Raw genomic sequence first — 144179 nt, forward strand, 5'->3', positions numbered from 1 at the left:
GTGACCATAACCTAATCAAATTTGTCCATCCACAATGAAATATGGTGACACTTAAGTTAAAAAAGGACTTGCATAACACCTTCATAACATTTCTTTAGAGGAAATAATTACTTTTCACTTTGAGAGTGACTTGGAAAACAACATGACACTGTTCATTTTCTCTGCTCTATTCACACTGTTGATTTTGCTGTCTTCAACAACTTTGAGCTTGAAGGTTAATGAATGTCAATGTCAATGAAGGGTAATGAATGCCAATTATGTTCTTATGAAGGGTAGTGAATGTATCCACTAAAGTGCTGATCCATCCTAACCTACTGAGCAGTGGGTGGAAGTTACTCTTAACCACTGATGCAGGGTCAGATTTGTTTTTATCCCTAATGGCTAAGGTTAGGATTGGGGGCTAGGGTAATCTGATCCTAGATCCTGTTGAATACCCAATACCTCTCCTTCCTTGGCCCCTCCCTCTTGCTGAGCTTGGTGCAGCGGCAGTGAGGCTTGTCGCCCCTGGCAACTCTAGCCCCTCCCACTCTCTGCACTGCCGGTGCCATGGTTACCTCATGACTCTGGCTCTGCAACAGCGCCCCCTGTTGGTTCTTATCAATATTTACATTCCAGTTCCGACTTTCTCTCTCTCTACAAAACCCCAAATGCCTTGTAGTCTGGCCCCAGGTCAGGCATCTTTTTTGTAAATGTATATATAAATATCTACATATAAATGTCCTTGTGCAAAACAAAATGTCTGTCGCTCTCTCGTCCTCTTGTGTAGACTCCTAGATCTCTGTGCTCATGGCAGTCAGTCAGTGAAGGGCCCAGGTAATAGAGTGGGTGTCCACACACTGCTGTTCTTCTTAATGCTTTGTTAGTTGTGAAGGTCTGCTTTCTTACAAACTGGAAAGTGCTGTAGAGGAAAGTGTTTGAAACAACAAATAAAAATGTGACGTCTCTCTCGGTCTCTGTTTTTGTATTTCTTCCCTCCATCAGTACATATTTGTGAAAGTGTATGCAGGTGTGTGTGAATGTGTGTTTGTGTGTGTGTGTCTTTAGCCTCAGTTCTTAGTCTAAAGTTGAAATCCTCCTTAAGCTTTGTAATGCTCTCGAAGGCCTGCATTGTGAAATCCTCACAGTTCTTTCCTGTGAGCAAAGGTCCTGTCCACCTATCCACCAAAATGCAATGTTTTTACACTGCTAATCTAGGAGCTGCTGCAACATTGTCACAGCCATTGTCATTGACACAGTGACCTGGCTACACAGTCACTGTTGGCAGAGGTGGGATTGTGTGTGTGTGTGTGTGTGTGTATGTGTGTGTGTGTGTGAGAGCATGTGCACGGAATGTTCCTCTTTTGTTTGGCACTTTTTGATGGTCAGCAGCATTCCAATGCAATTCCCCTGCCCTCAGCAACACACACATGGCCGCTGCTGGAAAACACAACGGAGCGGTCACGCTACACCCCTCCCCCACCACAACCGCTCAATACCTCTGCACTAGCAGCTTTGATGGACAGGGGTTGAGGGGGGTTTTAGGAGGGGGGCGAGTGACAGGTACTGTGTGTGGGGGGTGGGGGTGGGGGTAACAGGGAGGGGTCTGGTCAGGGCCAAACCCAGGACCACAACACCAGCGGAGCCCGGAGACCCAGCTGTTAGGCCTGACACAGTGGGGGGGCGCAGATCCAGACGGTGCTAGATCATCTGCTTGAGAGGAGCCGTGGGTGGAATGAAGAACACCTGTTGGAGAACCCAGAGGTCTAGGAGGGGAGGTCTAGAACCGGGAGGTGAGTTATAGAATCAATCATATAATGTAAGGAGAGAATGATTCTCCATCTATTTTGAAAATTGGGGACTTGTATTTGTATTTATTAGGGATCCCCATTAGCTGCTGCCAAGGCAGCAGCTACTCTTCCTGGGGTCCAAACACATTAAGGCACTTACATTACATTTAAACAAAAGATAAAACAGTATATCATATAACATTGTTACACCACTACATATCTACAATACAAAATGTTTAATACCACCATACAACAATATCACAATGTATGCGTGTGTCTGTACCTTTGTGTGTGTCTCTTCACAGTCCCCGCTGTTCCATAAGGGTCATTTTTACCTGTTTTTTAAAATCTGATTCTACTGCTTGCATCAGTTACCTGATGTGGAATAACGTTCCATATAGTCATGGCTCTATGTAGTACTGTGCGCCTCCCATTGTCTGTTCTGGACTTGGGGACTGTGAAGAGACCTCTGGTGGCATGTCTTGTGGGGTATGCATGGGTGTCCGAGCTGTGTGATAGTAGTTTAAACAGACAGCTCGGTACATTTAGCCTGTACACTTCTTACAAAAACAAGTAGCAATGAAGTCAATCTCTCTTCTACTTTGAGCCATGAGAGATTGAAATGCACTTTTAAGGGCCAGCTGTGCTGCCTTGTTCTTAGCCAATTGTAATTTTCCTAAGTCCCTTTTTTTGGCACCTGGCCACACTACTGAACAGTAGTCCAGGTGTGACAAAACTAGCCTGTAGGACCTGCCTTGTTGATAGTGCTGTTAAGAAGGCAGAGCAGCGCTTTATTATGGACAGTCGTCTCCCCATCTTAGCTACTGTTGCATCAATATGTTTTGACCATGAAAGATTACAATCCAGGGTTACTCCAAGCAGTTTAGTCACCTCAACTTGCTCAATTTCCACATTATTCATTACGAGATTTAGTTGAGGTTTAGGGTTTAGTGAATGATTTGAACCAAATACAATGCTTTTAGTTTTGGTAATATTCAGGACTAACTTATTCCTTGCCACCCATTCTGAAACTAACTGCAGCTCTTTGTTAAGAATTGCAGTAATTTCAGTCGCTGGAGTAGTTGACGTGTATAGTGTTGAGTCATCCGCATACATAGACAAACTGGCTTTACTCAAAGCCAGTGGTATGTAGTTAGTAAAGATTGAAAAAAGTAATGGGCCTAAACAGCTGCCTTGGGGAATTCCTGATTCTACCTGGATTATGTTGGAGAGGCTTCCATTAAAGAACACCCTCTGTGTTCTGTTAGACAAGTAACTCTTTATCCGCAATATAGCAGGGGGTGTAAAGCCATAACACATACGTTTTTCCAGCAGCAGACTATGATCGATAATGTCAAAAGCCGCACTGAAGTCTAACAAAACAGCCCCCACAATCTTTTTATCATCAATTTCTCTCAGCCAATCATCAGTCATTTGTGTAAGTGCTGTGCTTGTTGAATGTCCTTCCCTATAAGCGTTGTGAGGTGTGTTCAGTGAATGTTTGCAGTAATCGTGGCTGAAAAATATTAGCCTGCAATAAAGGTTTGGGTGAAGAAACATACCAAGCGTACAAAGATATGGAAACCTTTCAAGCATGTACATTTTTTAATTGCCAGATGAAGAAATACTAAAATATTAAAGACAATTAATAACCAAAATAGGTAACCATGAGTTTCACCAAAATGTTTGTTTAATCAATGTTTTATAGTAAAAAAAAAAAAGAAGGCCCTCAATCTCCTCAAATGTAATGTTCTGTCTCCTCTCTCTCTCTCTCTCTTCTTAGAGGGCCTGAGTTGAACTTGATTGCCCCCTGCACCTAACCTTGGATCCTGTTACACAGAGAGCTGCCGAACACATTTACCAACACACTGTAACACACACAAGCTCTCTCTCACACAGACACACACTCTGCAGGATGTTCAAGTACACCCCTCCTTGGCAGGTGCTTTGTAACAGCATGGAGCATGAGACCAAGGTAAGACAACCCTTACCACAAACACAAAAGACAAAATGACCGTTGTGGTTGAAACAAAAAAGAATCCTGTTACCAATTTGTTTTGCCTTGACATCATTCTAGATGTTGCCTCATTAACCAACAATCAACAGTTTTGGATCTTCATTGTTTGAGTTTTTGTACCACCGCCATTACAGCCTAGATTCTTCTCATGGTTTCCATGCTCTTGTGCCAAAACTACGCCGATCATCATTGATTTAAAAGCATCTCAATAGTGCCCACTTTAAAATCTGTCACGTTACATCTGTCACGCATTTGATTCCTAAATGTATGACAATAGCGATGTAAAGTAGATATACCTCTACAATCACAACCATTTATTTTCATTAGTAAGCTAAACTGAGATCCATATTATACGTCTTCATTCAGAGTGATAAAGTTGATTGAAATACTGTAATGATTAGTGTACACGCATATGCTAGTCACTAGAGAGCAGTGAATCTATTCTCAGTGTGAACATCCCCGTTTCTCCAAACTGAATGCTCTGCTCTGATTCTGATTCTAAATGGAAAGCCCTCTACTACGTACTTGGGCCCAAAAAATGTTATCTTATTTTGGCCGCGTCCCAAAACTTTTAAGTAGTTTAATTTCCTCAATAAGCACTGGTCAGGTGAATTAATTATTTAGCGGATGTCTCCCACCTCTCTGGTTGTTCAGATCAATGGCTAAATGAATGTGACTACAAGAAACAATAGATCAGTATCTATTGTACTAGCTGGGTTTGATCACATAAACCATTAAATACATTTTCCTAAAAAACTATAGCAATCAGAAGTGGAATGGAGGTATAGAAAGGTATATTTGAAAAGGTGTATGTTTTTTTGCCATACGAGTCAAACACAAGTTTCTTTCCCTTAAGCTTTCCGACCTACTGCGGACCTGGCCCTGCCTGCTGTCATGTCCAGCCCACCTGTTGTAGTGTTAGTGGCTCTTGGCAAAGATTAATCTCAATTGCTAAATTGTCTTGTAAAATATAAAGGAAGCAGACTGGTGAGAGGGCGCTCCACCTCTACCCAGGTAATGATTGAAAAAGTAATGAACATTTAGAACACAGGCCACTATGACTCAAGCTCTTCACTGGACTGTAGCTAAGGCTGGGACATCCTCTTAGGTGAACTTCAACATGCTTCTGTAACAGTTCACAGGCAAGACTGATAATGATGATGCCTCAGTATTTGTAAACAGTGTTATTTTCTGTTCTTGCTTCCTTGTGAGACCAGTGATAGGTAAAGGGAATGGATACGTGTCCATAACACCACATATCAAGTAATGCCAGTGGTCATGAAGGGAAGGAGAAGCTTCTGTTGAAAGCACTGGGACACTGATTCTCACCAGGAAATGACCTTACTCATTCCCTCTGGTCAGGGTTCTCCAACTCCAGTCCTGGAGAGTTGCTGGGTGAGCAGGCTTTTGTTTCAGTCCAGCACTAACCCACCTGTTTCAAATAATCAACTAATCACGGTCTTCAGTTTGGACCACAGCTCATTTATTCAGGTGTGTTGATGCTGGGATGGAACAAAAGCCTGCACACCCAGCAGCTCTCCAGGAGTTACGGAGACTACAGGAGGTTAGCGTTGCTTCTCCTAATGAGGTTGTCTGAGGTGGGAGGAAGGACTCAGCGACCTTACCAGAATATTCTGTTTTCTCTTGCAACAAAACCACTCTAGGGGCTCTATTTAATCCGTATGCATTAGTCGAGACTGCATTCACGGTAAATGCTGCAGATGTCGGATCAATATGAAATTACCTTTACATTTCTAGCACGCTATCTGTAACGCTTCAGCGATTCAGATTGAATAGAGCCCCAAGTTATTTTGTTTCAGTACACATTGAAATAGTCTAAGTTCTTTATGGCCCGATTGTTTATTATAAGAGTGATCTGGGTCCTCTTGATTGACAGTTTGGCCTTGGAGAGGTAAAAAGGTTTCTCTCCTACCAGTTGTTGGTATAGCGGTCTGTCAGTCTCATGTACTTCTCCCTCTTCTGTGAGAGGGTGTGACTCCACTAGCTTACATGACATTGGCTGAACTTTGCCTATGCTGTAGGGTGCTCAAGAGACCGGGAGAGAGAGAGAGAGAAAGACATCAGACAGAGAAGACAAACTTTTGGTCTTGTTCGCTGTATACCGCTTAAGGTAGGATTCATTACTTAATTATGTACTGTACAGTTTTCAGGTCAAATTCAATGTATTTCAATAGCATTATTGCGACTTACATTATAGATGAAGGTTGTTAATTTGATCACCCTTTTGCATGAGAACTTGCCTTCAATGCAGGAAATGTAAAACTTGTAGTGTATTTGAGGTTTTAAAAGGCATCTGAAGTTTTCAGACTTGATTTTCCCTTATGAAAAATGTATCAACCAATACAAAAATAATTATTCAAATTTCCTGTTGTTGCAGGATTATTTTCCTGCTGTAGCAAACTGGCTCAAATTAAGATCCTATATTTGTATACTTCTATACACTTTTTTTGTGGTGGCACCTTGCATACACCTGTCTCTGTAGCGACACAACCTATACCCATGGGAGCACTCTAGCACATTGTTTCTTTACAAAATTCTATATTTTTTTGATTATTAGAGCTTAAAAGAGAAGTTAGCATGGATGTCCTTCCAAGACATGTAAACTGGTTTGACATCTGTATGGTCAACAGACATAAGCTGCAGTAGCGGTGCGTGGGTAAAATCACTGGGGAAACCAAAACATATTACAACCTGTGTTGTGGTAATTGTGTTGTTTGCGCTATAACCTGTTAATTCATATGCCTTGTGACCGTGATAATAAGGGCTAAAGGCTGAGACAATAAGAAGACACAGTGGCAGAATAAATTCAACCACACCTTTGTTTTATCACAAAACCGGATAGCACCCTCTGTCCAGTGAAGTCCACAAAGCATATTGCATGTACAGTAACAGACAGTTACATGACCTACAACATGGTCAAGCAAGTTAATGTTTCCAACATTTTCGGACCACTAAACAACTATTGATTTAGAACCACAGAGTTACCGCATGTCCCAAAGAAAACAGGAGCTGCATCCATTATTCCAGCACCATTTCAACATGATCAAATCACCTCTGCTTAGTCAAATACAGTGACAACTAAAAGATACCAAAAATGATTTAGTCCAATCAACTTAAGCTAAATATGATGTGGCTGTCCATGGTTCTGATTTTAGCTAGCTGGCTAGCTAGCCACTGTAGGACAACATCACAACGAGATGCAACAATTCAAGTTTTTCTGTCAATGACGTATGCTCTCAATGGGATTTGATAGGAGTGACGCCAAATCCAAGCTGGCTTCCCTTGACACTTTTCTTTGGTGCGACAGGACCATTCACAGTTGAGCTCGCTCAGTTTAGCTCAACGCTGATTAGCTAATTTTTTATACTTTTTTTGTCAAGGGAGGCCAGATGCTTGCTGGCTTCCCTTGCCTTGAGTGCTACGGGAAGCAACAATGTCATACTTGTTTGGACCAGACAGCATCAGATAGATGGCCTACACGTAGAGAGACAGAGGGGCGCTGTTTCGCTCGCTCGGATGCTTTCGCCTGTGAGATACATTCAGCCTCTTGCGAATTGAAGGAAAATTATAAAACACAGAGAGACTAAATAAAAATATTGGTCCATTGTTTTGGGAAGCCTGACTTCCCTTGGCATCCATGAATACTTGGTAAGCTGTAGGGTAGGGTATGACAACATGTATTTGGGCATTTATTTTTGGACAGTCAAGAAGTACATGTATTAGACTTGAATACGTCTAAAGGTAATAACAGGGACAAATGTTATTGTATTATCTTGAGAGTCTATACATCTTGACTTTGGCCTTAGCTAATCCATGCTACAATAGGGTCATTTGTTGACTAATGTAAGTTTGTGCGCACACACACACACACAGCTACAGTGCCTTCAAAAAGTATTCATACGCCTTTACTTATTCCAAATGTTGTTGTGTTACAGCCTGAATTCAAAATGTATTCAATATATTTTCTCACCCACAATACACCATAATGACAAAGTGAAAACCTGTAAACAACTTATTGAAAATGAAATACAGAAATGTCTCATTTACATAAGTATTCACACCCCTGAGTCAATACATGTTAGAATCACCTTAGGCAGCGATTACAGCTGTGAGTCTTTCTGGGTAAGTCTCTACGAGCTTTGAACACCTGGATTGTACAATATTTGTCCATTATTCTATTAAAAATTATTCAAGCTCTGTCAAATTGGTTGTTGCGAGACAACCATTTTCAAGTCTTGCCATAGATTTTCAAGCCGATTTAAGTAAAAACTGTAACTAGACCACTCAGGAACAGCCAATGTCATCTTGGTAGCAACTGCAGTGTATATTTTGCCTTGTGTTTTAGGTTATTGTCCTGCTGAAAGGTGTTGGGTGGAAAGCAAACTGAACCAGGTTTTCCTCTAGGATTTTGCCTGTGCTTAGCTCCATTCTTTTTCTTTTTTTATCTTAAAAAACTCCCCAGTCCTTAATGATGAAAAGCATACCCATAACCAATGTTCCCTCTAAGCTGCACGCATGCGCAGGCACGCAGCTCCCCTCAGACTGCTGTGCAGAATAAATAATCAGCCAGCGCAGAGAAGCACGAGATTGAACTTTCTAGAGTTTTCCCCTTTAGTTAACACTATCAATGTTTCGCTCTACTGTGCTCGAATCAACGCAATATTAGCCAATGTAACATACCGAAACAAAATGAACTATGCAAGAGACTTAGTATGCAACGCTAACTGTGCAAGAGATTTTCTTGTAGGCAGAGTGCATTGGAGTAGGATTCTATTGCATTGACAGGCATGACTCAGGCCCATACTCTACACAGACCGTTGCGCCATAACCAATCAGAGCTGCAGTAGGCCTATATGCAAATAGACATTGCCATATATGGATCTGTGCCATTCACTTTGAAATGGACTGTGTTTATAGCATGGTCACAAGTAGATGCACTTATTTTGGTATCAAAACGAGAGCTGCATGTAGCCACCTGTGCACATTTGATCATATTATTTGCTAGTTAGTGAGTTATTAGCCCAGTTCTAGATAATTTCTAGTCAACAATGGGGGTGGTTGCTTCCTACAAGAGCACAAAATGTGTGCATTTCTAGCCATCTTTGAAAAGCAAGTCAGGTAAAGACCTTTTTTATGTCTTAAAGGGGCAGTGTTGTATTTCGAGACGGTATTGAATAAGCTAAGTAGCCAATAGAAAGAGGGTAGCATAATTTGTCTGTTTCTCTCTAATAATGGTATGGGAATTTTTTAAGTGGTTTCTTGCATCAAACAACAACATTTTCAGTCACCTCCTTGTCTGAACGACAAGTGGATAAACAGGTTAATGTCAAGCCCTGCATGTTTTTTTCAAAAGTCTCATGGAATGTAGACCTACACTGAACACCACACATTTGCTGCTACTGACAGAACAGCTATGTCCAAATGTTAAAATATATGGGATGCATTTTTCTTCATTGTTTTTTATGGTAGGCCACTCTTGTAGGCCTACATTATGATCAAATAGCCACAGCAGCCTACTTGACCACTGTTAAAACTGTAACTTAAAGCGGGTACAGCCTCAGTGTTCACAGTAAACACGCGCCGGAAGTTGCACAGAATTTTCACAATGTTCAACTTTGCGCTTAGCAGACCAGAAATTTGCTCAGTGCCAAAAAGAAATTGAGGGAACATTGCCCATAACATGATGCAGACACCACTATGCTTGAAAATATGGAGAGTGGTACTCAGTAATGTGTTGTATTAGATTTGCCCCAAACATAACATTTTGTGTTCAGGACAAAAAGTGAATTGCTTTGCCAATTCTTTTTGCAGTATTACTTTAGTGCCTTGTTGCAAACAGGATGCATGTTTTGGAATATTTTTATTTTGTAAAGGTTTCCTTCTTTTCACTCTGTCCTTTAGGTTAGTATTGTGGAGTAACTACAATGTTGTTGATACATCCTCAGTTTTCTCTTATCACAGCCATTCAACTATGTAACTGTTTTAAAGTGACCATTGGCCTCATGGTGAAATCCTTGAGAGGTTTCCTTCCTCTCCGGCAACTGAATTAGGAAGGACGCCTGTATGTTTGTAGTGACTTGGTGTATTTATACACCATCCAAAGTGTAATTAATAACTTCACCATGCTCAAAGGGATATTCAAAGTCTGTTTGTTTTTTTACCCATCTACCAATAGGTACCCTTCTTGGCGAGGCATTGGAAAACCTCCCTGCTATTTGTGGTTGAATCTGTGTTTGAAAATTCACTGCTCGACTGAGGGACCTTACAGATAATTGTATGTGTCGGGTACAGAGATGATGTAGTCATTCAACAACAGTCATTCATATTAAACACTATTATTGCATACAGAGTGAGTCCATGCAACTTATTATATGATCTGAACTTATTTAGGCCCCACTTTGATATTATGTGGTATTGTGTGTAGGCCAGTGACAAAAAAATCTCAATTTTATCAATTTCATATTCAGGCTGTAACACGACAAAATGTGGAAAAAGTCAAGAGGTGTGAATACATTCTGAAAGCACTGTATGTCTTACTATACTTTTTGCGGACCAACAATTGATTCCCATTCAAAAACCTATTTTCCCTAACCCCTAACCCTAACTCCTAACCCTAAACCATAACCTTAACCCCTAACCCTCATTCTAACCCTAACCCCTAAACCTAATTCTAACTCTAAACCTAACCCCTAAGCCTAAAATATACTTTTTACAAATGATGACCGGCCAAATGTCCTCACTTCTCTGAATTTTTGTTGGTTTACTATTCTTGTGAGGACTTCTGGTACTCACAAGTATAGTAAAACATGTACACACACACACGCACCAGTGTGAGGTAATACATTAGTGGGGGGCGAGGAGATTTGTGTATCTCGTCCCCCACAGATCGCTCCTCTCCTCTCTCAGCCAATGAGCAAAGCCGATACCAGGAAGTATCGCTAAAAAGAGCTTATCAGGTGTACACAGTCCACCGTTACACACGTGGTCACACGTACGCACACACACACACACACACACACACACACACACTTCAGGCTGCCTTAGAACTCTTGGGACAGTATGTAATGCACTGACGAGCAGTTATGTATCTAGGTTATCTTAGCATTACCATCTTTCACAAAACTTCTCTCTGTACTTTTCAGATGGTCCTCGCCCCCCATAAAGTTATTTTAAACTCAAAATGGCCGTATATTTGCTGAAGAGCATATTCTGGATTGAGCCAAAAGTCTTGGAATCTCAGTGAAGGTTTGGACTTGGTTTACTCCTGAAAGGCCAATTTGTCTAGTATTGTGCACCTGACATGATTAGTTACAGTAAATGCTGATGTGTGCATATCTGTGTCAGCAGGGTTACAATGATGAGAATCAGGGGCGGACTGGGACCAAAAATCGGCCCTGGGATTTCTAATGCATTTTTTCCTTGACTCCCCCTCACCGGCCCATTTTTTCCCTTGAGTCCCCAATTATTAGCCAGATAATTATCATTTTGCGGAAAAAACAACCAAGATAGACAGGCCCACTAGGCTAAAATTGGACCAGCCCATCAGGCATTTTCCCATAATGCCAGATGGCCAGTCTGCCCCTGATGAGAATGGTGAAATGAGGGATATTTCTGTCTATGTCTATTTAAATGACAGAATGTTGAACAGAGTGGAACTTTCCAGGGGTTATAGATTTTACTCATTAGCCCACATGCTTGAATAGCAGTCCGCATGTTATGCTATGCCGTTGTGCCAAAAGTATTATAGAGATTCTTAGGAATTACAGCTAGTTGCCTTGTGTGACAGAGTAGTTTGTCTTTTTATACAGCTGTTAAATGAAGAAGGTATCTGTTTTCATTCTCCGAGAGTATCTAATATCCTGCTCTAGTGCCAGTACTCCCACCTCCAGATGAGTTGTGTGAGAAAGGAGTGAACACATTCCTCTCTCATTCCCTCATCATGCTTCTTCTGATATCCTCTGACTAAGTAGGCCCTTTGAAAAGGAATTGGAGCCTAACACTCTAGTTACACCATATAGATGGTTAAGATTAAACCACTGCTTGAAGAAATTAAAAACTGTTGATAGTCAATAACTATAATCATAATTTGCATTTGTGTTGCACCCGCCATTGAGTGCAAATATGACTTGACTGTGGTTTCCTGAAACTCTCCATAAGTAAAAGGTAATATAAAATCTTGACTAACATAAAAAGTATGCCAATATATATCTGTCCATGTATTATGAATCAGAACGTTTAGGCAAAGAAAGGAGCAGAATGGTTTTATAGATCTTCACATCACAGCAATATATCTGGTAATCTTCCATACAGAAACTCCAAAGTTCGCAAAAATAGATAAGATGTTTGACTGAGACGATTGAACCTCATATGAAATTCCCATGCATTTGAGGGTTGACATGCTGCGAAAAAAAATTGAGGTATTGGATGATGTTACATGTTTATTTTAGCAGACGCTTTTAACCCTAATTGCTCATGTAAGTCGCTCCGGATAAGTGCCTTGCTCAAGGGCACAGACAGATTTTTCACCTAGTCGGCTCGGGGATTAGAACCAGCGACCTTTCGGTTACTGGCACTACGCTCTTAACGACTAAGCTACCTGCCTTCCCATTTTGCAGGTACAGTGAGGGAAAAAAGTATTTGATCCCCTGCTGATTTTGTACTTTTGCCCACTGACAAAGACATGATCAGTCTATAATTTTAATGGTAGGTTTATTTGAACAGTGAGAGACAGAATAACAACAACAAAATGCAGAGAAACGCATGTCAAAAATGTTATAAATTGATTTGCATTTTAATGTGGGAAATAAGTATTTGACCCCTCTGCAAAACATCACTTAGTACTTGGTGGAAAAACCCTTGTTGGCAATACAGAGGTCAGACGTTTCTTGTAGTTGGCCACCAGGTTTGCACACATCTCAGGAGGGATTTTGTCTCACTCTGCTTTGCAGAGTTTCGAGGCTGACGTTTGGCAACTCGAACCTTCAGCTCCCTCCGCAGATTTTCTATGGGATTAAGGTCTGGATTCTGGCTAGGCCACTCCAGGACCTTAATGTGCTTCTTCTTGAGCCACTCCTTTGTTGCCTTGGCCGTGTGTTTTGGGTCATTGTCATGCTGGAATACCCATTCATGACCCATTTTCAATGCCCTGGCTGAGGGAAGGAGGTTCTCACCCAAGATTTGATGGTACATGGCCCCGTCCATTGTCCCTTTGATGCAATGAAGTTGTCCTGTCCCCTTAGCAGAAAAACACCCCCAAAGCATAATGTTTCCACTTCCATGTTTGACAGTGGGGATGGTGTTCTTGGGGTCATAGGCAGCATTCCTCCTCCTCCAAACATGGCGAGTTGAGTTGATGCCAAAGAGCTCGATTTTGGTCTCATCTGACTACAACACTTTCACCCAGTTCTCCTCTGAATCATTCAGATGTTCATTGGCAAACTTCAGACAGCCCTGTATATGTGCTTTCTTGAGCAGGGGGACCTTGCGGGCGCTGCAGGATTTCGGTCCTTCACGGCGTAGTGTGTTACCAATTGTTTTCTTGGTGACTATGGTCCCAGCTGCCTTGAGATCATTGACAAGATCCTCCCGTGTAGTTCTGGGCTGATTCCGCACCGTTCTCATAATCATTGCAACTCCACGAGGTGAGATCTTGCATGGAGCCCCAGGCCGAGGAAGATTAACAGGTCTTTTGTGTTTCTTCCATTTGCGAATAATCGCACCAACTGTTGTCACCTTCTCACCAAGCTGCTTGGCGATGGTCTTGTAGCCCATTCCAGCCTTGTGTAGGTCTACAATATTGTCCCTGACACCATTGGTCTTGGCCATGGTGGAGAGTTTGGAATCTGATTGATTGATTGCTTCTGTGGACAGGTGTCTTTTATACAGATAACAAACTGAGATTAGGAGCACTCCCTTTAAGAGTGTGCTCCTAATCTCAGCTCATTACCTGTATAAAAGACACCTGGGAGCCAGAAATCTTTCTGATTAAGAGGGGGTCAAATACTTATTTCCCTCATTAAAATGCAAATCAATTTATAACATTTTTTTACATGCATTTTTCTGGATGTTTTTGTTGTTATTCTGTCTCTCACTGTTCAAATAAACCTACCATTAAAATTATAGACTAATCATTTCTTTGTCAGTGGGCAAATGTACAAAATCAGCAGGGGATCAAATACTTTTTTCCCCTCACTGTATGCTGTAAAATGCATGGGACATTTCGACATTGACTTCCTGGTTCACGCTGAAAACACCTGAGGTTAATACAAGATTCCTTACCTGACTCTAGTTTCATTGATCAATTTAAATCAACTTAAATCTGACCTGATTGCAGTCTTGTTACCAACTTAATATTTCTTACCTTCTTGACAAACACAAAAATCTGTATCTTTGAGACCATCTCACACATTGGATTGTTCTAAATTTTACCAGTTTGAATATAAGGAGTTTCATGACCTCTCTCCTTATCAGCTAGGTTTACTGTAAAGGTGGTGTCTCACTATCTTGAGGTAGTAGGCATTGCATTGAAGCCATAAATGTTATTGACAATGATAGTGGCATTCCACAGCAAATCTCACGCCATCCTCTCTTGCACAAGTTTTTATTTCCCCTTTAAAACAGATTCCTGTAAACCATAAAACCCTGAAAAGTGTTATGCAAGTAATTTCATTTTGGTGGCGCAATCCATATTCTGTAGATATCTGGGAAGTGGGAATGACAGCCATTGTCGCTGTATGCAAAGATGTAGCTATTCCAAAAGTGTCTTTAAGATGTCGTTATGTTTAATTGTTAGAACTATCAGGACAGGGGTAGCCTTGTTTAATTGGTTGTGTCACAGGCCGGCTCATAGGGACATGAACAGGTATAGGCCAATCAAAAGGTTCTTTATTGTAAACCAAAAACTAACTTTAAAACAAAGAAAAAGGAATGAGGTGTGGAAATGTCATAATGTAGGGTGTAGGTAAGGTGCATGGATGCATGAATCTGTGTGTGTGTGTGTGAACATGACTGAGTGGAAACTAAGTAAACCTACAAAGGAACAAACAAAACAGGATCATACCTGGAGGAGCAGGGAGAGAGAGAGAGAGTGGTTAGTGAAGCAGTTTTAAATACCCGGAGCCCAGGTGGCTCCAATCACACCAACTCCAATCACTAACGACCCTCCTCTGCCTGCAGGAGGAACCGCCCCTGCACTGCAGAGGAGGGGCCGTGACAGTTGATACTGACAGGATACATTTGCCCGTTGACTATTCATCTGTCTTTATTCTTATGTTGCTTAAGTTTTGATCCATTTCCCTCTTTGTTTCTATCGGTTGTAGAGACTCTCAGTTGCTGCATCTGATGATTACCAGGATGTGTTGACCCAGGAGGAGGGAGACCTGATAGTGTGCCACTCTCACCAGCTTACTGCCTCAGAAATCTCACTGTCTACACAGGAAGACGCCACAACCCAAGGAACCATGGACAGCACACCCAGAAAGTGGCTGCTGCAGCCCATGTCACCCAAACTGGAGCAGGTAACAGATCTTCACACTATGCTCAGCCCCACCACCGACGAGCCCTTCAGCCTGGACCGGAGCTGGACCTACAACAGGAATGGCAACTCTTCTGCTTTCAGTTTCGACAGCATCTCCGTAAACCACACCCGGTCCACGGTTGTCGTATCTTCCCAGCAGGAGGAGGTGTCATCCCGGGACGTGGTGGTGCAGGCCAGGCAGGTGGCGGTGTCGGAGGAAAACGGTGGCATCACTAGCGAAGACTGGCAAGCCAGCAGCCCTAGCAGTCCCAGCAGCACGGGCTCCCATTGCGGCTTCTACTCGTTCGTGGACAATCCTGCAAGCCCCGAGGCGGAGCTGAATGAAGCCTGGATGGTGTCCCCGGAAAGACAAGCCACCCTGAAAGAGGAGAGCAGCTTCAAACTGCAGACGTACACCGGTGGGAAGAAGCCAGGGAGTCTTTTCGAGGAGGACGAGGAATCCCGCTACCAGGTGAACACAGACAATGGTGCCCAATTGAAGGCAGAGGAGGAGGAGAAGCAGCTTAGGCAGGAGATCATCCATGGTCATGCCCCCAACAAGACTGCCACCTACAGGGAGCAGTGGAGTGCGCTGGTAACCCAGGATCTCAGCAAGTCACCCAACAAGCTGCTGGAAGGGTTCAGCTTGAGCTACGGTCCAACCAGTAGAAAATCTGAGCCCACACCAGCAGCCGAGGCTGGCACCATTGACAATGAGCAGATCAACTTCAGCGCAGCACGGGAGCAGTTCCTAAAGATGGAACAGTCAAGGCTCAACCCCTTTCTGCAGAGTCCCAGCTCTCCAAAACCACAAGGACGACCGTGGCAGTCAGAAGACAGCTTGCTATCACCAAGGAGTGCGAAAAAAGAAGACCACTCTACGGTATGGTTGAACCAAAGTCCAACCCCAGTGAAACAGCAGGATGAAGGGGAAGTCATCACTGGCAGAAAGGTGACAGTATACCGCACAGAGGAGAACGTAACCAAGAGGCAGAGTAGCCTGCTTTACGACCTTGACTCTGGACTGGAGGATCTATCAGGGGACCCCAGTGTTGGCTACACAAGTGATGGAAGCACATCCAACGACAACTCTCAACCAGAAAGCAAGGCCACCCAACCGGCAAGTGGTTACAGAGAGACGCCCATTGAGAGGGAGATTCGTATCGCTCAGGAGAGAGAGGAGAGCCTTCGGAAATTGCGGGGCATCAAGCACACCGATGTCCAGGAGATGGTGGAGATCAAGACCAAGTCTCTGCTCTCCCAGCCTGCACCACCACTGACACCTGTCAAGGCCAAAGAGAAGAATCGGGTGAGCTTCTTCATCCAGCGCGAGATCGAGAAGGACAGCCAGAGGGAAGAGGACCTGCTGCACCAGGGGAGGGTCCCAGGTCTGTACGACCGGGGAACTCCCCAGGAACTGGAGGATAGGAAGAAGATCTTTGAGCTGCCGGACCAATCTGGAGCAGAGGAGAAGAGGAAAAGGGCTTGGTCTTCGCCCGGGGTCATTGTGAGGAGTAGCAGCTCAAATATGGAAGGCATCCCTTCCCCATATTTCCCTCACCGGCACTCAGAAGAGACAGAGTTGTACATCAGCTGCATGAACTCCACTCCAAGCGTCAATACCACCAGCAAAGGCTGGGGTTCAGAGTCCCAAGACCTCACCAGAGTACTGCCAAGTAGCCTCCCAGAGGAGAGTGGGACATTTAAAGGCCATGAGACCACAAAGGCGGCAAGCTCTAAAGTCACAGTATTGGTGAAGACGACCAGTACCAGCGAAGTAGTAAATGACCCGTTGTGGTTTGTGGGAAGAAAGGAGCCAGTTCCAACCAAAGGCTCCTCGGCTAAAGAAGCCTCCTTTTTGTCCTCTCCCTCCTCCCCTACACCCACCGCTTCTGCAGTTCAGGGGTCTGAGCCGAGTGATAAGCTTATTCGAACCTGGAAGGCGCACCTGAATTCTGGTGGCCTGCGACCTCGAAGAACAAACGCTCCAGATATTATCCAGAAGGAGATTGAGCAGGATCTAAAACGGGAGCAGGAGCTCCGGGAACTCCGGGAATCCTGTGGCCTGTCTGCCTCTATGGAAGGAAACCTGGACTGTGTAGGACGAGACGCTAAAGACACATATCAATCGCAAAGCCCGCAAAGGGTCATCGTGGAACAGGAACAGGAAGACTCTGTCTTCTATGAGAGCCCTTCACGTCTTGTAGAGCAGACAAGCTTGGCCAGACGGCCCTACTCCTTTATCACTCCAGTATCAATGATAGGTAGGATGGTACATTAATCCATACACAAATCTATACAGTTACATAACGTTACAAAACAATGTAACACAGGAATAATTAATGATGGCAATATCTTATACATGTTTTTGGCTTGATTTAAGTAAATCTCTACATGCATCAACTGTCAAATGTCCTCACATTTCTAGCTTTAAGTGGATGTAGCATTACAGTCTTGTTTACTGATGGCTTTCTTAGACTGGTGGAAATTACAAGCTTAATTAGAACTTGAACTTTGGTCATATATGGGCAGAGGAACCAAAGCTGTGTTACCAGCCATGATTAATCATTAACACGGAGCAAAACAGATCGCTGTGAGGTTGTTGTATAATTACTCCAGTTAGGTTTTTGCTGCTTTTCCTTAGAGTTGATGCACTGACATTTAGTGATTAAGATCACATTATGGCAAGATAATCTAAAATGTCTAGCCTACCAGTGTCCATTTTCATAGGGAGTCAGAAGTGTGTACAATGCTAAGAATACAATTATCATTATGTAGTTTCATGTTGCATTCAATTTACACTTCAAATGTACTCTATCATTAATAACACAATTACAAGCATGTATGTGTTAACTCATTATCCCCTCCCCCCTCCAGATAAAACAGACAGCGCAGATCCCTTTTCCCCTTCCATTCGTCCCACTGCCCGACTTCCCTCCTTTTCCATAGTGACCGCCCAGCCATGGGGCTCTCCACGGCCCACCTCCCCCGTGGTTAGCAGGGCTACCCCTATGTTGCCTGCCAGCCCATGGGCAGAGATAGGTGGCTCCCCTGGGACACCCACGCAAAAGGGCCTGACCGAGACACTGCTAGAGGATTTTGAGGAGAGGAGAGTCAAACTGAAGCTGGAAGAGAACGCTGTAAGTGAGAAAAGACTGTAGTTGGACACAGAGGGTGTTGTTGATGTCTACAGACACATTGAAAATTCATTATAGACACACATAAGACAAAAACATTTAGGCACACAGTTTGGAAAGAAATACAGCAATGCAATACGCCTACAAAAAAAAAGAGTACCGATAGTGATGGAGAAACCAAGTACATCTTGTGAGATTTCTCAACTCATAGGTTTTGTATACTACAATAATTGCTAGTTGCTCATTTGGAAAATTTATTTTGTGTTTCCTGCAGTATGCAGGAATTCAGCGCATTGATGATGTGAACAGTGAGGTAAGTGGTTGCTCCTCTCTCTGTTGATGTGCGTTGAATCATTGGTCATTTGTCTCAGAGAAGGACCTTGAGCACACGTCCAATATAACATTGCTGCTATTTCTTCCATTGTAGGTCTTGGAGGCCACCCGCATCACCAGGCACAAAAACAAGCGGGCACTGCGGTGGGAGGCTGGCGACTACACCAAGGAGGACGGCCAATGAGTCCACCAGCCCTCTCCCCTGGAGGGCATGGTGAGAGAGGGTAGAAAGGAAGCGAGATTAACAACACACAGGCATTTTAGGGAAGTTGTTGTCCCATCTCAGCACATATGAATATACTCTCTGACTACACACTACCAAACTGGCTGGACATATTGATTGGTCCACTTTGTGATAAACTCCCCGTTCATCCACATCAGCCACCTGAACATCGCCCCCGACTAGAGTAAGTGACCTTCCACGATTTATAAAAGAAAAAAGACAAGTGAACTGAAAAAAATATTTAATAAAGACAGGACAGGTTTTAGCTGCGGCATAGTTTTTTTTCCAAATGCCATCGGAGATGGATTGTAAACGGAAGGGAATTTAAAAGGAGTTCTGTGCCTGCTTAGAATGCATTGCCTTGTTTTGGGATGAAACGGCTATGGTCAGGTTGCAGGTCCGAATCATTAGCGTATGAGTTATTTTTAAGTCTGGCAGTCACTGGCTGCTAGGTAACTTTGATTAGGCCTATCTGCCTTCAAATGACTGCATAGAAAATAAAGGAGGGAGCTTTTTTTGTCATGTCAGTTGTGCTTTGCAAAGCAAAAACAAGCAAGAAACAATCATCAGATATCCATGATGTATTTAGTACGGAGCACTTGCAGTACTGTCTTCAAGAAATGTTGACTTTAGCCTGATAATTAATATAATAATATAAAAATAAAGAGCTACAGCAGATAGCAGTATGTTTGTGTTCTTAATTTGACCTGAATGTGCTTTGACAGCAGAAATGAGTGTAAGACTTCTTACCTAAACCGGTCAGGTCCTTATTGCCTTTCTTAAAGCTCGACTCAATCCGTATCGCGAAAGATCTGCAGTATAGCGCGATTGAAATTTGAAAGGCAATGTTAACGCAGTTGACTGCATTCACAGAAAATGCTGCATATGTCGGCTCAATCGAAAATGACTGTACCTTTAAATTTTCATCGAGCCATCTTCCGTGATACGGATTGAATCGAGCCCTTATTAATGTGCTATTATGAATGAACAGTTAGAAAGATTCCTTGCTTGCCAGTCGGCTACTGTATGTTCAGTGACAAACAAGTTCGATCACACTCTAAACCTGACCGTTTGTAACATGACAAGATATGCTTTTTATAGAGACTATGGTAAGAGATACTGCTGAAAATAGCCCAGATAATGTAGATCTCATAAGAGATTCAACTCTGCTACATTTGGTGGCAGTGGTGGCCTCCACTACTTATACAAGCGTTGATGTCAAATCGCATTGTAGATGAAGTTGATCAAATTATAGGGAATCTCAAACTATCAAATGGAGTAAAACGTCGGCATCTGCTGGGCAGACAATTGAACTGCTTGTACGGGATTTGAGAGTGCAGCTGTAATGTTGAAACCCCATTTACACCACCTTGCATTAACATGATCGTCCAATTGTAAGTATACAACTCGTCTGAAAAAAGTAGAGATGTTGAGTTGTACTTCATGGGTTTGAAGGACAATGATGTATCCCGATTTCACCCGCAATCATGCATCAGTGTGTCTCTATCTTAAAACTGTTGTAGTATAGGGAACTGCTAGGCCCCACACAAACCACAATGGATGAAAAGATCCAAACCCTCTCCCCTTGAGACCTTCCCCTCCAATTTGTTTTGAGAAAGAGGACAGAGGACACAAGGAATTGAGGAACGAATGGGCGCGTTCAACATTGCAGCCGACTTTTTAAGCGAGTCGAGACTGATGGTTCTACAAATCACCTTGCATCATAAATAACTACTCAACATATTTATTTTTGACCCATCAGTCATAATTTACCCATGATACATCACGGTTTTGATGCTCTCGAACACGGCCAATAATTGACTTTTCCTCATTCCCGGCTGGGATTCAATCCGACCGTGTATGGTCGATCGACAATGCAGCTTTTAAATAATAATAATAATATGCCATTTAGCAGACGCTTTTATTCAAAGTGACTTACAGTCATGCGTGCATAATTTATTATATATTTCTTTTTTGTGTATGGGGTCCCGGGGATCGAACCCACTACCTTGGCGTTACAAGCGCCGTGCTCTACCAGCTGAGCTACAGAGGACCACAAAGGTAAATGCCGACATATGCAGCTTTGACCGTGAATATTATCTCCATGAACGCAGGAACATTGCCTTTAAAAAGCTGCAATGCCTATAACCCACGATCGGATAGAGTCCCGACCTCAAACTTTTTCTGAGGGCAACCCCGCCTCCAGGGCACTTGCAGAACGAATGTTATTGGTTGGATGAAAGCTCATTGTGCAGAGCTAAGAGTGACAGGTCAGTATGTGGAGTTTACAGGTGAGAGTCAAATATAGAAAAGGCTCTCAGGGAGGGAGGTTGGAGGGCACAAGGTCGCCAGTTTGAATACCAGTGCGGCTTTTTTCCCCCAACCTTATCCAACATGCTTAACTAATCACATTTCTAATCTACTGACATTCTGAATGACTGAACAGCTTTATATATGTGAAAAGAAAGAGTGGCGCCCATCCCCATACTGGCGCAGTGGACTAGGCACTGGGAAAGGGACCAGAAGGTCACAGGTCCTAATCTTGCCTCGCTTTCATAGTTGAAATAAAATTAAAGTGTTCTTTACTCAGTTGAAAGCAGTGGCGGGTCAGTGCCGTTTAAGATGATGATTTATATTTTTTTATGAGCATGGTCTTATTTCTATGACAGCATTTTGGATGACTGTCATTCATATTCCATTCACCCAGTACAATGTAACAGCGATAGCTTTAGGCTACTGCATGATACTCTGATTGTCCCTGTACCAATCATGAGGTTGCTACAACCTAGCCTATGAATGAAAGTTTACAACGTAGGTGCACACAGGTCGAGAGAAAAATTTGAGGTGACAGATTGACACATGGACAGACAGTGACACATTCAATACCACCTTGCACACTATTGCCTGCTTCTAGCTGATATAGGGTGTAATCATTAGTCCAACAGCTGCAAAGTAGAGTTTCTATTGGAGAAATTCAGGTATGTTTATTCCAATTTTGTTCTGTTTAAGACAATGTTTTTCAACAGAATCAGCGGAATGAATACACCCCTGATCACGCATAAACACAGTTAACTTTCATAGCAGCCACGTTGTATTGCTTCTCGCATCTATGTGCTCTCCTCCTCTCACCTTGCCCCTTCGCACTTCAATGCACAACACATCAGCTGTTTGTGACCAGGCAAAAAAACTTTTCCAAGCCAAACCATATCATAACCGCTACACAGAGCCTACATCGTTGTCACCATATTAGCTAAAGTAACATCATAGTCAACATAGCTAATATAACTAACGCGTTAGTAAACCCGCTACAATCATGCAGTAACGTTAGCGTACAGCAGTTTAGCACTTACACTGGCAGGCCCTGGTGGCAATAACTTAGTAAATCCAAAAGCTTACATTGACTTGGAAGAGTTCCAGTGTTGTGTTAGATAGTCATAGCCAGCTAGCCAACATAGCATCCCTCTGTTTGAGCAGGGTGTTTGAGTAGCATTTGTTGGCTAAGTAAGTTAAACTGAAAGTGAAATCTCTCTCTCTCTCTTGCTCCCCCTTCATTTTGGAAGAAATTAATTTGTTCAAAACCGTTCCAACTATTGTTTTCCTCTCTCTTTGAATTAACTACTCGCCACATTGTATCAACTGCAGCGCTAGCTAGCTGTAGCTTATGCTTTCAGTACTAGATTCATTCTCGGATACTTGGTGGACAACATTTCATTTCATGCTGTAAGAGCTCTGATATGTTGGAAGATGTGCTCTGGAAGTTGTCATAATTACTGTGTAAGTCTATGGAAGGGGGTTAGAACCATGAGCCTCCTAGCTTTTGTATTGAAGTCAATGTACCCAGAGGAAGACAGAAGCTAGCTGTCCTCCGGCTACACCCTACAGAGTGCTGTTGAGGCTACTGTAGACCTTCATTGCAAAATAGTGTCTTAATTATTTGGTGACGTGATTATATTTAGTATAGTTTTCTCTAAAAAATTTTAACGTTTTTAATGTTTTACAATTTTTATGAAATTCACTGAGGATGGTCCTCCCCTTCCTCCTCTGAGGAGCATCCACTGGTTGAAAGTCAGGGAAATAACACCAATTACAAAGCACACCTATTTATAAAAGGGGTATATTTATTGAAAAAGAGAAAAACGAAAATTAGTGTTTCAATACTGAATTATCTATCCACTGTCATTATCCAACTAACCACCCCACTCACATGACACTGCGGAAACCAGCAGAGGCAGTCTATGGACATCTATAGCATTTACTGGGTGAAGTCCAGAAACTTGCAAGTGATGTGTGAACCACCAACAGGGTATGGACATAGACAAACATACATTTTTAAGTGCATGGGAAAAGAGGTGTCTATAACGACGAAAAATATAGCACAATAAAACTGAAATATAATGGCTTTAAAGAAATTATGTACCATCTCCCAAAATGTCCTGTTCGATTTGGCTGCCAAAGAGCAATAGAGCATATTAACCTCAAATGGGTTTATTTATTTGGGGGCGTGATTTACAGATAGGTACACTCGTTATGTCCTGCACAGTGCTACGGTCACTTGTATTATGACTGAAGTGTTATTGTGACTGAAGGAGTTCTTCAGATGTACACAAGAGGTATCTTCATTTGAATACTTTTATTATAATGGGGCAGAGATGGAAACACAGTGGCACAGAAATACGGGGCCAATCTTTAGAACTATTCCAATGAGCCAAATATACCACTGAACACGGCTTTCAAAATACACACAGACATAGAGATAGATAGAGGACTCATTTTTGTATCTGTGCCACTATAGTCTTTGACAGCATGGGCAGCGCCATTGAGGCCATCTCCATTTTGAAGTAGGCAATTTTCTTCTTCACAATTGTCTGATCCATCCTGGTGAACCTGGTGGACATGACTCCAACGGGGTCACCAGGAGGGATCAGCCAAAAACGTTGGAAATCCCATCCAGTTGATTACAATGGTGGAAGCCCTCAATAGCCTTTGCCCATGCGATCCTTTTGGCCACAAGATCTATAATTCTCTATGGATACAGCTTTAAGAACAGCTAGCCAAGACATGTTATGGACAGCAGAGGGCGTAAGAGCCGCAACAATATCCAAACCAATGCATTCGGAGTCCAAAATCGGCGACAAATGGCACACACGTTAAATGGACATATCTTTACATGGACATGATGGATTGATTTTACTTTAGTCAAAGTTGAGGTAACTATGAGCTATAATTCATAACTCCACTAGTGTGAAATATCTATCCAAATAAGTGACCAATGAAATGCAAACCATTATCAATAATTTTGGCTCAGTCTTATTATGGCTAGTACCAAAACACATGCTGTTCTTTCAGAAGGACAATGTGAGCTCGGTTCTGCTTGCTCTGTCCTGCCATTGGCTTATGATATCATGTGAGCAGCCGGATGCTAACCAAATGATTGTAAGTGATAAAGTAGCCACACCACATTACTGATTATATATATATATATTTTTTTTAATACAGATAACTCAATAATTTAGGAAAAACTAATAAATAGAATTCTTAATGAATAGATAAGGAAGAAAATACAAAATGATATTACATTTTTCCATATGAAATAATTGGAATTCTATGATCTGGCTAAATGTGGCTGGCTGCACACACCCTTTTCAGATTATGATGTCTTCAAATGTACAGTGTGCTCTGGATGAGCCATGGCATTTGTTTGCTTTAATACCAGACGTGATTTACATTAAAATTGAAATTTGATTTTAACTTACAAACTAACAAAAGACGATGTGAGATCTGCATGCTTGTATAACTCTGCATGCCAAAAAAAACTATAACTTCAACTGTAGTAAAAAAAAAAAAAAAGTTAATTTCTCTAAGAATAAGAGTTATTTAACTCAAGTAAAAATAAAGGTTAAAATACTTTCATAGTCCTTCTCCTTGAATAAAATGAAAATATCCTTTGCAATAAAGAGCATTATAACACAGTGAGTGCTTAGACAACAAGCTGCATGTTGTGGGCATGGTAGCAGAAGCAGTGCTGGCATGCATTTGGACCCAATCTGTTTTGATATAGGCTAAAAGCGTCCACATTCACAGATAAAGCTATCTAATGTACATTCTACTGCTATTAACCGGATACACAAACGATTGCTGATATAACTGATTTTCCTTTCCTGTTAAACATCTTTTGTTTTAGCATTTACTTAAGTTCACTTCGGCACGATAATAACCACTCGGAGATAAATGTAATGTATTGCAAAGTATTTCTCATGACTTCCCTATTTGCATATCTAAGTATCCCTCTTCAGTGAAGCTCACCCTCTATGGCACATGTGACATACAGTGGTCCCATTGATATGGTATATTTACAATTAGAAGAAAATCTGGTCTTGGAGAGGGACTCACATAGGGGTTTGGATACAGTTGATATCCTGGGCACTAATGCAAAATATTATTGAATACAAACAAGATCGAGAGTTAGGGTCTTCTTGACCTGACTTGACTTTTGTCATAATCAGAAATGCTAGACCTGCCGGCGGTAGACATAGTGCTTCACTATTTTTTTTTCTATTACTGTAGGGTTAACACTTCATTCAGTGTCCTCTTTAATGAAATAACTATTAAGTAGTAAAACTGTAATTCAATCATGTGAGTTGGTACATAAAACACTACATATTTTATTGCCTTCCATCTCCCAATATTTATTAGTATTTCATTTTAGTACAAATCATTACCTAGTATTTACGTACTTATTTCATTTAAAAAGACAATGTCAAAAGTGTATCCCCATACAGTATGTGCTCTACATGAAGGGTTAAAGTGACTGATATAAATGTTACACAAAAAACGCTGCACATTACATGATTTCTTGAAACTTGGACATTCTTTTGTCAATGTTGGGGTAATTCTTCTGTTCACATGCATATCATTACCTTCAAAGACATTGGCCATCTCCTTAATGTTCATAGACCGTCTATGGAACTAACATGGGATGCAGAAACATGTCGTCGTCCTTCAGTAAGTGCTGAGGTCTCTGCATGTCCTACCTGTGCACCAGGAGACAACTGTCCCACATTCACCTCCTCACACACACCAACTCTGCCTTTTATCAGCCTTGGACAGACATCATATTCTATTGTAACACTCCTTCACTCACTGCGGTTCCCTCGTCTGTGGAAATTGATAACTGTGCAAATGGGTGTAGGGCTAAATATACCTATGAAATGATTAATTGTTGAAGGAAGAACTCAGGAGTTCAGTCCCATTGAGGCAGAGGGTTTCCTACAGCTGTCGACTAGTCTCCTTTGAGCTGTCGTGGATTTGGATCACAACTACCTGGCTAATGGTAAGAAATGTGAGGACCTTCGATTACTATAGACAGTCTTCAAGGTCCACCTCATTCATAATGAACAACCTTTCTTCATGTTGGTAGACCAAAGACTCTTGGACATATTCATGTTCTGCCTTCATTTCCATGGCAGGCTTCATTTCCATGGCATAGACGTACCCAAGACAAAGATGGGTCAGAGTGTTTGCTGGGGTCTTTTTTATATTGATAAGATTGAAAGGATGAGCAAGGCCTGCTAATCCACCAGGCTATACTTGAAGCATGCTGGGGTGGGAAATTGTCAGTTATAGATGGGGGAAATTAATCCATCACAATTTAAGAGAAGGTGAAGGGGGTGAGATACTTTGGTCGGTGAGAGGGCAGGGATTTGTAGCTTCATCTTGTTTCACCCCCCCTCCCCCTCTCTCTCACTCTCCCTCTCGCTCTCTCTCTCTCAGAACTCCACTTTGCAGGCAGGGAAGGTCTCCTCCTGCATGGCCACAGTGCTGTTGCTGCCCAGCACGGTGATACCCAGCTCCCTCTGCCTCTCATGGGTTTCCTGGTACCACTCGTGCATCGTCAGCGAGTCAAAGGTGGGGATCAGGGTCACCTGAGAGTGGAAAGGTAGAAGGGCAAATTCAAATGAGAACATGAGTACATAGAAGTAGACAGACTTAAAAAGGTAGACTCAGCGATATGACGTAGATGCAGAAAGTAAACAGCATAGTAGGTCAATTTCCGCAACAACTAAGAGCGTTGAAATGCGAAGCTCAACTTCTCCGCTGTTTTGGTGCCCTGGCTAACACACTGTAAACAGCGTGAAGCGAACCGATGCACATGCGCAAATACAGTGCATAACTGTGAGAGCGAAATGTTACATTTCACTCATCTCAATATCTCTGGTGCTGCTCGTGGCAATGTCATTTAGCTCAGTCTACGTTTGTTGACGTTCTACAAATGTACATAGAAAAAGATAAATGAGACGAGGGAGGGGGAGAGAGAGAGAGAGCTGACCTGCACATCGGGCCAGGCCGTCTTTCCCTCCAGTAGGGCGTCGAGAATGGGTCTCATGACTGACTCCTTCAGGGGCTCGTCGCCACTGATGATGTAGCAGGAGGAGCGCAGGCGTTGGAAGAACTCCACGTCAATGGTGGCAGAGGCACAACCAGAGGGGAGATAAGCCATGTCCAAATACACTGGTGCAATTCCAGCTGCACTGACCTTACTGCCCAGAGAACCTGCATGACACAAAGCAGAGTTAGGCATAAGAAGACTCAATGTATTGCAATAACTTGCAAGTACAAAAAAAATATTTTAGAAAGCAAGTAATGAAAGAGCTAAATATGCCATCATTTAAAGTGTAAAACCCTGTCTGTTCCTACCTGAAGAAGCTGACTTTGCAGTTCCAGGTCTGGAGCCACTAGTGGTATTGCGGGATGAAGGCCTTGTGTCAAGGCTTGAGGTGGTCTTCAATGTAGCAGTTGTGCTGCCAGCCTTGGTCTTACTGTTCAGAGTTGTACTGGTGGCTGACGTTAACCTCTGTATGAACCCGGCTGGTTTCTTGGTTTTTGTGGCAGCACTCTTTGAGGTCTTGCTTGGATCATCAGCCTCAGGGTCAGCCATGCAGGTACCGGGCTGGGGCGGCAAAGGAGGTAGATCCTTCATTGGGGCTGGGGGAGGGTCCTGAGAGGAATGTTGCGCTCCCCTGTTGGAGGAGTGAGAGCTGGGATGGTCATGTGGATGGTGGGGCGGGAAATTCCCAGAGTCCTCGTCAGAGTCCATGTCTGCAGTGATGGAGGGGCAGTCTTCAGTCCCAGGGGGTATGTCTGAATCTGTGGCTGTGTTGAGGGATTCACTAACAGACGTGGGAGGGGTCTCCTGGCCTTGAGGTGAATGTCGATCACTATTAATTCTGCTTTGTGGCTTAGCTAGCTCCTGGGAGTGGTTGCTGTCTTCTGAGAGTTCTCGCGGGCTACCGGTGGCTAGCCCTAGAGACAGATGCTGCTGTTGGTTCTCTGGGGACTTTGGGTGCTTGAATTCACAGGGTGAGACCAGGCAGAGGTCAACATCATGGGGAACGTCAGGGAGAAGACCCTGTAGTCCAGGAAGGCGTTCCTCTGAGCCGTCCCCTGGTGGACGCATGTTATGAGATGTACTCAAGGGTAAGGACATCCCCATTTTGGGGTCAGAATCTGCAAAATGCCCATTTGAGTAGGACTTGTCCACATGGTCTCCCTTGGGTGACTCATCAATAGATGGGAGCACCTGTTCAAAAGACACGGAAAGAGACTCATCAACTTCTGTCGAGTGTGGGGAACCGATTTCAGCAGGCATGGAGGTAATATTGGGCGAGACAGAGTCAGGCAGCATGAAGGGACTCAGTGTCAAAAGGCTTGATTGTTTGTCCAAGTTTTCAAGGTTCCCCCTCAAGGAGCCTACCTCTGAGTTCCTGCAAGAACCAATGACGTGGCAGTCTTCAAACCCAAGGCTAGGCACCCTTCCCCTGAGACTACTGTCCTCACCAGAGCCCTGAGCATCCTCTTCAGGTGATTTGTGGAAAGGTGTATGCCCAGCGCTATTAGGGGCTGAGTTGGCAGGGGAGACCAACTCTAAAGTCTTCTCATCTGAGCTGGCGCATGCATCTTCTTGCCCATTTCTCAAGGCCCCATCAAGAAGCCTGTATTCAGTTGGTGTGAGAATAAAGTTCACGCTGCGGTCAATTTTAGGAGTTTTGGCGAGAGGCGAAGTGGTTCCCAGGGCTTTCTCTGGATTTGACAGCGTCTCCATGCAGCTGAACTTTTGTGGACTTTCCAAGATGTCCCCCCTTTCTGCATTACCGCTTGATCCATTCTCTGTCGCAGGTTGCTCTATTCCTTCACTGTCAGCTATAGTGTTCACTACAACAGCAGTCTTTTTCTCTGACTTTCCATTTTCTGCTCTGAGCTTCTCGAATTCCGCTGTCATGTCTTCAGGTGTTGACATCTTGGAACGATCAGCATCCCCCTCAGAGGCAGAAGATTTTTGATTCTCCGGCTCCTTTTTACCAGTCTTTGGCTTTGCCGCCTTGTTCAATGCGTCTCTCTTGGGGATTGCATCCTTCTTCAATGTTCCATTCTTACCTAAGAGCTTTGCCTCTGTGTTTCCAAATGAAGGTCCAGTTGTTGCTTTTTTGACATCCTTGTTGAGAGGTTTTGTTGGTTTCTTCTCCTCTGGCTTTACCTCCTTCTTGATCGCTTTCTTTTGATCATGTTTGATGTCTTTCTTTGGTCTTGGACCAAGAGGTTCTTTCTTAACTGCTTCTTTCTTTTTCTCCAAATTCTCTTCCTTTTTGGCAACACCTGCGGAGGCTTTCTCATCTTTCTTTTTTACTTCTTTTTTCTCATCCTTTAAAGGTTCTTTCTTTGTCATAAGCTTTTCAGCCTTTGGAGGTCTTTGTTTAGCATCCCCATCCTTCAATTTGGACTTCTCTTCCCCTTCTTTCCCTTCTTTATTAGCAATGTCATTTTGGGCCTTGGGTTTGGTCTTCATGTCTTGCTTTTTAACGTCCCCACGTCCAACTTTGTCCTTCAGCAAGGCACTGCTAGGTCTTGAATCCTTGGGCAGGGACTTAAGGCTCTCCCGACTCTCTGCACGTTTTGGTTGTATATCTGATTTGGATGCTTCAAGGTCCCTGAGGCTCACGGCTGGATGTTTCAGGAATTCTAGATGCTTTACTTTCTCAAATCCTTCAAGAATCTTGGCCTGCGGAGTACACCCAGGGAAGAGAACTCGAATGATCTTCTCTTGAGGACTGGCAGGATGCCACACCAGTAGAGCGGAGATGGAGACAAGGCAAGACAGGGGTATCTCTGAGCCTTTTGTGTTAGATCCATTGCCGGGCCAGGTCTTCATGAAAGCATCAAGATCTTTACTGCCTTTGACTGGGTTAAGAATGTACAGCTCTAGTCTACCGACTCCCATCTTCTGGAAAAGAATAAGAGGCTCAATGCTGGGTCCATTTGAGCGACTAAGAGGTTCTGGATTGATTGTTAGCCTTTCAAGGTGTTGCAAAGTGAGTGCCACTTGATCGCAGCTCCTCAGTTCTTTGGGATCACCCCGGAATGACTTCAATCTCTCTGGAGCATTAAGGAAAACGACACCAATCTCAGGGGAAATTAGATTTTTCATCCAGTTCTCATTGATCTGAGAGTCAGTAGACGGTTCCTCCTCCAGTTCTACTGCTTTCCTTTGGAGAAGACTGTTCACCCCTGGCAGATTGTCGGCACCAATGTGGGTGAGGAGCAGGGAGTCAACTCTGTCTAAATGTCTAACCAGTTTCCAGAAACAGGAGCGAGAATCTGACCCACCATTGACCAGGATGTTGAAACCGTTAACAGCAAAGAAAGCGGAGTCTCCTCTCCCACCTGGAAATACGTAGCAGCAGGGGCGGGAGAGTTTGAGGAAGCCCACAGTACTGGGGGGCTCCAGCAGCTCAAACGGAGACTGTGGCTCCAGGGACTCTGAGAGGTATTCTGTGAACTCTTGCAGACCTTCCATTTCAGGTAGCACTGATGGTGGGTTTGTTTTGATGTCGATGAAGTCTTGTAGGTTGTGCTTCTCCAACACAGAGTTCTTCCACACCCCAGAGTTGGGACAACTCAGCGTGAGGCTAGCTTTTTGTGTGGGGTCTGCAGAGCTCAACAACTCTCCAATCTGTTCAAAGAGATAGAATGATTTGATGTAAATCACTTCACCAGCTTATGCTTTTGAATTCAGATTGATCTGTAACGCTGAATAAGTATTACAGTAACATATTAATTCACCTCCTCATCAGCAAATATCTGAATGAAGTCACTGAGAGAGAAACATCCTGTTTGTAAGACCAGGTCTCCTGCCTCTTCAACACATTGTCCAGCAAGGACCAACAACTTGTGGCGAGACACATCAGATATAAGCCGGCGCACCTAGTGAAATGGAAGGAAAGGGAGTCATGAAAATTAAGCTCCATTTAGTAGCCTTTACAATTCCAAATAGGGCAATAGTATAGACTGTGTTTGTGTAACAGAAAACACAGAGAAACAAGGCCCCTCATTCAAGGTTTTTTATGTCAACATCCAGCCTATGTTTACAGTCTATAATATGATAAAAAGGCAAAATGGCATTATGTTATGGCCAGATAAACCCTTCTTCATTTTGATCCAAATTACATGCATACCAGCCAAATCGGATATAAAAAGGATCCACACAACTTTTGCCAAAGGCCACAATCAACCCAGACATGCTGATTTCAAGGTATACAATGTAACCAAGTGATCAAAACAAAAGGATAATATAACACTGCATGACCAAAAGTATGTGAACACCTGTTCGTCGAACATCTCGTTCCAAAATCATGGGCATTAATATGGAGTTGGTCCCCCCTTTGCTGCTATAACAGCCTCCACACTTCTGGGAAGGCTTTCTACTAGATGTTGGAACATCGCTGCGGGGACTTGCTTCCATTCAGCCACAAGAGCATTAGTGAGGTCGGGCACTGATGTTGGGGGATTAGGCATGGCTCGCAGCCGGCGTTCCAATTCATCCCAAAGGTGTTTGATGGGGTTGAGGTCAGGGCTCTGTGCAGGCCATTCAAGTTCTTCTACACCGATCTCGACAAACCATTTCTGTATGGACCTCACTTTGTGCACGGGGGCATTGTCATACTGAAACAGGGAAGGGCCTTCCTCAAACCGTTGCCACAAAGTTGGAAGCGCAGAATCGTCTAGAATGTAATTGTATGCTGTAGCGTTAAGATTCCCCTTCACTGGAACTAAGGGGCCTAGTCCGAACCATGAAAAACAGCCCCAGACCATTATTCCTCATCCACCAAACTTTACAGTTGGCACTATGCATTGGGGCAGGTAGCGTTCTCCTGGCATCCGCCAAACCCAGATTCGTCCATCGGACTGCCAGATGGTGAAGCATGATTCATCACTCCAGAGAACGTGTTTCCACTGCTCCAGAGTCCAATGGCGGCGAGCTTTACACCACTCCAGCTGATGCTTGGCATTGCGCATGGTGGTCTTAGGCTTGTACGGCTGCTCGACCATGGAAATCAATTTCATGAAGCTCCTGACGAACAGTTATTGTGCTGACGTTGCTTCCAGAGGCAGTTTGGAACTCAGTAGTGAGTGTTGCAATCGAGGAGTGCTCGGCGGTCCCGTTCTGTGAGTTTGTGTGGCCTACCACGTAGCGGCTGAGCCGTTGTTGCTCCTAGGCATTTCCACTTCACAATAACAGCACTTACAGTTGACCAGGGCAGCTCTAGCAGGGCAGAAATTTCACGAACTGACTTGTTGGAAAGGTGGCATCCTATGACGGTGCCACGTTGAAAGTCACTGAGCTCTTCAGTAAGGCCATTCTACTGCCAATATTTGTCTATGGAGATTGCATGGCTGTGTGCTCGATTTTATACACCTGTCAGCAACAGGGGAGGCTGATTAAGCCGAATCCACTAATTTGAAGGGATGTCCACATACTTTTGTATATATAGTTTATATGTTAACATTTTCATGATAAAAAGGCAATCCATCAATAAATTCCCCTTGGCAATTTCTACTGTTACTGGTGTAAAAATGATCTCAAACGCACACTGATGAAAACTGAAGAAAAAGCAGCACTTCAATGTAGAAAAATCCCTCACCCCCCCCATCCTTTCCCCGAGAAAATATTTCAGGAATTACTGTGTACATATCCAGTACTAAGCCTACTGCAAACTTTGTTCAGGCATGACATTGAAAAAATACCTGAATTTACCAGCAGATACGCTTGCAGAGAACACAGATAACAAAGCAAGAGATAGACTTTATATTTCGCCATTTAATGTGAATACACAAGTGTATTAAGCATCACAGGCATTAGCTGACAAGCACAGGCTAAAGTAGATTATGTTGGTTCAAATAAGGAGGGTTTTGTGAATCATTACAGCAGCAACAGGATTTGATTTCCAGTATGAAATGAGAGCCAGATGGCAGGGGAAAGAAGTGTGTTATGTGATGGCAGTGTGTAGTGCAGATGTCATATGAGAAATTGGATCCTTTCCATCTCAGGACAAAGCAATAGCTACGCAAAGTCGAACAAACCTTAGTAAAATTGCTATTGAATGATAATCAAATATTACTTAAAGGGGATGTTCACCAATTTTGATATTTTGTAGACACATTTTGCTGAGTCATCACTTACCATTGACTACAATGAAAATGTCACAAACAATTTTCTCTCTAACGAAACAAAATATTTATAAAATAACGGTTTGGGGGATCAACTACACACACAGAAGGAGTGAAAATAAGGACATGCGTAAAAATGGGTGAACTTCCCCTTTAATACTATGTAATACTGACTTTCATAAAGATGTGATTTTATCATTCTGAACATAGTTTATTTCCCTGTATTTTAAAATGAATTTAGACTACCCACAACATACCTTGAAACTGAATAAAGACTTCAACACCAAGGTCTGATGTTAACAGTGAGAGATGTAGCCTAATTAGGTCTCACCTCTGAGCAGACCAACTCATGGGATGGGTTCACCATCACCTGGGTGTCCAGAACATCTCCACTGTGCTGCAGTGTCCTCTGACCTAGAAGGAAGGAGGGAGATGGTGGTCAGAAACCTGAGAGTAAGGAGAAGCGAAAAGGCCACCTCCAGGGGAGTAAGGGTTAAAAAAAAGGAACCTAGCCTGTTCCTTTAGACCGGCAAACAACAATGGGTACTGGGCAATTAGTCTGTTTTGTTTACAGACTACACTAAAGAGACAGATGGTCGGAATAAAACTGCCCATGTAGGCTAATGGCAGTAGGCTATATGTGGAGAGTTTGGGAATAACAAACCATGCATCCACTAAAACGGTTCAACAGGTTGTGCAAATCAGAAGTCAAAATCCAATCTGAAACATTTTACAGTAAACCTTTTAGCAGATGTAGAGGCCTTTGGCTTACAGTTAAGTCTTGAGCATAGCCAGAGAAAGAGCTCTGCCAGCATCAGAAACAACCAGTCTGTGGACACTAACCTGGGTGGAATGCCTCTAAAGAGAAGGCAACAACACTGATTACATTTAGGCACAGAGCTTTGCATACCTAAAGATAAACCCCGGGCCAGCAGTGTGACTGTAGCTTTTAGTGCAGATCTGAAGCGAGAATAGGTCAAACACCAAGCGAGGTACTGAAACCAGACGAGGCTGAGGAAAAAACAAACACAAAATGCCCCAAATAACTGTCTCAACAAAACATGACTTACCAGTAGTTAGAATGGTATTGATTCAATGGTCTTGAATAACACAAAACGAATCATTTGGTTACCAAAAAAAGCATACATCTATACAATAACGCTATACAACTCAAAATAAATTAAGGCAAAGCTTTTGCAATATTATGTTTTTGTTTAGGCTATATTTGTTAATAATTCTAGTTATTCCCATGCTCCAAAAGCTGCAATAACATACTGAGGCTATTCAGGCTGAATAAATTACCTGTGTGCCACACTCCTACTGCATCACATGCCAGAATACAGGGGCATTCACTCATGTGCTGCACCCAACATCCCCATTTAGCCTACAATTTCCACAACGAATCACAAGATGAAATGGGAGGGGTGGTAAAACTGTTTCAGGAATGGGGCTACATGCTCTAAAAAGGTAAAATAATCATGGAAGGCCCAGCAGAAAGTAAGGACAATATGTTTGTTATGGGTTCTATAGGTAGCCTAACACGCTATACGGCTGAGGGAGAGGGAGAAAGGACTGCCAGTGAGATCCAGAGGAATAACTCAAAGCAAAAGTAACTGCACAAGCTATTTATGACTAGCCAAGCCTATCTGTGAAGATAAGAGAGGCTGACAAAAGACCAAAGTCTCTGGAGTCTATCCAGTATCAATATTGAAGCTGCAAAAGTGCTGTCACTTACTGCACCATGTCTTGCCATATGAACAACAGCTCAAATGCACATTAACCAAAAGCTCAGTAGATCCAAAACCGAGAGGACAGTTACCCAAATGCCCAGCCCAAGTCAGGTTGTTGGTGTGGAAGGTCCAGCCAGCCAAGAAGGGAGATTGAGAATGTGATTGTTGCTTGCTGTAGAGTCATATGTGGTAGCAAGTATTGAGCCTTTTATTGGATTACCACTCCATTAGGAAAGTACCTAAGGCATTACCACCCCATTAGGTAAGTACCTAAGGCATTACCACCCCATTAGGGAAGTAACTAAGGCATTACCACCCCATTAGAGAAGTAACTAAGGCATTACCACATTTACATTTACATTTTAGTCATTTAGCAGACGCTCTTATCCAGAGCGACTTACAGTTAGTGAATACATATTTTTTTATACTGGCCCCCCGTGGGAATCGAACCCACAACCCTGGCGTTGCAAACGCCATGCTCTATCAACTGAGCTACATCCCTGCCGGCCATTCCCTCCCCTACCCTGGACGACGCTGGGCCAATTGTGCGCCGCCCATGAGTCTCCCGGTCGCGGCCGGCTGCGACAGAGCCTGGATTCGAACCAGGATCTCTAGTGGCACAGTTAGCACTGCGATGCAGTGCCTTAGACCACTGCGCCACTCAGGAGACACCACATTAGGGACGTAACTAAGGCATTACCACCCCATTAGGTAAGTAACTAAGGCCTTACCGCCCCATTAGGGAAGTAACTAAGGCCTTACCGCCCCATTAGGGAAGTAACTAAGGCATTACCACCACATTAGGGACGTAACTAAGGCATTACCACCCCATTAGGGACGTAACTAAGGCATTACCACCCCATTAAGGAAGTAACTAAGGCATTACCACCCCATTAGGTAAGTACCTAAGGCATTACCACCCCATTAGGGGAGTAACTAAGGCATTAACGCCCCATTACAAAAGTACCTAAGACATTAACACCCCATTAAGGAAGTAACTAAGGCATTACCACCCCATTAGGTAAGTACCTAAGGCATTACCACCCCATTAGGTAAGTACCTAAGGCATTACCACCCCATTAGGTAAGTACCTAAGGCATTACCACCCCATTAGGTAAGTAACTAAGGCATTACCACCCCATTAGGGAAGTACCTAAGGCATTACCACCCCATTAGGGAAGTACCTAAGGCATTAACGCCCCATTAGGGAAGTACCTAAGGCATTACCGCCCCATTAGGGAAGTAACTAAGGCATTACCGCCCCATTAGGGGAGTAACTAAGGCATTACCGCCCCATTAGGGAAGTAACTAAGGCATTACCGCCCCATTAGGGAAGTAACTAAGGCATTACCGCCCCATTAGGGAAGTAACTAAGGCATTACCGCCCCATTAGGGAAGTAACTAAGGCATTACCGCCCCATTAGGGAAGTAACTAAGGCATTACCGCCCCATTAGGGAAGTAACTAAGGCATTACCGCCCCATTAGGGAAGTAACTAAGGCCTTACCGCCCCATTAGGGAAGTAACTAAGGCGTTACCACCCCATTAGGGGAGTAACTAAGGCATTACCACCCCATTAGGGAAGTAACTAAGGCATTACCGCCCCATTAGGGGAGTAACTAAGGCATTACCGCCCCATTAGGGAAGTAACTAAGGCATTACCACCCCATTAGGGAAGTAACTAAGGCATTACCGCCCCATTAGGGAAGTAACTAAGGCATTACCACCCCATTAGGGAAGTAACTAAGGCCTTACCGCCCCATTAGGGAAGTAACTAAGGCATTACCGCCCCATTAGGGAAGTAACTAAGGCATTACCACCCCATTAGGGAAGTAACTAAGGCATTACCACCCCATTAGGGAAGTACCTAAGACATTAACACCCCATTAGGGAAGTAACTAAGGCCTTACCGCCCCATTAGGGAAGTAACTAAGGCATTAACACCCCATTAGGTAAGTACCTAAGGTATTTTAGAACATAGAGATCATAGTGCTAAGCCACTAGATTATCCAGTGAACCAATCATTGGCCACTATCTGGTATTGCCCACCCCCTCAGTACTGTACATGGTTGCTTGGTTACATTAAGCAAATAAGTTGGTCACTGGTTATCACCAGTCCCCTGAACATCACGGAGGTGCAGAGAAGGTAGTTGTGGTCAGCATTGAGCGACCAATGTTATTAGCATATCAACCTCCCACCCCTCCTCTCATTACCCCAGTCAATCCTATATGCTGTGCTGAGAGAAGAGGAACCATTTTTTCCAGTCACAAGAGTATGTGTAAAAGAGACATGATCAAAGAGAGGGCCCCATCCTCAACCTTGACCCTTGTGTAGAGATTAAACCCAACACGAGAGGAAGCACTTTCTTCCTTCCTGTCGAGCTAGTCGTGTTAGCATGGTGCCATGGCAACAGCTGCAGGGCCTTTTCCCCCAGACAGAGCCAGAGAACACAATAGCACAAGAAAGCAAAGAATGAAGCTTTGGCACAAATTATCTTAATTCTATTTTCAACAAGGCCCATGACCAGATTGTGTACATAATGGCCATTAGTGTGAATCTAACTCAGAACAGATATTTGTTGAACCCATGAATAACTAGAATAATTTATCAAAAGGGTGGAGACTACCTGGCTACCAATGCTCTCAAGACTACCTCTGCCTTTTCCACATGCTTTGTGTCTGTTTGAGCTCTGTCCTATCAGAGATGTGCCCCCTGCAGGGGGAAACTTGGGGGGCACCCAGGGCAACATCCGTCTCCCCACCACGTGGGATGGAGACATTGTGCAAATTAAAACCACCACAGCATGACTTTTAAGCAAAGGATTACACTACAACAAAATCCACGCTTTCTTCCCCTCATCTCCCTGCCTTCCTGATCTGGGGCAATTCCACGATAACGGAGTGATGCACAAGGAAAGTTAGAAAATTATGCACAAGGATGACTTAATCTTCCACAGATTTTTTTACAAAACACATTTACTAAAAGAACAGTGCAGATGCAAAGTTTGGTAACAGAATGACAGTTTGTGCTGTCATTCTGTTACCAAACTTTGCATCTGTACTGTTCTTCAAGTAAATGCGTTTTTGTTAAATGTTCTGATGAAAATTGTTAAAAGTCATCCTTGTGCATGGAGTTGTATGGTTTGTTTAACACACACACACACACACACACACACACCGCAGTGTATAATTCTGTACTGCTGGAAAAGACAACGCTGAAAGCTGCCTGAAATATTCACAGCAATATGGCTGAAAGGAAACAGAGCTGCATGGTTCCATTTTCTGCCTTTATTCTTAAACTCTGGCTAAGTCACAATATATAGCAATTGTAGAACAGATTTGAGTTCGGGTGTCTGGTAGAGGAATATGCTTAAGATGCTGCCATATTTCAGATGTGATGCATCTTCTCTGGCTGTATCCTACAACCATTCCTCCTGAGGTGAATCGTAAAGTGTGCCATTTGTAGGTGTATCCAAACACTCTTCTACCCCCTCCCCAGCCCCCGAACACCCAACCCTGCAAAAGCACTGCTTTAATATTTCATAGCAATGCAAACTTGCACAAACACACACTCACACCCCATCCCATGTGTCTGCAGTGCACTCTGCCTCGATCGAGGCAGTAAAAAAACTAAACAATCTAAGCAGTAAATCACAGGAGGCGCTACATGACATGTTGCTGGGAGTGGACCAGCTGCTCTAGTAACCAGGGCAACCAGTAAACCGCCCCAGTCCCCCCACAGTCCCCTTATTCAAAATAGATACTATCTGTCAGCATCAGTCTTCATTAGCTAATGGCTATACAGTAATAAAGGTGCTAAAGCTTTGTTATTACTCCGTTTAGCAACTATCCCCTTATATACAAAAATGTATGCACGCATGACTGTAAGTCGCTTTGGATAAAAGCGTCTGCTAAATGGCATATTATTATTATTTATTATTATATATGTATAAATACATTTGTCCTAATTCTAACTAATTTGTATTAGGTATTTTTCATGACTCATTCTTGTAAAGTTATGCTGGTAGTCCTGTGAAATGAGATCAAGCAGACACTGTGTGACACACCACCTGATTCTCTGCTCCCCCCATCCTGCAGCCCAGCACCACCCTGTCCAGCCGCACTCTACTAGTGTAAACACACACATATAGGCTCTGACGCCACGCATTCCTTAGTCAGCCTGTTGGTCAGAAGAGGCTACGCAACACGGCTTCCATAGTGGAGCACTGCAGCAATCCAGAAGTAGTAATTTCACAGATGCCCAGTTGTGATGGCCTGAGCTAGCAAGCTAGCATGAACAAGTGTGAGTGAGGACTGATGGTGGGGTGAGGTAATGCTTGACACCAGAGGAGAAAGTTGCTATGTTCTGGTGACTGTGAGGGAAGATGGGCTACAGGGTGAGGAAGGTGCAGCTGTGGCCAACTATTTACAGCTGCGAGGTCACTCTCTACTCCTCCCACTCAGCCTGGCAATTCACTCTCTGCTTTCCATCAGCCACCTGTCTCATTCCTCTGTCCTCCCCACTAACATCATCACTAACACTCCACACAATCTACACTGCAAACGATACAAATAACGGTCAGAAGGAGCTACTCTGCTGATGCTGTATGGTTGAGGTGTAAAGGAAGAAAACTTAATTGCAACATTTCTCCTGCTTTAGTCTTGTGTGCCAGGCTTTTAGGTTCTACAACTAGACAAAAATAGGTTGCTTGTTGGCCTCTGGATCTCACAGGAACCAATGAAAATTGTAGGACTGTTATCTCACCCTGAGCAACCTGGCATTTCCAGGCATCAGCATACAGAGCGAATATGAGAATACGACATCTGGCTACGCAGGACAACTCCTGCTATAAATTAGGCAGGTCGCTCTCTGGGCTTTGGAAAACATTACTAGTTGAAACCATGAACTGACCTCACTTGCATAAACAGCCTGCTGGCCAATGGTAATGGACAGCACCAGTACCACCCATGGCATTGCGTACACAGTCCCAGGCAGTGAAATGAAAACATTGACTCATGTCTATCATTAGTGTCCGATGGAGAGTCCAAGAGAGGACATATATAGGACAACGTGCCTTTTGTCCTTTTGTCAGCGAACATCCATCTCTCTCCCTTCCAGTCAACATATAGGCATATAATATAATAATAATAAATAAATAAATAAATAATATAAGCCTACTGCCTCCTGATGTTTTTCCAGAAACACTCTCCCCATTGTCATCAACAAACCCCATGGACAGTTTTGTTTGCTTCGATCATAAGGAGTGAAAAGCAGAAAATATGTTGTCAAAATGCAGTGTCAAAGTACAAGTGTGGTCCTTTTAGTGCTGCTGTTAATGGTCACTGAACGAAAGACAGAGCAAACAAGATTGAAGACGGGGAGAATGCCACTTGTGTGTGTGTCTGTGTGTCTGTCAACCTCTCCAGACCGGCTGTTTAAAATAGTAAAATGGGCCCAAGGGGCGGTCTTCGTCAAGGGTTCGGCAATCCACTTGGAATGTTATGCAAAGTTCCATATTCTTCTTGAATGCTCCCATTTTCCAACAGAAGAGTATTTGTTTGGTTGTGTTTTGCTTTTCATTAACAGACGAATACACTCAAGTAGTCTTCAGTCAGCTGAGTTAAGTTTCTCAGTGTTACGAGAACAACAGCCTGTGGCGAAAACGTTGATGAATGGTTCTGCAGTGGCCACAACATAATAAGGCTTTCTGCCGTAACCTCCAACCAAGGCCGGCGACTCCGCTAAATTTCTCAAGTAGATGTTTGACTGAGGAGAAGTAAAGGTAATCAAGTATTTTTCTCAACATCAATTCTATCATTTTCCCAGATTGTATTGTAGAATATCTGGATGATAAATATACTGAATAAAAATATATATGCAACGTGTAAAGTGTTGGTCCCATGTTTCATGAGCTGGAAAAAAAGATACCAGAAATGTTCCATATGCACAAAAAGCTTATTTCACTCAGATGTTGTGCACAAATGTGTTTACATCCCTGTTAGTGAGCATTTCTCCTTTGCCAAGATATCTATCCATCTGACAGGTGTGGCATATCAAGAAGCTCATTAAAACAGGTGCACCTTGTGCTGGGGACAATAAAAGGCCACTCTAAAATGTGCAGTTTTGTCACACAACACAATGCAACAGATGTCTCAGGTTTTGAAGGAGGGAGCGTGCAATTGGCATGCTGACTGCAAGAATGTCCACCAGAGCTATTGCTAGAGAATGAAATGTTAATTTCTCTACCATAAGCCGCTTCCAATGTTTTAGTCTGCGGCCTCACAACCGCAGACCATGTGTGACCACGCCAGCCCAGGACCTCCAGAACCGGCTTCTTCAACTGAGGGATCGTCTGAGACCAGTCACCCGGACAGCTGATGAAACTGTGCACAACCAAAGAATCTCTGCACAAACTGTCAGAAACCGTCTCAGGGAAGCTCGTCGTCCTCACCAGGGTCTTGATCTGACAGCAGTTCGGTGTCATAACGGACTTCAGTGGTCAAAGGCTCACCTTCGATGGCCACTTGTGCTCTTCACGGATGAATACCGATTGCTGTTTGCTGATGTCAACGTGGTGAACAGAGTGCCCCATGGTGGCGATGGGGTTATGGTATGGGAAGGCATAAGCTTTGGACAACGAACACAATTGCATTTTATCGATGGTATTTTGAATGCACAGAGATACCGTAACGAGATCCGTGCCATTCATCTGCCGCCATCACCTCATGTTTCAGCATGATAATGCACGGCCCCATGTCGCAAGAATCTGTACACAATTCCTGGAGGCTGAAAATGTCCCAGTTTGTCCATGGCCTGCATACTCACCGGACATGTCACCCATTGAGCAAGTTTGGGATGCTCCAGATCGATGTGTACGACAGCGTGTTCCAGTTCCCACCAATATCCAGCAACTTTGCACAGCCATTGAAGAGGAGTGGGACAACGTTCCACAGGCCACAATCAACAGCCTGATCAACTCTATGTGAAGGAGATGTATCGCTCCGCATGAGGCAAATAGTGTTCACACCAGATACTGACTGGTTTTCTGATCCACGCCAACAGATGCATATCTGTATTCCCAGTCCTGTTAAATCCATAGATTAGGGCCTAATGAATTTATTTTAATTGACTGACTTCCTTATATGAACTGTAACTCAGTTGCGTTTTTATTTTTGTTCAGTGTAGATAGCACATTCATCTGAAAAGTTCAATGAGTCTTTACAGCAACCAGACATAAAAGATGGAGTTATCATGGGACAGAAAATCTCTGGTGGGAAGGAAGCGAGCTCCATCTCCACTCAAGTGTGAAGACGCTGAGCGAATGTAAACTCGCTGGTGTTTGCCAGGCTGAGCAGCCCCTGACCAGCCGAGCAAGACAGACTTTCTAATCCGCGAGCGGTCAACCCATCTAACTGCTGCCACTGCTGATCTCCTGCCAGATATAGCCTCTCCGCACGCAAACCTCTAGTCCCAGGGCAAACCTCTAGTCCCAGGGCAAACCTCTAGTCCCAGGGCAAACCTCTAGTCCCAGGGCAAACCTCTAGTCCCAGGGCAAACCTCTAGTCCCAGGGCAAACCTCTAGTCCCAGGGCAAACCTCTAGTCCCAGGGCAAACCTCTAGTCCCAGGGCAAACCTCTAGTCCCAGGGCAAACCTCTAGTCCCAGGGCAAACCTCTAGTCCCAGGGCAAACCTCTAGTCCCAGGGCAAACCTCTAGTCCCAGGGCAAACCTCTAGTCCCAGGGCAAACCTCTAGTCCCAGGGCAAACCTCTAGTCCCAGGGCAAACCTCTAGTCCCAGGGCAAACCTCTAGTCCCAGGGCAAACCTCTAGTCCCAGGGCACCGCCGCGTTGTTAACCACTGTGGCCCAGCATGCAAACAGCAGGGAAGAATCCCAGGGACAGACACACACACCTAACAGGGGTCAATAATAACATGAGAATGAGAACTGGAAGCTATAGACTACTGTAAGGCAGTATGTGTGTGTGGGTATGATTCCCACATGTGTTATCTCTAAGTGGATTTGGATGAATGACCATATTATTATATCAATGAATTGCAAAGCATATCATTTTTTGGAATGGATTTTCTCATTTAAAGCAACTTTCTCCTACCATTTAGGATGTTTGACTAATTTATGCGTATGACGTCTTCTCTGAGAATTATGACCGTCATGGGGTGTAACAGCTGTCTAGTTTGAAAAGTGGGTCAAGAACAGCATTCACACAGATATTCAATGGGACTCATTTAATAGACTTTGACTGAAGAAACAGTCAAAAAGTAGCCGGGCAACATACAGTTGAAGTCGGAAGTTTACATATACCATTGCCAAATACATTTAAACTCAGTTTTTCACAATTCCTGACATTTAATCCTAGTAAAAATTCCCTGTCTTAGGTCAGTTAGGATCAACACTTTATTTTAAGAATGTGAAATGTCAGAATAATAGTAGAGAGAATGATTTATTTCAGCTTTTATTTCTTTCATCACATTCCCAGTGGGTCAGAAGTTTACATACGCTCAATTAGTATTTGGTAGCATTGCCTTTAAATTGTTTAACTTGGGTCAAATGTTTCGGGTAGTCTTCCACAAGCTTCCCACAATAAGTTGGGAGAATTTTGGCCCATTCCTCCTGACAGAGCTGGTGTAACTGAGTCAGGTTTGTAGGCCTCCTTGCTCGCACATGCTTTTTCAGTTCTGCCCACAAATGTTCTATAGGATTGAGGTCAGAGCTTTGTGATGGCCACTCCAATACCTTGACTTTGTTGTCCTTAAGCCATTTTGCCACAACTTTGGAAGTATTCTTGGGGTCATTGTCCATTTGGAAGACCTATTTGCGACCAAGCTTTAACTTCCTGACTGAAATGGCACCCCAATGGTGGAACAAGCTCCCTCACGACGCCAGGACAGCGGAGTCACTCACCACCTTCCGGAGACATTTGAAACCCCACCTCTTTAAGGAATACCTGGGATAGGATAAAGTAATCCTTCTACCCCCCCCTTTACTCCAACAAAAACAAAAAAAACATTGTAAAGTGGTTATCCCACTGGCTATAAGGTGAATGCACCTATTTGTAAGTCGCTCTGGATAAGAGCGTCTGCTAAATGACGTAAATGTAAATGTAATGTTGCTTCAATATATCCACCTAATTTTCCTTCCTCATGATGCCATCTATTTTGTGAAGTGCACCAGTCCCTCCTGCAGCAAAGCACCCCCACAGCATGATGCTGCCACCCCCGTGCTTCACGGTTGGGATGGTTCTTCGGCTTGCAAGCATCCCCCTTTTTCCTCCAAACATAACGATGGTCATTATGGCCAAACAGTTCTATTATTTCATCAGACCAGAGGACATTTCTCAAAAAAGTAAGATCTTTGTCCCCATGTGCAGTTGCAAACCGTGGTCTGGCTTTTTTATGGCGGTTTTGGAGCAGTGGCTTCTTCCTTGCTGAGCGGCCTTTCAGGTTATGTCGATATAGGACTTGTTTTACTGTGGATATAGATACTTTTGTACCTGTTTCCTCCAGCATCTTCACAAGGTCCTTTGCTGTTGTTCTGTGATTGATTTGCACTTTTCGCACCAAAGTACGTTCATCTCTAGGAGACGCATCTCCTTCCTGAGCGGTATGACAGCTGCGTGATCCCATGGTGTTTATACTTGCGTACTATTGTTTGTACAGATTCATGTGGTACCTTCAGGCGTTTGGAAATTGCTCCCAAGGATGAACCAGACTTGTGGAGGTCTACAATTTATTTTCTGAGGTCTTGGCTGATTTCTTTTGATTTTCCCATGATGTCAAGCAAAGAGGCACTGAGTGTGAAGGTAGGCCTTGAAATACACCCACAGGTACACCTCCAATTGACTCAAATGTTGTCAATTAGCCTAGCAGAAGCTTCTAACGCCATGGCATCATTTTCTGGAATTTTTCAAGCCGTTTAAAGGCACAGTCAATTTAGTGTATGTAAACTTCTGACCAGTGGCGGCTCCTGAAAAAATTCTCAGGAGGGGCAATTTTTCTGATGATTTAGGTGACCTACACACATTTAAAAAAAGATATGTCCAGCAACAACATGAAGACAGGGGCAGCATATAAGTCAATACCAGAAGCATTTATTGACTGATCTCAAAAGTGTTGGCTTACCAGGGTTGGTGGAGCCCTCAGTTTCATCTTTGCCTCGCAAAGCTAACTCAAACACTCCGCAAAACTTCACACACTGGATTAGCCGGCTGAGGATGTGGCGGTTCTTGCTAATGTCGTAGTAAATATATTTGTTATAGTGAATATGGAATATGATATGTTGAGTAAAATGTTGTGCTAAGATCTATTTAGGTCAGGAGCTGGTTATAAGTTATGTTCCTATCCAATAACAATGGACAAAAGGGTCCTATCTTGTCAGCCTTGTCAGCAGGTGGCCAAGGACAACACCCACGCCATAGGCCTCTCAGTTCTTCCAACTCACGAGTTCTTGCTCTGAGGACACACACACACACAAAACACACACACACACACACATCATCACTGTTAAACACACACACACACACACATCATCACTGTTAAACACACACACACACACACACACACACACACAAAAATCCCCTCTCTTAGGCTGAACATTTGAAGACAGAGAACCCGACTCAGAGCCAATGCAACAGTGACAGTAGCCTGGAGGGGACCTCGCCCAACTCATCAGGACCAATCAGAAGATCAGAACTACTAGATTGAACCTACTTCATTTATTGCATAAAATGTCTGCACACAATGTTTCGGGCTCTCTTCAGAATAATAATAATAATAATAATAATAATATGCCATTTAGCAGACGCTTTTATCCAAAGCGACTTACAGTCATGCGTGCATACATTTTTGTGTATGGGTGGTCCCGGGGATCGAACCCACTACCTTGGCGTTACAAGCACCATGCTCTACCAGCTGAGCTACAGAAAGTGGATACTCATGGATGCGCATTGCAATTGTAAAATGTCAACACAATTGGAGACACCACGTCATTTTTGGAGACATGTTATTGACAGTAAACTATTGTAGATGCGACTGCTAACTAAATAAAACATTTTAGCTGGCTAGCTAATCATCTTAGCTAAATGTGGGGCAAACAATTCAGTTATTTACCGTTAATTTGAGGGATTGGGGTGAAAGAAATCGAGTTACATAGTGATACTTTACGATATACTGTATTGACAATATCGCAATATTTTAGCGCTAGTTGGCTGTACCTGCACCAAAACACCATTATTGTTCCTTCATAGCTTGTTCTCAATCTTTTCACATTGGGAGCCAATTTGTTTTCAGCACTTTTATTTCCATGACTGATCAAAACTCGTTCTCATGGCTTTCTGATCCCTCTGCAACAGACATATGGTGCGCAATAAAATCACAGTATCGAATCGCAATACGTATAGAATCATGAGACTCGCAATGCTGATGCATATATCTTATCGTGAGGTTCCTGGCAATTCCCAGCCCAAGTTCATTTGCCACAACAAATCTCTTCGCTAGCAAACGCAATGCGTCTCCAGCAATGTTTACTTTTTTGACGTTCTATGGCATCTCCACTTTCCAAGCATATATGACCACATGTAATATTTTGGTAAGTGATGCAAATAGTGAACTATGTAGGGCCAGGATGTAAAATATATGTAGCTGCAGCAATTTCTCTTATCTGATATGGTAAGTAATGGGGCTTGATTTATAGCTCCCTAAGAGTTTGACGAACGGGTCCGTGAACGCGATTGCAGATATCTTTACCTCTGAATAAACTGCCTTATATTATACAATTATCCACCTTGTCCAAAAGTCTCTACTTTTTCTCCGTTCTCCAGTAAACTTGTTTTATCAACAATAGTAAGGTTCAATGACACAGAAAGCAGTTCAATGTCGGGGTACAGTCGCTCTCTTACCAGGATCGCGGTCCGCTCTGACCAGGGTGAAGGTGGCCGGCTCCACCTCTCTGCCAGCAGCGTTTTCATTATTTAGTCCGTTCAGTAGCGGGTATGTACACGATCAACAAGATCAGTCCAAAACCGAAGATCAGTCCAAAGCAGAATGTTTGCAGAATGTTTGTAAACTAAGTCTACAAATTAAAAACATAAAATAACGCCACACTGCAGGTCGCAACATAGACGCTGATAGCCGCCATTGTCTTAGTTACGTTCAACGTTACGTCACGTATGACGAAAGCGCGTAAGTGCATGCACACAGACACCCATAGAGAATGTATTGAAAGCTTTGAAATGTGAAAAAATAAATTTTACATGACAGGCTATGAGAGACTTCTGGGCGATTTTCAACCTGACTGAAATCGCCCAAAAAACGGGCGGGGCCATTTGAAGCACGACTTTAGCCTGATTTGACATTTAGTGGCTGGCAGATCAGACGTGAACACTGATAACTGCTGTTGCCGTGATATAATTTTTTATAAATTTATAAAAAAAATTATATATATATATATTTTTTTTTATAATTGATTAGAAAAAAAATCCCTTCCTTTTCCCGTTTGGCAGTGCGTCGCCCATATCGCCCTATTGAACAAGCCGTCCCTGCTTCTGACCCACTGGAATTGTGATACAGTGAATTATAAGTGAAATAATCTGTCTGTAAACAATTGTTGGAAAAATTGCACAAAGTAGATGTCCTAACCGACTGGCCAGAACTATAGTTTGTTAACAAGAAATGTATGGAGTGGTTGAAAAATGAGTTTTAATGACTCCAACCTAAGTGTATGTAAACTTCCGACTTCAACTGTAATTAAAATAATAAGTTGGACAGGAAAATAATAGCATGGGGTGGTGGTTTAGGGGTGATGAGGATTTCAGCTGTTCACTCAGCTGCCTAACACACACCCAATTCCATCTTGGAAATGTACACCATACAGAAGAGTTGCTGGTACCAGTCTGTTCAGCCAAGGCAGACTGATTTGAGACTATGGATCCAAGCAATGGTGCAAGAGCACTTGACAATAAAATGAACATTCTGTATGAAGCATCTAATCTTCAATGGCCTTGAATTGCTATTAACATAATCCCTTCAACCACTTTCACATGCCTTGTTAACATACAGTGCATTCAGAAAGTATTCACACCCCTTGACTTTTTCCACATTTTGTTATGTTACAAAGTGGGATTAAATGGATTTAATTGTCATTTTTTGTCAACGATCTACACAATATACTCTGTAATGTCAAAGTGGAAGGAAAATTCTAACATTTGTAAAAAAAAATATGAAAAATAAAACACTAATATATCTTGATTAGATAAGTAGTCAATACATGTCACACCTGGATTTTGCAACATTTGCCCATTATTATTTTCAAAACTCTTCAAGCCCTGTCAAATTGGTTGTTGATCATTGCTAGACAACAATTTTCAGGTCTTGCCATAGATTTTCAAGTAGATTTAAGTAAAAACTGTAAATCGGCCACTCAGGAACATTCACTGTCTTCTTGGTAAGCAGTGTATATTTCGCCTTGTGTTTTAGATTATTGTCCTGCTGAAATGTGAATTCATTTCTCAGTGTCTGGTGGAAAGCAGATTTTGCCTGTGCTTAGCTCCATTCCGTTTCTTTTTTTATTCTGAAAAACTCCCCAGTCCTTAACAATTACAAGCATACCCATAACATGATGCAACCACCACTACGCTTGAAAATATGGAGAGTGGTACTCAGTAATGTGTTGTATTGGATTTGCCCCAAACATAACACTTTCTATTCAGGACAAAAAGTTTATTGCTTTGCCACATTTTTGCAATATTACTTTAGTGCCTTGGTGCAAACAGGATGCATGTTTTGGAATATTTATATTCTGTAGAGGCTTCTTTGTTCGTCAGTTGTCTCCTATCACAGCCATTAAACTCTAAGTCTTTTAAAGTCACCATTGGCCCCATGTTGAAATCCCTGAGCGGTTTCTTTCCTCTCCGGCAACAGTTAGGAAGGACGCCTGTATCTTTGTAGTGACTGGGTGTATTGATACACCATCCAAAGTGTAATGAATAACTTCACCATGCTAAAAGGGATATTCAATGTCTGCTTTTTTATACCCATCTATCCATCTACCCTTCATTGCGAACCATTGGAAAACCTCCCTGGTCTTCGTGGTTGAATCTGTGTTTGAAATTCACTGCTCGACTTAGGGACATTACAGATAATTGTATTTGTGGGGTACAGAGATGAGGTAGTCATTCAAAAATCATGTTAAACACTATTATTGCACACAGTGAGTACATGCAACTTATTATCTGACTTGTTAAGCAAAGTTTTAATCCTAAACTTATTTAGGCTTGCCATAACAAAGGGGTTGAATACTTATTGACTCAAGACATTTATTGTGTTACTTTTGACTATTTTTTACTTTCGTTTATTTGGTAAATATTTTGTTAACTCTTTCTTGAACAACATTATTGGTTAAGGGCTTGTAAGTAAGCATTTCACGGCAAGGTCTACACCTGTTGTATTCGGCGCATGTGCCAAATAAAGTTTGATTTGATTTGTGACCGATCGGCTCAAATCGGTCTTATGTAGAAAAATTAAAACGTTTTTTTTTTTTTTTACATTGAATTAAAGTAGAGACTAAGAGATACAACATGGTATATCATACACTACAGTTGAGGAACAATGGGAAAGTAATTTTGCTTTGAAAGTTGATAAACTTGTAAACTCACTTTTGAGAAAATGGCCTTTGAATCTTTTGGTACTACTACTGGAGAGCCCTTCTTTGTCTACACCCATTCAGCATCGTTCACACCCTCTTAAGCTTTAGCCCCACACATCTCTTTAAGGGTTGATCCAAGCGTTCTGTACTAACAGAAGTCAAGCACCCAAGCTAACTTGCTAGCTACTTCCAGACACAAATGACAGAACATTACTCGCCCTAGCAGAGCTGGTTAGGCTGTTATGTTATCCACAGCGTTGGTGACTGCAACTGTGCTGTCAGATTGTCCGTTTGTAAATTCAAAACGTGTCACTCTCGGAGCGTTCAGAGCGCACACCGGACGCTCTGGCCGATGAGTAGGGTTCATTTTTATTTTTTTTATTTCACCTTTATTTAACCAGGTAAACCAGTTGAGAACAGGTTCTCATTTACAACTGCGACCTGGCCAAGATAAAGCAAAGCAGTGCAATAAAAACAACACAGAGTTACATATGGGGTAAAAAAACATAAAGTCAAAAATACAACAGAAAATATATATACAGTGTGTGCAAATGTAGCAAGTTATGGAGGTAAGGCAATAAATAGGCTATAGTGCAGAATAATTACAATAGTATTAACACTGGAATGCTAGATGTGCAAGAGATTATGTGCAAATAGAGATACTGGGGTGCAAAAGAGCAAAATAAATAACAATATAGGGATGAGGTAGTTGGGTGGGCTAATTTCAGATGGGCTGTGTACAGGTGCAGTGATCGGTAAGGTGCTCTGACAACTGATGCTTAAAGTTATTGAGGGAGATAAGAGTCTCCAGCTTCAGAGATTTTTGCAATTCGTTCCAGTCATTGGCAGCAGAGAACTGGAAGGAATGGCGGCCAAAGGAGGTGTTGGCTTTGGGAATGACCAGTGAGATATACCTGCTGGAGCGCAGACTACGGGTGGGTGCTGCTATGGTGACCAATGAGCTAAGATAAGGCGGGGATTTGCCTAGCAGTGATTTATAGATGGCCTGGAGCCAGTGGGTTTGATGACGAACATGTAGTGAGGACCAGCCAACAAGAGCGTACAGGTCACAGTGGTGGGTAGTGTATGGGGCTTTAGAGACAAAACGGATGGCACTGTGATAGACTACATCCAATTTGCTGAGTAGAGTGTTGGAGGCTATTTTGTAAATGACATCGCCGAAGTCAAGGATCGGTAGGATAGTCAGTTTTACGAGGGCATGTTTGGCAGCATGAGTGAAGGAGGCTTTGTTGCGAAATAGGAAGCCGATTCTAGATTTAACTTTGGATTGGAGATTCTTTATGTGAGTCTGGAAGTTGAGTTTACAGTCTAACCAGACACCTAGGTATTTGTAGTTGTCCACATACTCTAGGTCAGACCCGTCGAGAGTGGTGATTCTAGTCGGGTGGGCGGGTGCCAGCAGCGTTCGATTGAAAAGCATGCATTTAGTTTTACTAGTGTTTAAGAGCAGTTGGAGGCTACTGAAGGATTGTTGTATGGCATTGAAGCTCGTTTGGAGGTTTGTTAACACAGTGTCCAATGAAGGGCCAGATGTATACAAAATGGTGTCGTCTGCGTAGAGGTGGATCTGAGAGTCACCAGCAGCAAGAGCTGCTAACGTTCTGACCTCACAACGGCAGTCAAGCACCCAAGCTAATTGGCTAACATTGGCTAGCTACTTCCAGACACATAATTAGAGAACACCCCACTCTGACCATTTTACTCGCCCTAACAGAGCTGGTTAGGCTGTTTTCATGTTATCCAGAGCGTTGGTGACTAACTGTGCTGCTGGCAACAATTTAATTACGCTTTTTTGCCGATGTTGACTGACACCGGCCATATTCAACGGGTGTTGAGCGTTCGTAAATTCATCAGTTATTCTGCGCTCTGGCACACTCAGACGAGAGTGCTCTGTAATTGAAGTAGATGGCCAGACTGAATTTACAAACGCACCCGAAATGGTTACTTGCATAGAGGAGTCTTTTGTTAAGACATGTAGCTAGCTAGCTAGGTAAACAATGAAACATAATCACAACTCATGATGTTACTACCCTGCATGAATCTGCAGGTAGCTAACCAACCAGGTTCAATGTTAGCTAGTTAACATTAGGCTATAGCTAGCTAAGCAAATGGCTCTGAGATACGAACAATAAGGTCATACACGTAACATTAGCTAGCGAGCCAGCCAGCTAACGTTAGCTAGCTAAACAATTAACCATATTCACAACTCATGACGTTACTACCCTGCATGAATCTGCAGGTAGCTAACCAACCAGGTTCAATGTTAGCTAGCTAACATTAGGCTATAGATAGCCAAGCAAATGGCTCTTTCTGTCAAAAACATGTAATATCTGAAAATTTACCTAGCTAGACTATCTTACCCGTATACATAATTCCTGTCGGATGCCATGGTTGCCCTTAGTTTGAAGATGTAATCAGGAGACAGGTGTTTTCTCCATCTCCTTAGCTATCATACTCGAATTCCACTAATTTCAAAACTCTGTCGTCCAGAAAGTGGAGCGCAACACTTATGCAGTTTTAATACACAATAAAAAAAAATTAAGCCGCGTTAGACAGGATTACCTAGACATACTGACCAGCTCAAATAGACAGAAGCGTTCTATATGGCAGACCAATCCAAACTCATCTCTTGACATGTCCAGCCCACTCATTATCTCAGACAAATCATGGGTAGCGGGAAGGTTGCTGTCTTTTTCTTTGGCTAAACCAACTAGGCTCTTAATTTAACAATTTCACTCGTATTTACAGAGGCATCACGAGTTTGTTATTAAGGCACATGAAAGTTCACATGTTCGAGAAGGCATTTCTGCCAAAAAACGCATTTTGATTCAAATAAAAAAGTTTACTTTCAAAGAGCTCTCCTGTGAAGTAGTGACCCGCGACATACGCCTATTTTCCTGAAACGGGTCACATTTCAGCTTTTCATTTTTAATCAATTTGTAAACATTTCTAAAAACATAATTCCACTTTGACATTATGGGGTATTGTGTGTAGGTCGGTGACAAAACATCTCAATTGAATCCATTTTAAATTCAGGCTGTAACAACAAAATGTGGAATAAGTCAAGTGGTGTGAATACTTTCTGAAGGCACTGTACATGGGTCAAAGCAATGTGGTCTTCACCTACAGAGTCTACAGGCACTTTTAATATATCATACATAAAGTGGTCAAATATGACCAATGAATTAACACATTTTATTTCAGAGGTCAGTGGGGGGAAAGTCCCAAAATTCTCCTTACCTTTTATTTCCTCTGAGAAGAAGGCAGAGTGTCGCGACACAAAGAGCTTGAGCTGCTCGTCCAGGTTACAGGCTGTCAGGTCCACGTCCCATGAGCGGATGCCTGTTGAAACACACACACCAGGGTGATTAGGTGCACACTCATACCTCAGGTCAACAGCATTTTCAATTTTTTTTTTGGTTTGTTTTATAATAACATATAGAGACACTCCCTGCCATTGGACGACTAAGCCTAGATTAATTACATGGTTAAGGCTGTGTTAATTTTGGTCAGGCTAAGGGGTTGTTTTAAGAGAAGGATTCAAAGTGAAACTAACTGGAGAAGCATAGACTTAAGGGATGGGCTGAAAAACTCACTCACTCCCAGCTAACATGGACTAGACAATGCTACTTGTGTACTCGTAATGAAATAACAAATGTATTTTCAGTTAATAAGTAACTCACGTACAGTAAATAATTGATAGGTTCCATTATGGATCTGTCACTGTTGGAGGTACTTTCTGTAATGTCAACATGCTATGCAGCTGATATGTGAACAGAAGCCTCATATTCCTCACATCAGTGACATAGCCAAGAGTTACAATAAAATGCCATAATGTACAAATAGCCATAATGTACAAAAATACAAAATATCCGTGAACTAGGAGTATGACAATTTGATAATTAGATAGAATAGAATTGATACATTGAATCTCCAATTAGCTTCAATTAGCCTAAGCTATAGGGTATATAGGTTAGGCTAAAACATGGACCTCTACAGCTTGACAAATGTAAGTGTGTCTGTCATCATGGTAAATGTGGTACACTGGTGCAGTGTAAAACTCAAATGTGAGGGCATAGCATTCATACGGTCCATTTGACGAGCCCTACATGACAAGCAAGCAAATTAATTGAGACATCATTTAATAGCCTAAGTATCTTAATGAAGACATACTGTAGGCCTATTTGAACACAAAAGGCGAAATACAAAAACCTCACTCCCTGCCTATACTGTTTGTATGATGAATCTTCACTCAACATTTTTTTTCAGAAAGAAGATCTGCTTTTTGCTCCACATAGATCAAGAGGGACGATGACAAACCAAGAGGAAGCAGCCTCCCGCTTCTGTCTGTCTGGGACAAATTTAGCCCTGACCTCATCATCATATGTTTTTTTTTTTTTACTGAAACAAGAGAAAAAAAAGGTTGAAATAGCAGTAGAAGACAAAAAGTGCTTTGTGCGAGGCAGGCGACTAGTCTCCCAGTCTTCTGAGAGTATCTCCTGTCACAACCAATCATATTCATCGCTCAGATCGTGACACAGGCCTATAGGCTATGGTGGATAACTCACTTCCTGTTGTGAACATTTTATGGAACAAAGTTGAGAGAACACTGTCCTGGGGTCATCTCATTCTGGAACTACTACATTTAGTTGGGATGAGTTCTATAAAATAATTAACATACTCTGTGGCACTCTAGTTAGGCTACTGCTTACCGGTGTTAAAACATTTGCACAATATACAGAAAGGAGCTGTCAGGTACTTCTTTATTATTTGAAATATTTGAATTCATCTGTGTGTTCCGATCTCCAGGGTCGGCAGCCATTCCATTCTGAGTTTCTAGACTGAACTGCCACTACAGACATTGTGACGATATGATTTCTCATTCATGTTAAATTCAGTTGAAATATTGCTGATGCGATGCTACGGTAGCCTACTGTTATCTTTGAGGAATTTGTTATGCTCATCCAAATCCCCCAGAGAGCACAAGGATATACTGTAAGTGTCAATGATTTAGCCAAGCTGAGAGCACTGTTTTAGTATGCATCCCATCTAAAAAGAAAACTTTTGTAACTCTGAATGACTTGGGCAGCACAAAATATGTTATTGCCCTTTGGCAGGAAAGGGCGATCCAATCATTGAATACCCAGCCCATATATGTAACAATTACTATGACAGAGTATCTAGACTGAGGCAAATGTCTCATACTGGCACCCGGGCTAGGGAAAAACAAGGGTCTGGGGCCTGGGCATTACGTTACTTCCGTATAACCTCAACACGCAAATGTCTTTGTCTGGCAGTGGTTTGGAACTTCCATTGAAAAGATCTAGTCACTTGTACTGATTCGCATGAACACATTCTGAGTGAAATGACTCGATTCAAAAGGAGTAATTAAAAAGTGTATTATTCTGTCTCTCAGCACATTGTCAAAAACACAGAACCAATTATTAAAAACAGGGATTGTATTTGCCCGGAGGCTCAAAATAGGCCTAATCTTTGAGTTAGACAGTACAGCACATGAAGAGCACTGTTACAATCATCCTGTGAAATGCAACCTTCCAAGACCTAATACATCTTGCATCCCAGATGAAACATGCAAACTACAAAGGCCATCATTTTTCCTTAATTTCACTGCTATTTCAAATGTTAAAATATAACTGCCGATAGGCAGTGGAAATTAACAGCATCCTTTACGCAATATTGGCTTTACCACGTGGGTCAGTCCAACCTGCTTTAAACCTGTGTCACGCACAACACAGACGATCAAGAGGGAGCGCACAGGACACTGGTGCTAGCAGATGGGAAATGGGATGAGGGGTTCCGAGAGGGTTCTAGAGTGCACAGAGGAAGCTGCTAAGGCTCAGCCCTCCAGTAACAAGAGGACACTGTGCCACCTTATATACCGTATTTTCCGCACTATAAGGCGCACCGGAGTATAAGCCGCAGCAGCTAAATTGAATGATATTGAATGATGTGTACATATATAAGCCGCACTGGACTATAAGCCACAGGTGTTTTAATGTTTAATTACCATATGTAAGGGTTTGTGCACAGAGGGGATTGTCGGGAAAGAGACAAACTGTCTCGCTCTCGTAATGTCTGTCTGTCTTGCTCTCGTTCTGTCTCTCGTTCTGTCTCTCGTACCACTCTCGGTTCCACTTTTACTTTTGCGCGCTACCTGTCTCACTCTTTTCCGGCCTCCAGCTTTTCCTGCTGGAGCCCGCCGCTTAAAGGTGGGGGGCGCGGACCGGTCATAGAGCCCATAGAGTTAAAGTTGGTGGACTGTAACCTGTAAAATCCATAGATTTAGGAGGTCTTCTAGTGGCCGTTAGCTGTAAAAATCCATAGATTAGCCGCACCGTTATATAAGCCGCAGGGTCGAAAAATTTGAAAAAAGGCGCGGCTTATAGTCCGAAAATTACGGTAAATATATATATATACAGGTGTGTGCCTTTCCAAATCATGTCCAATCAATTGAATTTACCACAGATGGACTTCAATCAAGTTGTAGAAACATCTCATGGATGATCAATGGAAACAGGATGCACCTGAGCTCAATTTCGAGTCTCATAGCAAAGGGTTTGAATACTTATGTAAATAAGGTATTTCTGTTAAAAAAATGTAATACATTTGCTAAAATTTCTAAAAACCTGTTTTCGCTTTGTCAGTATGGGGTATTGTGTGTAGATTAATGAGGAAAATTTGTTATTTAATCAATTTTAGAATAAGGCCGTAATGTAACAAAATTTGGAAAAAGTCAAGGGGTCTGAATACTTTCCGAATGCACTGTAAATGTCTGTCTGGGGGCTGGACTTGGGCTGGCTTGACCCACCGGTGGGTTAGAGCAAAGAAACCCCAGCAGGTCAAAATTTCTTATTTTTTCCAGGCTGTCCCCCTCTTCTAGTTGCACTTTGGCAGCAATCACAAGTGTGCTGACCATGTACCCCACAAGACATGCCACCAGAGGTCTCTTCACAGTCCCCAAGTCCAGAACAGACTATGGGAGGCGCACAGTACTACATAGAGCCATGACTACATGGAACTCTATTCCACATCAGGTAACTGATGCAAGCAGTAGAATATTTAAAAAACAGATAAAAATACACCTTATGGAACAGTGGGGACTGTGACGCAACACAAACATAGGCGCAGACACATGCATGGTAACATACGCACTAAACACACACGTACACATGGATTTTGTGTTGTAGATATGTGGTAGTGGAGTACGGGCCTGAGGGAACACACTTAGTGTGTTGTGAAATCTGTTATGAATATATTGTAATATTGTATAACTGCCTTAATTTTGCCAGACCCCAGGAAGAGCAGCTGCTAATGGAGATCCATAATAAATACAAATGTAGGAGGGGAGGGATAGCGTATTAAGGGTAGAGAAAATCCATATTGTGATAAATTGCCTGAATTTATGTGATAATGATAAATAGAATGATAAGTTTAGAACATTAATGTGCACCACCGTTTTTTATTTATTATCCTTTAAACTATTACTACTAGTTTAGTGGTTGTAGCAATCAATTGTCCCGTTAACAATCATCCATATCAGCAAATGTATTTCATTTGAAACTTCACATTTCTCTAGTATAGGCTACTTATCGTAATGTGGGATATCAGCTAAAGGCCTGCGATAAATGATTGGTGTGGTTGGTGTCGCTAATTTTCAGTTTATCATTCCAGCTCTAATTCAGGGGCTGCACTCATTTCTAAAAACATGTGACATTAACAGTAATCTTCCAACACTTTTAATAATGTCACCCTCAGAGAACATTCTTTTTTTGTTCCCCAAACCAAATCATTAACAAAGCGCCTGCCTTTATCACTGACCAGGAACGAAGGAAATGTTGAGCAGCAGGAAATGTTGAGCAGTGTGTGTGACATCAGTCACATGGCCCCTCAGAACAGATACTGATACAGGCAGCCACAATCAAAGTGGGGAGAGTGGACTAAGACGGAAGAAAATCACTTTGTAGATAACAGGGGGCTAGTGGGAAGGGGGGGGTCAGACAGAAATGCAGTTACAGTGCCTTCAGAAAGTATTCACACCCCTTGACTTTTTACACATTTTGTTATGTTACAAAGTGGGATTAAAATGGATTGAATTGTCATTTTTCGTCAACGATCTACACAAAATACTCTAAATGTCAAAGTGTTTTTTTTGTTGTTGAACATTTGTATTATTATTGGAAAATAACACACTAATATATCTTGCTTAGATAAGTATTCAATACATGTTAGAATCACCTTTGGCAGCGATTACAGATGTCAGTCTTTCTGGGTAAATCTTAAATCTTATCTTATTATTTTCTGAATTCTTAATGCTCTGTCAGGTCTGTCGATCAATGCTAGACAGCCATGTTCAAGTCTTGCCATAGATTTTCAAGCCGAGTTAGGTCAAAATTGTAACTAGGCCACTCAGGAACATTCAATGTCGTATTGGTAAGCAACTGCAATGTAGATTTGGCCTTGTATTTTAGGTTATTGTCCTGCTGAAAGGTGAATTTGTCTCCCAGTGTCTGTTGGAAAGCAGATTGAACCAAGTTTTCCTCTAGGATTTTGCCTGTGCTTAGCTTTATTTTGTTTCGTTTTATCCTGAAAAAAACTCCCTAGCCCTTGCCGATGACAAGCATACCAGTAACATGATGCAGCCACCACCATGCTTGAAAATATGAAGAGAGGTACTCAGTGATGTGTTGGGTTGGATTTACCCAAAAACATAACACTTTGTATTCAGGACAAAAAGTTAATTTCCTTGACACATTTTTTGCAGTATTACTTTAGTGCCTTTTTGCAAACAAGATGCATGTTTTGGAATATTTGTATTCTGTACAGGTTTCCTTCTTTTCACTTTGTCATTTATGTTAGTATTGTGCAGTAACTACAATGTTGTTGATCCATCCTCAGTTTTCTCCTATCACAGCAATTAAACTCTAACTGTTTTAAAATCACCATTGGCCTCAAGGTGAAATCCCTTAACGGTTTCTTTCCTCTCCGGCAAATTAGTTAGGAAGGGCGCCTGTATGTTTGTAGTGACTGGGTGTATTGATACACCCTCCAAAGTGTAATAAATAACTGCACCATGCTGAAAGGGATATTCAATGTCTGTTTTTTGGGGGTTTTACCGATCTACAAATATGTGCCCTTCTTTGCGAACCATTGGAAAACCTCTCTGGTTTTTGTGGTTGAATCTGTGCTTGACTGAGGGACCTTACAGATAATTTTATGTGTAGGGTACAGAGATGTGGTAGTCATTAAAAAATCATGTTAAACACTATTATTGCACATAGAGTGAGTCCATGCAACTTATGTGACTTGTTAAGCACGTTTTTACTCCTGAACTTATTTAGGCTTGCCATAACAAAAGGGTTGAATACTTATTGACTCAAGACATTTCAGCTTTTCCTTTTTAATTGATTTGTAAAAATTTCTAAAAACATAATTCCACTTTCACATTATGGGGTATTGTGTGTAGATCTGTGACACAAAATCTAAATGTAATCCATTTTAAATGCAGGCTGTAACAACAAAATGTGGAAAAGGTTAAGGGGTGTGAATACTTTCTGAAGGCACTGTATAGACCGACTGGTAAAACTCACTTCAGCCGTTACCATGAACAAACATTTAAATGAATTAACTTTACACACCCAGTCTCCTTATGGGGGTACAAGCTCTCAACAAGACACAGCCTAAGTTTAGTGTTTGGACAATCACACACACAGCTGCATTGTCCCCAATAACCCTACCCCAGCCCAAGCAGAACCAGATATAAATGGCTGACAACATTGAATGTGACTGACAACTTACCCAACCCCTGCATTTAAGGACCACGCTCTCCTAGCAAGCAACCCAGGGTATTCTGGGTAGTACTTGCTCACCTCGCCTCTGAACTGCAGTGTTGATGGAGTCTGTCTGGACGGTGATAAAGTAACTCTGAATAGCCCAACACTAAAGGAGTGGCAGAGGAAACTACGTGTACGTCCTGACGAAGGAGACACTTCCATTCTCTGGCACTCTAGTGAATACAAGCTGAAGTAAATGGGCTGCATTATTTATTCTCTGCGGCGTGGGCTGGAATCTCAGGCCTGCTGGCTTCTACAGGCCCAGAGCTGCGAGTCCGAGAGACTTCACCATTCCGTCACTCTGAACGCTGCCAAGGCACACTGACACAGGCATGACAATTATAGCATTTGAAAACAAAACTATTCATTGACATTTGCAGTCAATTCCTGTAATGGTACACAAGTCGCCAACTTGCATGAATTGATGGGAATCAAGTAATGTTCGTGAGCATGGGGAAACTATTCGAACGAGAACATGCTAAATGTAGCAGCAGAGTCTTAAAACCTACGCAAAGGGCATGGAAATCAAATCACCATTAGATTTTTTCCTTATTTTCCAAGTAGCCCGATGCAATGGAAATCTCATATGCTTCCGTTAACTCTAACGCTACACAGGGGTGACACACAAATCAGGATGTTGACATTATTTGGGAATATAATTTCCTGTTATTCATAAGCTACAAGCAAGTGGCAAACCAGCTTTGTGAGTGATACAAGCTAGCATTGAAGTGGTTAAAGCTTACTGCAAACTGTCTCTACTAGTCAGAGCTAATAAAGCAACCCCGACAGATGCTCAGGGTTGTATGTTCGGAACTAAACTAAAACAAAACAGAAAGAAGACACCCTTCCAACAAAAATAAAAAATATTGGAAGCTCGAGGAAAGAAAAACTCCCTTTCTGTGCTGCACAGTGCATTCACCTGATGATGACACTATGATGATTTTATGTTAGACCAGAGGACCCTGAGGTCTTGAGTGGTCTCGAAAGGCCAAACCTTTACAATGATACCCTGTGTTGACCCTGAACCAATCAGTGCACAGTGGAGTCCCTCCCCAGTGACAACCCTTCAGAAGTCCAGCACAGTGGCATCTTGGAACCAGACAGACGTCATTAAACACAGTCCATCTTATGGATGCAAGATTAACCTTTCTCAAAGACAAGTCGTCTAAAAGGGATGAGGAAGATACAACGTACAAGCAAGATACACACTGCACAATGGTAAAACCTAGGCTAATGTAATCTAAAATGTATCTTCCCCTGCTCAATGAGTTAACAAACATATCACACCTTTCTCTGTAGCAATGTCCTTGGAAACTGAAGCAAAAGCTGTTAGTCTCCTTAGATAGGGCTCAACATCTGTATCCTCCTCTCTTCGGTGGGCTTGTTGCCATGGGATGAAAGACTGATCTGCAGTGTGGCTGGTAATGATAGTCTGTACAAGACGATAAACTCAGCATAACTAGCTAGCTGTGTAGGCAAATACCCATATACTTACATATTGTCAAAATGATTCATTCAGCTATCCATTACATTACATTTACATTTTAGTCATTTAGCAGACGCTCTTATCCAGAGCGACTTACTATCCCACACTATTAATAGTCAATTTTGTTTTGTGAACTTACACTAACACACCATGCAGGGGCCCACTGCTAACCATCTGCCAGTAGATCCAAAATCTTTGTTGTTGTCCCTTACTGGCTTTTACCTCCCTCATCTTTCCATTTTCTGTCTGCTGAAAAACAGGGTTCCATGTGGCATCATATTTGATTATGAACTTGGTCACAGAGGCGTCACGCCCATAGGGGGCAAGTGCCCCCTCAGATTTGTCCTGCTTAAAAAATAATAATAGTAATAATTTCTCTGTATTCCTACAAGCCACCTAGCAATTTTATGAAGTTGGCTTTACCTAGCCATGATAGGTTCCCAATCTCCCAACCTCAACCTAGCTACCAAGAAGCAATTTCAGGCTATATATCAAGTTAAAGTAGCTAGCTTGTCTAACTATCTTAGCTGGCATACCTGCTGGCAAAGTTGGTAGACTTTAGAAAAGCAAGCAATAATTAAAAATACTGAATAAGGGTGTGTTCATAAATTAACTATGGGGTGCCAGTGTGTGCTCAGTATTCTCTGGGCATTCGTAAAGTCAGAGCGTTTTGCTCTCAGAGCACACACTGGACGCTCTGGCCGAGGAGTAGGGTTGATCTGAGCATTCTGACCTCACAACAGTAGTCAAGGACCCAAGCTAACTGGCTAAAGTTGGCTAGCTTGCTAGTTACTTCCAGAAACAAATGAGAGAACACTTCACTCTGACCATTTTACGCGCCCTAGCAGAGCAGAGCAGAGCTGGTTAGGCTGTTTTGTCATCTAGAGCATTGGTGACTGTAACTGTGCGGCTGGCAACAATTTAATGACATTTTTTTGCCAACATTTACTGACACTGGTCATATTCAACAGGTGTTGCAGGTTCGTAAATTAATCAGTTATTCGTTCCTGTACCCAAGAAAGCAAAGGTAACTGAACTAAATGACTATCACGCCATAGCACTCACCTCTGACATCATGAAGTACTTTGAGAGACTAGTCAAGGATTATATCACCTCTACCTTACCTGTCACCCTAGACCCACTTCAGTTTGCTTACCGCCCCAATAGATCCACAGATGATGCAATCGCAATCACACTGCACACTGCTCTATCCCATCTGGACAAGAGGAATACCTATGTAAGAATGCTGTTCATTGACTATAGCTCAGCATTTAACACCATAGTACCCTCCAAGCTCATTATTAAGCTCGAGGCCCTGGATCTGAACCCCGCCCTGTGCAACTGGGTCCTGGACTTCCTGACGGGCCGCCCCCAGGTGGTGAAGGTAGGAAACAACATCTCCACTTCGCTGATCACAAGGGTGTGTGCTCAGTCCCCTTCTGTACTTCCTGTTCACCCATGACTGCGTGGCCAAGCACACCTCCAACTCAATCATCAAGTTTGCAGATGACACAACAGTAGTAGGCTTGATTACCAACAATGACGAAACAGCCTACAGGGAGGAGGTGAGGGCTCTGGGAGTGTGGTGCCAGGAAAATAACTTCTCACTCAATGTCAACAAAGGAGATGATCGTGGACTTCAGGAAACAGCAGAGGGTGCACCCCCCTATCCACATCGACGGGACCGCTGTGGAGAAGCTGGAAAGCTTCAAGTTCCTTGGCGTACACATCAATGACAAACTGAAATGGTCCACCCACGCAGACAGTGTGGTGAAGAAGGCGCAACAGAGCCTCTTCAACCTCAGGAGGCTGGAGAAATTTGGCTTGGCACCTAAAACCCTCAAACTTTTACAGATGCACAATTGAGAGCATCCTGTCGGGCTGTATCAACGCCTGGTACAGCAACTGCATCGCCCGCAATCGCAGGGCTCTCCAGAGGGTGGTGCGGTCTGCCGAACATATTACCAGGGGCAAACTACCCGCCCTCCAGGACACATACAGCACCCGATGTCACAGGAAGGCCAAAAAGATCATCAAGGACATCAACCACCCGAGCCATTGCCTGTTCATCCCGCTATCATCCAGAAGGCGAGGTCAGTACAGGTGCATCAAAGCTGGGACCGAGAGAATGAAAAACAGCTTCTATCTCAAGGCCATCAGACTGTTAAATATCCATCACTAGCACATTAGAGGCTGCTGCTGCCTATTGAAATCACTTGCCACTTTAAGAAATGGAACACTAGTCACTTTAATGTTTACTTATCTTGCACTACTCATCTCATATGTATATATTGTATTCTATAATATTCTACTGTATCTTAGTCCATGCCGCTCTGTCATTGCTCGTCCATATATATATATATTATTAATTCCATTCCTTACATTTGTGTGTATTGGGTATATGTTGTGAAATTGTTAGATTTTACTTGTTAGATATTACTGCACTGTCGGAGCTAGAAGCACAAGCATTTCGCTACACCCGCAATAACATCTGCTAAACACGTGTATGTGACAAATAACATTTGATTTGATTTGATATTCTGTGCTCTGGTACTCAGATGAGAATGCTCTGAAATCGGAGTAGATAGAGTGAATTTACGAACGTACCCTAAGACTCACATTCCTTTCAATATTTTACCAGAGATACAGAGAAGCATAATTTGTTTATTTAAAAAAAGAACCAGCTGTCAAGAGGATACAGACAGTTCAAGAGGAATACTTAGATTTGCAGGAAAATATATATTTTTGACATAGAATTAAGCATTATGATTACGGCTGTAGATCGCAAGAAAAGGCTATTTAAGGTGTTTGAAAAATGCAAAATTCTCTAACTTTCTGACAGGGGGACTAGCCACCCCTTGGACCACCCCCTCAGCCATCCTCACGTACTTTGTGCCCCCTCAGCCATCCTCACGTACTTTGTGCCCCCTCAACCTTTGGGGATGCATGACGCCCCTGCTTGGTCGTGGAAATAGTGCAAACATTCACGAGACTAGTGTGATATTTCAATGCCAATTACCAATTAGCGAGTTCATTTGCAATTAGCTAGAACCATTTGTTGACGGCATATACTTAAAGGTTGAGTAGTACAGTACAGTATGAGCCTAGACAACGTCACCTGTGCTAACCGAGCTATAGCTCAAGCCAAGTCAGGACAGAAGGAAGCGCGGGCAGGCGCTAATTCATTATTCGATAGACATTCAATTGGGCGACGTTACCTCGCTCTATCTCCGCAACCACGTAGTCCACAAGTCCAGTCCGACTATGTTCACCGACAATGACAAGCAGAGAATACCTGTCGTTGCTGAAGCCAGGATGCAAAGTTCGGTTCACATTTTCCATTGCTTCCACCTCTTCAGTTTGTTGTGTCGCCATGTTGAAAAGTTTGGCAAATAATGTGATACAGAGAGACGCCCCTACTTTATGTATAGGGCGGAAACTCTGCAGATTGACACTTTACAGACCAATCGGATCCCTGTGGTCAGGGATAAAGGTACAGTAACTGCAGTAAAGAAACTCTTATTTAAGTATATTCTCTAGACATAAATTGAAACCAAAGTCTCAAATAGTTTGTCAAAAATCTCATATCAATTAAGGCCTATTATGATTATTATGGTAGCCTAATCATTATAGGATAATACGCTGTTACGATAGTATTATAATTTATATTTTTATGAATTATTATTGACAACCTGGACCAAGGTTTTATACGTTGCTTTGAGATCATCTGTTGCAATATTCATATTAAGTTTTAGCATTATTATTGTTGTTATTTGGGTGGTTTCCTTTTCACCAATGAAAATCTGTTGCCTCTCTAAATGTCTGTTGCGCCCTCTGGAGTAAGTTACTTCTCATGTCTCCAACAACTTCAATGCAGAGATGTGACATATCATTGTTGCATTTCTCCCTGAAAAAAAATAATCTGTTAAAGCAGGAAAAGTCTTCAGAAGTCTTCAAAAAAAGTTGTTTATTCCATTCTTTTACATTTACATATCTAAAACAGCAAGATTTGAGAATACACTAATTGTCCTCATAAAACATTGAGTCATCCCGATGGTAGCTGTCGTCCTCGATTCCCTAAAAGCATTTGAGGATGGAGAAGTTGCAAGATGTTCCCCGTGGACACTCGCACAACTTCCCAATTCTTGCACCTTTGCGAACTGCACATTGCTGACCCGCATCAGCATCACACTGTCAACATAGAGAACATACAGCCTACATGTATTATTGCTGTAGGCCTACTGTTGCCTACTTGAAAATAACACAGACAGAATAATGGTCACGCAAAATATAAAAATGTCCATGTTCAGGCATATGTCTTACGAAGTTTCTACAAAACAATTATATTACAAAACAATTATATTTCAATTAAGTAAATCCTAAACCTATTCCTCTTACCATGGGAACCCAACCCAACTTCTTCTCATAGGCCGGCATCTGCTTACTCTGTAGTTTTTCAAGAACCTCTTGTAAAGCTTCAAACTGTAGAGTAGAAGAAGCATGTTTAGTTTGACATGTTCATATCTATTCTCTGTCTGCAATGGTAGACTATTAACATATCGCCAATCTAAGTTTCACGATTATGAGCTATGTGTATTAGCGTCCATTTGAGCAATCAATGTGCGCATGCTGTGTGAATTGATATACCACAAAACCATCCGTCCAAGTTATTGAGCAATGTACCTTTTAGAACCCTATTGGTAGGACTATATAAAACCCTTAAAAATATATATAATTTTTTTGCGAATAAATATACTTTTTTATCTCACCAATTCTTGTTCTTCTTGTGTCTTGATGGAGTCTTCAGGGGAGCGTGTTTCCAGAAAGTCGTGGGAGCTGGCCAGCACCACCAACACCGAGCTGGTGGCGCTGAGGAGGAGGAGCAGGCTGCCGACCATGGTACTGAAACGCGCTGAACCTGATTGGAAGTTGATAGCAAAGCAAGCGAATCAGTAGGTCTAGGCTAGTATTCTGGCTGGCAGACAACGAGGACCAAGGTTTTATACGTTGCTTTGACATCATCTGCTGCAATATTCATAACACTGAAATGATGGAATTATTTGACATGTAACATTTCCAGGCAAATGTGTTCAAATAGCCTGTACACGTGCTTATACTTTTGACATTTTTAAAGGGGAACATAAAACTTACTAAACTCAAACGGACATTTTGTCTGGCAAAATGGCATTTCCAAAAAAGTATTCCCTCCAGGGAATGAAGAGATTTTTTAGAGTTGAAGCCCCAAAATAAAGGATTAAGGAGGCTTCAATGTGCTTTATTAAGAACATGTGCTATTGGAATTTTCACAGCCTATTTTGAGTTGTTGGCTACATTAGCAGCTATTGTGCATCCTAGACCAAATCCATAGAAATCTCACAGCTTTACTGCTAAGGACCCTTTACAATAAATTGGCTGCATCTTAACTTCAGTATTCAAATTCCCAATAGAGATTCTAAATCACTGCTATTTTGAGGGTCCTACGTGTCATCTGGTCTTTTGACCATCTACGTCAAACCAGGTCTGCTTCCCATCTCCTCTTGTGAGCATAACCTCATCCTTGACCCAAGGTTTGTTCCAATTGACCCAGTGTCATATCCAGAACACTGCGTCATCCACAGATATAATAGACGATACAAAATATCAATTTCGTGGTGACTGGTGAGGGTTTGTGTGATTTCAGATTCAAAAAATTTTTTTTACCACATTTTCTGCATTTAGGCTGCACATATATACTTGACACAACTGAAAAATTGCATACCTTTGCACATTACCTTAATGTGTTATAAAGTGTTTACTACTCCCTACTCACTAGACATTTCCAAGAAACATGGTTTAATTATTTGGTCTAATATTGACACTATAGTTCTTATGTGCTGAAGAAAACCATGTGGTGAAGCTCGGGGTTAAAGGTGAGGAGATGAGTAAACCTGCAGGGGTGGTTTGAGACACCCAATAACCTACAGTCAGATATTACATTTGCAATCATTTTCAACCATTACTATTACATTTTATCTACATAAAACATGCATAAGAAATGCAAAAGAAATGCCAAGGCATGCGATTTGGTTGAATTAATTTTCTCTTGAAAAAGAAAACGATCATCCAAACATATTGTCAATTTACAGTAGTAAAATAATCTCCCAAAATGAACTCAAACTAACATTTAACAAAATAAGGATTAACAAATCATTCTAATTGTTTCCACTTGACCATAAACTAGCTGTCCCATTATTTTATTCCCCCAAAAAAAAAAAAAAACATTGGGAAAGCTTTTTCGAAGAGTAAAAATAACAGAAAAGTGCCAAAAACGTCAAAGTAAAGATAGCACTTCCAATAGGCTTTTTGGAAGGCTGAGTTAACGGCTTGATGAGCTAGGATCACCGTACCCCTAACTGCTCATCTACATTCTTCTTCTGGTCACAACACATACTTTCAGTAAGAAAAAACCCCTGAAAACTGGAATGCATCACACACAGAGCCCCAAATGGACTACCTCTGTGTAGTACAAGAACATTCAGTCTTTGGAACTCTTGTCCTGTTTCTACAGGACAGCTGTTTCGTCTTCTTCCCCATTCTAGGGTCTTAAACCAACCTGAAAAGGGAAAAGGCAGGCAGACAGAGTTATGAGCACTTAATAGTACATAGCCTACCTGTAGAATCCTCAGGGGTGTATCGTAGGTCCTAATATATACAGTGAGGGAAAAAAGTATTTGATCCCCTGCTGATTTTCTACATTTGCCCACTGACAAAGACATGATCAGTCTATAATTTTAATGGTAGGTTTATTTGAACAGTGAGAGACAGAATAACAACAACAAAATCCAGAAAAACGCATGTCAAAAATGTTATAAATTGATTTGCATTTTAATGAGGGAAATAAGTATTTGACCCCTCTGCAAAACATCACTTAGTACTTGGTGGAAAAACCCTTGTTGGCAATCACAGAGGTCAGACGTTTCTTGTAGTTGGCCACCAGGTTTGCACACATCTCAGGAGGGATTTTGTTCCACTCCTCTTTGCAGATCTTCTCCAAGTCATTAAGGTTTCGAGGCTGACGTTTGGCAACTCAAACCTTCAGCTCCCTCCACAGATTTTCTATGGGATTAAGGTCTGGAGACTGGCTAGGCCACTCCAGGACCTTAATGTGCTTCTTCTTGAGTCACTCCTTTGTTGCCTTGGCCGTGTGTTTTGGGTCATTGTCATGCTGGAATACCCATCCACGACCCATTTTCAATGCCCTGGCTGAGGGAAGGAGGTTCTCACCCAAGATTTGACCGTACATGGCCCCATCCATCGTCCCTTTGATGCGGTGAAGTTGTCCTGTCCCCTTAGCAGAAAAACACCCCCAAAGCATAATGTTTCCACCTCCATGTTTGATGGTGGGGATGGTGTTCTTGGGGTCATAGGCAGCATTCCTCCTCCTCCAAACACGGCGAGTTGAGTTGATGCCAAAGAGCTCGATTTTGGTCTCATCTGATCACAACACTTTCACCCAGTTCTCCTCTGAATCATTCAGATGTTCATTGGCAAACTTCAGATGGGCCTGTATATATTCTTTCTTGAGCAGGGGGACCTTGCGGGTGCTGCAGGATTTCAGTCCTTCACAGCGTAGTGTGTTACCAATTGTTTTCTTGGTGACTATGGTCCCAGCTGCCTTGAGATCATTGACAAGATCCTCCCGTGTAGTTCTGGGCTGATTCCTCACCGTTCTCATGATCATTGCAACTCCACGAGGTGAGATCTTGCATGGAGCCCCAGGCTGAGGGAGATTGACAGTTATTTTGTGTTTCTTCCATTTGCGAATAATCGCACCAACGGTTGTCACCTTCTCACCAAGCTGCTTGGCGATGGTCTTGTAGCCCATTCCAGCCTTGTGTAGGTCTACAATCTTGTCCCTGACATCCTTGGAGAGCTCTTTGGTCTTGGCCATGGTGGAGAGTTTGGAATCTGATTGATTGATTGCTTCTGTGGACAGGTGTCTTTTATACAGGTAACAAACTGAGATTAGGAGCACTCCCTTTAAGAGTCTGCTCTTAATCTCAGCTCGTTACCTGTATAAAAGACACCTGGGAGCCAGAAATGTTTCTGATTGAGAGGGGGTCAAATACTTATTTCCCATCAATTGATAACATTTTTGATATGCGTTTTCTGGATTTTTTGTTGTTATTCTGTCTCTCACTGTTCAAATTAACCTACCATTAAAATTATAGACTGATTATTTCTTTGTCAGTGGGCAAACGTACAAAATCAGCAGGGGATCAATTACTTTTTTCCCTCACTGTATCATCATAAGATATTTATTCAGTCTGCAATCTTCAGTGACTGCAAAACGTATGCCTTCACTTCTGTAAGGTCCAAATAGACCTACAGTTCTAATCAATTGCTATAGATCGATATACAGCGTCAGTGCTATCCCACCTCCTAATTAAAATATGACAATTATCCTTTGATAAAGCAGTTGAGTTACAGTGAGTTGAATTTGAAACCAAATAAAGGGTAGATCACTTTACCTTATTCCTCGGCCCGTTTCTCTTCATGAGCCCTCTTGCGACTTGTCGTTGTCTGCTGCATTGCCTAAGAACCAAAAAGTAAAGTTCCATATATCATTATGAAATCAGTTTCCTTTAGTTGTAATTAAATCATGATCTGAGAGAAGGGAGATCCTGAAATGTTAAATGGGGAGTATTGACATTGACAGTTGCCACGTTCAAAACAACTGGGAACTCTGAAAAATATGAGGTCAAATCACAACGTCAGTGATCTTCAGGTCGGAAAGTCGGAGCTCTAGAAAGAGGCCCGAGTTCCCATGTTGGAATTCCGAGTTGGATGACCATTAAAATCGATTTTTCCCAGTTGGAGCTCGTTTTTTTTCTCCAGAGTTCCCAGTTGTTTTGAATGCACTGAAGTCGGAAGTCTGAGATTTCCGAGTTGTTTTGAACGCGGCAATAGAACCTATGGACATGGCAGGGTTTCCGTCAATAGGAACAAATGGTCTAGAAATGGAAGAGGCTCTTGCTAACCATGTAGCAGCCAGTGTGGTAGCCACACAGGTACCAGGAGAGCAGCATGCTGGATAAGTCTGTCACGGCCGAGTCTAGCCCATCGCCAGCGCCCACCAGCCCTGCTCGGGGGGGCCATACACACGGTGGAGGTGGAGGAGGAGGCAGGAGTGACAGGAAGTCCTGGAGGAGAAGATAACATTATTACACCTGCATTAAATACTCAAATACAAACTGTCAAGATCTCTTATTTATAAACACATCCACAACATAATATCACAGACATTAAATAACATTACTCTTGCTGGATGTACAGGCTTGAGGTAGCCAGTCTCACACAGGTTGAAGATAGACATGTAGGTAAGAAACACACATAGCAAACAGCCTCACCAAACAGCCTTTGGGCGGTGGCACTGGAGGAAAAAAAGGAAAGGGGTGATTATTTGGTTCCTGTCTCCGACTACTTGGCTTCTTTTTATCCCCCTGCTCATTGCCAAGGTTATAGCTGCTTTTGCTATAGTCTTTTCCCTGAAACAACACAAGAGAGAAAGTGTGAAAAACATACAACAAATATCAAAATGTGTGGTTGGGGACATGCTATAGTGGACAAGTCTGACATATTTGAATGCAAACGTCCTTATCTGTAAATATCAGACATCAGTAAACCATAACCATTTGTCAACAATGTATTCCAGACGTCCTGAAAGTGGGAATAGCACCCAGACTCACTGGAGGAAACTCAGGTGGCTGAGGTGAGGAAGGCTCCTCTCGTCCCTCTTGTTGAGGTGTCCTCCACTCTCTATCCTTCTTCTTCCAATCTGCGCTGTTGTTACTAGTGGACCTGAACCCTTCGACAGCCTAGGGGTGAGAAACTTGCCTTATTGGGCTGACCCACGCAGTGCTTCATCCATATACTGGATTGTGACATGTTTGTTGATGTAATTTAAAGCTGCAATATGGAAGTTTTCGGGCAACCCGACCAAATGTACATAGAAATGTGCATCATAGATCTGTCATTCTCATTGAAAGCAAGTCTAAGAAGCGGTATATATGTTCTATGTCCACCTATTTCCACCTATGTCCGTCTTTTACTTTCGGTTTTGTACACCAGCTTCAAACATCTTAAAATACTATATTTTTGGTTATATATATATATATATATATATATTTCACGACGGTTTAGATGGTACAATGACTCGCTACACTATACTTGCTTGTTTTGTTTAGGCTAACTATTAGAATTTTAGCAACCAGGAAATGGCAGAGCGATTTCTGCGTAGTGCATCTTTAAAGTCTGATACATCTTACTGTCAAACTTTACTTGAACCGTCTGGTGTCTGTCATAAAGGCCACATAAATGAGGGTTGAAATGAAGTTTGACCCCTTGCTGCACCTTGGCAGCAGCTCTTCCACTGTGTCCTCCCAGGTCATCTGGAGATAGCAGGGTGCTCAGCTCCAGCTCCTCCTCATTCCCGTAGCCTTCAAACTTCACCCGGCAGCGTTCGCCTCTCATCCACACCAGCACCGCTGGGTAGACCAGGCCATCCTCGGAGTACACGGCACGGCACCGGGAACCCAGCATCCACACCTGGTACACAATACCATACATACACACCATTACGGGGAATATACATTTAATAGACCAGGTAGTAATAAAAGCAAGCTTGAGAAGCAGAACCGAAAGAAATCAAGTTTCCAACAGTGCTATCATTAATATTTTACTAAGGGTGTATTTAGTAGTTGCACACTGTAGCAAAACGTTTTACTGATTACTTTTGAGTTTGACTTTGGTGTTGGCTTCAGCTGTAAGCTAGCAAGGAAAGTTAGCCTAAAAAGCTGTATCTTCTTGCATTGTATGAAATAACACATATGGAATCATGTAGTAACCAAAAAAGTGTTAAAAATCAAAATATATTTTATATTTGAGATTCTTCAAAATAGCCACCCTTTGCCTTGATGACATCTTTGCACGCTCTTGGCATTCTCTCAACCAGCTTCATGAGGTAGTCACCTGGAATGCATTTCAATTAACAGGTGTGCCTTCTTAAAAGTTAATTTGTGGAATTTATTTCCTTCTTAATGAATTTGAGCGAATCAGTTGTGTTGTGACAAGGTAGGGCGCAGTGGTCTAAGGCACTGCATCGCAGTGCTAACTGTGCCACTAGAGATCCTGGTTCGAATCCAGGCTCTGTCGCAGCCGGCCGCGACCGGGAGACTCATGGGCGGCGCACAATTGGCCCAGCGTCGTCCAGGGTAGGGGAGGGAATGGCCGGCAGGGATGTAGCTCAGTTGATAGAGCATGGCGTTGGCAACGCCAGGGTTGTGGGTTCGATTCCCAGGGGGGGCCAGTATAATTTTAAAAAATATATATAATAATAATTGTATTCACTAACTGTAAGTCGCTCTGGATAAGAGCGTCTGCTAAATGACTAAAATGTAAATGTAGGGGGGTATACAGAAGATAGCCCTATTTGGTAAAAGACCAAGTCCATATTATGGCAAGAACAGCTCAAATAAGCAAAGAGAAACAACAGTCCATCATTACTTTAAGACATGAAGGTCAGTCAATACTGAACATTTCAAGAACTTTGAAAGTTTCTTCAAGTGCAGTCACAAAAACCATCAAGAACTATGATGAAACTGGCTCTCATGAGGACCGCCACAGGAATGGAAGACCCAGAGTTACCTCTGCTGCAGAGGATAAGTTCATTAGAGTTACCAGCCTCAGAAATTGCAGCCCCAATAAATGCTTCACAGAGTTCAAGTAACAGACACATCAGCATCAACTGTTCAGAGGAGACTGTGTGAATCAGGCCTTCATGGTCGAATTGCTGCAAAGAAACCAATACACGAGCAATGGACATTAGACCGGTGGAAATGTGTCCTTTGGTCTGGAGTCCAAATTGAAGATTTTTGGTTCCAACCGCCGTGGCTTTGTGAGACGCGTGTGTGTGAACGGATGATCTCCGCATGTGTATTTCCCACCGTAAAGCATGGAGGAGGAGGTGTTATGGTGTGGGGGTGCTTTGCTGGTGACACTGTCTGTGATTTATTTAGAATTCAAGGCACACTTAACCAGCATGGCTACCACAGCATTCTGCAGCGATACGCCATCCCATCTGGTTTGGGCTTAGCAGGACTTTCATTTGTTTTTCAACAGGACAATGACCCAACACACCTCCAGGCTGTGTAAGCACTATTTTACCAAGAAGGAGAGTGATGGAGTGCTGCATCAGATGACCTGGCCTCCACAATCCCACGACGTCAACCCAATTGAGATGGTTTGGGATGAGTCGGACCGCAGAGTAAAGGAAAAGCAGCCGACAAGTGCTCAGCATATGTGGGAACTCCTTCAAGACTGTTGGAAAAGCATTCCAGGTGAAGCTGGTTGAGAGAATGCCAAGAATGTGCAAAGCTGTCATCAAGGCAATGGGTGGCTACTTGAAGAATCTCAAATATAATATTTGTTTAACACTTTTTTGGTTACTACATGATTCTATATGTGTTATTTCATCGTTTATGTCTTCACTATTATTCTACAATGTAGAAAATAGTAAAAAATAAAGAAAAAGCCTGGAATGAGTAGGTGTGTCCAAACTTTTGACTGTTACTGTATATACTAGGCAGTGTCAGAGGAAGGCCCAAAAAAATTGTCAAAGACTCCAGTCACCCAAGTCATACACTGTTCTCTCTGCTACCGCACGGCCAGCGGTACCGGAGCGCCAAGTCTAGGTCCAAAAGGCTCCTTAACAGCTTCTACCCCCAAGCCATAAGTCTGCTGAACAATTAATCAAATTGCCACCCCGACAATTTGCATTGATCCCCCCTTTGTTTTTACACTGCTGCTACTCGCTGTTTACTATCTATGCATAGTCACTTTACCCCTACCTACATGTACAAATTACCTCGACTAACCTGTACCCCCGCACATTGACTCGGTACCCCCTGTATATGGCCTCGTTATTGTTATTTTATCGTGTTACTTTTTTATTTTTTTACTTTAGTTTATTTCAAAAATATTTTCTTAAACCTGCATTGTTGGTTAAGGGCTTGTAAGTAAGCATTTCACGGTAAGGTCTACAACTGTTGTATTCGGCGCATGTGACAAATAACATTTGATTTGATTTTGATTTGATGATTTAACTTGTGTGCAGCATAACTGGTGATGCAGCCCAGACTCCCAGTGAGTTCAGTGGTTCCTCATGGCAGGCTCCAGCTAGCAATGAGAAAGTGGAGCAGGCACGGTGCTCTCGCGCTATAAGGGAACAGACTTGATCCTCTCTCAATCAGTAGACGACGTGACACACATTTGACAGAAGTACCGAAAGTAACAAAAATACTACTACCAAACTGTTTTTCATGTTCTAGTATCGAAAAAGTTCAGACGTTTCGGTATACCGTGCAACACTATTGCCTGTGGCTCACCCGTTTTTCCTTCCAGGGCTGGTCAGCAGCTTCAGGTAGCAGGGCACTCAGCTTCATCTCTTCCTCGTTTCCGTAGTTGTCAAACTTCACCTTGCAGCACTCCCCATCCAACCAGACCAGGCTGGCAGGATAAACCAGCCCATCCTGTGACCACACAGCCTTGCAGTGGGAACCTACCTCCCACTGCTCAAAGAATCACAGATAGAAAGCGCATTGAGAAAAAGCTTCAACCTTTATACGCCACAAAAATATCAGTCTTCCATCAATAGCCTAACTGATTACCTTTAAGTTTGCCTTTGGGTCAAACGGTCCCTTACTTGGCACACAAGATTCAGAGAGTTTCTGTGAATTGTCTGCAAGCTTCTCATCGCTCTCATTTTCATCGCTCTAAAAGATAAAGATGAAACAAAGGAGATTATTCAGGATTCAGTGTTGGAAAATTGTTCTTCTGATGAAGACATTCATGTTATTGGTTTTTGGTTTGAGGACATCTCGCCCATCATCAATTCACAAGGAGTCAATTTCATGAAATGGAAGGGACCATCCTCTGACCACATCCCACAAATCGTATTCTTCCATATAGCCTATCAGTTTTGATTCCATCAGTTTCGGTGGGTTGTCTCCAACCCTCTCATCACTCTCTTTTTCATCATTACAGCTCTAAAGGATAAAACAAAGACAAAGGAAATAATTCAGGATTTGTTATTGGATCATTGTTCTTCTGATGAAAACATGGAGGAGACATTCACGCTAGGCCTATTTGTTTTCGGTTTTAACACATGCCCACCAATCGCCCCATCGTCAATTCACAAGGGGTGAATCTCTTGATTTAGAAGGGGCCATCTGACCACATAGCATTAAGAGAATCAGAGACCAAAGATCATGAGGAAAAGCATCAAGCCTACACACACCAAAAATGTCAGTGTTCCATCTATTGACTACCTTTGAGTTTGCCCTTAGGTCAACTGGTTCCAGACTTGGCACACACGATTCGGACTCAGACAGTTTCTGTAGATTGTCGCAAAGCTTCTCACCACTCTCTTTTTCAATGTTTGAGCTCTGAAGGATGAATGAAACAAATTAGATTCATTAGGTTGACATGTATTGTTTTTGGTTTCAAGCCATGCCAACCACCATCGATTCACAAGGGGAAAATCTCATGAGGTGCTTCCTTTCCCTTTGTCCCATCTCCTTGAGCTGAATATAGCTTGTTAGTTAAGTAAAACTACACCAGAGCCATGTATTTAGAAGAAGAAAAAATGCATGGCTCTGCAGTCTGCACTACACCAACTATATCTTAACCACAGAAAGGGGAAGGAGCTTGTATATTTGTCAACTTTACCCGAAATGTTTGAAGGGCTTCGTCATAGGCCTTTACCAGTGCCGAGTTGTCAGTAGCCACAGACCCTTTATTCTACATCAAACCAGAAACAAAATACATGTTAATTTCATAAGTGGCTAGCTGTCAACTTTATCAGTGGCTAACGTTAGCTAGTCTCGTCATATTGGTGGAGGGAGATAGCTTGCTAGCTATGCTATAAAACCCTTACCTCGACTCCTTCACATCGCAAAACAATACTTGCTGGACATTCAGCCATAACTATCTAGTTGAATGAAACACACGTGTTGACTTATTGTAGTTTTCGTGACATAGTAGGTTGTTTCAAATGTAGTAGCAAACGTTTTGATTATATTAAATTCCCGCGAGTGTGTCAAAAAAGCTGCAGCGCACCATGTGTATGCTACAGTGCATTCTGGCAATTGTAGTTCTGAAATGGGTTTTGTATTAATGGTTGCAATGGCGCTACCCTGTGGAACCCGTAACATACCGACCACATTATTATGAACGTATCGTACATTATTCTCCACGGGGATGAAAAATAGGCTACCATATGGTAGAATATTTTGCACTTCCTTCATTGACATGGTCATGAGAATGAACACGTCCTAAAACCTTTACATTGCAGCAATATAGCGTATAACCCAAATGCTATAAGAGATTGCTTTTGGTTATGGCTTTGTTAGCTATTAACTGGAGTAGGCCTACCCAAAGTCATGCGTGTAACACATCGGGCCACTAGGCTAAAAAGCCTATAGGCTACAGTCAAAATGAGACGTTCCCTACCCTCCTCCATCCATTCTCCAATCTCCTCTAGCCGCCTCCACCCATTCCATTCAAAGCATACTGGGTTTCCATTAGACCAAGGTATTTCATTCTGTCCTAGTATGTCCGCTCACAATTACCATTTTAAACGGGGGAAAGTGTCAAGGCTAACTATATCGTGTCTGTGCGCAGTCCTACTGAATTTACTGGGCAGCCGGGGTTCACCAAGTAGACAGGAGACAGGAGACATGGCAACACTAGGCTAGTCAACAGCACTTGGCCCTTATATACTATTACGGTAGGTTCGAAAAACCGCAGTGAGCTCCCCATGGCGTCTTTCCATGCATCCCAATAAGGTGAAGAATGTGAGACGTGTGAATTGCCAGCTGCAGGCCTACCACGATAAATTGAGACAACAACAAAAAAAAACGCTTAATCCGGGGCCCAGAAATACTGCTAATGATCAAGTAGCCTTAGCGATAACCTCTAGGCCTATTTGTCAAAAACATAATCAGCCGAAAAACGAATCAAGGGATTGACCAAATGTTACAAAGTTGTCAATGCATGACATGGTGATCATGAGAAGAATACAATCTATTTTAGGCTATCTATTATAATGATTAGAGGTAGTATCGATAGCCTACTGTTAGACTGTAGCCTTTTGGGACTAGTGGGCTATAATTTGATTTAATCAAAACCGCGCAATTCACAGTTCAAGATTAGCCTTTCCAATCGCTTTGGAATTTACGATATAGGCCTATCAAACCTGAACTGCAGTATCAAGTTGCGGTTGCTAATTGTCCCCATTGTCTATTTGATTGAAGTTAATTTAGTGTGAAACGCTTGATTCCCAAAATCGAGACCAGATAAAGGAACAAATCGGTCTTCACACTTGAAATCAACTCCAGCGCGAGTATGCTGCATTATCAATATCAGTCTTCGAGAGTGTAGTTATTCAGTTGACAACTAAGTGGCGCTCCACGCTAAGAATAATAAAGTGTTATAATTGCCTCAATGTACAGTAGGCTTTCTGATTGATCACTGTTATTGCACTCTTATTGTGAGTTTGAGAAAATATTACTATTAAAATAGGTAGTCCTTGAAGTTGGTGGTTTAGTCTTTATTTATTGAAAAGTGATACATTTATACAAATTAGTAAACTGTCTAATATCCATATTTATCCATATGGATTTCATCTGCAGAGTATCTGCATAATCTGCAGAAATGTGGCTTTTGTAGTAAAATGTGAGATCTTGGTCTGGGTCTCATGAAACAATTCAGCAAGGGGCATAAGCGGGAACAATAAGAGTTGTAAAGTGTGACAAGGTTCGTTCCACAAAATGAGTGCCTTTTAAGTCCCTTTGATATTTTAGGTATAAATTGTGCACAAGTATTGCATTTCAAAAGCCTATTTTATTAAATGATGTGCCCTTTAATATAGACCACATGGAATATTCAATAAATATGATTTTTTATATGAATAAAGACTTGCTAAAGTGCCACAATTCAGCATTTTGATATGTCCCTCTGTGCATCCTCTGTGACTTCTAGGAAGATTTTAACCCACTTAACCCCAACATTTCTCCAAGTTTTCTCAATCAATTTAAAGTCCTAGTAATTTTTTGGCTTTGACAAAGTCATTTCTGAAGATTATTATTTATTTAATGTGATTAGTGATTCATTTTCAAGGTAAAAATATATAAAAACCTGTTAGGTGAACTGAACTCTTGTTTTAATATGGTCAAACTATTCCTTTTTAACATTTTTTTTTCTAAAGAAACAAACATTTAATAGGTAAATGTAAAAAGCAAGTGAGCTGGTTCTACTCTTTTTGGCAATTTTCTGGTGTTTTGTGGTTAAACCTAGCGGGTCGAGCATAACAAGTCAACCCTGTTACCCATAGATAAACAGGCTAGAAATGTTTTAACAATAAACAATGAATAAATTCAAATTGAAGCTTGATGCCCCTCTGTATTGCACACAGCAAAGTTCCATTCCCCCTGTCACAAGGGGATTTATGGCTGATTTAAGATGAAGTTGTCAACCCTGTTACTTTATTTGTCACTTAATAGGCACTTACTATAGTAATGTTTTTATTTAACCTCATGAGATGGGAAAACGTGTATTTTATAAAGTTCAACATGTGCTCTTTTTGACAGAATATAAAATTTTTGTGAAATAAAACGTTTTTTGCACCAAGTTACATTACTCAAAAGGCACCTAATTAGTGGAACGCATTTCGATGCGATGCGGCACAGAGCAGCACTTGCAGTTTCGGTGCGATGATGCACTGAGTCCACTGAGGGGCGACTCATCGTTAACATTCTGAATGTCAGACACCATTATTATTTCTTACGATCATCTTACTTTACAGAATAGGCACTAGAAATATATAATTGCAGTCTATTCAAGATTATAGGATACATAGATATTTAAGTCTTGGCATATGCTATAGGCCAATGCACATATAGCAACAATATAATACTCAATCATCGATAGGCCTGTAGTCTACAGTAAACTATCATGCATTGTAGATGGATGGAATACATTATAATTGAGACGAATGGAGTAGCCCTAGGTTACCTTTATTCTGTCTTTGAGGTGAGATTTCGTAATAGATTGATTGGATAACAAGATCCACTAATAGCTTGTAAACACTGATCCTGTGACTGCAGATAAAATTAGCCACGGTGGAACTAGGATAGCTTGGGACAGGTGATGAAAGTTCCAGATAGCATGAGTTCACTGCAGAAATTCGGCCACATTCTAGAAGATAGAAGATAGATGACTTGTCTTTCAAAAGAAAGGGCAGTGGAGTAGATATCCCAAGAAAATGCCATTTACATTGGTTTAACTGGATGTAATAATAATACGCCATTTAGCAGACGCTTTTATCCAAAGCGACTTACAGTCATGTGTGCATACATTTTTACGTATGGGTGGTCCCGGGGATCGAACCCACTACCCTGGCGTTACAAGCGCCATGCTCTACCAATTGAGCTACAGAGGACCATCTTGATATAAGCATTTCTCTGCACCTGCAATAACATCTGCAAAATATGTGTACGCGACCAATACCATTTTATTTCATGTATTGTGTAATCAAGATGCGTCCACATATTGTTGCATTTGTTTTTAACACGAGGGAGGTCAGGTGCTATGGTAACAAACATGGGTGTTAACAATGTATCCCTCTCTGCAAGCTCCTCTGACTGACATGCAATCAACCAACGGGCTTTGCAACAATTGTATTTTTGCCATAAAAAAAGTTTTGTAATAACAAATGTAATGGAACAATATATGTAATGGAACAATGTATATTAAATCAAACACACTTTCATAGACATGATCACACTGATGTTGCATATAGGCCTACTATATTTTGATAGGCTCAGACGACCACAGTATGAAGAAATACGCAGCAATAGAAAAGCTAAGGAAATTCCATGGCACTCGTAAACAAACTGATACTAAGCGAGGGAGGGTTGGGGATTCTCTGTAAGAGCCCACGTGGCTCCTGAAATGCGTTGGCGTAAACAGCCAATTATTGAAAAGAGTGTGGATTCTAGTACACCAATGGACCAATCAGGGAAGTAGTGACTAAGAAACGCCACGCCTAGCATGAGCGTGGATATAACCGTTGAGTTTTGCGCTGTTATATCAGAAACCACTGAGCCACAGACAGAACTATTAGAAGGACTTTGCAATTCAACAGCGAGCGAGTTTACACTGAAACACCGCAAGGGAACCTATACCATATTGGATTACTGATTTGCCAAGGACGCGCTGCAAACCTCGATTCGGGAATATACTAATTGGAGATTATCTTTGTGGATTATACAATTACGAACTTCAATATGACTCTGGAAGAACTCGGTTGCAATATCACTGAGAAAAAGTAAGTTATTGCACATTTGTCGTTCAGAATAGCCTACGCCTTGCTGTATGTATAGTGTGTGCATTGAGAATCGGCTAGATGGTTTGGCAGTGGAACGTGAAATATAGCCTCAGTACTGAATTCTGCTCAGTAGTAGCCTATTCGCAATTGTGGTGCATAACTAACATAATTTATTTTTCTTGAAGGATGGAGACCGTGAGTCAAGCACTAGAAGAGCTGCTGGTGGCAGCGCAGCAACAAGACTGCCTGACTTTGGGAGTCTACGAGTCTGCAAAGCTGATGAATGTGTAAGTATTATTGTAAATTCTATCATTATTGCCCATTTCGTAATATGGGTCAATGCAACATAGCTGCAACCATGATGCGCTATTTATCTATATTTGCTATTCCTTTTCTTTCTGCAGTGATCCTGATAGTGTAGTCTTGTGTGTTCTGGCGACTGATGAGGAGGACGAGGATGACATTGCACTGCAGATTCACTTCACGCTCATCCAAGCCTTCTGCTGCGACAACGACATCAACATACTGCGCGTCTCGGGCATCAGGCGCCTCGCTCAGGTTCTTGGCGAGCCAAGCACCGCTGACAGCAACGGCAACGAGCCCAAAGATCTGCACTGCATCCTTGTCACTGTAAGTACAGCCTCCTGTCTTCTTATTTTGATTACACGCAATAGGCCTCGTGCATAATTGTTAATCTTGTGCGTAATTGTTAATATTGAATACATCGAAATAATCGAAATGCCCTAATGTCATCATAAGTTTCTCATTCAAGACATTCCTAACGATATCTCCCACTTTTTGTCTACAGAACACCCAGTGCCAATCTCTGAAATGCCAAGCGTTGCAGGACGTGGGCAGCTACTGCGATGAGAGCCGCTGCAAGAACCAGTGGGTACCTTATCTGGCCCTGCAGGAGCGCTGAACTAACGACCCTCGCTGAGAAACATGAAAGTAAACAAGTCGTGAAACTAAACAAGTCGTCATTCTTCAAGAATGAGAAAGGCATTCAAGAAGGGGGCATCATCGACAGGCCTGTGTCTGCCTGCCCCGTGCCGCTACCCAGTGACGGAGCTGAGAATGTGCATGTTCCAAGGGACAATGCGCATGCTTCCATGACGCATCGGACCCCAGTTCTCTTCCTCCGCGGAAAGGAAAGGTGACGGCCGGAGTGGGGAGTAGAAACGAACTGTAGAGAAGTCTCACTGGTGTTTGCCCAGCCATGTTGGAGCAACTGGGGGCGGCAGCATAGCGTGGGAACTGATTTGCAGTTTCGTTTATGCAGAGGAGGGACAAAGCAACATAATCACAGAGAATCCAGACTTGAAACTGGGTTTAACCCTATGCTTTCCGACGTGGAAGTCGGGGTATTTATGATGAAATGCAATGTGAGTGACTGCAATGCTCTACAGTTGGATGTTATGAGCATTGAAGAAGTGTCTTCAGAGCAACAATGCCTATGGATTGTTATTATGTGAAAGATATTCTGGCTACACTCATAGCCAGGTGACTGTCAGTTAAGTGGGTCAAAACATTGCCACAATGTAACAATGAAGTCATGTATTTTACATTGACACAACGAACTAATGTATTGTTATTATTTAAGTTGAACAGAGTAATATATGACAGTGAACTATCTGCATTGCTGAATATAATGTTAAACTTATTTGAATAAATTATTGAACTGAACCTTTGAGTTCTCTGAGTGCTTTATCCTATGAGAAGGGGGGGGTGCTTTGAATACTGCATCAGTGTTCTCCAACATTATTTCTGGTAACCTAAGCCTACTGTACAGTGTTGTACATTGGACTTCACTCCAGCTGGGAATCAATCTGACAGTAATTAGTAGGCCTATACATTGTACCTGCTTGATTAGGGAACCAATTATTTTATATTCACCTGTGTCCTGTCTGAAATTCAGACGTGGAAACAGCAACACTTCATAAAACAGTTGAAATACTGTACTTAGACGTTATACCATTTCATCTAGGCCATGAATAAATCATATGTAACCTATATACTGTTTCAACAAGGCTGGAGTTTTAACTGACACCCAGCCTAAAGTATATGAACTATGTTATGACTAATGTTATAATAAACTAATTATATGAACTAATGTCTTGCTATTGCTCACCAAAATGTAAACTTCACAACACCATTATTACCTGCAATCTTACACTTTCATGCACATTGTTGAGATATACAGTTTATTTTAGGCCAGACAGTAGCTTTCTGATGCTGTGATGCATCCACAGTAGCCTACAGTTTGATATCCAGAAAGCATTCATCACCCAAATGCCATGCACAGGTGGTTGAAAGCATCTGATGTCTAAGTCCCTAATCGGCCTATGTAAAGAAAGAAAGGATCCGTTCACCTGAAACATAGTTGAATAGTTTATTGTGCAATTCATATAAAAAAGGTCAAATTCCAGTTAGGGGGTTTTTGTTGTGTAAAAAGACAAATAGGGACTAACCAAATGGGTTGAGACAAGGCAGTACTGTAGTTTCAACCGGATTTCCCTTCACAATAGGCCCTCAATGAGGAACTAACTGACGAAAGCCAGGATTGCGGCATAGCTCATGGCATATCCTCCTTCCTTACATTGTTGGCTGAACTTAACCTCTTTCAAAACCACTTGTGCAAACCAACAGTGTGTATCTGTGTGTGGGTTTACAAGTAGCCGAGGGTGCAGTCACTTCTCCTGGCTTACTGGTAACTACGTCACATCCTGGATGTGACATCCTTAATTTGGCGGCCAGTACTGTTGTGACACCCTGCCCCGTAGGGGACTGTGACTCCCTATAGGGCCAGTGACGTGGGACACTTGTTTGACTTGGCAGTTGTCTAAAACCTTTCGTGTGCCTCAGAGTACAGCGAGAAATCATCACAGACGGCAGTTCACTTAATGTCTTTGAGAGCACACTTCTTTGACAAACCCAGGATCTGCCATAAATTGGGCCTGGCTAGGACACCGGTAACAAACAGCTGGTTGATGTAGATAAGGCTTAGGGTTTGGGCCATCACAGGTTGGGACATCGGAGAGACAAGGATGCCACTGGGTTAAGCGCTCACTGGATTGACTTGTATTGAGCTGTAGCCTAGTAATAATGTTGTAGTAGACAATTAGCTCAAAATCCTCTCGCCAAACAATTGGACAGAGAGCTGCAATATAGACTAAGAAAATCTGCAGAATGCAGAGGTGATTCAGGGCCATAAGCAAATGCCTCTGGGGAACAAGCTAAACTGTACATCTACAGTCCATAACCACATAGTGAAGGCTATGTGCCCTTAGTATAAAAATGCATATGCAGTGGTGAAAAGTACATAAGTTCAATACTTTAAAGTACTACTTAAGTCATTTTTGGGGGTATCTGTACTTTACTTTACTATTCATATTTTTGACTACTTTACTTTTATTTCACTACATTCCTAAAGAATATAATGTACTTTTTACTCCATACATTTTCCCTGACACCCAAAAGTACTCATTACATTTTGAATGCTTAGCAGGACAGGAAAATGGCCCAATTCACGTACTTATCAAGAGAACATCCCTGGGCATCCCTACTGCCTCTGATCTGACGGACTTATTAAACACAAATGCTTCATTTGTAAATGATGGCTGCATGTTGTAGTGTGCCCCTGGCTACCCATAAATAAAATAAAAATAAAAATGGTGCTGTCTGGTTTGCTTAATATAAGCAATTTGAAATTATTTATACTTTTACTTTTGATACTTAAGTATATTTTTGCAATTACATTTACTTTTGATACTTAAGTATACTTAAAACCAAATACTTTTACTCAAGTAGTATTTTACTGGGTGACTTTCACTTTTACTTGAGCCATTTTCTATTAAGGTATCTTTACTTTTACTCAAGTATGACAATTGGGTACTTTTTCTACCACTGTGCATATGTCCAAACAGTGAGCATAGTCTAATGTACAACCACTGTCAATACTCTTACAGGTTTCAATCAAGAGGAGTGAGGCAGAGATATCCTCTCCAGAGGTAAATAGAAGGGGGCAGACAGGGAGAGAAAGTGAACCGTGAAAGTAGCCCTAGTAGTAGGTGTGCTGGATCATTGGTCACACACACACACTATAATTAGATCACTATGGCAACCACAGGTCAGTGTCCAAGACTAAATAGGCCGTAAGCTGGTATGATAAGGCTTTAGAATAGACTGTGTCATTCATCCCTGCAGCACGTTGCACATGTTGGGAGGAGTTACATGTAAGCAATGATACCATGACAAGGAGCCCTAGGTAGCACTGGGCTGGCTTTTGCCATAAACATTTACTCTCTATCAGCAGAGCATGTGGTTTAGAGTTTCAAATGGAATCCAGTGTGTGGCTCCAAGGTATGCATCATACCTGTGTTCTGGCTCCTGGCTGTCCTGCAAACAGACAGACATCCAAACTCTCTCTCTCCCTCTCCCTCCCTCTGTCTGTCTGTCTGTCTGTCTGTCTGTCTGTCTGTCTGCTTGTGTAATGGAGAGGGGGGCAAACTGCTGTACCTCTAAATTACACATGCTCTGTCTTGAGGATCACGTGTGTGTGCGTGTGTGAGAGAGAGAGAGAGACAGAGAGCGAGAGAGAGAGGAATAAATAAATATTCTACATTTGAAATTGAATCACCCTTCTAGCTATTAAGATGTATTGGAATAAGAGAGGCAAGCACATGAGGCACTGTATAGCCTATATGCCTAATTCTGTAGATAGGTAAAATAGGGATCTTGCACTAGAAAGCAACCAGATTATATCTGATACATCTTAAAATAGAGTTCCATGCATTCCTTAAATAGAAGGCATATTTTTAGTTGCTGAGACACGGGACGATTTTAGAAGTCTTCATTCTCATAGCATCATGCCCAGTTCTGAGCCTATTTCTGCTCTACTTGAATGGAGTGGGATGGCCATGTACACGTACAACGTGGATCCGTAAAACGTGCGTCACATTGCCATAAAAACTGCAAGGGGTATCCAGAGAATCGTTGCTGGCTCTATCGGTGTTTCTAGCCGTTTTCTTTTTAAAATAATGATCACAAACTGAACCAATCGCATTTGGCTACTGACGTGTATTCCACTACGTACGGGTATCCTCCAAATTCGTCATTGTCTATGTAAGGGTGGATTTGAGACAGTGGATGCTGCATAGCAATCACACACAGATGATGAGTCATAGCACAATTGAGGATTTCTGCCTCTGCTGCTTATGCATGCATGGTGCTGAGAAATGTGTGTGGGCTTTAGAAATAAATGTGTGTGGGCTTTAGAAAAAACGAATGAATCAATAAATCACGACAAATCCCTGAAGGAAAACGTTATTACAATACTGTATACACTTGCAATTATTTGCTCTAATTTAACATATTTGTTATTGTTGTTTTAATTACACATCATCACCACATCATCACTTTGAGAGAACGAGAATCACCGACGGTTTCCTCCTAGGTTGTCACGTCGTGCGCCTCGTGCCTGGGATTGTCATGTCTAGATGGGATACAGCTTTTGTCAAATTGAGTCAAACGTGTAGTTATTTGTGCTTTTTAGCTAACCCTGACTCTTTTCCTAACCTTAACCTAATTCTCATAACCTGCTACGTTCATTAACATAACCTGCTGCGTAAATTCTCATAAACCAGCAAAGAAAAGTCAATCTTGACAAAAACTGTATCCCTTCTAGACAAAACCACCTGGAAGCAGCACCGCTGGAATGTAAAGAATGCGGATGGAGTGGCGCGGAAAGTGCGCGCGGGTTTCTTTTTCAAACGTTGCATTTGCATAGCCCAATATGGCGCTCTTTCCCAGCGCGAAGCCAGGGAGGTAGGCAAAAGACACACATACACATACACACACGCACACGCACACACACACACACACACACACACACACACACACACACACACACACACACACACACACACACACACACACACACACACACACACACACATACATTTACCTATGCACACACATTGGAGCTAAGTAAAAGGGAATTTAACATAAGAGCTTGATTTATAAAATGCAATAGAACAATTCAGTAAAGCAGCAGACTATATGATTGGGGATAATCATGTGTGTGCAAATGCCAAATCATGAAGCATCCCAGTTAGGCCTACAAAAGCCATAATCTAATAGAGTAACCTGCAGAAATAATACTGCCTAATAGAATAATAGAAATCCAATCAAAGTTCATTGGTCCTGTTCACAGATTTGCAGATATTATCGCAAGTGCAGAAAAATGCTTGTGTTTCTAGATCCAACAGTGCAGTAATACCTAGCAATACAAAACAATACACACATAATCCAGATTTTTTAAAAACAACTAATAATTAAGAAATTAAGAAATATCAGAACAAGCAATGTCAGAGAATTGAATATAAATATACACTAACGTTCAAAAGTTTGGGGTCACTTAGAAATGTCCTTGTTTTCGAAAGAAATTGTAGCTGGAAACAGGTGATTTTTAATGGAATATCTACATAGGTGTACAGAGGCCCATTATCAGCAACCATCAGTCCTGTGTTCCAATGGCACGTTGTGTTTTTATTTATTTCTTTTTATTTCACCTTTATTTAACCAGGTAAGCCAGTTGAGAACAAGTTCTCATTTACAACTGCGACCTGGCCAAGATAAAGCAAAGCAGTGCGATAAAAACAACAACACAGAGTTACATATGGGGTAAAAAAACATAAAGTCAAAAAATACAACAGAAAATATATATACAGTGTGTGCAAATGTAGCAAGTTATGGAGGTAAGGCAATAAATAGGCTATAGTGCAAAATAATTACAATTAGTATTAACACTGGAATACTAGATGTGCAAGAGATTATGTGTAAATAGAGATACTGGGGTGCAAAAGAGCAAAATAAATAACAATATAGGGATGAGGTAGTTGGGTGTGCTACTTTCAGATGGGCTGTGTACAGGTGCAGTGATCGGTAAGGTGCTCTGACAACTGATGCTTAAAGTTAGTGAGGGAGATAAGAGTCTCCAGCTTCAGAGATTTTTGCAATTCTTTCCAGTCATTGGCAGCAGAGAACTGGAAGGAATGGCGGCCAAAGGAGGTGTTGGCTTTGGGAATGACCAGCGAGATATACCTGCTGGAGCGTAGACTACGGGTGGGTGCTGCTATGGTGACCAATGAGCTAAGATAAGGCGGGGATTTGCCTAGCAGTGATTTATAGATGGCCTGGAGCCAGTGGGTTTGACGACGAACATGTAGTGAGGACCAGCCAACAAGAGCGTACAGGTCACAGTGGTGGGTAGTGTATGGGGCTTTGGAGACAAAACGGATGGCACTGTGATAGACTACATCCAGTTTGCTGAGTAGAGTGTTGGAGGCTATTTTGTAAATGACATCGCCGAAGTCAAGGATCGGTAGGATATTCAGTTTTACGAGGGCATGTTTGGCAGCATGAGTGAAGGAGGCTTTGTTTGCGAAATAGGAAGCCGATTCTAGATTTAACTTTGGATTGGAGATTCTTTATGTGAGTCTGGAAGGAGAGTTTACAGTCTAACCAGACACCTAGGTATTTGTAGTTGTCCACATACTCTAGGTCAGACCCGTCGAGAGTGGTGATTCTAGTCGGGTGGGCGGGTGCCAGCAGCGTTCGATTGAAAAGCATGCATTTAGTTTTACTAGTGTTTAAGAGCAGTTGGAGGCTACTGAAGGAGTGTTGTATGGCATTGAAGCTCGTTTGGAGGTTTGTTAACACAGTGTCCAATGAAGGGCCAGATGTATACAAAATGGTGTCGTCTGCGTAGAGGTGGATCTGAGAGTCACCAGCAGCAAGAGCGACATCATTGATATACACGGAGAAAAGAGTCGGCCCAAGAATTGAACCCTGTGGCACCCCCATAGAGACTGCCATAGGTCCAGACAACAGGCCCTCCGATTTGACACATTGAACTCTATCTGAGAAGTAGTTGGTGAACCAGGCGAGGCAGTCATTTGAGAAACCAAGGCTATTTAGTCTGCCAATAAGAATGCGGTGGTTGACAGAGTCGAAAGCCTTGGCCAGGTCGATGAAGACGGCTGCACAGTACTGTCTATTATCGATCGCGGTTATAATATCGTTTAGGACCTTGAGCGTGGCTGAAGTGCACCCATGACCAGCTCGGAAACCGGATTGCATAGCGGAGAAGGTACGGTGGGATTCGAAATGGTCGGTGATCTGTTTGTTAACTTGGCTTTCAAATACTTTCGGAAGGCAGGGCAGGATGGATATAGGTCTGTAACAGTTTGGATCTAGAGTGTCACCCCCTTTGAAGAGGGGGATGACCGCGGCAGCTTTCCAATCTTTGGGGATCTCAGACGTTACGAAAGAGAGGTTGAACAGGCTAGTAATAGGGGTTGCGACAATTTCGGCGGCTAGTTTTAGAAAGAAAGGGTCCAGATTGTCTAGCCCAGCTGATTTGTAGGGGTCCAGATTTTGCAGCTTTTTCAGAACATCAGCTGTCTGAATTTGTGTGAAGGAGAAGCGGGGGGGGCATGGGCAAGTTGCAGTGGAGGGTGCAGAGTTGGTGGCCGGGGAAGTGGTAGCCAGGTGGAAAGCATGGCCAGCCGTAGCAAAATGCTTGTTGAAATTCTCGATTATTGTAGATTTATCGGTGGTGATAGTGTTTCCTAGCCTCAGTGCAGTGGGCAGCTGGGAGGAAGTGCTCTTATTCTCCATGGACTTTACAGTGTCCCAAAACTTTTTGGAGTTAGTGCTACAGGATGCAAATTTCTGTTTGAAAAAGTTAGCCTTTGCTTTCCTGACTGCTTGTGTATATTGGTTCCTAACTTCCCTGAAAAGTTGCATATCGCGGGGGCTATTTGATGCTAATGCAGTACGCCACAGGATGTTTTTGTGCTGGTCAAGGGCAGTCAAGTCTGAGGAGAACCAGGGGCTATATCTGTTCTTAGTTCTGTATTTTTTGAATGGGGCATGTTTATTTAAGATTGAGAGGAAATTACTTTTAAAGAACAACCAGGCATCCTCTAATGACGGAATGAGATCTATATCCATCCAGGATACCTGGGCCAGGTCAATTAGGAAGGCCTGCTCGCTAAAGTGTTTTAGGGAGCGTTTGACAGTGATGAGGGGTGGTCGTTTGACTGCGGACCCGTTACGGACGCAGGCAATAAGGCAGTGATCGCTGAGATCCTGGTTGAAGACAGCGGAGGTGTATTTAGAGGGTAAGTTAGTCAGGATGATATCTATAAGGGTACCCATGTTTACGGATTTAGGGTTGTACCTGGTAGGTTCGTTGATAATTTGTGTGAGATTGAGGGCATCTAGTTTGGATTGTAGGATGGCCGGGGTGTTAAGCATATCCCAATTTAGGTCACCAAGCAGTACGAACTCTGAGGATAAATGGGGGGCAATCAATTCACATATGGTGTCCAGGGCACAGCTGGGGGCTGAGGGGGTCTGTAGCAAGCGGCAACAGTGAGAGACTTATTTCTGGAAAGGTGGATTTTTAGAAGTAGAAGCTCAAACTGTTTGGGCACAGACCTGGATAGTATGATAGAGCTCTGCAGGCTATCTCTACAGTAGATTGCAACTCCACCCCCTTTGGCAGTTCTATCTAGATGGAAAATGTTATAGTTGGGGATGGAAATTTCAGAATTTTTGGTGGCCTTCCTAAGCCAGGATTCAGACACTGCTAGAACATCAGGGTTGGCGGAGTGTGCTAACGCAGTGAATAACTCAAACTTAGGAAGTAGACTTCTGATATTTACGTGCAAGAAACCAAGACTTTTGCGATTACCTTTAGCCTCTACATCACCAGAGGAACAGAGGAGGACTAGAATAAGGATACGGCTAAAGGCTTTAAGAACTGGTCTTCTAGTGCGTTGAGTACATAGAATAAAGGGGGCAGATTTCCGGGCGTTGTAGAAAAGATTCAGGGCATTATGTACAGACAAGGATATGGAAGGATATGAGTAAAGTGGAGGTAAACCTAAGCGTTGGGTAATATCGTATCTGAAGATTATGCCTTTGTTAAATGTTTTGGAGGAACAAAGAATGTTGTTTTATGATCTTAGTTCAAATGTAGCGTTGGGAGGGTGATGCCCCAGGGGAGACTGGTGATTGGCCAGAAGAGGGGAGTCACTCCTCTTTTTGCATTGTTTATAAATAGGGGGTAAACGATGAGACGGCAGAACGGCCATAGCAATCTGGGGAGCCGTTCTCCGGACATCGCGAGTCTGTATCCATGCTGTAAACTCGTGATTTTAATAAAAGCCTCTAACACGATGCAGCATAGCGGACTTGTTGTTGACAGCAATGATGACCACCATTCATCATATACGACAGTAACAATGAAAGAGATAGCATCACTGGAGGCACCAATTGAGTCGGTCTCCGCGTGTATGGGGGGTGGGACAAAGGAGCTATCTAAGGCAGGTTTAGCTGGGCTGGGGGATCTACAGTGAAATAGTACAATTAGAAATAACCGAAACAACAATAAGCTAACCATATTGACAAGGGAGAGAGGCATAAAGCAATCACAGGTGTAATTTGAGAGAGCTAAGACAACAGCTGGTAATGACGACACAGTTTGGGCTGAGGCTAAACATAAACAGGATGCAGTACCATAAAAAGGAACAGTCCAGCAGACATCAGCTGTATAGCTGAGTTATCATAAGGTCCGGTGAACAGCAATAGGATAGTTCGGAGGTAGTTCGGGGGCTGCTAAAGCACTAGCGAGCAAGAGGCCACGGCTAGCGTGTGCTAGCGGGCCGGGGCTAGCAGATGGAATCTTTGTGGTCGACGTCGTAACGGGAAGCCTGTTGTAACCACATCAGACGATTTCGTCGGCAGACCAGTCATGTAGGATTGGCGGGGCTCCGTGTCAACACTAGGTGGTCCCGTCCGGTTGACAGAGAGGTAGATAGCCGGGAGATGGGAGATGGGAGATGGGCCTAGCTCAGGATGATTAGCCAGACCACAACGTCCATTTTGTTGCAGCTAGCTGGTAGCGATGAATCCGGAGTTAAAGGTCCAGTGATTCAGTGATTCCGGCAGAAAAACGGATATGTTCTGGGTCGATAACGCGCTGTGCAGACAGTGCAGACTGGCCGAATAATAGTCCAGACTAGAGCTGGCTGGTAGGTGGGGCAGGCCACGGACAATGGTGAAAAACCGCTAACGGTAGCTGAGAGCAAGTAGCTAGTTAGCTGGCTACTCCTGTCCGTTAGTGCTAGAGGTAGATAGCCGGGATATGAGCCTGGCTCTAGGCTAGCTCGAGGCTAACTGGTGCTTGCATTGGGAGCAGTGGTGATTAGCCAAACAGCAACATCCATTCGGTGTCGGCTAGCTAGTTGCGATCCGGTGATTAATGTCCAGTGATTAAATTATTCTGGCAGAAAAATCCAATGTTCTGGGTGAAATACCGCTAACTGTGGCTAATAGCATGTAGCTAGTTAGCTGGCTAGCTAGTTTCAACTGGAGATTCTAGATAAAAGGTAAGTCAATAATAGAATCCGTTCCACATTGAGTGAGGCGGGTTGCAGGAAAGTATATTTTGTAGAAGGATGAAAAGTCTGATAGGGAAATATGTACGAAAAATACAAAAAAAACAGGGTATTTACAGGCTATTTACAGACACACGACAAAAACAGGACTGCACTACTACGCCATCTTGGAAGATCTATATTTTGCTATGTTTGCTAATCCAAGTTTATCATTTTAAAAGGCTAATTGATAATTAGAAAACCCTTTTGCAAGTATGTTAGCACAGCTGAAAACTGTTGTGCTGATTAAAGAAGCAATAAAACTGGCCTTCTTGAGACTGGAGCATCAGCAATTGTGGGTTCAAATTGCCAGAAACAAATAACTTTCTTCTGAAACTCGTCAGTCTATTCTTGTTCTGAGAAATGAATGCTATTCCATGCGAGAAATTGCCAAGAAACTGAAGATCTCGTACAACGCTGTGTACTACTCCCTTCACAGAACAGTGCAAACTGGCTCTAACCAGAATAGAAAGAGGAGTGGGAGGCCCAAGGTGCACAACTGAGCAAGAGGACAAATACATTAGAGTGTCTAGTTTGAGAAACAGATGCCTCACAGGTCCTCAACTGGCAGCTTCATTAAATAGTACCCGCAAAACACCAGTCTCAACGTCAACAGTGAAGAGGCGACTTCGGGATGCTGACCTTCTAGGCAGAGTTGCAAAGCAAAATACATATCTCAGACTGGCCAATAAATATAAAAGATTAAGATGGGCAAAAGAACACAGACACTGGACAGAGGAAGATTGGAAAAAAGTGTTATGGACAGACAAATCGAAGTTTGAGGTGTTCGGATCACAAAGAAGAACATTTGTGAGACGCAGACCAAATGAAAAGATGCTGGAGGAGGGCTTGATGCCATCTGTCAAGCATGGTGGAGGCAATGTAATGGTCTGGGGGTGCTTTGGTGGTGGTAAAGTGGGAGATTTGTACAGGGTAACAGGGATCTTGAAGAAGGAAGGCTATCACTCCATTTTGCAACGCCATGCCATACCCTGTGGACAGCGCTTGATTGGAGCCAATTTCCTCCTACAACAGGACAATGACCAAAAGCACAGCTCCAAACTATGCAAGACCTATTTAGGGAAGAAGCAGTCAGCTGGTATTCTGTCTATAATGGAGTGGCCAGCACAGTCACCGGATCTCAACCCTATTGAGCTGTTGTGGGAGCAGCTTGACCGTATGATACGTAAGAAGTGCCCATCAAGCCAAGGTGCTTCAGGAAGCATGGGGTGAAATCTCTTCAGATTACCTCAACAAATTGACAACTAGAATGCCAAAGGTCTGCAAGGCTGTAATTGCTGCAAATGGAGGATTCTTTGACGAAAGCAAAGTTTGAAGGACACAATTATTATTTCTATTAAAAATCATTATTTCTAACCTTGTCAATGATTACATTTCCTATGCATTTTGCTATATTTCCTATTCAAACTCATTTCATGTATGTTTTTTTGAACGGTAGTGTGTATATATATACACATAATGCTGTGTAAAGACAGTATGGACGGTATATGAATAGAAAAGCAGTGTACAGCAGTAGTTATATGGGATGAGCCGTGACTAGAATCAGTGGCGATTTTAGCATGTCAATATTGGTGGGGCAAACAAACATTTATTGGGGGGGATGCATGCCAACAAAGCCACTACACAACACAACACAATACTAAACAATACATTAATTGCACTATAACGGTGACAAACAGTGCCCACAAACTGTTAGGGCTTACATAAAGCTGTCCCAACAGCAGAGTCCCAACAGCAGTCGCAACACCTTACCGCTGCTACACCTGGCTATCAGCGGAGCCTTGTCTGGCAGCGAAACAGTTAATTTAGCCTCATTTACTGCCTTAAAAAAAAACATAGCTGATATGGCTGACTTGCTTAAACAAATGTGGTTTCTACTGACAATTGAGATGTACAAACTATGGCATAAGGCGACGACAAGCGGATAAGAGGCAATCCGTAATTTTGATTAAGGCATCAATGTGTGAGCTAGGATGGACGTAGTCAACATAACTATTTTGAAATGGACAGCAACATAATTCAGAACATGGGCCATTCTTACAGTGTTCTCCCTGTACACCAAGTCAGAACCGTAGGATAAATAAAGGGGTTATATAAGCAGACAATGAAAGCTCTTACAATTTTCGATGACTACATTTCTCTAAAACAGGTTATAGGCTACATGTGCACCACCAAGTCAGAACAGTAGGCGAAATTAAGAGGGGAAAATATACCAAATTATTAGGGTGAGGCACATGGGCTACTACACAACATACACTTAGTATTACTTTCTTAGCTACAGTAAACAAGAAATAAGACAAAAAAACAGAAAACTTAAGCGTGCATAACTATTCACCCCCCCTCCCCAAAGTCAATAGTTTATAGAGCCACCTTTTGCAGCAATTACAGCTGCAAGTCTCTTGGGATATGTCTCTATAAGCTTGGCACATCTAGCCACTGGAATTTTTGCCCATTCTTCAAGGCAAAACTGCTCCAGCTTCTTCAAGTTGGATGGGTTCCGCTGGTGTACAGCAATCTTTAAGTCATACCACAGATTCTCAATTGGATTGAGGTCTGGGCTTTAACTAGGCCATTCCAAGACATTTAAATGTTTCCCCTTAAACCACTCAAGTGTTGCTTTAGCAGTATGCTTAGGGTCATTGTCCTGCTGGAAGGTGAACCTCCGTCCCAGTCTCAAATCTCTGGACGACTGAAACAGGTTTCCCTCAAGATTTTTCCTGTATTTAGTGCCATCCATCATCCTTCAATTCTGACCAGTTTCCCAGTCCCTGCCGATGAAAATCATCCCCACACCACCATGCTTCACTGTGGGGATGGTGTTCTCGGGGGGATGAGAAGTGTTGGGTTTGCACCAGACATAGTGTTTTCCTTGATGGCCAAAAAGCTCAATTTTAGTCTCATCTGACCAGAATACCTTCTTCCATATGTTTGGGGAGTCTCCCACATGCCTTTTGCTGAACACCAAACGTGTTTGCATAATTTTTTTTTAAGCAATGGCTTTTTTCTGGCCACTCTTCCGTAAAGCCCAGCTCTGTGGAGTGTACAGCTTAAAGTGGTCCTATGGACAGATACTCCAATCTCCGCTGTGGAGCTTTGCAGCTCCTTCAGGGTTATCTTTGGTCTCCTCGTTGCCTCTCTGATTGATTCCCTCCTTGCCTGGTCCGTGAGTTTTGGTGGGCGGCCCTCTCTTGGCAGGTTTGTTGTGGTGCCATATTCTTTCAATTTTTTTTATAATAAATTGAATGGTGCTCTGTGGGATGTTCAAAGTTTCTGATATTTGTTTATAACCCAACCCTGATCTGTACTTCTCCACAGCTTAGTCCCTGACCTGTTTTGGAGAGCTCCTTGGTCTTCATGGTGCCGCTTGCTTGGTGGTGCCCGTTGCTTAGTGGTGTTGCAGACTCTGGGGCCTTTCAGAACAGGTGTATATATACTGAGATCATGTGACAGATCATGTGACACTTAGATTTCACACAGGTGGACTTTATTTAACTAATTATGTGACTTCTGAAGGTAATTGGTTGCACCAGATCTTATTTAGGGGCTTCATAGCAAAGGGGGTGAATACATATGCATGCACCACTTTTCCGTTATTTAGGTTTTTGAATTTTTTTAAACAAGTTATTTTTTTCATTTCACTTCACCAATTTGGACTATTTTGTGTATGTCCATTACATGAAATCGAAATAAAAATCTATTTAAATTACAGGTTGTAATGCAACAAAATAGGAAAAACGCTAAGGGGGATGAATACTTTTACAAGGCACTGTACATACAGTTGAAGTTGGAAGTTTACATACACCTTAGCCAAATACATTTAAACTCAGTTTTTCACAATTCCTGACATTTAATCCTGGTAAAAATTCCCTGTTTTAGGTCAGTTAGGATCACCACTTTATTTTAAGAATGTGAAATGTCAGAATAATAGTAGAGATAATTATTTATTTAAGCTTTTATTTCTTTAATCACATTCCCAGTGGGTCAGAAGTTTACATACACTCAATTAGTATTTGGTAGCATTGCCTTTAAAACGTTTCGGGTAGCCTTCCACAAGCCTTCCACAATAAGTTGGGTGAATTTTGGCCCATTCCTCCTGACATAGCTGGTGTAGCTGAGTCATGTTTGTAGGCCTCCTTGCTCGCACATTTTTTTCAGTTCTGCCCATACGTTTTCTATAGGATTGAGGTCAGGGCTTTGTGATGGCCACTCCAATACCTTGACGTTGTTGTCCTTAAGCCATTTTGCTACAACTTTGGAAGTATGCTTGGGGGCATTGTCCATTTGGAAGACCCATTTGCGACCAAGCTTTTACTTCCTGACTGATGTCTTGAGATGTTGCTTCAATATATCCACATAATTTTCCTTCCTCATGATGCCATCTATTTTGTGAAGTGCACCAGTCCCTCCTGCAGCAAAGCACCCCCACAGCATGATGCTGTCACCCCGTGCTTCACGGTTGGGATGGTGTTTTTTGGCTTGCAAGCATCCCCCTTTTTCCTCCAAACATAACGATGGTCATTATGGCCAAACAGTTCTATTTTTGTTTCATCAGACCATAGGACATTTCTCCAAAAAGTACGATCTTTGTCCCCATGTGCAGTTGCAAACCGTAGTCTGGCTTTTTTATGGCGGTTTTGGAGCAGTGGCTTCTTCCTTGCTGAGCGGCCTTTCAGGTTATGTCGATATAGGACTAGTTTTTACTGTGGACATAGATACTTTCGTACCTGTTTCCTCCAGCATCTTCACAAGGTACTTTGCTGTTGTTCTGGGATTGATTTGCACTTTTCGCACCAACGTACGTTCATCTCTAGGAGACAGAACGCGTCTCCTTCCTGAGCGATATGATGGCTGCGTGGTCCCATGGTGTTTATACTTGCGTACCATTGTTTGTACAGATGAACGTGGTACGTTCAGGCGTTTGGAAATTGCTCCCAAGGATGAACCAGACTTGTGGAGGTCTGCAATTGTTTTTCTGAGGTCTTGGCTGATTAATTTTTATTTTTCCATGATGTCAAGCAAAGAGGCACTGAGCTTGAAGGTAGGCCTTGAAATACATCCACAGGTACACCTCCAATTGACTCAAATGATGTAAATTAGCCTATCAGGAGCTAAAGCCATGACATCATTTTCTGGAATTTTCCAAGCTGTTTAAAGGCACAGTCAACTTAGTGTATGTAAACTTCTGACCCACTGGAATTGTGATACAGTGAATCATAAATGAAATAATCTGTCTGTAAACAATTGTTGGAAAAATTACTTGTGTCATGCACAAAGTAGATGTCCTAACCGACTTGCCAAAACTATAGTTTGTTAACAAGACATTTGTGGAGTGGTTGAAAAACGAGTTTTAATGACTCCAACCTAAGCGTATGTCAACTTCCGACTTCAACTGGACACTGAACAAAAATATAAGCGCAACATGTAAAATGTTGGTCCCATGTTTCATTAGCTGAAAAAAAATATCCCTGAAATTTTCCATATGCACAAAAAGCTTATTTCCCACAACTTTTGTCCACAAATTTGTTTAGATCCCTGTTAGTGAACATTTATCCTTTGCCAAGATAATCCATCCACCTGACAGGTGTGGAATATCAAGAAGCTGATTAAACAGCATGATCATTACACAGGTGCACCTAGTGCTGTGGACAATAAAAGGCCACTTTAGAATGTGCAGTTTTGTCACACAACATAATGCCACAGATGTCTTTGAGGGAGTGTGCAATTGACAAGCTACCCAGGCCACCCATTGCTGCACCTCTGCCCAGGCATGTGAAATCCATAGATTAGGGCCTAATTTATTTATTTAAATTGATTGATTTCCATATATGAACTGTAACTCAGTAAAATCTTTGAGATTGTTGCGTGTTGCGTTTATATTTTTGTTCAGTATAAATCCACAAGCGTTCTATAATTACACTATTAGTTTGTGTTTCTTACATCTGCAAACAGCTAGTTTGTCTTTTCTTAGCAAGTTTGAGCTAAATCGTGTTATCCGCTAATGCTAATCACTAGTTAGCTGGCTAGATAGCTAGCTAATAAATGTACTGAGTCAGAGAAAACGTAGCTAGCTAATACAGCCTGAAACCAGTGATGGTGTAGGCCTAAATCAATATGTTGTTTGTGCAACAGTATCTTCTAAATCAAAGAGGAATAGGCGAAGCATTAATATGTTGGCTACATGAAGAAACATTTAATGTAGCCAAAGATTATAGGGTCCCCTAGGAAACACTGACCATCACTTTGGTTCCTACACTTTCACAGTAACTCCTCCCTGGCATTTTCATTTATTGTAACGTCAAACAACACTGTATTCAAAGTGCCCATTGTTATTTATATTCTAACTATAGAATTAGAATAAATATTTTTAAAATTAAAATCAAAGTCAAATCGCAGTGGCAACATTTGGTTAAAATTAAGGCCTAGTTTTTTTGCTCATATTGTGCAGCCCTACGTGGCAGTGTGGAAATGATCTCAAATGAGTGCAGGAAATGCAGAAATTGATGGAAATGCATGAAATTATTTTTGATTGATGTTGAATTGAACAGTATAAAACAATCAGAATGCAGAAAGACCCATTGAAATCACTTAGGATGTATGTGTTGCTACCGTAGGGTCACGCACTACTCATAAAGCAAATTTAGAACTGGTATTATTCAAAAACATAAAATACTGTCAAATACCGTCATACTGTATAAAATTGAAAAATACAGTGATATGATATTTTGACCATATCGCCCAGCCCTAGTCTAGGGTGTCAGGTAAGGTGGCGGTGATATGGTCCTTAACTAACCTTTCTAACCTCTCAAAGAATATGCCTAATGGAATAACACTGCTTGTTTCTCATTACCAGCTCAATGAAAGACATCTATTTATGCTTTTAATAATATAATGAGTTTAAAATAATTATAGCATGCTGATCTATTACTGTAGTTGGCATTGAGTGTACTTAATATAGCAGTCCTTCCATGAAACACGTTATGTTCTGAGTGCAGTAAAGTAGAGTCAGACTATTCTAAAGAGTGTAGGATGAGAGACTGGCCCGAGACTTGCAAAGGAAAACAGCTGAAAAGAGAAGTTTGGTTTTCTCTCCACACAGACAGACAGATGGAGTTGGAGACATACTCTATCATAGCCTACCACCCAGTTTAGCCTACTTTTTTAATGCTCACACACATAAAGGCTTGATCTGTGTGTGCAGATGTGATGGCTGCCACCCACCCTGCCACTGTGTCTGCCTGCTAGTCTGTCGGGGGAGGTCGGAAGGTACAGAATGTCTGCTGTCATTGACACTCATAACCCCAGAGTCTCATAACCCCACCACCACCCATAGCTAAGCGCTAACCTAGTCTAGCGCCAGACTAGAGTTTGAGGTCACAGCAAAGCTGCATATAAACAAAAATGAAAAGACACCAGGCGCGTTTTATGATCTCATGCCGTCCTGCAATCTAGACCAAATCAAACTAGGCGTGCTACACAAAGAATCCCATTCGTTTTATTATCACCCCTTTCAACACTTTAATCAGACTAGGATCAATGCTTTGTTTCAACATCATAAACTGTAGCGGAGTAGTGCTAAACCGGGCCTCAATTACACACAGAGAAAGGAGGTTTACAGCAGATGTGAGTGAACAGAGTGTTCTCTCTGCCACTGTTGCATGGCAGTCATGTGGGTACTCAGCATTGAGAGAATGGGGTCAACACTGAAGTGTCAGGAAATTAAGAAACAATGAGATGTTATTTGGGTCCAATATTCCCCCCAGGCGTGTAACAAGGCACGGCGTGGTGCTGATGTCGTGGTGCATCGTTGAACTTGGTCTGACAGACTGACTGCGTCTGGAACTGTCCTTGCCCACAGGTTTAAGTTAACTCAAGACACAAAGGATGCAAGGGAGTGGATAGTGTTTTGCTGTGTAGGGCAGGTCCCATAGAAACTACGCCAACAGCACACCAAACAGTCTAGAACCATGTTGTTTGACTTTCCCTTGTTAAACCATTGCTAGTTAAGTCCCCTATAGCCCCTCAGTGAAAAAAGAGCTTAGCATAATGACATTGAACCATGACAAAGCAACAATTCAAGTGGGTGAGCAAAACCACAGAACGAATACACACATTATTGTCAACTGGGCAGGGTGCTTGAGGTCAAATGACCTCAAGCTGTTAAATACGGTAAGATGATATATTTTAATCAACTACATGGTGGCGGAGTTTGATAATCCTATGGTAACTCGTGAGGGCAGCAACCTTTCTATCTAGTGTCAACTTAGCACAGTCGTGGAATTGGCTTTGGACATGTGACCTCCTTCCAAATGACCGGTTGACCTGACCTTTCAACCTTTCTCTCACATCTAGGCTTCTGGGCACTCATAAAAGACCCACACTCCCTCACTGTCTGAAGCATGAGTTCCAATGAAGCATGGGCCGGATCCCTTTCTGACTTGGAAGAAAAAGTGCCAAAATTGAAATGACTCCCTTTAGTGTCATTATTGTTTTGATGGTGATGGTCAGGGCTTTTTTAGAAGTGCGTATAGCGTCAGTGGTGAGTGTGAGTGTATGAACCCTGCGATGATAGGACCTATTGTGCAACAAGCTCTTCTCCCACAGAGAGACAATGCCTCGCTGTGTGTTACGACAGTCCCTCTGCAGAAACTGTGGAAAATGTTTTAGGAGCTGCCCTGAGGCCTCTGGCCGACACACCGAAAAGCACAATAGCTGTGTTCATGAGGGTGTCTCTGCACGCAGGCTCCACTGCAGGACAGGGCGGCTGCCATCTGGAACAGCGTACGCTGAACCCAGCTGACGTCAAGCCAGCCGAGCTATAAAAAAAAAAAAAACAGGAACAGGAGCCCTTTTCTTTCCAGCGTAGCCTCGCTCTGCCCCATTGAAAGTTGCTGACAGAATTAAATCAGCAAGACTCCAGCTAAAAATAGCGGGCTGAGAGGACTGGCCTATTTTTAGAAGGCTCAGGCTATGTTTAAATGCAAAGGGAAAGGTCCCCATTTTAGACTGGGCCATCCTGAAGAAGACCAGAGTGATTTTTACATTTCCTTTTTTTTAAAGAAATTAAATCCAACCCTTAAGGTTCATTTTTTGTCCTCCACCTCAAATGGCTCATTCTCCCTCTGAGGAAGCTGCTTGTGTTTGGCTGCAGTGAAATGTGGCGACTCTTCTGCCAAGTGAGGACTCGGTGTCTGTGAGGTGGCTGGGCCAGTTTAGAGCTCTAAATTACAGACCCACGCCAGGGGCCCCCAACCCATCTCCCCAACCCCTCCGCCCTACTCCTTAACCATACCACTCTTCACCCACCCAACCTCCCTTTCATCTAAACCAACTCATCCTCCCCCGATCCTAAAGACATGGAGGCATGGCACTGGCTACAGCTGTAGTGCACGATACATGCAATTATCCTTTACTGCATGCAGCCAGGAGACACCACCACAGACGTTGCCCCGACGTGCACTTGATGACACAGTTTCTGTGCCCTCCGAGGCCATTTATCCACATATATTCTGACCCAACTGCCTTGTTCCATTGCACTCGTGTTCGACTTGTGTTGCCAGGGGCAACAGCACAGAGTTCAGTCCAGGTGCTTTGGTCAGACAACAAAGAAGTTGATTATTGGTCAAATTCCATTGAGTAACAGGTCCAATACTGTAATAGAATGAACTGTGCTCTTTGCTGCCCTTCACATTCCTCCTGGTTTATTCTCGGACATCTTATTAGATGCACATGAGAGAGGAGAGGTCACTAATTCAATGTTGTTGTACAGCTACATTGTCATACCAGAATGTATAATTTTGAATTGCATTAGACATCCAATTGATCTTGCATTCAATAGAGAACAATCTGTACAATCTGACTGTGTTCTCCTAATACCATCATATTACCCAAATTCTCGATCGATTGCACAACAAAAGAGACATTTATTACGATTTCTCCATCTAATGATGAGATTGACTTGACTGTTCAACTTTGCGGGGTGAACTTTGCGTATTCTATGGCTTTGCAGTCATTGTGTTAGTCCTTTCTGTGACTTGTCAAGCCGACAACCCTTTGTGATGAATGTTCATTTCCGTATAGATGATATAATATTTTAACCAAAAGATTGAAGTTTCAGTTCTGAAATGGAGAAGTCATGTTGCAGCCTATGCTGGGAATTTGCATCTCATGACCTGGTCATAGTGAATAACTTGAGTTGAGTGAAATCCCGAGTCAAGGGGAGTTTTTCAGTCTCTAGGGCCTGGGGCAGTCTTCACCACATGACTCAGCTAGATGCCCTGGGAGTCCATATAGGGAAACCCCGATATAGACAGCACTTTTGCATATTCACTTAAATACAACGCTGAATTCAACAGCTGTGTGCAAGGGGAGATATCTGTGGGACTTTAATGTTCTATAAAGCGTGAAGAGCATTTGCCTATACAGTATAATCTCATGCCCTCACTTATAGGGATACTATCACATTCACTATTAAGCCATGATCTTTTGTAATTATATTGAGCGAAAGTGAAGGTAGTCAAATCAGTGTTCTGCCCAGGATCAGTTTGGGTTATGTAGCTCACAATGGTTAAAGGAATCAGTTGTTACGGGCTGAAAGCACTATAATCTGCTATCTGCCTATACTGAACAGGGCCTCCATTCAATCCGTAGTGCAGAATATCTGCGTTGTAGCGCGATTCACATTTAAAGGTAATTTCCGATTGAGCCGATATCTGCAGCGTTTACCGTAAATGCAGTCTCCGCAACCACGGGAGCATTGCCTTTAATTGTCAATCGCGCTATAAAGCGGATCTTCAGCGCTATGGATTGAATAGAGCCCTAGATGTCTGTTACAGCAGGGAATGTATCATTATCACTAGCAAACAAATGAAATAAGGATAAACAAATCAGACCTTGTTTGCATACAGAATCTGAATAAATCCCAATTCAACCATCATAATAAGACTCAGAAAAGCCTAAGCATGGATTGTAGTTGTGTATTTATACTATATCCTACTGTATCAGTGTGTGTGTGCGTGTCAGTTTAAATCTAAATGGCTGTTAACAATTACATTTAGCACAGTCATATCTTGGGTGGTCTCGTTAACTGTGTTGTACAGTGACTGGCTCACTGCCCTGACATTTTTTGTGTGTTTTTTCTTTGCTCCCAATCAATTATAAAAATAAGCTGTTGCAAGAGGGGAAAACATAGCCTATTGCAACAGCCAATAGGAAGTGAGTTGAGTACCTACATGGCCATGTATCGCTCACCTGTACAAATACTGCAGCCCTTTTATGACCGCACCATCCCATAAACATATGCTACTTTACCTTTTAGGGTGCCAGTTACATAAGGAAGCATGTTATAAAATACCTAATAGAAAGCATACACCCTTGTTATAGGTTTGTTTCCCTAGCAACAGGAAGCTTATCCCAGAAAGGTTTTCCTCCCTTCTTTTCCTGAACTGATTGCCTACTGTTTTGCACACTTTGCATTGTGGGTAAATTGTTTGGTTGTCATTGGTTCTCACAGTTGAAACCATTTCCTCATTATTCCTGTGTATTTTAATCATAAAGCCAGTTTTGAGAACAGCATGCAAAAAAACATCACGTCAACGATGACAATAGATAAATGCTGTTTTGGTTGTACTTTCGTCCTATAACTTCAAATGAGCTGTTAACTTTCTGGCGGGGTTCAAAGGTCACTGAAATCCAGTTGACCTTTGGACCTTTGGCTTTGGCGACTGAAGTCAGGCCATTGTTTGCATTGTCGCCCTTTTCTTTGTCTAAAATGGCTGCCTAATTGAAAGGTGCCAGTGAAACCAGGGGGAGCCCATAAAGTCATGAGGAGTGCTGCATGGTCTGGTTGCCCATCAGCCGAGGATTCAGCGAGAATCAAGGCCTTGTTTGGGTCCTACAAATCGGAGTGGGGTTGAAAGAGAACTCAAGTGAGGTCATTCCCACCCCCCCCTCTCTGTCTCGCTCATGTGGTCACAATCGGGAGATAGTGGGATGTTGGGATGGGGTGGGGCTGTGGTGGGGTGGTATTGGGATAGAGTTGGGAGGGTGGGGTTGGGTGGGGTGATACAGAGGCAGCCAGACTTGGAGAGGGAGTAGTGTGTGTATATAGAGGGATGTCGCTGGAGAGAAAAGGCTTAAGGACATGCGTAATGTGAAAGAGGCCAAGTTGGCCAAGTGGTTTCAGGTATAGATTTCGCAATGGCATCAATGTCTTCAATTCTTTATGTTCTTGTGTGAACTAGCTTCTATATATTTCAAAGTATAATACATATTGAGAGAGAGAGAGGGGGGGGGTAGAGAAAAAGGGAGAGAGAGAGAGAGAGAAAGAGAAAGAGAAAGAGAAAGAGAAAGAGAAAGAGAAAGAGAAAGAGAAAGAGAAAGAGAAAGAGAAAGAGCGAGAGAGAGAGAGAGAGAGAGAGAGAGAGAGAGAGAGAGAGAGAGAGAGCGAGAGAGAGAGAGAGAGGGAGGGAGAGAGAGAGAGAGAGAGAGAGAGAGAGAGAGAGAGAGAGAGAGAAGAGGGAGAGAGAGAGAGAGAGAGAGAGAGAGAGAGAGAGAGAGAGAGAGAGAGAGAGAGAGAGAAGAGAGAGAGAGAGAGAGAGAGAGAGAGAGAGAGAGAGAGAGAGAGAGAGAGAGAGAGAGAGAGAGAGAGAGAGACACAGAGAGAGAGAGAGAGAGAGAGAGAGAAAGGGAGGGAGAGAGAGAGAGAGAGAGAGAGAGAGAGAGAGAGAGAGAGAGAGAGAGAGAGAGAGAGAGAGAGAGAGAGAGAGAGAGAGAGAGAGAGAGAGAGAGAGAGAGAGAGAGAGAGAGAGAAGGAGGAACGGTGTGTAGTCTCTTCTGCAGCACTGTCACTGTCGTGAGGAAGAGAAAATATGCTTCTAATATGCTTCTCCTCCCAATGAGACCCAAAGCACTTCACACATGCATTCTGTACACGGTCCAAGATAGATACGCTGTTCCTTACTCACCAAAGAGACAAGGCACAAACTGTCTGAGCTGTAATGTGATCAAATCCTGAGAACTGGAAAGTGACCAAAATAACATCATGTGACCCGTGCTACTTCACTATATCAAAAATACATTACTCTTCTCATTTGAGTTTGTGTACTCATGTAGATTAGTTAATCATTTTGATCGCTGATAAAAGCACTGGCACATTCCTTCTGATATCTATGATATGCCCTTACTTGGAAGACTGTCAATGATTTTGGAAGATGGTTTTACTCAATGTGCCCGCATTCCTTTGTCATGTGACCTGACATGATAGTGTGTGAGTCAGATTAAATACTATTTACAGCTTTACTCCCAGTTCTAAAGTCATGAATACTTTGTTCTTGGCAGTATCTTTGTGAAGGAGCTGATGGCTCTGGTTGGTTTCCTCTGTGTAAATGATTGATTAAAAGTCAGATAGTGTTAACAGGACAACCTGATATGCTAAATGACTAAAATGTAAATGTAGATATAAGGTACAGTGCATGGCCTTCATGCACTGTACCTTATACAGGGCAGAAATTTGACAAACTGACTTGTTGGAAAGGTGGAATCCTATAATGGTGCCACGTTGAAAGTCACTGAGCTCTTCAGTAAGGCCATTCTACTGCAGATGTTTGTCTGTGGAGATTGCATGGCAGTGTGCTCAATTTTATACACCTGTCAGCAACGGGTGTGGCTGAAATAGCCGAATCCAGTAATTTGAAGGGGTGTCCACATACTTTTGTATACATAGTGCATTCAGTTTCTACACGCACACACACACACACACACACACACACACACACACACACACACACACACACACACACACACACACACACACACACACGAACAGCCAAAACTCGAAGCACAGTAGTTGAGTGAAAATATGCCTATTATCTGGTAGGCCTAATGGTAGCACCTTATTCATTAGTCTTTGTCCTCTTACAAAGACATCTCACTTCTAGTGAAGCATCTACAGAGGAACTCAAGGTGTCTCCTGAACTATTTCACCTATTAATGCTGCAAAATCGGACCACTTATACAGTGGAGGACCCATAAATGCCCCATGGATAGTGTCATTAGTGCGACTGTGAGGGCCGCCATTGACTGTTGATGCCAGATGTTACTCTGTACACCTTGAGGAATATAACCTTCAGCCGTTGGTAAGGTTACCTGGGCTGTGTGGAGTGACATGTCAAACCCTCAACAATAGTTTTGCCCTCCATCCCGATATGATGATACAGTGCCTCACTAATCATTGGTTACAGGTTTCCAAACAAACCTCCCACTTTTTGTCGCAGTCAGAGGCCCCCTATTTTGATTCTTAAATCACCAGACTGTCAACGGCCTCTCCACTGGAAATTCCTACCACTCTATCCCTTTCCTCTCCCTAACCCTCTTCTCTCTGTCTTCCCAAACAAAGAGAGAGACAAAGGCGGACGTGGTCTCTGTGTTGGGTTTGTCGACAGTGGCCGAGTGCCGGCCTATCCAGCTGGGCTGACACCTGCTTTGTCCCAGGGCGACGTGTGCCGCGGCCGCCCACCTGCCTGCGCGCTTTATTCGCCACCTAGATGGGTGTAAAGAGGTCAGGTTGGTCCTATTCACCGGCACACTCTCAACTTTCCATGGGCCTCATGGTGTACCAACGACAATGAAACTAAACTACCCCACACCCCGAGCTCCACAGTGTTCAGTCACAATACTAAAGACAAGAGTAGCTCAATGGAAAGAGGATTTGACTTGTTTTTATCGCTTGAGATGGGGTGTTTCTGTTAGGTAGTTGGTTGGCAACTCACTGAATCAATGGATATGACTTTCCATGAAAGCAATGTTCCATGTAAAGGGAAAACAAAATGTACAATTGAAGATATATCAATGTGAAGAGTGTGCCAGAAGTGAGTGGATGAGAAAAGCTAGTTAGTCTTAATGTTCCTAATTTGGTCATGGTTCCTGGTTTGGTCATTCTTAGTGTTCCTGGTTTGGTCATGGTTCCTGGTTTGGTCATTTTTAATGTTCCTGGTTTGGTCATGGTTCCTGGTTTGGTCATTTTTAATGTTCCTGGTTTGGTCATGGTTCCTGGTTTGGTCATTTTTAATGTTCCTGGTTTGGTCATGGTTCCTGGTTTGGTCATTTACAAATCGCATGTCAAACTGAGACACCTTGCAGTGGCTTCTCACAAGGCTTGTGAATATATCAGGGGGGATGAAGCAACAATCTGCATCATACTACCCAAACTGTCCCTACCCACACTGTGTGCGTGTCCAGACTACGCTAATACATTTAGTTGTTGGTGTGTTCAGGGTATACGATGACTTTGTGAGTATCCTAAATCCCTTGAATGGTATCAGTGTGTAGCAGGAGAGAAAAGCATGGCAGCACCCGCTCTTTCCATCCGTCGCCACAAGGTCAGGGGTCAAATCTCTTCATAAAATACAAATTTGGCACTTTGGAGAGAACAATGCCAATTCAAACAATGCCAACTCCTCCCTGGCAACCCCCCTCCCGTTCTGCACTGCAGCGTGTGCCACCATTTACATCACAAAGCTCCAGCAACCCCAACGTATCCCCCTCCTCCTGTCCTCCTGCCTGGCCGCAAGGCTGGCCTAGTCCCTCAAAATAGACACCCACCCCTGGTTCTCTGACCCTGTCTCACCCCCCTCCTCCCCCTTCTCCCCAGTCAACGCCCTCTCCATGCTGTTCCCATTTTCTAGCCAACAAAGGCAAAGGGGGTGGGGGGATACTCCAATTGGAACTGAACTCATGCTGCTATGATGAACGTTGGTTGAGTGAAACCTCCCCAGGCTTGTACAGTAAATGTATCAATTGCCACTGCATATACTTGTTGGTTTGGTTTGCTTAGAGCATGCAAGCACTAAAGTACTCTGTAGAAGGAATTTAGTCAATCTCTCAGGGAACAGGACAAGCAGGAGTTGAAGCAGAAATTCAAGGAATCTCTGGACTCACAGCAGTATCTGAGTGCACGTTTTACACACAAACACCCCTCTCTGACTCATATCTACCACAGGCGGGGACACGGGTCCAGTCTGAAAGTGTCTGGAAAGCCAGCGCTCCACCCCGTAATAATAACGATCATTGAGCAGGCCACATGAACCAAACAATTGCACACAGAGTCCCAGACTAGACTCCCACCCAACCACCAGGCCAGTCAGTCAGACTAGACTCCCACCCAACCACCAGGCCAGTCAGTCAGACTCCCACCCAGCCACCAGGCCAGTCAGTCAGACTAGACACCCACCCACCTACCAGGCCAGTCAGTCAGTCAGACTCCCACCCAGCCACCAGGCCAGTAAGTCAGACTAGACTCCCACCCACCTACCAGGCCAGTAAGTCAGACTAGACTCCCACCCAGCCACCAGGCCAGTCAGTCAGACTAGACTCCCACCCACCCACCAGGCCAGTCAGTCAGACTAGACTCCCACCCAGCCACCAGGCCAGTCAGTCAGACTAGACTCCCACCCAGCCACCAGGCCAGTCAGTCAGACTAGACTCCCACCCACCCACCAGGCCAGTCAGTCAGACTAGACTCCCACCCAGCCACCAGGCCAGTCAGTCAGACTCCCACCCACCCACCAGGCCAGTCAGTCAGACTAGACTCCCACCCACCTACCAGGCCAGTCAGTCATTCAGTCATTGAGATGTCTGATCCCTCTGACTCTCCCCACTGTCTCCCCCCACTCCCCCTGCTCATTCCTGGGATGAGACTACACACATACACACACACACACACACGCACGCACGCACGCACGCACATGCACACGCACACGCACACACACACACACACACACACACACACACACACACACACACACACACACACACACACACACACACACACACACACACACACACACACACACACACACACACACACACACATGCTACATAGAGTAAAGTTGGGGGAAAAATGCCAGGAAAGCAGGAAAGCTCAAATGTGAGCCAACTCCCTCAAGGGTCAACATAACAAACCAAACGCCCCACACTCAGCCGCCCCACAGCCCCACAGATGCACAACTTTGCTCATAAAGCCAAAGCTCTTACTCACTGGTTATTGCACATCACAAACCCGCCCTGACTCCCCCTCAGCTTCCTTTGGGTTGGTATAAATAGCTTTTGTCCAAATGTCATAAGGCTATTGGGAAATAGAGTCTCCTACATAATCTCTACACAAACGTCAAATCCCAAGAAGAAATACAAAGTTCCAGACGGTGGTTTTGCCACTGGTCTTAGTTATGCAGCCGAAATGTCTAGCACTTCTGTGCGAGCATTTCATGTCAGGGTCGAAGACAAAATGCATTGTAGCACAATGTCTGGCTTCCAGGTAATAGAAAATAGGGGATTGGCGAGCTTAGCTGCTCCTGCAGTAGTAAACCTAGCAATCCAACATAATAATTATATGTGTGGGAGAAGAATGTTCGAGACAGTGTGGAAACAGTATCTATTTTGCCTGAAGTACTGTATCTGTTTTGCAGAACACTGACAAACATGAAAATCTGTCAACTCCTGTCTTTGAGCATTGCAGTGCAGTAGTATTACTTGTCATTCCCCTCTTGCATTGAATTGACCAATGGATGCTATTGGTCAGCTACCTATAATTTAAACCATATCTGGCCCTCCACTAGTGCTCACATCACTTGCTTCTCAGATCATCTAAAACATTTAGAGAGTATTGATAAAGCTTTGGCTCAACCAGGGGGAATCACCTGGCTTAACTAATCACACTGTGACATAGGTTTAGGAGGGATGAGAGGGGTTTATGTGAGGTTCCCCAGATCCCCCACCTTGCTGAACGGATGGTCAGCCAGTCACCTGTTGTCGTTTACCACTACTGTCACCCTAGCGCCGGTCCCACCTGCTCCCATTCTACAGCAGGATAGTCCCACCAAGGCAAAAGGGCCTGCTTTGTGTCCAGGCCTTCACTGTGGTCTGGCTCTCAGGCGGTCGGTCACAGGGGTTAATAAGCACGGCATGATGGCCCAGTAACTCCCACACACAGATGCTGCCATCTCTGTGTGTGTGTGTGCGCCTGTGTGCGTGCGTGTGTGTAGGGGTCTCTGCTGCACAGTCTAGGCTGCCTGCCTGCCTGCCTGCTGACTCGCCCAGAGACCCCCATACGTCCAGACACAGCTGTAGAGGTGGGAGTTGGAGGGGGTGGGGACAGGGGGGACAATTTCAAATCAAAAAATGTCCCTGTCCAGAGTCCCCCACACCCCCACCCTCCAACCCAGACCACTCCAGTTGCTAGGCAATGTTCGCTAGCAGGCGACCTACTTCAAAAACAACCTGCTTGTCTGTCCTGGTTTCCTCTTGAAGTACAGTTTATTTGCCTCTCCTTCCCTTCAATTGCACTGTCATTTCAATTTGCCTCAGAGCCACTGACGTGCTCGAGTAAACATTGTGAGAGAAACTAGGAGTTATTGGAGGTTACATTTTTTTAAACAAATTGTCGTCATGCGCAGGAGAATTCCTGCTAAGCGCAGCGTGAGTGGTCTTCTGAGAGATTTCAGGAGAGAACAGATACAGAGGAAGCCTGTTCATGGTTTAATTCACATTCCCAGGGAAATACAAATATTGATTGACTATGAGAACTTTATCTTTCTTCAGAATTATCCAAATTCCACACAATTTCAACATACTTTCAATTACGATGACAATTTATCATCAGAGGTAGTATGCATTTTAAAACATACAGTTGATGCAATTTGATGCTACCATGACAAATCTATGATATGCATACAGCATAGTATATTCACTTGCCATATCATTTCCAAATTTGTTGGTGCGTTATACAGTGCCTTGCAAAAGTATTCATCCCCCTTGGCATTTTTCCTATTTTGTTGCATTACAACCTGTTATTTAAATTGATTTTTTATTTGGATTTCATGTAATGGACATACACAAAATAGTCCAAATTGGTGAAGTGGAATGAAAAAAATAACTTGTTTAAAAAAAAATGTATAACAGAAAAGTGGTACGTGCATATGTAGACCCTAAATAAGATCTGGTGCAACCAATTACCTTCAGAAGTCACATAATTAGTTAAATAAAGTCCACCTGTGTGTCACATGATCTGTCACATGATCTCAGTATATATACACCTGTTCTGAAAGGCCCCAGAGTCTGCAACACCACTAAGCAAGGGGCACCCACCAAGCTAGTGGCACCATGAAGACCAAGGAGTTCTCCAAACAGGTCAGGGACAAAGTTGTGGAGAAGTACAGATCAGGGTTGGGTTATAAAAAAATATCAGAAACTTTGAACATCCCACGGAGCACCATTAAATCCATTATTAAAAAATTGAAAAAATATGGCACCACAACAAACCTGCCAAGAAAGGGCCGCCCACCAAAACCCACGGACCAGGCAAGGAGGGCATTAATCAGAGAGGCAACAAAGAGAACAAAGATAACCCTGAAGGAGCTGCTAATCTCCACAGCGGAGATTGGAGTATCTGTCCATAGGACCACTTTAAGCCGTACACCCCACAGAGCTGGGATTTACGGAAGAGTGGCCAGAAAAAAAAACATTGCTTAAAGAAAAAATAAGCGAACACGTTTGGTTTGCCAAAAGGCAGGTGGGAGACTCCCCAAACATATGGAAGAAGGTACTCTGGTCAGATGAGACTAAAATTGAGCTTTTTGGCCATCAAGGAAAACGCTATGTCTGGCGCAAACCCAACACCTCTCATCACCCCGAGAACACCATCCCCACAGTGAAGCATGGGGATGTTTTTCATCGGCAGGGACTGGGAAACTGGTCAGAATTGAAGGAATGATGGATGGCACTAAATACAGGGAAATCCTTGAGGGAAACCTGTTTCAGTCTTCCAGAGATTTGAGACTGGGACGGAGGTTCACCTTCCAGCAGGACAATGACCCTAAGCATACTGCTAAAGCAACACTCAAGTGGTTTAAGGGGAAACATTTAAATGTCTTGGAATGGCCTAGTCTTGAAGGAGCTGGAGCAGTTTTGCCTTGAAGAATGGGCAAAAATCCCAGTGGCTAGATGTGCCAAGCTTATAGAGACATGCCCCAAGAGACTTGCAGCTGTAATTGCTTGTCAAAGCGACGTGTATGCGGTAGGCGAAGTCAAGAGCAGGACACCGAGCTACTGGCAGAAACTTTACTGGATTCAGTGCAACAAAACAAAGTACACTGGCAACCTCGAACAGCGAGGGAAATAACAAGACCCGCACACATGGGCAACTGCCGCAAAGACCAAAACAATAACGCAAAATACACAATGAGAAACAGAGGGTTATAAAGGGAACACAATAAAACATAATGGGAAACAGGTGAAACAACAAAGACCAAACAAGACAAACACCGAAACAGCAGCAACATTCACAAGGCTGCAGGGCCAGACGGATTACCAGGACGTGTACTCCGAGCATGTGCTGACCAACTGGCAAGTGTCTTCACTGACATTTTCAACATGTCCCTGACTGAGTCTGTAATACCAACATGTTTCAAGCAGACCACCATAGTCCCCGTGCCCAAGGACTCTGAGATAACCTGCCTAAATGACTACCGACCCGTAGCACTGACGTCTGTAGCCATGAAGTGCTTTGAAAGGCTGGTCATGGCTCACATAAACAGCATTATCCCAGAAACCCTAGACCCACTCCAATTTGCATACCGCCCCAACAGATCCACAGATGATGCAATCTCTATTGCACTCCACACTGCCCTTTCCCACCTGGACAAGAGGAACACCTACATGAGAATGCTATTCATTGACTACAGCTCAGCATTCAACACCATAGTGCCCTCTAAGCTCATCACTAAGCTAAGGATCCTGGGACTAAACACCTCCCTCTGCAACTGGATCCTGGACTTCCTGACGGGCCGCCCCCAGGTGGTAAGGGTAGGTAACAACACATCTGCCACACTGATCCTCAACACAGGGGCCCCTCAGGGGTGCGTGCTCAGTCCCCTCCTGTACTCTCTGTTCACCCATGACTGCATGGCCAGGCACGACTCCAACACCATCATTAAGTTTGCCGACGACACAACAGTGGTAGGCCTGATCACCGACAACGATGAGACAGCCTATAGGGGAGGAGGTCAGTGACCTGGCCGTGTGGTGCCAGGACAACAACCTCTCCCCTCAACGTGACCAAGACAAAGGAGATGATTGTGGACTACAGGAAAAAAAGAGGACTGAGCACGCCCCCATTCTCATCGACGGGGCTGTAGTGGAACAGGTTGAGTGCTTCAAGTTCCTTGGTGTCCACATCACCAACGAACTATCATGGTCCAAACACACCAAGACAGTCGTGAAGAGGGCACGACAAAGCCTATTCCCCCTCAGGAGACTGAAAAGATTTGGCATGGGTCCTCAGATCCTCAAAAAATTCTACAGCTGCACCATCGAGAGCATCCTGACTGGTTGCATCACCGCCTGGTATGGCAACTGCTTGGCCTCCGACCGCAAGGCACTACAGAGGGTAGTGCGTACGGCCCAGTACATCACTGGGGCCAAGCTTCCTGCCATCCAGGACCTCTATACCAGGCGGTGTCAGAGGAAGGCCCTCAAAATTGTCAAAGACTCCAGCCACCCTAGTCATAGACTGTTCTCCCTGCTACCGCATGGCAAGCGGTACCGGAGTGCCAAGTCTAGGTCCAAAAGACTTCTCAACAGCTTCTACCCCCAAGCCATAAGACTCCTGAACAGCTAATCATGGCTACCCGGACTATTTGCACTGCCCCCACACCCCATCCTTTTTACGCTGCTGCTACTCTGTTAATTATTTATGCATAGTCACTTTAACTCTACCCACATGTACATATTACTTCAACTATCTCAACTAGCCGGTGCCCCTGCACATTGACTCTGCACTGGATACCCCCCTGTATATATAGCCTCCCTACTGTTATTTTATTTTACTTCTGTTCTTTTTTTCTCAACACTTCTTTTGTTGTTGTTTTATTTTTACTTTTTTTGTTAAAAATAAATGCACTGTTGGTTAAGGGCTGTAAGTAAGCATTTCACTGTAATGTCTGCACCTGTTGTATTCGGCGCATGAAACCAATAAAACTTGATTTGATTTGATTTGAACATCGATCGGCAGCAGCTAGTACTCCGGGGACGAACGCCGAAGCCTGCCCGAGCAAGGAGGAGGAGCAGCCTCGGCTGAATCCGTGACAGTACCCCCCTTGACGCGCGGCTCCAGCCGTACGCTGACTCCGGCCTCGGGGACGGCCAGGAGGACGCGGAGCAGGGCGAGTCGGATGACTCCGGTGGAGATCCCTCAACATGGAGGGATCTAGGATGTCCCTCCTAGGGTCCCAGCACCGTTCCTCCGGACCGTACCCCTCCCACTCCACGAGATACTGCAGGCCCCCCATCCGACGCCTCGAATCCAAGATGGAACGGACTGAGTACGCCGGAGCCCCCTCGATGTCCAGCGGGGGCGGAGGAGCCTCTCGTACCTCACTCTCCTGGAGTGGACCAGCTACTACCGGCCTGAGGAGAGACACATGGAACGAGGGGTTAATGCAGTAATTAATGGGCAGTTGTAACCTATAACATACCTTGTTCAATCTCCTCAGGACTTTAAATGGCCCCACAAACCGCCGACCCAGCTTCCGGCAGGGCAGGCGAAGGGGCAGGTTTCGGGTCGAGAGCCAGACCCGATCTCCCGGTGCATACACCGGATACTCACTGCGGTGGCGATCAGCGCTCGCCTTTTGCCGCCTGATCGCTCGCTGTAGATGGACATGCGCAGCATTCCAGGTTTCCTCCGAGTGCCGAAACCACTTGTTCACCGCAGGGGCTTCGATCTGGCTCTGATGCCAAGGTGCCAGGACCGGCTGATAACCTAGCACACACTGAAAAGGCGTAAGGTTAGTTGAGGAGTGGCAAAGTGAGTTTTGGGCTATTTCTGCCCAGGGGACATATTCCGACCACTCCCCCTGCCGGTCCTGGCAATAGGACCTCAGAAACCTATTCACATCCTGGTTCACTCTCTCCACCTGCCCGTTACTCTCGGGGTGAAACCCTGAGGTAAGGCTAATCGAGACCCCCAGACATTCCATAAACGCCCTCCAGACTCTAGAGGTGAACTGGGGACCCCGATCAGACACCATATCCTCAGGTACCCCGTAGTGCCGGAAGACGTGTGTAAACAGGGCGTCAGCAGTTTGTAGGGCTGTAGGGAGACCTGGCATAGGAATGAGACGGCAGGCCTTTGAAAACCGATCCACAACGACCAAGACCGTTGTATTCCCCTGGGAGGGGGGAAGGTCCGTGACGAAATCCACCGAGAGCTGAGACCACGGTCGTTGTGGAATGGGTAGGGGTTGTAATTTCCCTCTGGGTAGGTGTCTAGGCGCCTTACACTGAGCGCACACCGAGCAGGAGGAAATATATAGTCGGGACAGGGCGTCTGCCTTAGCGTTCTGTGACCCTGGTCTATAGGTGAGCGTAAACACAAATCGGGTGAAAAACATAGCCCACCTAGCCTGGCGAGGGTTCAGCCTCCTCGCCGCCTGGATGTACTCCAGGTTACGATGGTCAGTCAAAATGAGAAAAGGGTGTTTAGCCCCCTCAAGCCAATGCCTCCACACCTTCAGGGCTTGCACCACAGCTAACAGCTCCCTGTCCCCCACATCATAATGGCGCTCCGCCGGACTGAGCTTCTTAGAAAAGAAAGCACAGGGGCGGAGTTTAGGTGGCGTACCCGAGCGCTGAGACAGTACAGCACCGATCCCAGCCTCGGACGCATCCACCTCAACTTGGAACGCCAAAGAGGGATCCGAATGCGCCAGCACCGGAGCCGAGGTAAACAGGTCCTTCAGATGCCCAAAAGCCCTGTCCGCCTCAGCCGATCATTGCAGACGCACCGGACCCCCCTTTAGCAGATAGGTAATGGGAGCTGCTACCTGCCCAAAGCCCCGGATAAACCTCCGGTAGTAATTGGCAAAACCCAAGAACCGCTGCACCTCCTTCACCGTGGAGGGAGTCGGCCAATTGCGCACGGCTGAAACACGAATGTCATCAATATACACCACTACACCCTGTCCATGTAAGTCCCGGAAAATCTCATCCACAAACGATTGGAAGACTGAAGGAGCATTCATTAACCCGTATGGCATGACGAGGTACTCATAGTGACCCGAGGTGGTACTGAATGCTGTCTTCCACTCATCTCCCTCCCTAATGCGCACCAGGTTATCCTGAGATCCAATTTTGTGAAGAATCGCGCCCCGTGTAATGACTCCGTCATACTAGCAATCAGAGGGAGAGGATAGCTATATTTGATGGTGATCTGATTGAGACCACGGTAGTCAATACACGGGCGTAAACCCCCATCTTTCCTCTTCACAAAAAATAAACTTGAGGACGCAGGGGAAATGGACGACCGTATGTATCCCTGTCTCAGCGATTCGGCGACTTATATTTCCATAGCCGCCGTCTCCTCCTGAGACAGAGGATACACATGGCTACTTGGAAGCGCAGCGCCTACCTGGAGGTTTCTCGCACAATCCCCCTGTCGATGGGGTGGTAATTGAGTCGCCTTCTTTTTACAGAAGGCGAGAGCCAAATCGGCATATTCAGGTGGAATGTGCATGGTGGGAACTTGGTTCGGACTTTCTACCATTGTGGCCCCTTCGGAAACACCCACACACCTCCCGACACACTGATTAGACCATCCCTTGAGAGCCCTCTGTTGCCATGAAATGTTGGGGTCATGAGACGTCAACCAGGGAAGCCCCAACACCACGGGAAACGCAGGAGAGTCAATCAAATACAACCGAATTATCTCCTCATGGCCCTCCTGCGTTTTCATCCTGAGCGGCGCCGTGACCTCCCTAATCAACCCAGACCCCAAAGGGCGACTATATAGGGCATTGATAGGGAAGGGCACATCCACTGGAACTATAGGAATCCCTAACTTATGGATGAAATGACGATCGATAAAATCTCAGCTGCGCCTGAATCGACTAGCGCCTTATGCTGGGAATGAGGAGAAACCTCGGGAAACACAACTTTAATACACATATGCGCAACAGGGAGCTCTGAGTGAGTTGGGCGCCTACTCACCTGGAATGACTTATCAGTGCGCGGCCTACTGCCTCGATTCCGAGGAGACCCTCCCCAGCACCGACCAGCAGTGTGTCCTCTGCGGCCACAGTTGGTGCAGGGGACGGCCTCTCTCCTGGTCTCTCTCCTAGTACCAGCACCTCCGAGCTCCATCGGGGTCGGCTCGGAAGTGCTGGGGGATGGAATGGACGGCCCTGAATCCGGACATCCGCGGGTAGCCAACAGGGTGTCCAGGCGAATCGACATGTCCACCAGTTGATCGAAGTTTAGGTTGGTGTCCCTGCAGGCCAATTCCCGACGCACGTCCTCCCTCAGGCTACAGCTGTAGTGGTCGATGAGGGCCCTTTCATTCCATCCCACGTTGGCAGCCAGTGTCCGGAAGTCCAGCGCGAACTCCTGCGCGCTCCTCCTCCCCTGTCGATGGTGGAATAGACGTTCACCCGCCGCCTTACCCTCTGGTGGATGATCGAATACTGCCCTGAAGCGGCGGGTGAACTCCGCATAGTTGACTGTAGCGGCGTCTAATCCCCCCCACTCGGCGTTGGCCCACTCCAGCGCATTGCCGGACAGACAGGAGATGAGGGCGGACACGCTCTCGTATCCCGAGGGCGCCGGGTGGATGGTTGCCAGGTAGAGTTCCACCTGGAGCAGGAAACCCTGACACCCGGCAGCTGTGCCATCATAAGCCCTCGGGAGCGAGAGCCGAATCCCATTGGACCCCGGAGATGAAGCGATGGGCATAGCTGATGGTGGTGGTTTCGTCGGAGGAGGTGTAGACCAACTTCTTCTTTCCCATCGCTCCACGGTTTTCACCACCTGTTCCATGGCGGTGCCGAGAGCCTGGATCATAGCCGCTTGTTGTTCTACGCGCTCTTCTATTGATCCAGCTGGCACCGCCGCTCCTGCTAACTCCATGTCTAAAGGGTGCGTTATTCTGTCAAAGCGACGTGTATGCGGTAGGCGAAGTCAAGAGCAGGACACCGAGCTACTGGCAGAAACTTTACTGGATTCAGTGCAACAAAACAAAGTACACTGGCAACCTCGAACAGCGAGGGAAAAAACAAGACCCGCACACATGGGCAACTACCGCAAAGACCAAAACAATAACGCACAATACACAATGAGAAACAGAGGGTTATAAAGGGAACACAATAAAACATAATGGGAAACAGGTGAAACAATAAAGACCAAACTAGACAAACACCGAAACAGCGATCGGCAGTAGCTGGTACTCCGGGGACGACGAACGCCGAAGCCTGCCCGAGCAAGGAGGAGGAGCAGCCTTGGCTGAATCCTTGACATTGCTGCAAAAGGTGGCTCTACAAACTATTGACTTTGGAGGGGGGGGGGGGGGGTATTCAGTTCAAGTATTCCGTTTTATGGTCTAATTTCTTGTTTGTTTCACCCAAAAAAATTATTTTGCATCTTCAAAGTGGTAGGCATGTTGTATAAATCAAATGATACAAACCCCCAAAAAATCCATTTTAATTTCAGGTTGTAAGGCAACAAAATAGGAAAAATGCCAAGGGGGGTGAAAACTTTTGCAAGCCACTGTAGTTGGTGCACCCCATTGGTAAACATTGCCCTTCCCAGACTGCGAGAGAGAAACCTTTGTCGTGCTGACAAGATAGAAACCTAGTCAGTTACATTATATGTTACACTAATACATCTTGCCTCAGTAAAGCTGAATAGGAGTGTGTGAGCAGGATAGGCACACCTATGAGAGTGGGAGAGATGGTGAACTCCCTCCCTGTGTCTCAAACAATGACAAGACCTACAGTATACACTCTGCTGGAAGGCTTAACCAAGACACAGGCGTACAGCTGTTAAGCAGGACTTCAACATTATAATGTCAGGAATGTGTCAGTTAGACTTGGATGCCTTGTCATGCCATGCCCATGTCTTCTATTGAATGCAACATTGGTGAGGAATTGCAAAACTATTGGTAATATCACATGCTTGCCTGTATAACACACATTCTAATCTCAGTGGTAATGACAAATGTATGTGGAACTGCAGACAACACCCAGAAACGTTTCTTGGCCTTTGCACCAGCTGCATGTGATATCGCTAGCTAGGGCACTTAGATGAAAGCAAAGTCCATGTATAGCCTGTATGTGTTTGATGACTTACTGGTTCCAAAGCTAATGACATGATCTGTTCCGTTAAAAATACTTAGTGTTCGGTTGATGACTGAGCACAGAAAGTAGAAACAATTTATAGTTCTCTGTAGGGGATAATAACGTTCAAATGGACATATGGAATTTCCTTGACGTGGTTGAATAGGAATAAATGTTTCTTAGAACGGAGAGTGTGTTATTCTGTATAAGAGCATCTGCTAAACGACGTAAATGTAAATGTAAATGTTGTTCCCGAATAAAAAGCATAGTGGCTGACTGTAAGGTCATGTCGCAGCATGTTTGTCTGCAGCCAGGTCCCCCAATGCAAATCATCTATGCCTGGGTAAAACCCTTTCAGATGTAACAAAAAGCATTCAGGTAGGCAATAATGTCGCTAATCTATCTATTTGCATATTTCTTCATGACTTTGCATAGCAAATATTAGCCATGCTGGTCCCCTCCCCTTAGTCTTAACCCCTCCCCCCTCTCTCTCTCCGTCTCTGTCTGTCTCCCTCTCCCTGTCCCAGGTTCAAATTTGTGCTTAGTCGTTACTCTTCCCTTCTTTCCCTGTCTCGTTTCTCTAGCTCCCTCCCACTTCCAGGCCCGTTCCATGGTGGCACTCCCCAGTCTCAGTCTGCTCAGAGAGGGAGAGAGAGGTTGGAAAAGGAGGGAGGGAGGCTGGATTAGTTCTAAGTCGCTAGTTCTATGACACAGTTATAACCAGACACAGGTATAACAAGATATGACACAGGTATAAACAGACATAGGTATAACCAGACACAGGTATAACCAGACACAGGTATAACCAGATATGACACAGGTATAACCAGACATAGGTATAACCAGACACAGGTATAACCAGACACAGGTATAACCAGATATGACACAGGTATAACCAGACATAGGTATAACCAGTCACAGGTATAACCAGACACAGGTATAACCAGACATAGGTATAACCAGACACAGGTATAACCAGACACAGGTATTACCAGACACAGGTATAACTGGTTACAGGTATAACCAGACACAGGTATAACCAAATATGACACAGGTATAACCAGACACAGGTATAACCGGTTAAAATAAGATTAAAATGAAATCTGGAAGTTTCTCTAGTTTCATAAAGCGGGCAAGTATTTTATGGCATAAAACTGCAAGATATTGATTCAATCCTACAGGCGATGGCTGAATCATGTGTAGTGAAAAGAACAAACCCACATTTTCTTTCTCAATTAGTAGTAGATATTATGCAATGCAATGCCTCGTGGACTCATTATTCATTGCAGATATTACATTTACATTTTAGTCATTTAGCAGACGCTCTTATCCAGAGCGACTTACAGTTAGTGAGTGCATACATTATTTTTTTATTTTTCATACTGGCCCCCCGTGGGAATCGAACCCACAACCCTGGCGTTGCAAACGCCATGCTCTACCAACTGAGCTACATCCCTGCCGGCCATTCCCTCCCCTACCCTGGACGACGCTGTGCGCAGCAGATATGCAATGTTGTTATCGACGTGGGCAAAAATAACGCCCCAATGATGCACTCAAACTGTGTAAAAATAGAACTCACGTCCGCAATGGCACTAAGTGATGCAAAACGGAGGTGCAATGACCTAAAGTCTCATGTTTTCATCCTCATTTTGTTATATGTCTGAGTCATTAATACAAATGGCTGTGTGTGTGTGTGTGTGTGTGTCTGTGTGTGTGTGTGTGTGTGTGTGTGTGTGTGTGTGTGTGTGTGTGTGTGTGTGTTCCTGCCTGCATGTGTGCGTCTGTTAAGTGAATCCAAGCCCACAGTCTTTAATCTCAACCCAAACTTTTAAGATGCATCACGACTATAAACACAAACATATTCCCACCCCTTCTTTATCAACTTTTTATGGACTTCTTCTCTCCTATTGCTCCAGCTGTGCACCTCCCCTGGAGTCCTACTCATAGCCACTATCCCCAGCCATCCTAAACAGTTCAGCTGTGATGATGATACACAAAGGTCTGGATGTTGCTTGAAAGGTTGGGCTTTACCAAAGGTCTGGGATGAGAGGGTCCCTGAACACGACTCACAACCCGAAGAGGTTGACTGACTCAGACAGAAGACACACATCATACCCATTTCCAGACAGCAATATAGTCATTTACGGGCCGGAGAGTAAAATAAAAAATACTTTCAAGAGGAAGCTTTCTGGTGATTCAACCACAAGAAGTGAAAACGGTGGACTCACTTAAAACAACGGTTTTGTTTAGTTATTATAACAAATAAATCACCCGTAATTATGGCTGCATGTGGGATGGCATGCTCCAAGTTCCAGAAAATTATATGGCACTTACTCAGCCACAGCCTGTAAGACTTCCAGTAATTTCAACTAACAAATATAATTCATAAAAAAAGTATTTAGAACACACAAGGCATGTGTGAAGAGTGTGTGACTAAACTCAGGTCTCATGAAGGAACTTCTATCTACAACCGTGTGACTACAACGTCCCCTTCTACAAAGCACATGCATGTCTTTCTGATTAGATGATGAAATGCTGAATTGAGTTGAGTAATCAATGACCCAGTCATACTAATCGTGTCTGTCTGTCTCCAGGGTGCGTCTTCTGTCCCCAGTCAAAGATTGAACCGTCTCAATCTTCATTGAACTGCTCTACAGCATAGGAGGGGACTAAAGGCTTCCCGAGGCTAAGAAACCAGTCACACACACACACACACACACACACACACACACACACACACACACACACACACACACACACATACACACACACACACACACACACACACACACCGTGGCCTGGCTTTAAATATTCTGCCAGAGCTGCTGCTCACAAACATACTGTGTATGCGCGGGCCCACACCGACTAAGATGCAGACACAGATATACACTACTGGTCAAAAGTTTTTAACACCTACTCATTCAAGGGTTTTTCTTTATTTTTACTATTTTCTATATTGTAGAATAATAGTGAAGACATCAAAACTATGAAATAACACATATGGAATTATGTAGTAAACAAAAAAGTGTTAAACAAATCAAAATATATTTTATATTTGAGATTCTTCAAATAGACACCCTTTGCTTTGATGACAGCTTTGCACACTCTTGGCATTCTCTCAACCAGCTTCATGAGGTAGTCACCTGGAATGCATTTCAATTAACAGGTGTGCCTTCTTAAAAGTTAATTTGTGGATTTTTTTTTCCTTTTTAATGCATTTGAGCCAATCAGTTGTGTTGTGACAAGGTAGGGGGGGTATACAGAAGATAGCCCTATCTGGTAAAAGACCAAGTCCATATTATGGCAAGAACAGCTCAAATAAGCAAAGAGAAATGACAGTCCATCATTACTTTAAGACATGAAGGTCAGTCAGTACGGAACATTTCAAGAACTTTGAAAGTTTCTTCAAGTGCAGTCACAAAAACCATCAAGCGCTATGATGGAACTGGCTCTCATGAGGACTGCCACAGGAATGGAAGACCCAGAGTTTCCTCTGCTGCAGAGGATACGTTCATTAGAGTTACCAGCCTCAGAAATTGCAGCCCCAATAAATGATTCACAGAGTTCAAGTAACAGACACATCTCAACATCAACTGTTCAGAGGAGACTGTGTGAATCAGGCCTTCATGGTCGAATTGCTGCAAAGAAACCACTCCTAAAGGACACCAATAATAAGAAGAGACTTGCTTGGGCCAAGAAACACCAGCAATGGACATTAGACCAGTGGAAATGTGTACTTTGGTCTGGAGTCCAAATTGGAGATTTTTGGTTCCAATCGCCATGTCTTTGTGAGACGCGGTGTGGGTGAACAGATGATCTCCGCGTGTGTATTTCCCACCGTAAAGCATGGAGGAGGAGGTGTTATGGCGTGGGGGTGCTTTGCTGGTGGCACTGTCTGTGATTTATTTAGAATTCAAGGCACACTTAACCAGCATGGCTACCACAGCATTCTGCAGCGATACGCCATCCCATCTGGTTTGGGCTTAGTGGGACAATCTTTTGTTTTTCAACAGGACAATGACCTAACACACATCCAGGCTGTGTAAGGGCTATTTTACCAAGAAGGAGAGTGATGGAGTGCTGCATCAGATGACCTGGCCTCCACAATCCCCCGACCTCAACCAAATTGAGATGGTTTGGGATGAGTCAGACCGCAGAGTGATGGAAAAGCAGCCAACAAGTGCTCAGCATATGTGGGAACTCCTTCAAGACTGTTGGAAAAGCATTCCAGGTGAAGCTGGTTGAGAGAATGCCAAGAGTGTGCAAAGCTGTTATCAAGGCAAAGGGTGGCTACTTTGAAGAATCTCAAATATCAAATATATTTTGATTTGTTTAACACTTTTTTGTTTACTACATAATTCCATATGTGTTATTTCATAGTGTTGATGTCTTCACTATTATTCTACAATGTAGAAAATAGTAAAAATAAAGAAAAACCTTTGAATGACTAGGTGTTCTAAAACTTTTGATCGGTAGTGTACTCATAATCTTTACTCTGCACAACAGCACACACTGCTGCCAACTTCTTACTGGAATTGGATGACTGTCATCTTGTGTCAGCAAACTCATTTTCTTTTTATGTTAATTTGCCTCTGCTGGGGAAAGCTATGGGGAAGGATCACATAGAACACATGCAAATGCTGCTCTTTATAGCCTGGGTGCTCTCTGGTCTTTATATCCTGGATCCTCTCTGGTCTTTATAGCCTGGGTCCTCTCTGGTCTTTATATCCTGGATCCTCTCTGGTCTTTATAGCCTGGATCCTCTCTGCTCTTTATAGCCTGGATCCTCTCTGGTCTTTATATCCTGGATCCTCTCTGGTCTTTATAGCCTGGATCCTCTCTGCTCTGTATAGCCTGGATCCTCTCTGCTCTTTATAGCCTGGATCCTCTCTGGTCTTTATATCCTGGATCATCTCTGGTCTTTATATCCTGGATCCTCTCTGCTCTTTATAGCCTGGATCCTCTCTGCTCTTTATAGCCTGGATCCTCTCTGGTCTTTATAGCCTGGATCCTCTCTGCTCTTTATAGCCTGGATCCTCTCTGGTCTTTATAGCCTGGATCCTCTCTGCTCTTTATAGCCTGGATCCTCTCTGCTCTTTATAGCCTGGATCCTCTCTGGTCTTTATAGCCTGGATCCTCTCTGCTCTTTATAGCCTGGATCCTCTCTGGTCTTTATAGCCTGGATCCTCTCTGCTCTTTATATCCTGGATCCTCTCTGCTCTAGTATCACATTAGATTAGAGTCACAGGTCAAGAGGATCACATTATTAAGACATTGCTATGTTTGTTGATGGTTTATGGATAGATAAAACGACAGATAGACAGAGAAGCACAGAGACTGACCAACATACAGGCAGGCTAAGACAGACAGACAGACAGACAGACAGACAGACAGACAGACAGGCAGGCATGTACGCATGCACACACACATCTAAAAAAGTAAATGGATAGTGAACACTTGCTCCCTTTTTCCAAGGTCCAGAGCAATCCATCCTTATGTACAGTAAGCCAACCAACTGTGCAAATGTTGCACTTGATATTATAAGTAGGTTCTTTCATGCTTGACATTTCCTAAGGCCCACATTCTACCATTACAATACAACAGAGCAAACCATGAATGGAAGTCTTGTTTACCCAAGAAGCAATCAGCGTTCTCCACATGCGCTCTGGACAACAATATACGTGTGTGTGTGTGCGTGCGTGTGCATGTGCATGTGTGTGTGCCTGTGTGCCCTTATGTGCCTGCACATGCTTATACGTCATGTATGAACAATCAAAAGCAGTCTGAAAACAAAATAGGGTGGCACGAGGCAACAAATATATTAGCTAGACAACTACACTTGTTGCATGATGATTAAAAGAAACCTATAGCATAATGTTAGGGACAGTATTTGAACTATCGAAGACAAGCTATCTTCTGCTAGGTCTTTGCTTCTCAATAGGAATCTCTTGTTTGAATAGTCAAATAGCCCCTCTGATGAATAACCAGTTAGGGTGGTAGCAGGAAGCATGAGGAGCGTAGGTGGCTAATACCTTTCTTTACACAACAAATAGTCATAGAAACAGCCTTTTTCTTTTGGGTAACTAACTTTTTATTTAGTTTTGTCATTTTTCTTTTTCAGAGTGGGTTACAGGTACAAAAAACATATAATGCATATAAAGATAACCACGACCCATTCCCCCCCTCAGTCCCCATTCTCCCTCCCCACCCAGAAACATTTTATTTTCTTCAATGGTTTCTAAACCACTTCTGTGAACTGTAGTAGCACAATGACAACGCAGAGGTAACCAGGAGATGCAATTGGAAGCTGTTAGCCAAAGGCTGGCGTGAGATGCAGTTCAAACACACTAGGAGGTGTGCTTTGTTTTCTCTCATTTGGTTAGGCCACTCTACACACGCAATAGAATGATTAGACACGCCAAAATCAACCACTGTTCAACACTCCATTCTAAAACTACTGTTCCTACTCATACCACTGTTATATTTATATAAATACAACAGTAATAACAACAATTACTACCACTACAACTACTACAGTACTACTACTGCTACAACAACAACAACAACAACAACAACAACAACCATCCAAGCTTCCATAATATTATTTGTTTGTCAGGACAATAACTGCTACCCCTACTACTTTACCACTACTTCAATGCATGGGCCCCACAGATAACTACTTTTAAAAATATGACGTGAGGTTGTGTGTGTGTGTCTAATGGGTGTAATGGAGAGCCACTGGAGGTTGGGTCCTTAGTGACAGATGTGGGGTGACCAGGGCCGGACAGGGCCAGACCCAGGTCAGTCAGGGTGAGGTGCCAAACCAGGCCAGTACACCATGCTTTGTATTTGATTGATTTCATTTGAATTATTAGGATCCCAATTAGCCAACGCCAATGGCAACAGCTAGTATTACTGGGGTCCGACACATGACGAAAGAGACATTACAGCCAAAATACTTCACTGACACCCTGTAACACACCAGATGCACGCACATCTCACTCACTCACTCTCACCCTGGATAACTAGCATTTTGACAGACCGAGAGACAGAAGGAAAGAGAGAGAGATAGAGAGGTAGGAGAAAGAAAGAGTGGGTGTCGGGAGCTGAGTAAGTGAGAGAGGGTGATAGAGAGAAAAAGAGAGTGAGTAGGAAAGAAAGAGAATGAGAAAACGATAGACAGAGAGCGAGAGAGAGAGAGAGAGAGAGAGAGAGAGAGAGAGAGAGAGAGAGAGAGAGAGAGAGAGAGAGAGAGAGAGAGACAGAGAGAGGGAGAGAGAGAGACAGAGAGAGAGAGAGAGAGAGAGAGAGAGAGAGAGAGAGAGAGAGAGAGAGAGAGAGAGAGAGAGAGAGAGAGAGAGAGAGAGAGAGAGAGAGAGAGAGAGAGAGAGAGAGAGAGAGAGAGAGAGAGAGAGAGAGAGAGAGAGAGAGAGAGAAAGAAAGAGAGAGAGAGAGAGAGAGAGAGAGCGAGAGCGAAAGAAATAGAGAGAGAGCGAGAGCGAGAGCGAGAGAGAGAGAGACAGAGAGAGAGAGAGAGAGAGAGAGAGAGAGAGAGAGAGAGAGAGAGAGAGAGAGAGAGAGAGAGAGAGAGAGAGAGAGAGAGAGAGAGAGAGCGAGAGAGAGAGAGAGACAGAGAGAGGGAGAGAGAGAGAGAGAGAGAGAGAGAGAGAGAGAGAGAGAGAGAGAGAGACAGAGAGAGAGAGAGAGAGAGAGACAGAGAGAGGGAGAGAGAGACAGAGAGAGAGAGAGAGAGAGAGAGAGAGAGAGAGAGAGAGAGAGAGAGAGAGAGAAAGAGAGAGAGAAAGAAAGAAAGAGAGAGAGAGAGAGAGCGAGAGCGAAAGAAATAGAGAGAGAGCGAGAGCGAGAGAGAGAGAGAGACAGAGAGAGAGAGAGAGAGAGAGAGAGAGAGAGAGAGAGAGAGAGAGAGAGAGACAGAGAGAGAGAGAGAGAGAGAGAGAGAGAGAGAGAGAGAGAGAGAGAGAGAGAGATAGAAAGAAAGAAAGAAAGAAAGAAAGAAAGAAAGAAAGAAAGAAAGAAAGAAAGAAAGAAAGAAAGAAAGAAAGAAAGAAAGAAAGAAAGAAAGAAAGAAAGAAAGAAACGGTCTCAGCCTGTCATGCAACATATGCTCATAATTGCGTCAAGGAAACCTCTGATGCAAATGCAAGCAAACATTTCCCATATGCACACATTATAATCTTTATACAATGTTGTCTCCCTTGCAGGATAAATGTCAGAGCAGGCTGTGTCAACAGTATGAATATCCTGCAGTAGCGCGTGTGTTTGTGTGTGCACGTGTGTCTGCACGTGCATTTGTGCGTGTGCACATGTTTGTGTGTGTGTGTGAGTGTGGGCATGTGTGTGTGTGAGTGTGTATGTGTGTGTGAATGTGTATGTGTGTGTGTGAGTGTGTATGTGTGTGTGTGAGTGTGTAAGGAGGATACACACTCGGATGTGTATCCTGACTCCTCACAATGAATCATGTAGCCTGGAGCCATGGGAGTAGACACAAGATCAACCAGCACAGCAGCACATGTTTGGGTGGGACACACACACACACACACACACACATACACACACACACACACACACACACACACACACACACACACACACACACAGACACACACACACACACACACCACCACTTCCTCAGAACACAACATACTGTACCTCACCAACCCAATGTTGTGCAACAAACCCCTGATCAACAACAGCAGAAGGAATGTGGGCTTCAAAGAGCAGAAACCAAGGTGGGGCCACGCCTGTATTGCATCAAGTACAGTATCAAGCTCCAAGCAATATTAAGGGGAGACTGAAGAGATACTGAAAGGGTGCAATAAATGGTCATTAAGTCTACTGAGTGAAATCGGTCGGCTGACTAATCGTGTTGCAGCGGACATGTTGTTCAGAGTCATGATGCACCTGCAGCATCTGTAGGCAGTATAGGAAGTCATGATGCACCTGCAGCATCTGTAGGCAGTATAGGAAGTCATGATGCACCTGCAGCATCTGTAGGCAGTATAGGAAGTCATGATGCACCTGCAGCATCTGTAGGCAGTATAGGAAGTCATGATGCACCTGCAGCATCTGTAGGCAGGAAAAGTTATTGTACATAGCCCCTAGCCGGCATATCCATAACTCCATAACTCCCATAAGGGAAAGTATGTCCATCACCAGGCAATGCATATGCAGTCTTCACACACACACACACACACACACACACACACACACACACACACACACACACACACACACACACACACACACACACACACACACACACACACACACACAATGCCTTAAATGTTAAATGCCATTAAGCTGGTCAGGAACAGACAGACAGACAGATAGACAGTGGGCAGTGACCAGGATGTTTTCTTTACGTTCTCTTTCCTCCGACCCCAAAACCCTCTCCTCCCTGCATCCCTATATGACTGCCTTCTCCCTCTCTCTAATCCTCGCTCCCTCCTCTCTCTAACCCTCCCTCCTCTCTCTAACCATCCGTCCCTCCCTCTAACACTCCCTCCCTCCTCTTTCTAACCCCCCCCTCTAGCCCTCCCTCTCCCCTCTAAGCCTCCCTCCACACTCCCTCTCCCCTCTGCCCAGGAAGTGAGCCGTGAGACGAGTTCTTTGCGGGTCACGAAGCAGCACTTGTGACCCCTGGGCGACCCTGTGGGGAACACTTGAGCAGGCAGCTTAAAATGGCTGACAGACATGTTAAGGTACTTCAGTGCAGGCAGAGCCATGCTTCAGCCAAGAGTGTGGAGTGGCTCAGTACTTGACACTGTTTAGAAAAGATGCATTGGAAGCAATAGAGGGACAGTAATTTACCAGGAGAGGTTCATAGGAAGTTGAACTAACTCAATGATACTTAATGAGTCGAAGACACACATTGCTCATCAATAAGTCTGAAAGTCATTTGTGTTGAATAAATATAGGCTTTGCAATGTTGTCTGCAGAGTAACATTTACATTTACATTTCCGTCATTTAGCAGACGCTCTTATCCATAGGATGCAAGATTTGATACTGGGGAACATTGTGTGTCCACTTTCCAACTGAACATGTAATCTGTTATAGACACACCCAAGCAACTCCCCCAACCCCCCCCCCGCTACAATGGGAATATTTCCCAGAGCTGTCAACAGTCCAACCTTGTGCAACTCCAATAAATCACTTCGCTAGCTAACTTCAGAAGAAGCCAAGCAGAAACAGCACGTGGGAAAATACTTGAATGCTGCAATTGCTGCCGAGAGGAGCTAATAGTGAGACAAACACTTTAGCCACACTAGTTTATCAGTGTTAAGCTAGGCTAGGCTAAGTGTCAGGAGTCAGTTAATGCTTTTAGCGGTGATCTAATTTCACCAGAACACTGAGGCTAATAATAGCTGGGGAGGGCTTTCCTAAGGGCTGCGAAAGACTGAGGAATCTCCCACCTGCTCCTCCCACCACTGTTAGATTACTGTACTTAAATAGATGCTTTCAGGCCAGACAGTACCTTCTGGGAGCTTCGCTAATGCTAATTGACCGTCATTAGCGCTACCTTCAGCAAACAATATGAGGAAAACAGGAAAACTACAGGCTGCTACCAGATGGCTATTGATGCAAGTAGCTAGCCTAGCGTCACAGGGATGTTGTGACTATGCTAGGATCTGAAATGCTGAGGCCAGGTATAGCCAGTCTAGTTGAATGCTGCAGCTAGCATAGCACACATGTTAAGTCGTTGAACGCTGGCACGTTTGACGCACAACAGTTATGCATGCTGTTGTTCTGCTTGCCTGTTCTGCTTGCCTGTTCTGCTTGCCTTTCACTAGACAAATATAGCATTGGACACAGGTTTATGCATATAACAAGTGTTATGTCACTGAATCTTACTGGCCTCTCCCCATATGAACTCAAAACAGCCACTTTACTCAGTAGACCAATGTCATTAGCATACTTCACATACAGTCCTCTGAACAGAAAACCTGGCATCTGACAAAGGTAGAGATATAATAAGATCACTCAGCTTTCTGCAGTCAGAGGTACTTTAAGGTGAGCTAAGCAATCTTATTCTCAACAGTGGGTGAGACATCACTATAAAGGAAGAAAGCCTCTTAAAGGGATAGTACACCCACATTAACCAATGACATATTGGTTTCCTTACCCTGTAAACAGTCTTTGGACAAGGCATGACAGCAACCCATGTGTTGGTTTAGTTTCCCTGGCATTTCCACATGCTAACGTTTTTTTTCCATTTGTGGCACAAATCCCATTCAAGTCATGGGGCTGATATTAGCATTTTTGGCATATCATGTCCAAGTCATCCGAAAATATCTAAAATTGATTGTGAAGCTCAACAAAGTCACTTACAGATGATTTGGTATTTGGTATATTATTAGGATCCCCATTAGCTGTTACGAAAGCAGCAGCTACTCTTCCTGGGGTCCACACAAAACATGAAACATTACATAATACAGAACATTAATAGACACAAACCGCTCAAGGACAGAACTACATACATTTTAAAAAGGCACACATAGCCTACATATCAATACATACACACAAAATATCTAGGTGAAATAGGGGAACATGATGCGCAATAAATGATAATATTGGTCCCATGACTTGAATAGGATTTGTGCCACAAATGCTAAAACATTAGCATATGGAAACAGTGCCAGGGAAACTTAACCAAATCATAGATTGCTGTCATACATTGTCCATAGACTTCTTACAGGGTAAGAAAACCAATATGTCATTTTGTAATATGGGTAAACTATCCCTTTAAGGCTGCACTCAAATGACTAGGCAGCTTCATTAGGGAGACTGTGTATGTGATTGCCAGCAGTGGGTTAGATAGGGTGAGGTTATGTGAGGTAAAATAGGATCACCCATGCACAGTCGGACTCAAGTCTTTCATGAGACTGGACATATTGACTGTAGGTAGGTATTGTATACAAAACCCCTCACCTTTGACACAGGGTCTTGTGTGTTTGAACATCTGAACTGATGTGTTTTTGCAAATCAAAAGAACATAAACATTGGTTGGGACATTCTTGGGTGAGGTCTTGCCGTCTTGGCCTCAAATATACTCTTGTCATTTGCATACTTTATGGCGCTCAGAGCTGGAAAATGTAATATTAAGAGATTAGAGAAAACTGTGTCCAAAGTCCCAATATTAGAATCAGGTAGAAAGGGTGCTCTTTGGAAGCAAGACTCCTTTCACCAACACTTCAACAAATCAAAAAAATACTAATATTACAACTAAAGCATTTTAAACAAAATACACCAGAGGTTAATGATATATTTTAAAGTATAATTTAGATATTCTTGAGAAATGTGATGGACTGCATGTTTGAATCTAATCATAATGTGCTGTTACCACACTTGGACTAAGATATGTTGCATGGAAGTTAGCTTTAAAAAATGGGGTTGTTTGTGTAATAAGACACACTCTCTCTCTCTCACACACACACACACACACACACACACTGCTTGTGCAACTATGCAAGCCCTATTTCCTGAGCATTCTAGCTGAAAGTTCCCACAGAAAAAAATCCCATAAACCAGGGAGACAGTCCCCTACCGTTCTACATTCCCAGTAACCCAGCGTATCTATCAAAGACTTGTGCAGACTGCAGAGAGACAGGATTATCCCAAAAGGAACTGGGAACAAAACTGGGAAGCTCTCTGATGAGAACTAACTAAAATATATTCACACACCCTTGCACATATTAATCATCTACAAAACCCACTGGGCACACACTGGTTGAATTACAATTAAATTACGTTGAACCAACTTGGAATACACGTTGAATTGATGTCTGTGCCCAGTGGGACTGCTCTAAGGACAATTTGTTATTAACACAATGTACAACCAGATGTTTGAGTTGAGATTTTTAGATTCTATTTTTTATTACATGCACCAAAAGTGTACCATGAGGGGATATTCAAACTTCAATAGAGTTCTATAGAAATACATTTGAAAGTAGGTGTCTTACCCAAGAACTCAATTGAGTGTTCCACATAACCCTTATAATTTTCCTTAAAGGGACAATTAGCAGTTGCTAAATCCATTTTGGGACTTATAAATTAATAATATGTACCCATTGATTCTTGAAGAATATAACTTATAAATGCCTTAGTGATTATAAATTAGCTTAGTTTAACTGGCGTACCCCATCAGAACCCAAAATATAAGCTTGTTTTACTCCAATGTTTGTAAACAATGTAAATGTAAACAAACACTGTAGAGCCTCATAACATCGTTAAAACTGTCATGTTTATGTCATGGATGGTCAGTCCTTGCATCCATAGCTCTGCCTATGAATTTGAGTGTGATTATATTTATCCTGCCCCATCCCTCAGCTTTTTACAGAAACAGTGGCGGGGATTTGGCTTTGTTATTGTTTCAACTGCTGATTGGCCCTTTAAAGGGTTGCACGCACAGGGGAGGGGGGAGGGATACTGAGGGGCAGTGTGCTACAGTGGTGAGTGAAGGAGTAAACAGAAAAAAAGAAACCCCATCCTCTCTGCCATATCATTCTCTCATCTCAGTGGGAATGCTCTTGTCTGCTGACCAGCACATGACTGGCACGAGCACAAGGTAGAGGTCCCCATGCCTCTGCAGTGGTGTGTGTCTTATTACATTATTTTAGTCATTTAGCAGACACTCTTATCCAGAGCGACTTACAGGAGCAATTAGGGTTAAGTGCCTTGCTCAAGGGCACATCGACAGATTCTTCACCTAGTCGACTCTGGGATTAGATTTACGACCTTTCGGTTACTGGCACAACGCTCTTAACCACTAAGCTACATGCCGCCCTACATAAACAACCCCAATCCAATGTCCTTTCTCTCACTGCTTTTCATGACGATTAGTTAAAAGTTTAATCAAGTGTTTTAGTGGTGGGCTGGAACAAAAGCCTGCATAACCTGTATCTCACCAGGACTAGCATCTCATGACGACTTTGTTGACGAATTCGCCGGAGGACACTGATATGATGTCTATCAACAGTTACATAAGGTAAAACAGTTGTTCTAAGCTCATTATAGTATTCATAATCAAGTCAAAATCTTGGAAAACTCACAGATTGTGGCTGCAAAACAGTGTTCAGTCAAACCAATTAAGGGTCTAACAGTGGGTGGAAGAGGTGAACAAGCTCCTCCTCCTCTGTCCTTTCCAGAGAGCTATACTACAATAATAACATGCCATTTAGCAGACACTTTTATCCAAAGCAACTTACAGTCATGTGCGCATACATGTTTATGTATGGGTGGTCCCGGGGATCGAACCCACTACCCTGGCATTACAAGTGCCATGCTCTACCAATTGAGCTACAGAGGACCACAAAGCAGGATCAATGAGTTCGCCAGCTAACTTTGACAAACAAACAGATATAACTACTGATTTAAAATATAATCAAATAAAATCAAATGTTATTTGTCACATGCAGTGAAATGCTTACTTACAAGCCCTTAACCAACAATGCAGTTTTAAGAAAGAATAAAAGTCACAAATAATTAAAGACTAGCAGTAAAATAACAATAGTAAAATAACAATAGCGAGGCTATATACAGGGAGTACCTGCACAGAGTCAATGTGAGGGGGCACCGGTTAGTCAAGGTAATTGAGGTAATATGTACATGTAGGTAGAGTTATTAAAGTGACTATGCATAGATAATAAACAGAGAGCAGCAGCAGTGTAAAATAGGGGGGCATGAAAATAGTCTGGGTAGCCATTTGTTTAGATGTTCAGGAGTCTTATGGCTTGGGGGTGGAAGCTGTTTACAAGCCTATTGGACCTACACTTGGTGCTCCGGTACCGCTTGCCGTGTGGTAGCAGAGAGAACAGCCTATGACTAGGGTGGCTGGAGTCTTTGACAATTTTAGGGCCTTCCTCTGACACCGCCTGGTATAGAGGTCCTGGATGGCAGGAAGCTTGGCCCCAGTGATGTACTGGGCCGTACGCACTACCCTCTGTAGTGCCTTGCGGTCGGAGGCCAAGCAGTTGCCATACCAGGCAGTGATGCAACCAGTCAAGATGCTCTCGATGGTGCAGCTGTAGAACCTTTTGAGGATCTGAGGACCCATGCCAAATATTTTCAGTCTCCTGATGGGGAATAGGTTTTGTTGTGCCGTCTTCACGACTGTCTTGGTGTGCTTGGACCATGTTAGTTTGTTGGTGATGTTGACACCAAGGAACTTGAAGCTCTCAACCTGCTCCACTACAGCCCCGTCGATGAAAATGGGGGACTGCTCGGTCCTCTTCTTTTTCCTGTAGTCCACAATCATCTCCTTTGTCTTGATGATGTTGAGGGAGATGTTGTTGTCCTGGCACCACACGGCCAGGTCACTGACCTCCTCCCTATAGGCTGTCTCGTCGTTGTCGGTGATCAGGCCTACCACTGTTGTGTCATCGGCAAACTTAATGATGGTGTTGGAGTCGTGCCTGGCCATGCAGTCATGAGTGAACAGGGAGTACAGGAGGGGATTGAGCACGCACCCCTGAGGGGCCCCCGTGTTGAGGATCAGCGTGGCGGATGTGTTGTTACCTACCCTTACCACCTGGGGGCGGCCTGTCAGGAAGTCCAGGATCCAGTTGCAGAGGGTGGTGTTTAGTCCCAGGGTCCTTAGCAGACGGCGGTGTTTAGTCCCAGGTTGATGAGCTTTGAGGGCACTATGGTGTTGAATGCTGAGCTGTAGTCAATTAATAGCATTCTCACATAGGTGTTCCTTTTGCCTGTAATCCAAGGCTTCTGGTTGGGGTACGTACAGTCACTGTGGGGACGACGTCATCGATGCACTTATTGATGAAGCCAGTGACTGATGTGGTGTACTCCTCAATGCCATTGTGAGTATCCCGGAACATGTTCCAGTCTGTGCTAGCAAAACAGTCCTGTAGCCTAGGATCTGCTTCATCTGAGCACTTTTTTATTGACCGAGTCACTGATGCTTCCTGCTTTAGTTTTTGCTTGTAAGCAGGAATCAGGAGGATAGAATTATGGTCAGATTTGCCAAATGTAGGGCGAGGGAGAGCTTTGTACGTGTCTCTGTGTGTGGAGTAAAGGTGGTCTAGAGTTTTTCTCCCTCTGGTTGCACATTTAACATGCTGGTAAAAATGAGGTAAAACGGATGTCAGTTTCCCTGCATTAAAGTCCCGGCCACTAGGAGCACCGCCTCTGGATGAGTGTTTTCCTGTTTGCTTATGGCCGAATACAGCTCGTTGAGTGCGGTCTTAGTGCCAGCATCGGTTTGTGGTGGTAAATTAGTCAGCTACGAAGAATATAGATGAAAACTCTCTTGGTAGATAGTGTGGTCTACAGCTTATCATGAGATACTCTACCTCAGGCAAGCAAAACCTCGAGAGTTTATGGTTCATTTTGAAAGCTAAACTTTGATATATGTTTTTGGTTGTTGAGTAAATTAGACCATGCCTATTTCAAGCTTTTCTTTCATTTCTTTTGTTTTTATTTCATAATATTTAGGCAAGATAGCTGTCTAACTCCTTGATCCTGCTTTGTAGTGTAGCTCTTTGCTCTGTCTCAGCTGTCTGTTTTCTCTCCAGGCATCGGTCCAGAGCCAGAGAGTGAGGGAGAGAAGAGCTGCAAGCCAACAGGGCCTAATTTCCTAGAAAACCAAACCTCTGTACCGGTTGTATAAAAGTACTGGGTGAATGACCTTTACATTGGAACAGGCTGAGAGTTTGGATCACATTCACACAGGGGCGGTGTGTTCATTAGGGCGATATGGGCGACGCACTGCCAAACGGGAAAAGGAAGGGATTTTTTTTCTAATCAATTATATCACGGCAACAGTAGTTATCAGTGTTCTAATCTAGACGTCTGATCTGCCACTAAATGTCCAATCAGGCTAAAGTCGTGCTTCAAATGTCCCCGCCCGTTTTGGGGCGATTTCAGTCAGGTTGAAAATCACCCAGAAGTCTCTCATAGCCTCTAATGTAAAATCAATTTTTTTCAAATATCAGAGCTTTCAATACAATCTCTATGGGTTTCTGAGGGCTTGCACTTACGGCGCTTTCGTCATACGTAACATAACCATGAACGTAACTAAGAAAAGAGCGGGTAGCCTCATCAATCAATTCACTACTACTGTCAAAATGGCTAGCCTTCAGTGCAACTCGATTGTCTCTTTGAAAGAAGTTCCTTTTTGTCGGCGAACAAATCAAGATAAATTGGCAACGAAACAATTAGGACCTCCCAGACCAAATTTAATAATTCAACAGGTTTCTACTAAGCAGAGTCGTGAACACTGTCTACGAGAATCGAGACGACCTCATAGAATGTTTTGAAGCCATTCGGACGGGTTCATTGGGTTCATTTGACCAGCCCACCGTGAGAGAGGCATCTGGCTACGTGAGGATGCTACATGATGAAGATTTTATTTTTTTCCTGCGGCTTTTTCACAAAATCATTCCCCACGTCGACATTCTGTACCAGAAGCTACAGAAGAAGGACATCGATGCTGTCTTTATCAAACGTGCCCTCGACAGCTTCACAAGCAGTGTGCAGGCCATACGGTAAGATTAAACAATATCATTCGATCTTTCTCAAAGCAGAGCTTTATTTGAAAATGTATGCATGAAAGGAGACTGCATTTGTGTTTGAAATTACATTATTCTCATTATATATGGCCAGTGGTGTAATCTAGCTTATTTTATATACTATGTGTACTGTACAGTGGTGCTCATAAGTGTATGAACACATTCTAAAGTTGACTAAAAAGAGGAATAAAAAAATAAAAAAATCATCTTTTGGAAATTGATCTTAATGACTTAATTAAAAAAGTTGGAAAATCCAACCTTTAAGGACACCAATTTTCTTTTCTTTTTTATTCCTCTTTTAGTCAACTTTAGCATGGGATCATAAGCTTATGAGCACCACTGTATACTGTGCTGAACATCCAGGCTATGTGAGACACAAAGGCTAACTTAAACACTAAAGACTTTATGCATCCCTGCCCATTTTAAGTGGAACTGAAGTATTTGTACTATACATGGATACATTGCATATACCTGTGCATCACATAGACAACAATACTGTACAAAGCCAACAAACACATTGGTCTGTTTGCCTTCAGGGACTCCTCTCAACAGCAGCTGCAAGAAGCAACAGGAGCCAAAAGACCCAGAACAGCTTTGAGAGAAGAGGAGAAGCAGAGGCTGTCTGAAGAGGTCTGCAACACCATCCTGGATCACACCAAAGAAAGGTTCTCTTTCTCTGGCCACCTTGTGAGTGCTACCTTACTGCAAGCAGACATGTTTGAAAAGGTACTGCCATTCATTTCCTGATGAGGCTCTGAATGCCACTGTGAATGCATACCCCATGATGAGCAAGGCAAAGCTCAAGACAGAACTATCTCTGATCTATGAGAATCCTGAATTCAAGGGTTGCTGTGGTGCACTGGCACTGTACCAGGTTCTCATGAGCTACAACCTCCAGGAGACGTTCTCTGAGACTGTGACTCTGTTGAACATCCTCATAACTACTCCCATGACAACAGCTGAAGCTGAGAGATGTTTCTCAACTTTGACACGAGTTAAGACATTCCTACGAAATTCAATGGGCCAGGAACGTCTGAATGCACTGGCCATGCTTTCCATGGAGAGGGAACTAGTCCTCAGCATGCCTGATTTCAATGAGAAAGTCATTGAACGCTTTGCTGTATTGAAACAGAGAAGAGAACAGTTTCAGTACAAGTAATGTAGCCTCTCTCTCTCTTTGTCCCTCCCTGTCTGTCTCTTTACACACACACGCCCAAATCAGTTCACAGTTGATGTTGTTTAAAATAGTTATTTTCATTTTAAAAAAGTAAAAAATAAAAAATAATCTGTTCATGTTCATTTTTACAAATCTATACAATTGGCCAGAATATGGTTGTTCATATTTACAAATCTATACAATTGGCCAGAATATGGTTGTTCATTTTTACAAAGCCATACAGATAGCTGTGTTTACCTTTTCTAGAAATTACTTTCAAATTCTGTTTTCAGGCAAAATGTCTATCACTGTTCATTTTCACAAATCTATACAAGAGGGCAGAATATGGAAGTCTATAAAAATGTCTTATTACCAATAACTTGCATCAATGTTTTCAGTAGCCTCTATCAAAAGCTCCTGCTTGCTTGTTGTGAATTATGCTCAGGTGCACATATTTCCAATTCAACCATGAGGCAAAAAATGTGGTAAAAGCTCTTGTTGATCCTGCAATCTGAACAAATACCAAGATGCTGTATTTTCAGCTGATATTTCATTTGTTTATGGAAATGCATATTGTTTATGCAGTGTTGAGGAATGTGAAAGAACACCCTTGATTATTTTTACTGTGATAACTTATTTTGATTTTGTAAGCCAACACTTTTGAGATCAGTCAATAAATGCTTCTGGTATTGACTTATATGCTGCCCCTGTCTTCATGTTGTTGCTGGACATATCTTTTTAAAAATGTGTGTAGGTCACCTAAATCATCAGAAAAATTGCCCCCCCTGAGAATTTTTTCAGGAGCCGCCACTGCATTCACATGAATCTGAATGATACCGTGTCTTATTATACACTCATGACACGAGATACATTAGCTGTTTGGATGTTCGCATTCCACTGCATTTGGGTATGCACAGTTGGATGCCCAGTGCATTTCAAATTTGGGGAATTTTGATTAGATAAAAAGGCATTATGATTTCAAGTAGTGCAAAATATGTAATCCACAGATTGTTATTCTTTGATTGGCGCATATTCCTACAGATAGCATTCCAGCAAGTCTATTCAATCCATGCTCACAATGACACAATAAATAATAACTTCTAAGATAAGATTAACTGTTTGATTTAGTCATAAATAACATCTACCAATCACAATTTGTAGTCCATTGTCCTCATTACAGATACATAATTTTGCACTGTGCCCCATTTTATGAAATTTTTTTGCAGAAAGCCATTTGTCTGTGGATTTGACGTGTACCATTTAGTCACTCATAGGGATGGGGGGTAAGGGGAGAGATCTGTGAGCGGAAGTGACCACTGCTCATATGACAAAGGGGTATTGTGCAGAGCTGGCGGTAAGAATAGTGGGTAAGATGTTGGGAATGGCCCGGCAGAGCAGTGCTCAGCCTTCACATCACAGGGACAATATACACCAAGGGAGGGAGAGAAAATAGAAGAAAGAATAGAATAGAATAGAACCTGAAGAAAGGGGGGTAGAATCAAGGTTAGGCTACTCTTCCTCCAGAAAGGTGACCTCCTCTCTCATTGTTCCTCCTCATCCTGCAGGAAGACGGGGTTCTCTCGGTTCTCAGGACTCACAGTGAACCGTCACAGAGTCATGCACTGATACTGATGGACTTCATCCACGTCCATTGCATTTACTCAGAAAACATATAATAATACAGGCTAAAAGTTAGTAAACATCCTGTCTGCCGTAACGAGCAATGAAAACTAAATAAATTGCCAGCAGCTAGCATTTAGCTCGTATAGAGTCGGAAGAAGATTAACAGCTTTAGCGAAGCATGAGACAAATGCCCCCACTTTCCATGAAGCCTGGCCTGCTATGTGGGGGTGTACTGTACTGGCCTGCTATGTGGGGTTGTGCTGTACCGGCCTGCTATGTGGGGTTGTGCTGTACCGGCCTGCTATGTGGGGTTGTGCTGTGCCAGCCTGCTATGTGGGGTTGTGCTGTGCCAGCCTGCTATGTGGGGGTGTGCTGTACCGGCCTGGTATGTGGGGTTGTGCTGTGCCCAAAAGGAAAGTTCAACATGGAGGGAAGAAAGGCATGGAGTCCCCCAGGACAAACTCTGGTCCCCCCACTCCTGGGGGACTTATATAACCCCTGATGACCTGATGAGGATAACAAGCACCAGGGGTCACATGCCATTTCATACCTCTGCAGAGAGACACCATTCTGTCCCAATGAAAGGTGTGTGACTGACAGGGGATATCAAAAAGGTGACTATAACAACAGAACTGATTGGAAGACCATCAGACTAGCTTAGCAGCAGACATTTATTCATCTTACCAAATAGAACATGTGCAATGTTTATGATCATATAGGAGAGGCTACATGACAGACTCTACTATGCAGTATGTCAGTCCCAAATTCTAGTCAGTGCAACTGTGGTAGACAGAGACAGTTCAACGTGGTTTGCAGTGGCCTTTATTATTGTCCATGGCCAATAAGGAGTCAAATAACATTTCCCTCTAATTCTGGTTCTCTCTGTAGGCTTCAAGTCTATGATGATGATGTAGGCTTATTTCTAGAAGGCATCCAAGTCATAACAATTACCATTATCAACTGCACAGGTTTCATCATAGATTAGCTTATTTTACCATTATCAACTGTGCAGGTTTCCGCATACGAGTAGGCCTCATGTAGCTCAGTTGGTGAGTATGGCGCTTGTAATGCCAGGGTTGTGTGTTCGATTCCCACGGGGGGGGGGGGAGTATGAAAAATGTATGCACTCACCTAACTGTAAATCGCTCTGGAAAAGAGCGTCTGCTAGATGACTAAAATGTGAATGTATTATCTTACAAGCCAGCGCACGAAGCATTCTGTGGTCTAAATGACTATGTGGGAGTCACGACTCTATTACCTTGCATTGTGCAGCCTACTATGCGCACAGCCCGCACTTAAAGCATGAGGAGAACACTGAGTATAGCCTACCGCAAATACATTTTGGACAAATATTTTCAACAGTTGATTGTGCATGTTCAAAATGCAAAACTATAACTTTTTGTTTTCCATAAGAATTAAGCACAATCATGTTGCTGCATCATCTTAATTATATATACAGTGGGGAAAAAAAGTATTTAGTCAGCCACCAATTGTGCAAGTTCTCCCACTTAAAAAGATGAGAGATGCCTGTAATTTTCATCATAGGTACACGTCAACTATGACAGACAAATTGAGAAAAAAAAATCCAGAAAATCACATTGTAGGATTTTTAATGAATTTATTTGCAAATTATGGTGGAAAATAAGTATTTGGTCACCTACAAACAAGCAAGATTTCTGGCTCTCACAGACCTGTAACTTCTTCTTTAAGAGGCTCCTCTGTCCTCCCCTCGTTACCTGTATTAATGGCACCTGTTTGAACTTGTTATCAGTATAAAATACACCTGTCCACAACCTCAAACAGTCACACTCCAAACTCCACTATGGCCAAGACCAAAGAGCTGTCAAAGGGCACCAGAAACAAAATTGTAGACCTGCACCAGGCTGGGAAGACTGAATCTGCAATAGGTAAGCAGCTTGGTTTGAAGAAATCAACTGTGGGAGCAATTATTAGGAAATGGAAGACATACAACACCACTGATAATCTCCCTCGATCTGGGGCTCCACGCAAGATCTCACCCCGTGGGGTCAAAATGATCACAAGAACGGTGAGCAAAAATCCCAGAACCACACGGGGGGACCTAGTGAATGACCTGCAGAGAGCTGGGACCAAAGTAACAAAGCCTACCATCAGTAACACACTACGCCGCCAGGGACTCAAATCCTGCTGTGTCCCCCCTGCTTAAGCCAGTACATGTCCAGGCCCGTCTGAAGTTTGCTAGAGTGCATTTGGATGATCCAGAAGAGGATTGGGAGAATGTCATATGGTCAGATGAAACCAAAATAGAACTTTTTGGTAAAAACTCAACTCGTCGTGTTTGGAGTACAAAGAATGCTGAGTTGCATCCAAAGAACACCATACCTACTGTGAAGCATGGGTGTGGAAACATCATGCTTTGGGGCTGTTTTTTCTGCAAAGGGACCAGGACGACTGATCCGTGTAAAGGAAAGAATGAATGGGGCCATGTATCGTGAGATTTTTGAGTGAAAACCTCCTTCCATCAGCAAGGGCATTGAAGATGAAACGTGGCTGGGTCTTTCAGCATGACAATGATCCCAAACACACCGCCCGGGCAACGAAGGAGTGGCTTCGTAAGAAGCATTTCAAGGTCCTGGAGTGGCCTAGCCAGTCTCCAGATCTCAACCCCATAGAAAATCTTTGGAGGGAGTTGAAAATCCGTGTTGCCCAGCGACAGCCCCAAAACATCACTGCTCTAGAGGAGATCTGCATGGAGGAATGGGCCAAAATACCAGCAACAGTGTGTGAAAACCTTGTGAAGACTTACAGAAAACGTTTGACCTGTGTCATTGCCAACAAAGGGTATATAACAAAGTATTGAGAAACTTTTGTTATTGACCAAATACTTATTTTCCACCATAATTTGCAAATAAATTCATAAAAAATCCTACAATGTGATTTTCTGGAATTTCTTTTCTCATTTTGTCTGTCATAGTTGACGTGTACCTATGATGAAAAGTACAGGCCTCTCTCATCTTTTTAAGTGGGAGAACTTGCACAATTGGTGGCTGACTAAATACTTTTTTTCCCCACTGTAACTGCTTATCATCAATCAACGTGATTTTATTTTCATCAAAAAATATTCGATAAAATCACATTTTTGTATTATAGAAGGTAGGCTAATGAAAAATAATTAGATTTGTGCATCATGCCAGGGGTAGGTAATTTATTCATCTAATTCCTTTCTCAAATAGCCCTAGACCATGCCTAGATTAAATGTATAATTATTTATGTAACAATAGTCTAGACAATCTGCACTGATTTAATACTTAAACTTTCACGTTGACCACTTGTGTTTCAATATTCATGAGACGCATGCAAGCTGTGCTAAGCTGTCCTAAACAAAATATCTGGATGGCTTAATTAAAAATAGTTTATCGTTAGGCTATAGATTGTCCCCGATAAGGAACACTGACGCTCCCCCAGCCAATATTGGCAGTTTTTGGTCTCGCCAGGCCAGCTGGCACCACGTTTGCTGTGTGGTGCCCCAGGTCTTAAGAGACGGACAGACAGATGGGGGAGTCGCGCACTGCAGCGTCAGCACAGCAGCCGCGGCTTGTCCCAGGCCACAAATCGACAGTGCTTCTGCAGCTGCTGCTGCCATAGGACCTGTCCTTGTGTGCATTTGAGATTTTCCCATTCTCTGTTGGTCTGTAATTACAGTGAAACCACTGTCACTGGGTGTGCAGGCGTTTCACAGTGAATGAAAAACAGCAGCATGTGCAGGTCTAAAGCTAATACTGTAATTTGCAACGGTTTAAAACATGATATGCTCTTATCATAGTAACTGGCCTTTGATGGGGGTATGCCTATAAATAAATGACATTCATGAATTAATAATGTTGGATTCTGGCGGGTTATTAGATTCCAACCTAATTCGACTTTGACTGCAGTTTTATTTAGAAATGCCCCACTAAGGTCTGCATCAAAACCTGGCACCATATTCAAAATTAACCTCTTGGCAACTAAAGCCAAACATTGTAAGATGGAACATTTATTAAATAAATAAATAAATAAATTATGTGGAGAATCTCAAGTTATAATGTGTTGACTATGTTTGACTCGGAAAGCACAACTTTACAGTACTGTAAAGTCTTGAAAACTTGAATATTTCCCTTTTAAAACGTTGTGCCAGAGAGAGGACATATAGCTATTTAAATCTAGTGACACTGCAGCAGGAGACATTTTTCATTTACAGTTCAGCAGAGGCTCTTACCCAGAGCGACTTACAGTAGTGAGCAGACACATTTCTTTACTTTTGTTGATACTGGTCCCCCATGGGAATCGAACCCACAACCCTGGCGTTGCAAGCACCATGCTCTACCAACTGAGCTACACATGACCCTTAGCTTGTCATTTCAGAGAGTGAGCTCACCACTCAGCAGCCTCATTGGTCAGTGGTCCCCCCAGACCAATAAACTTGTCAGATCGAGGTCAGGCTGTGCTAACCTGAATTACAGCTTCACTCATT

At 43.2% G+C, this 144179-nt stretch overlaps 5 protein-coding genes across 9 annotated transcripts; 2 read left to right on the forward strand and 3 right to left on the reverse strand.

Annotated features, from left to right (window-relative positions):
* Window positions 1-1579: 1579 nt before the first annotated feature.
* On the forward strand, window positions 1580-19690 carry LOC121576484 (mitotic interactor and substrate of PLK1). 3 transcript variants are annotated; one of them, XM_041889650.2, is made up of 6 exons: window positions 1580-1769; window positions 3550-3741; window positions 15123-17583; window positions 18197-18459; window positions 18731-18769; window positions 18884-19690. In XM_041889650.2, the coding sequence occupies exons 2-6, from the start codon at window positions 3682-3684 to the stop codon at window positions 18971-18973; spliced, it is 2913 nt and encodes a 970-aa protein (XP_041745584.2). In that variant the 5' UTR covers window positions 1580-1769; window positions 3550-3681; the 3' UTR covers window positions 18974-19690. The 3 variants fall into 3 exon arrangements, with proteins under 3 accessions (XP_041745584.2, XP_041745588.2, XP_041745587.2); XM_041889654.2 differs by lacking the exon at window positions 3550-3741; XM_041889653.2 differs by lacking the exons at window positions 1580-1769; window positions 3550-3741 and adding an exon at window positions 5746-5914.
* Window positions 19691-23108: 3418 nt separating this feature from the next.
* Window positions 23109-64633, reverse strand: LOC121576483 (microtubule-associated protein 1S). The gene is made up of 7 exons (XM_041889649.1): window positions 64474-64633; window positions 53159-53260; window positions 33843-33925; window positions 31127-31267; window positions 27707-31016; window positions 27339-27562; window positions 23109-26934 (listed from the first exon to the last, which is right to left on the reverse strand). The coding sequence occupies exons 1-7, from the start codon at window positions 64628-64630 to the stop codon at window positions 26779-26781; spliced, it is 4173 nt and encodes a 1390-aa protein (XP_041745583.1). The 5' UTR covers window positions 64631-64633; the 3' UTR covers window positions 23109-26778.
* A 574-nt stretch (window positions 64634-65207) lies between these two features.
* Window positions 65208-67827, reverse strand: cart1 (cocaine- and amphetamine-regulated transcript 1). Of its 2 annotated transcripts, XM_041889648.1 has the most exons (4): window positions 67749-67827; window positions 66025-66173; window positions 65654-65737; window positions 65208-65446 (listed from the first exon to the last, which is right to left on the reverse strand). In XM_041889648.1, exons 2-4 carry the CDS (start codon window positions 66151-66153, stop codon window positions 65333-65335), a joined length of 327 nt encoding a protein of 108 aa, XP_041745582.1. In that variant the 5' UTR covers window positions 66154-66173; window positions 67749-67827; the 3' UTR covers window positions 65208-65332. The 2 variants fall into 2 exon arrangements, with proteins under 2 accessions (XP_041745582.1, XP_041745581.1); XM_041889647.2 differs by lacking the exon at window positions 67749-67827 and having other exon boundaries at window positions 66025-67492.
* On the reverse strand, window positions 67761-76435 carry LOC121576481 (survival motor neuron protein). 2 transcript variants are annotated; one of them, XM_041889645.1, is made up of 12 exons: window positions 76230-76435; window positions 76022-76093; window positions 75622-75738; window positions 75232-75339; window positions 74962-75066; window positions 74680-74862; window positions 71648-71842; window positions 70984-71112; window positions 70645-70782; window positions 70276-70437; window positions 69766-69829; window positions 67761-67847 (listed from the first exon to the last, which is right to left on the reverse strand). In XM_041889645.1, exons 1-11 carry the CDS (start codon window positions 76275-76277, stop codon window positions 69767-69769), a joined length of 1320 nt encoding a protein of 439 aa, XP_041745579.1. In that variant the 5' UTR covers window positions 76278-76435; the 3' UTR covers window positions 67761-67847; window position 69766. The 2 variants fall into 2 exon arrangements, with proteins under 2 accessions (XP_041745579.1, XP_041745580.1); XM_041889646.2 differs by lacking the exon at window positions 75232-75339.
* A 4022-nt stretch (window positions 76436-80457) lies between these two features.
* On the forward strand, window positions 80458-82367 carry LOC121577240 (growth arrest and DNA damage-inducible protein GADD45 beta). Its single transcript, XM_041891001.1, has 4 exons — window positions 80458-80681; window positions 80867-80968; window positions 81086-81311; window positions 81490-82367. The coding sequence occupies exons 1-4, from the start codon at window positions 80641-80643 to the stop codon at window positions 81601-81603; spliced, it is 483 nt and encodes a 160-aa protein (XP_041746935.1). The 5' UTR covers window positions 80458-80640; the 3' UTR covers window positions 81604-82367.
* Window positions 82368-144179: the final 61812 nt, after the last annotated feature.

Source organism: Coregonus clupeaformis, chromosome 11 (genome assembly GCF_020615455.1).
Source record: "Coregonus clupeaformis isolate EN_2021a chromosome 11, ASM2061545v1, whole genome shotgun sequence".
In the NCBI taxonomy this organism is placed as follows: Eukaryota; Metazoa; Chordata; class Actinopteri; order Salmoniformes; family Salmonidae; genus Coregonus; species Coregonus clupeaformis.

Coding starts and splice junctions, on each gene's coding strand:
- LOC121576484 (XM_041889650.2), top strand. CDS start 3,682: ATGTTCAAGTACACCCCTCCTTGGCAGGTGCTTTGTAACAGCATGGAG. Junction 3,742..15,122: donor GCATGGAGCATGAGACCAAG/GTAAGACAACCC, acceptor TATCGGTTGTAG/AGACTCTCAGTTGCTGCATC. Junction 17,584..18,196: donor CACTCCAGTATCAATGATAG/GTAGGATGGTAC, acceptor TCCCCCCTCCAG/ATAAAACAGACAGCGCAGAT.
- LOC121577240 (XM_041891001.1), top strand. CDS start 80,641: ATGACTCTGGAAGAACTCGGTTGCAATATCACTGAGAAAAA. Junction 80,969..81,085: donor TCTGCAAAGCTGATGAATGT/GTAAGTATTATT, acceptor TTCTTTCTGCAG/TGATCCTGATAGTGTAGTCT. Junction 81,312..81,489: donor TGCACTGCATCCTTGTCACT/GTAAGTACAGCC, acceptor TTTTGTCTACAG/AACACCCAGTGCCAATCTCT.
- cart1 (XM_041889648.1), bottom strand. CDS start 66,153: ATGGTCGGCAGCCTGCTCCTCCTCCTCAGCGCCACCAGCTCGGTGTTG. Junction 65,738..66,024: donor CACAAGAAGAACAAGAATTG/GTGAGATAAAAA, acceptor TCTACTCTACAG/TTTGAAGCTTTACAAGAGGT. Junction 65,447..65,653: donor AGTTGGGTTGGGTTCCCATG/GTAAGAGGAATA, acceptor CTATGTTGACAG/TGTGATGCTGATGCGGGTCA.
- LOC121576481 (XM_041889645.1), bottom strand. CDS start 76,277: ATGGCTGAATGTCCAGCAAGTATTGTTTTGCGATGTGAAGGAGTCGAG. Junction 76,094..76,229: donor TGCGATGTGAAGGAGTCGAG/GTAAGGGTTTTA, acceptor GGTTTGATGTAG/AATAAAGGGTCTGTGGCTAC. Junction 70,783..70,983: donor AGCCACCTGAGTTTCCTCCA/GTGAGTCTGGGT, acceptor GTGTTGTTTCAG/GGAAAAGACTATAGCAAAAG.
- LOC121576483 (XM_041889649.1), bottom strand. CDS start 64,630: ATGGCGACACAACAAACTGAAGAGGTGGAAGCAATGGAAAATGTGAAC. Junction 33,926..53,158: donor CTTCTCAGAGGAAATAAAAG/GTAAGGAGAATT, acceptor CCTTCCTTCTAG/GTCAGAGGACACTGCAGCAC. Junction 27,563..27,706: donor TGCAAAGTCAGCTTCTTCAG/GTAGGAACAGAC, acceptor TGTGTCATGCAG/GTTCTCTGGGCAGTAAGGTC.